The following is a 139083-nucleotide window of genomic DNA, read 5'->3' as shown; positions in this document are numbered from 1 at the left end:
AATTACCATTATGATGTGGTGAGTTGATCATATTCAGCTCTTCATAATTTCCTCTTCGGTTTGAGAAGTTAGACATGATTTCTATCCCAGTGGTCGCAGTGAGTTTTATAGTTCAAAGAGTCACTTTGTAAAAGTAGAACAGTATGTTCAGGTAATCACAAACAAACTGTTTTGTTTTGTCTTTAATTTTCTACTTTATTGTCATTGATATGCAACATGATGGGCTGTTTAAATAAAAAACACTGGTTAAACAATGTACAGTCGAACCTTAACACATGGTTAACACGTACAGAGACTTTAGGTCAGAGAGCCCTGGAGAGGAAGTTTAGATTCAGACATGTGACTCAGAGAAGACACATTCTGTGTATTTATTCCAGCTGTTGCTATGAAGAACAAGCTGTTGGGTGTGTTATTTTGAGAAGCAGCATCGTGTCTGTCGTTTCTATGGCTCGACTCAAACCACAGACAGAAATAGTCGGTTGTTGCAGCAGCACATCGACAGCCCAGCTGCAGTCAGGACGGCCATCGCGACCTGTACCGGGGTCCAGGAGGAGCCAGGCCATGGGGAACTCCAGCAGAGTTTAGTTCTCCGACAGTTTCAGTGGAGATGAGTTTAGATATAAGCAGCTTTCTCTAAAGAACCTCACTGGTGCTTCAGCATGTTTATACAATTCATTTACAGGACAGAACGAATGAGTGCAGGAACCAGGACTCAGGGGCTCTGAAAGATCATTTCTACATTACATAATAAAGGATGTTCTTGTGGTCCCAGCTGTGGTTCTAAGATCTGTTACAGAGGTTCCTGTAGGTGGTTGTTCTGGTTCATTTTAGGGGTTCTAGCTGGGCCTACGGCAAAGTGGTTAGGAGTTCTTTAGGTGGTTCTATTGATTATTGAATAGGTTCTAGGACTCCTTTAAGTGCATCTACTGGGAATTAAAGACAGATTGTGTTGCCCCTACCAGTAAATGAAGAGATTTCAGGGGTCCTGCAACTGGTTCTACAGTTCCTTTAGGTGTGTTTTTATGGTTCTTGTGGTAACTACGAAAGTTCTAGGTGTCTTCTAGCAGGTTCAGTGTTCTCTTAGTGACTTAGGAGATTCTATGTTGTGATCCTTTGATGTCCTACTGGTCATTGGGGTTTTGGTAGTCCCTCAGGAGATACTACTGATCCAAGAAGTGTCCTTTAGAAGGTTCTGCTGACCCATTAGATGGTTGTAGCGGTTTAAGGTGTCCTTAATATGTTTCTAGGGATCCATCAGGTGCTTATTGTGGTTTTCTAACAGGTCATTTCAGAGGTTCAAGGTCTTTTGTGTGGTACAGTCCTTTGTGGTCACTGAGGAATTCTAGTGGGCATACGGTTCTACGGGTTCTCTAGGTGTAAAAATCCAAATCATGCTGTAAATTTCCTTCCAGACAGCAAACAGAAACCAATCTGAAATAATCCACTGGCTGTTCAGCTACAGATGAAGTGAATCTTTAGCCAGTGTGTGGCCTGGATGGCACCAGTCCGGTGTTCTGGTAAAACACACAGAAACACTGCGAGGATCCTTCAACAGCCATTTCTGGTCTGAACCAGGTGACTGCATGCATGAGGACGTATGTCAGTACACAACATCTGAGACAGTGTGGGAAAGTACCTGATAAAATCATGAGATCACTCAAAGCAACAGATGATCTCAAATGCTACATGTCAATAAGCAGGTGAACAAACTGCTGCCAGTGACGTTTTGGACTGAAAAATAAAAACCTCCACTTTTACTTGGTAAGAAAAAAAAAAACATTGCCCAAACTGCCCGTGTGCCTTTTGAATTACCTTCATTCAGGTTGACTGCAGATTACAAAGTGTGTGCTTTTGCTACATAACGGGATTTTTTCAGTTGAGGTCAGTGGTTCCCAGCCAGGTCAGCTCTACTGAAGTTTTTCCTTCTCAGACTGATTTGAGTTGAAGGAGTTCTAGGAGCATAAAAAAGTCAAGCTTTTCAGAATTTGAGCAGAACCAGACTGAGGCTGTGGCCATGCTAGCAGACTGTACTGAAACACAGCGGTGTTGGAGCCAAATGCTCAACACAAAGTACAGACTTCATCAGTTTTGCAGGTGTGAAGAATCAGTCCAACGGCGGAAAACTCAAAGTCTGTGAAATCCATCAGCAGCTGCTGAGACAACACCTGGTGGCCTCTGAGGCAGCAGAGTCAGGATTAGTGGACTAAGAGTCCAGCCGCTAGCATGGCTGAGCCTCACACGTGGAGACAAAAAGAGAAACCCTTATCCATCCTTTCCTGATGGAACGACCCTCAGACTGGTCCTCATGGGAGGCCCTGACCCACAGGTTGGGAATCACTGTGTTAGAACATCCTGAAGTGTAATTCTTAGAAGTTTGATAAACTGGTTCTGGTGCTGTGTGTCCAATACCGGTCTTCATCCTGATCTACTTGATCTGATAGAACCTGGACATGGTGACGTACGCCTCCTCCTGCTGACTCACCCCCAATGTCTCGGCTTCATGTCCGTCCCCGGGCTGGGGGACGTTGATGGGGGATGGACCGGTGATCGGGGAGCCATCCTCTCCGTCGGAGGAGCTCTGGCTCAGCAGGGCGGAGAGCTCCAGCTCCTCTGTGCTGACACTGTTGGTGCTCCTGCAGTCAGAGCTCTGGGTGGAGCAGGGGTCACTGGACTGAGACCTGTCAGCAGCAGCGGAACCGATCGAAGGCTGGGAATCTTCAATGGGCTGCTCCTCTGCTTTCTCCTGCGGGAAGACCGTAAGGGCACTGAACACCTCAGGGCTGAAGTGCAACAGCAGGCCCTGCAAAGGTAGAGACACATTCAGAATCAGGACCCAGAGTTAAAGCTGCTTGTCCAACCTGGACCAGGAGCATGTGGACCAGCACAGAGATTCTGATCAACAGAATCTCCCTCTGTCAAAATGTAGAAAATTATAAAAATAAAAGCTTTTGTCTTTTCATCCCTGTAGTGAAAGGTTTGGGTGGAGGGCTGACCAGCATTTAAAACATTTTGTGGCTAAACTGGTTAAAATCAGATTTGCTGAAACATGTAAAAAAGAACAAGGTGGACCAGTGGTTCCCAAACTGGGAGTACTGGTCAAATATAAATCCTGTATGTTCCTACAGTGGCAGCATGGAGACGCCTGTGAAAGGCCCAAACCCAGAACCAGAACAGATGAGGAGGCAGATCTGATCACACACTGTTTCACTCTGCAGATAGATAAATAATAATAACAATAATAATAATAATAATGAGCAGGATCCTGGCACTAGTCACAGCCCGTCTCACCGTGGTCTGAGATAAAGCAGGTAAACAGGCTCCGGCTGAGTCAGACTCTATGGCTCCTGAACAAACAAATGCTGACATGTTAAAGTCATAAAACGTGAAGGGCAGATGTGCAATGACTCACTGTGTTTGGTTTGTAGATCTGCACCAGCGTGTGTTTAGGATGTGGGATCCTCGGCCACATGTAGGTGAAGATTCTGCGAAGGAAGAAAAGATTCGTTTTAATATGTGAAACCTGTAGTTTCACTGGTTTTCTGACATGAAAGCAGAAACGTCCTACTTGTTTTTGCAGAGGACAACTACGCTGGAAACCAGGGTCACCACAAAGATGAGGCCCATGATCAGCAGGTACAGGAACCTCTGGCCTTTGCTCAACTCTGCAAGAGAAGCAGAGAGAAGTTCTGCAGGTCTTCTGTCTGTACCAAAGGCAAATGTGTCCCGCGCTGAGTCCTTCTCACCTGGAGGTGAGAAGAAACTGTAGGGCTCGCTCCACTTGCTCCAGCTGCCCTGCAGATATATCAGCGGTATCGCCCGCACTCGGACTTGGTACTCTGTGTTTTTCTGGAGGCGCTCCATGTCGATCATCATGGTGTCGGACGAGGAGATGTTCTGAGTCTGAGGTCAAAGAGAAAACAGTGAGAAAGCAGCCAGTGCTGCAACATGAGGAGGAATCAGAGCCACATACCATTTCGCTGCCTTCGGTGCAGATGTGCAGCTGGAAGAGCTGGTTCTCCACCTTCAGGTAATCTTTGTGGTACGGAGTGCGGATGAGAATGACCACCTGTTTGGAGTCCTGGTTGAAAGTGACGTTCCACACTTGGGGGGCATTGGGTTTCACTGCAGGGACACAGCCAAAGACAGTTGGACTGATCAGGTTTCAGGTGAACCTCAGGCCATGGGAGGTCTGTAAACCAGAAGCCTTCAGAGCTTCACAGCTGCTGAAGCTGCAGGTTTCACAGTGAAAGTCATTTTGAGAAAATCCTTCAATGTTGAGACGTTTCAGGGACGTGGACTGAAGTTGGGTCATTAGACAGAAAAGAGAAACCTTAATAAGCCTCTCTCTCCCCCTCCCTCTCTCTCTCTCTCTCCCTGTACCTTCTGCAGGTGTCCCTGGTCCTGGAGCTGTTTATCGCTGATGTGCAGTTACTGGCCCCACCAACCTGCAGTGTCTATTTGTTGTTTATTGTTGCTGTTCTTTTCTCTCTGCTCTATCCACTCACCCCAACCGGTCGAGGCAGATGGCCGCCCAAACTGAGCCCGGTTCTGCTGGAGGTTTTTTTGTTCCGTTAAAGGGAGTTTTTTCCTCTCCACTGTCGCCAAGTGCTTGCTCATAAGGGATTTGTTGGGTTTTTAGTTTTAGTTTTTGTAAAGTGCCTTGAGATGATTTGTATTGTGATTTGGCGCTATACAAATAAAATTGAATTGAATTGAATTGAATTAATATAAATGTCCTAGTGGATCAGGGGGCAGGCTGTTCGGTTCACATTCAGGCCCGTTTACCGGAGCTCCTCTAACTGTGTGACTCCAGCTGACTTACCGATCTTCTTCAGGTCCATATTGGTTGACACGGAGCCTCCTCTCTTCAGGTGGACGGTCAGGTTGAATTCGATCACAGGTGTCTCCTTGAAGAGCAGAGTGTCGCTATTGTTCTTAAAACACGTCTCCACCGGCTCGTCCAGGTCGTTGTAACTGTGAACAGGTGGACAGTGACACCTGTCAGCAACCTGCCCCGACAAGCCCACAGAACCAAGACTTTACAGATGTTTTACCACAGGCTCATCCTCTCGATGCCGTCGACCTGTTCGTCCTCATCGTCTTCATCGTCCTCGTCATCGGGTCTGGTTCCGAGCAGCCGACAGCTCAGGCTGTTTTCTTTTTTCGTGATGTGGGAGGTGCAGCTGATTCTGGGCTCTGGGGGGAAACAGCACAGCCGCTTTTCTTAATCCCGAGTTGCTGTTAGACCACAACCAGAACCGCTGTGCACATCGGGTTTTACCGAAACCCTGAAGTAAAACCAGGTCAGAGGTTTTTCAGTCAAAGTCAAAGACGCGACCGTCACTGGGTTTTTACTGAGCAAAGACAAAAAGCGGCAGCAGCTGGATCCGCACTAAAGGCTGCAGGTTGTTTATTATGAAGCCTCTCAGTCCGCTGTGTGGAACAACCACAACAACAATGATAATAATAATAACGATAATGATGATGATGATGATAATGATGATGATGATGATGATATATTGATCACAGTAATTATATTACAGTGTTTACAATTACTGTCATCAACTACCAACATTTCCGGCTCTGACTCTGGATCTGCCGCTTCTTGGAGCTCGGGCTGACTCTGGTTCTGACTCATTTAACGCAGATGTGAAATTATTCATCACCACCTGGTCCTGACGTGAACCTCCAACAGGTAAACTCGGACAGCGGAAATGATCTCCTCACCTGTGTCGGCGTCTCCGTCTCCGCTCTGAGCCCGGGTCCCGATCGGGAGCAGCAGCAGCAGCGCGAACCTCCAGCCGAACATCTCAGCCGCTCGGACGAACCCAGCCGGTCCTCGGCTCTCTCCGATCCCTGCAGCAGCTCAGAGCTTTTCTATCGAGCGGCAGGAAGGAGGAGGGGCCGTGGCGGGTTAGTCACAGGATGTTGTGCAAATCAAAAATCGGTTTGTGCAGTTTTACCGGAGAAAAGACGAGCTGACGGTATCCAGCCCATTACACCCCCGTTAGGCAGATGTTCAGTTTCATCCTAAGCACCTCCGCTACATCAGAAAACACAGTACTTCCCCTGCACCACCTTTACCTGACACCTGCTCAGGTGTGTCTGGGCTCAATAACCTGCAGCTGAGCAAACTGGAATAATCATCACATCCGTCAGCAACACGCTGACAGAACAGCTGCTGTCAGTACTTTTCAACATCTGGATCACTGACCTGATCTCAGGGGGACCTGATTCCAGCTGCTCTTACAGATTTCAGAGACTGCAGCAGTCTGAGCAAAACAGGAAAAGTGCAAGTAAAAAAAGCTGCAGTAAAATCCACGTCAAGGGATTTTTGGGGAGGTTTTTCTGCCTCAGACCAAAAGCCCTGACACAGATATGTGATACTGGTCTAACTTGAAACAGCAGAAACTAAAACCAGTGGTTACCACCAAGATGTGAGTGTGGAAACTGTTCATAAACGACATAACTGTGCTCACACTGTGCTTTTGTAACTGTCTGTGCAGAACAACACGTTTGTGAGTGAGAACAACATGAGTCTTCCTCTGTGTCAAACAGCAACTATGAAGCATAAACCCTAACCAGTAACCTACAAACCACTTCCTGTCTGCTCCCTGATCTGGTTTGTTTTCAAATGAGGCCACTCGGTACGAGTCTAATTTACTATGAGCTCCAGAGTCGGCCCAGGTAACTCTGACACAACAACATGTGACCACACGTCTGACACCTGTACACAACAACAGCCTCCTGGCAGCACGATGGTTCTGGTCCTGTTGTTCACACTTCAGTTTCCTTTTTCTGTCCAGTCCCACAGAATCGCTGAGACACTCTGGGTCCTTGTCCTCAGCGTCCCAGGAGCCGTGCAGGCTGCAGGCCTTGTCGTGGGTGGCACCGTTTCCTACTCTGTTTCAGGGACTTTCACAGAAACGCACAATGCATGTCGTGAAGCAAGGCATGCTGGGAAATGATGGTGCAACACCTGCTGCCTTGACCTGAGCTGATGTGTTTTTGTGCACCAGTCAAACCAGCAGCAGCAGAAACAGAACCAGCACCAAACTGCCCTGATGCAGCAGCTGCCACACCTGCGCCCGTGAGACGGGGCTGATGGGAGACACAAACACTGACATATTCAAGCCCCGCCCACTTTCTCACCTGTGATGTGATGCAACCTGAACGCCACCCTGCTGAACCTGCTGTTTCATCTGCGAGTTAGAATAAATGCTCACGTCTACAGGTCAAAGGTCATTTAGCTTTAGCGTTGGCTACGTCAGTCTGTTGTTCTTCCTGTTTATTTGGTACCAGAGTCAAGTCTCTTCTCTGCGTCTGACCAACTTCGAAGATCTCGCTCTGAGTGTGAAGGGCAGAGCTTCCTGCACTGGGTGCTGGGGCTGAGCCGTGGGTGGAGATGAGGCCCAGTGGGTGCAGGGACTGAGGCGCTGAGCATTTAGGGTAAATTCATGGAAGGAAACGAGGACAGCTTCAGCTTCTCTGCTTCAATGACCCTGGTCTGTGAAGGAGACCTGGTCTGGAAGCAGCTACAGATCCTGTTGTGCTCAGACAAAAACAGGCTCTGAGCTGCGAGTGCTCAGCCGCCCCCGCCAAACCACACGCCTCATATCTCCGCTCAGCATCGCCGCTGCAGCTGCGGCTTCACGGCTGTGGGGTCGCTCCCCTGAGCTGCTGATGGGGAAGGAGCCACCTGCAAGCCTGATCCTGGGGGGCCCAAAGTCCTGGAGGCACCGGGGGAGGGGACCTGGACTGTCACCTGTATGCACACATACATACTGCACACAGTACACAGAGTACATACAGCACACAGTACATACTACACAGTAGATACTACACGCAGTACACACTGCACACAGTACATACTGTACACAGTACATACTACACAGTAGATACTACACACAGTACACACTGCACACAGTACATACTACACACAGTACATACCGCACACAGTACACAGAGTAAATACTACACACAGTACATACTGTACACAGTACATACTACACAGTAGATACTACACACAGTACACACTGCACACAGTATATACTGCACACAGTACACAGAGTATATATTACACACAGTACAGAGTACATACTACACACAGAATACTGTTAAGAAGTGAACTCATCTGACGATGTACCATTACAGTGTAAATCCTACATTGCAATAAAGGTCTTAATTGTAAAATTCTACTTAAGTGAAAATACAGAAGTATTAACAGTAAAATGTACTTCAAATATCAGAACTTCTTAGATCTCACACAGAAGTTAGTAAAAGTACACACATATAATCAGTCACAAGTATTAGAAGTACACTACCCCCCAAAAGTTTGAGTACTTGAAAACTTCAGGTTTTACAAAGTTTTTATTCAAGTTTTTATCAGATTTAAAGTTTCAGACTTGTGGTTCCTGAAAATATGCACCTTTGCAAACTGTGGGTTTTTCCAGGTGTCTTGCTGGGATCTGTCAGAGCTGCTGTGTATTTGTTGGCTTTGACCCTAAAGCCCAGTTTGTCCCAGCAGGTTCTGTGGGACTGAGTTCGTCTGACGAGGAGGTCACGTGATGACCGATGGCTCTGCATCCTTCTTTTTCTTTTCCAAGTGATTTGTGCACGACCTGGATTTGAATCTGGGGTCTTTGTCCTTTGCCCTGATCTCACCTCCAACAGGCCTGGGTTAGTCCCAGCTTTTAGGTCAAGTGAGGGCCATGCTGACCTCAGCTTTCAAAACTCTGTCTTGTTTGTGAGGACATCTCCTCCCTATTGTTCACTATTTGGGGAAAACATCCTATAATGTTTGAACAGAAGAAAAACCTCCAGCAGATCAGTGCAGCAGTATAGCAAGTAGACAATGTGTTAGCGGTTTGAAAGGTCAGAGGTTAAGACCCTTTGTGGGTAAGAACAGAAAAAGGTCTGAATCAGGGCTGACCACTTCCGGGTCTTTGGTCTGTAATCACATGTTCTGTTAGTTAAGACCTGAGGCTTCAGCATGAGAATCAGTCAGCATGAATGAAGGCATAATTACGTTTCAATGTGTGTATATGAAGAGATATTTAGGATCAGAAATCAGAGCAGCTGCAGCCAGCATCTGATGCAGTGAAGTGTAATATTGGAGCGGCAACGCTGTGGTTTGCTGAGCTGTTGGGTGAAGAGTGAGAGCAAACGTCTCCTGTTGGTGCTGAGTAGCTGCTCCCTGCTCAGGATGTCCTTCCCATACATGCACATACGTGTAGAGACGCTACGTCTATTTATGTCTTTACACCTACACCCATACCATGAAACCACAGCGTAAAATCTCATGGTGCTGAATTTGAGTGAAGCCACACCAAAATGAGCGAGTCTTTGAAGCCCAGCTACAACAGCCACATGAATGTCTCCTCTGTTCACCCCCTGCACAAACTCTGCTTCCTGCTGCTCCTCATGTCTTCTTTCTGCTCTTTTCAGCCCAACGTTGTTCTTCTCAACAGTCTGACAGCAGCTCCTGCAGACGGCCTGCCGCTGAATTTCTGTAGAAAGGTGTTGGTGTAGCACGTCGTGCAAACAGAGGTTAGGCTTGTTCAGAAATTACTTGAGACCACATCCTCTTCCTTCACTCATAATTTGTGTTCATCCTTCAAAACACAACGAGCATCTCGAGGCTGAGCTGAACCAGAACATGAGCAGTGAAACGATCAGTCAGCAAGCAGATGTTCTGCCAAACACTGTGCTCTTCACTCGGCAGATCTCGTCTTCACCGAGCAGAACCGTTCTCCTGCAGAACAGACTTTTCTACTTGTGTGTACAGACTGTACACACTAAACACCTGAAACCTGAACAGGAGCAGTGAAACTATCAGTCAGTAACCAGATGTGCTCACAGACCAGATGTTACATGTAACTGCAGGTTTCAGCTTCAGGCCATAAACATATAAAACCAATAAAGCTCTTAAACTGTTTTAATTACTTAAACTAATTTATTACAAACAATAGAAGCAGCTGCATCAAACAGTAAAAAGTATTTCAGCCTTGAATTTCTGGAGCAGACGGTAAAAAAAGCAGCAGGCAGACCGCGCTGTGAGGCACATTCTGATTTCATACTGAATCATATCTTTCCTGTTGTTTAAAGACTGTTTGACAGAAAAACGTTTCATGCTCAGGACTGAAGGATCATTCTGGTGCTTTGTGTTTATTTTCTGATTGTGAACAAACTTCCCTGCAGCTCAGTGATTCCCTGAAGCAGCTGTTCACTGTAGTTTTATCAAACAAACCGCAGGAAACTGGACTATTTTCAGTGGCGGATGAATCTGGTCTGTAGTCAGTATCAGTGTGTGTTGCCCTGAGTCAGAATAAACTCGGGTATGTGTTGATGACGACGAAGCAGCAGCTTCTTACCAAAGTAAAATAAGGTTGATCACGTGTCTGGAGGAAGAAGCTCAGAAATCCGAGCGTCCTCAGAGGCAGCATGCCACCTGAGCGACAGGTAAACCACAGCAGCCCTGCAATGCACAGCTGGTACAACTGACAGCACGCTGCTGTGGGAACCAGACCCCCCCCACGTTCACACAGGTTGGGGGTTAGACCCGCCTCAGGATCAAGTCACTGGTTCTGGACTGGTGCATATAAACAGAATATGTCCTGCCACATTTTTTCACTTTGTACAGATTTTTTCATTTTAATATATTTTTTATTGTAAATACTCTGTTCTTTAATTTTCTCTTCTCTTTCCTCTTCTATTGGTTTTTATCTTGTGCCTTACTTTCTGCTGTGACGATGTAAAGTAAAGGTTCTTCTAAAGGGTAATACCACTATTAGTACTACTGTACTACTGCTACTAGTACTACTAGAGCACAGTAAAGTTATACCAGTTCATCCAAACCAGCCATAAATAATACAATAATAAAACATCTGTTTCTGTACGTTTCTTACATTTTTACTGTACTTTCTTCTTCCCCCAGTCTGGTTTTATCAAATGATCGGTCTGTGCTCAGGTCCCTGAGCTGTGATGTTCTGCTGGGACAGTCCAGACTGGGTCAGTACCAAGGACGGACAGTGAGAACAGGAGCCAAGCTGACACGTCCAACGGAGTCGTTTTAAAAAGACTCTGACCTGCTGGTTCTAGTGAACCACGTTCATCTTCTTCAGATGAACGTGCTGTTTGGTGCAGCTGGGTCCACAGAACAGAACCTAAAGCTCTGACCAGAACACGGTGACCCAGAGCAAGTTACCAGCAGTTTCATGTTTCTGAGCCACAGTATATGAAATGGATATGTGGTCACAGAAAACCTCCACAGGCCTCTCATGTGACTAATCCCAAACAGCTCCAGAACTACAGACACTCCCATCAGCCTCAGCGGCGCTTTGTTTCCTGTTATTGTATTAAATATATTGTGTCACAAACAGGAAGCTGCTGGTTTGAAACTACATTTAATATGGAGCCAGACTGAGTCGTAGGAAAATAGATGAAAGTTCTAAAAAAAAAATCTCTGGACTATCAAACTTTTCTTACAAAACATTTTGTAGTTTTCCACAGCCTGCAAATGTAAAGATGTGTCTTCATCACAGGTGCAGATGATGCTCAGCTGCAGAGCTAATGGCACAGTGTGTATTGACAGATGTTCATTTACTGCAGCACATCTGTCCTCAGACAGCAGGAGGCAGCAGAGAACATCTGTCTTGTTACTATTGGAGGAAATTATTAGTCGCCTCTAAATCTCACAAAGAAAAATCAGAAAATGGGACAGAAAAAGGATTTTCCACACAAATGTAAAAACAGATGAACAAAATGTGATCAGCTGCATCAGGTTCTGACCGGAACAGAAGAAACGCAGAAACATCTTCGACCTGGTCTTCACTAATGATCTACCTTCACCTGTCGGCAGCCGCTCCTGATCCCTGCACCTCTCACACCTTCGCCGTCACACGCTGATAAAACTGACTCACAAACAAACATCAACCAACTTGACTAAATGTCACAGTTGCACCACCAGTTTCTGCAGGGCAGAGGTTTTTCCAGCAGCACCTGAACGCAGCATGTATGTGCGGATCAGTCACTGTGAAAGTTCAGTAAACAGATGTTTGGAAATACAGATGTGGTTCATCAGGGAACCTCCTGACATTTATTCAAGTTGGCAGATGGAGACGTCTGGTGCGTCAATCTTCTCTCCCTGACCTTCTTCATCCTCCCCAGTTCCTTCGCTTCTGTCTTCGTCTTCCCGATGTCTCTGCAGCGCCGCCGGCTGCATCTGAGAGAGGAGGGGCCGCAGCGGCTGGGGTCCAACATGGAGCTCGTTGCGTTTGACCAAAGGTGTGACAGGTGGTCGCTGTCCACTCAGGAAGACACGAGCCGCTGATGAAAGCTACCTGTAAGTGAAAACAGACCGGCGTGTGCACGTACAGCAGCTGCCGTGCACGTTAGACTCTGGTGAGGAAGTTGAGGCCGAGCGAGGCCGGGATGGCGAGCGTCTCCAGGCTCAGGGCGGAGGGCGTGTACGGGAAGAGGACGGGGAAGGTGTGTTTGGTGTCCACCAGCAGCTGAGGAGGATCGTTCCTTTCCTGGAGCTGATTCTGGACACAGACACAATTTGGGTTAAACGGACTCAGCGGGTCACATCTGCTCAGCAGCTGCTTCATTATTACGGTTGTTATTGATTAGGTACACGGACTGAACTCTGATTGGCACAGGGTTAACGAGCTGCTGCTCTGGCCAATCACAGACCTGCTCTCTGCTCTTTTAAAGCCCTGCCCTGTTCTCATTACCTGAGTCACGTGACTCTCACCTGGATGTTTCTAATGAAGGACACCGTGACTCTCTCTTCAAACTCGTTCAGAAGAGTGTAGAGGTTCAGGATTTTCACGATCTGCGGGAGACACAGGGGTCAGTGTGAGCTGTGATTGGCCGATGTGTGCTGCGTCAGCTGACGCGTGTGGTGTGAGCTGACCTGCTGCGTGGTCAGGGCGCTGCACAGCGAGCAGATGGCCTCGGCATCCTGGGACGTCTTCTTCTTCACCTGCAGCAGCTGAGCGACCTGAATGATCGGCTCCAGAGTGGCCGCAGCTTTGCTCTGGTACAGGTTGTTGGCCCGGAGCCACTCCTCCATCTGACTGGTGTTGTACCTGCACACACACACACACACACACACACACACGTAAATGTGTGTGAGGACGCTGCTGTCATGTGACCAGACACCTGTGTGACCGTGTCCGTGTGAGATCCGTGTGTGTCTGTGGGCGGGTCAGATACAGCTTCTCCTTTATTATTGGATGTTGGGTATGTGGTTCAAATGATGTTTGTGTGCACCAGGAGCCTGCAGACCACCAGCAGAGTCCTACAGAACTGGGCTCAGGAACAGAGACAGATACTGAGACAGCCTGGGGACAACTCACCTGTAAAGCACCTGGACTAACTGTGCAGGTGGACTGAGGACAAAGGGGGTAACCAGATACCGATCTGACTCAGGCTTTTTCTCTTCACTGCACTTTGGATGAAGCTCAGTGAAAAACTGTGAAAAACTCTGCTGTGTTTACTGTTGACTGTCCAGAGACACAGAAGGACCCAGGACCAGGACCAGGATGTGCCCTTCACGTGTTTGGTCTGTGGCGCACACACACGAAGCGGTGCTGTAAGAATGTGTGCTTACCTGAGCTGCATGCCCGTGCTCCAGGAGCACACGTCTTTGCGCAGCAGCAGGTTGTTGAGGGTGATGGCGTTGATGCAGTGAAACAGCTGTCGCACAACCTGACCCACAATCTCCGGGTCCAGACCGTGGTCCCTCATGATGCTGTGGAACTGGCCCAGCTGCCGGATCAGGGCCTCCAGAGTGTAGCTGGCGGGGCCGTTGGCGTCCGTGTCCATGCTGGACGAGCGGTTCCTGTAGCCCATCGGCTTCACGGTCGCCAGACTGGGGATGCTCTCGCTCTCCAACATGGCCGACACTGGACAAAGAAGACAGACACGGGTCAGGGTCTGACTCAGTCTGATCCTGCAGGGGGGACAAGCTAGAGACTGACCAAACTAATCACTTTCAGTCCATCAGTCCAGTTTCTCATGGACTGCGACAGGATGGACTTTTAGGAGTTCTGTGTTTTTGACATCAGAAACCCTCTGACTGTCGCTGGGTTTCGGCCGCGATCAGTGATCGGAGTTACTGATTTCTAAAACCTGTAATGACCTGCAGACTGTGCTAAAGGCAGCACATCGATCAAACCATGGAACAGACTTTTAGACATCAGTCAGGAGTCTGATGTGTTTTATAAAATCACGCTCTCACCGATCATGGGCTGGATGATGCCTTCTGCCACTTTAATGAGCTGCTGGTAGATCTGGATGGACAAGTCACTCAGCACCTGTCTGTACTCAGCCAGGTCGAAGTTCTTCAGACAGTGTTCGTTCTGTTTGGCCGTGTTCTGCGTCATGAACGCCTGAAAGAGAAGCAACACGACACGTTGGCTCAACAACTTGACCCGCGCGTCCCCACCTGGACGCCGTCCGTCCTCACATCTGCACACTGACCTCGTCACCGCTGTACTGCTTCAGGCAGTGCAGGAGTCGGCTGGTGTTGGCCAGCCAGAACGATATCATCTCGAAGTCATCGTTGTTTTTCTGCAGGAAACAAAAAAACACATCTGTGACTCAAAAAAGTCGCTGCACACCTGAAAGCCCACAGGTGTGTGTGTGTGTGCGGGCAGGACACCGACCTTCAGGACCTTCTTGATGGCGTTGATGGTGGAGGTGAGCAGAGACTCCACCTTCTGGTCGTCGTTGATGTAGTCGGCGTGGCGGATGCACATGAAGAGAATATACGCAGGCAGACAGGGGACGGTGCCCGACACGGCGATGGGCTTCATGTCTGAAAACACACAGAAGAGAACAACAAATATTTCTGCAGACTTGTGTCCAGGTTCTAACCAGTCCATCTGCACCGCTTGTCTGTGAGAGTCCTGCATGAGAGGGAGGAACCAAACGTTTGGAAACATGCAGATTTATCACCGCAGACTGAACTGCAGCAGGACACGATCTGAAACGTGGCGTCAGGGGATCCAGGAGGAAAACCTGCAGCCCAGGGACACTCCACCTCCTGTGGGATTAGAGTCAATGAAATTTCTTTTTACCTCAAGGTTTTGCCCAAACCCTCCCTCTGAACTCATTCTACTATTTTTTCTGACCAGTTTCCTGCAGGACAGAAACATGTTTCCACTTCTTCTCTTTACAGGCAGGTGGCACTGTTTTGTTTGCCCACACACTCACATTGAGCAGGACTTTGTTGAACCAGAAACCTCGGAGTGAAAACCTGGCGGAACTGAAAATCAACAGTTATGTCACTGAGTGCAGTGGAACAGGTTTGACGGAACACAGCTCTGCTCTTCTTCTGCTCAACAAACCAGCTCCTCGTTAATAAACAGAAGGAACAGAGTGTGGGTGGGGGCTGACCTGTGATCAGACTCTTCATTAGCAGGCCTTCGTCCTCCTTGTAGTACTCCAGCATCCCCTCGAAGTCTTTCTCCTTCCTCTGGACGGTCACCTGGCGGCTCAGTTCAGGTCTGGCCCTGCTGGTCTGAGCCGCAGCCTGAGAAGCTGAGACCAACGAAGATGCGTCAGGTTTTATGTCAAACTGCAGCAGCACATTATCGTGTTCCAGCCTCCTGTTACCTTCCAGCTCCTGGACCTTCTTCATGTAGATCCTCAGCTGCTTCTTCAGCTTCCTCTCGTTCTTCTCCAGTTTCTCCACCATCTCCTTCAGGTCCTGCAGAAACACAGAGCAGCATTATAAAAGCTGTGATGTTCGAGCGTGTCAGGTGTGTGTGGGCCAGAGCAGCTCGTTTCCTCACCAGGTTGTCGTTGGTGAGCCGCGTGATCTCCCGCTGGACGCTGTACTCCACCTGGGCCTCAGGAGACAGCGACATGGTGTAGTTCAGTATCTCCTGCTTCTTCTCGATGTCGTCCTTCAGCAGCTCGATCTGAGTGTGCAGAGCCTCCAGCTCGTCTTTGTGCTGCCGGGCCTGAGTCTGCAGCTGGGCTTCCAGCAGCCTGAGGGACCAGGACCAGCACGTTACTCACCGACAGCGTTCATGTTTGTGGTTTGTGGGGGAAAGCTGTGCACTCTCAGGTAATGACTGTTTCAGGGTTAGGAACCAGGACAAAGATGAGAGAAAGCAGGAGCAGCAGCAGAAGAAGTGAGCAAACAGAGACCTGGCCACTTGTTTGAGCCCCTGGTAAGCCAAACCCAGCTCTCCATCTTCATTCAGACGGCACCAGTCCTGGTGGTTACTGGTGTCCAGTCCAGAGCACAGCGAGGCAGGCAGAGGGAAAAGACAGCAGAGGCAGAAACAGCTGAAATGTTAGTGGCAGCAGAGAGAACAGATGCAATTTGCACTTCGTCAGTTTCACACAGAGCAGCAGCAAAACGTCTACAACACAGCACCAAAGCTTCCTGACCAGAACCTGTTGTCATGGTAACATCCATCAGGGCCAAAACAAACTGAACGAATTTAAACTGGCGGCGGGTCGGCACCAGGCACACCAACACCAACACAAACACAAAAACTTACTTCTTGGCCTCACACAGGCCGTGATAAGATCGGACGGCCTCCTCCGTGTCCACCGTCTCCTGGCTGCTGTTCATGTCGGGGACGGGGAGACTCTCCTGCAGAAACACAACACAATAAACAACAAGAGTGAAGAGGCAGCTGTGATGACGCCTGGAAACGAGCTTCAGCGTGTATTCAGGTGTGAACTCACGACGAGCGCGCTCTTCTCGTTCTTCTCGTGCAGCTGGGCTGTGCTGACTATCTGAGTCCTCAGAATAATGACTTCCTCCTTTCGGGCGTCCAGCTCCTCATTGGCTGCCTTCAGCTGACCGAGCAGCAGGTTGTAGCTGTCCTGCAGCTCATTGGACGAGCTGTTCTGAGCCGCCCGGTCCGCGATGGTCTTCCTCAGCTCGTTCAGGTCATTCTTCAGTTTCTTGTTCTCTGACTCCAGTTCCTGTCTCTGCAGGGGGACGTTCAGGGTTTAGGATCCAGATCGTGCCCCAAACATTAAAACCAGAGCAGCCTGAGTGAGTGTTTGACACTTTAGGCTTCAGGCCACACTCACTTTAACAATTTCAGATCTCACCTTCAGCTGCTGTCGCCGCCTGGTTCACCAACTGTTTGATCCTCCCTCGGCCTGAACCCTGAGCAGCAGCTCGTGCGTGTTGTGTGTCGGTGTTGATGTGCGTTAATAAAGTATAAGGGAGGAACTTTTTCGTACCTTGAGGTTGTTGTAGGCCAGATCTGCCATCTCCTGGTCGGATGTGGAACTGCGCGGCTCAGAGTTCTTCAGGAGAAAAAGATCAATCAAACCGATTAACAAAGTGAACAAATTTAAATGAGACCATCTTCAAAATGAGCCTGAAATAAAATCCATCACTGTTCGCCCTGATCACAAACGCACCCTGCGCTTGGTGAGCTCCTCCATCTTGTCCAAGTTGATCTGCAGCCGCTTCCTCTCCTGCTCCAGCTCTCGCACTCGTTTCTGCAGCTTCATGAACAGACTGATGTCCATCGCGGCCTTCTCCACGCCCATCTCCTGCAAGTCCAGCAGCAGCACATCAGACTCAGATTCGTCCACTAATATCAACTCAGCCCTGACGCACGGTGCTGCTGATGTCCACGCACAGGAAACTTTATTTTACTCTGATCAAACGACTTCATATATGTGAAGGCTGAGATTTACCGATCTGTCAGTGTTAAGTCCATATTTCCAGCAGACCTCGTATTTTTCCTGTGTAAAGAGTTTTGTCTGCTCTCACACACTCACCTCCACCAGCTGGATGGAGTCCTCCGTGTCCCCAACCTCGGACGTGGAGATGGACGGATAGTTAGAGTCCGACTCCAGGCTGCTCTGATTGGACGGGTTCCTCCTGTGGCCTGGCTGGAACTGGAGGATGATGGGAGCAGACCGTGAGCCTGACATTAAGGGGGGAGGAAAAGCTATAAGCAGGAAGAACAGCGAGGAGGCACTCACCTTGTTCAGGGACATCTCCTCCTTCAGGTTGTCGTATCTCTGCTCCAGCCTGGAAAACTCTTTGAGCAGGTTCTGGTAACGCTGCCTCTCTCCATCCAGCTCCTTCTGCAGAGACCCTTCCTTCTTGGACACAGGGCCGTCAACCTCTGAAACACATTGGACGAAGAACAGGTTCAGTGACGGGCTGCAATCACTGCTGACCACAGCAGCTCTGGCAGTTCCCTCTGGATGTGATTCACTGTCGCTGCTGAGAGAGCAGGACTGTGGACTTGTTAGTGTCCAGACCCCTTTTCTGCTGGTCTGCAGGTCTAATGAATGCTCGTCCTTGTGCGTCTGTGGTAAAACCTAAGAGCCCAAACTGTGGAGCACTGGCAGTCCTGACAGAAGGAGCAGAGTAGTGTCCAGGACTCACCTTCAGTGCCCTTTGACTGCTGCACAATCCTTTGGTTCAGTTCCTCCTTTTCACTCTTCAGCAGAGAGTTTTCTGTCTCCAGCTCCTGGACCCTCTGCAGGCAGAGACACAACAGGGACAAAGAGCTGAGGCGCCGTAGGACTTTGCTATGACCGTTTACACAGATTTCACAGTTAATCAGCTTTTTCTCATGTTTGTCTTTACGAACTCTGCTGTGGTTCCTGACAGAACGGTTCTGCGTCTCATTCTTTTCTGCAGCTGCTGTTTAAAAGCAGAAGCTGCTCGCGTTAGTGTATTTTGAACAAGAGGAAAACCTTTTTCTGCGTGATGTGATGGTTACACTGCCGTCCCACCTCCTTCTGAACGTTTCACTAGTAATTTAAAGCTCCAAGCGACGGAGCAGCTCCTCAGGTCCTCACTGTCAGTCTTTAACTTGTTTATCTAAGTTTTACATGTTTGCTTCACTGTGCGTATAAACAGTTCTGTAAATGTTCTGTTTATTCTTATTGTTGATAACTGAACCAAATGCCTTCAGCTCACAAACTTTGCAGCTCAGCCAGTTCGTCAGTCTGACGACAGGACACTGGTTTATTTCGCAGCAGAACACAAACGGCAGTAAGAGGATCAGGCTCCGCAGAGACGTTTGTGCAGCTCACCTGTGTCAGGCTCAGCTTCTCGGTGCCGTGCTCCTCCTCCAGCCTCTTCCTCTCTGCATGCGCCTCCTGCAGCTCCTCTCTCAGCCTCTCCAGCTCGTCCTGCAGCGACGTCAGCTGACCTCCGTCGCGCCGCTGACTCCGGACCTGATCCAGCTCCTTCTGCAGCTTGTTCAGCTCCGAGCCCAGACTGGTGTTCACCGTCACCAGCTGCTCGTTCTGAGATTTGTACTCTTTGGACTGAAACAGGTGAAACAGCTTTCAGGTGAGAACAAGCAAAACACGTCCAACTCTGAGAGTAGTACCGTGAGTACGAGTCCAGTTTAGGTAGGAGGAGCAGTAACAGTAGTGGACTGTGTCTGTCAGAAAACTGAAACCAGTGCTCAGGATCATTTTTACTAACATATATTTTCCAGCATTTTAATCATTAGAAATGAATGAATTGTCTCCATGAGGAGTTTTCTGTCCTGACCAGTAGTACTTAAAGTATTAGTACTTGTACCTGTGTATTTGCAGTATATATATGGACTTCAGTGTATACCTGCTCATCCATCTTCCTCTGCAGCTGGACGATCTTGTTCTCCATGCCCGTGTTGAGTTTCTTCAGGTGTTGTGCGGATCGAGCCTCGATCTTCAGCTGCTTGAGCTGTCGTTTAGCGTGCAGGCACCTGTACGCGCACTGGAGGATGATGGCGGCGGCGCGCGCCCGTCTGAACTTCTTCCTCTGCAGCCAGCCGCGCACGCTCTTCTGGATGATCATGGCCTTGTGATGCAGCAGGAACTGCAGAGGAAAGTCACAGTGAGCGGTGCTCATCACATTCAACCTTAAACTGGAAACGCTCTGTTCCCAGTTCACTCGTCCCGACACAAATCAACCTGTTCTGTGGACGATCCTACGCTCAGAGCTGAGGTGTGTTCCTACCTCCCAGTAAATCCTGCGTGTGAACATTCCCCGGGCGTAGGCCTGGATGGTGACGACAGCCTGCCTCACCCTCAGATACGCCCGCCGGTCTCTCACCATGCGGTACTGTTTCTGACAGATGAGGGCGGCCCGCGTCATACGCAGGTACTCGGCGTACCTGGAGGAAAGGGAAGCAGCGACTGGTCAGCTGATGCACCTGAGACCATCAGGATCTGTCCCCACCTCCACACCCAGGACTCCACCTGAACACGCGTTTTTAAATTAAGGCCTAAACCTTCTGTTTGTCTTGGCCTTTCATCAAACCTGTGTGTTAATTTATTTACTGTGTCCAGCCCACATCGACCTATAAGAGTCACAGTTACAGTCGGGAAACAGTTTCCAGATTCTGAGCCAGAATCTATAAATAAAATCACAAAACATTCAAACACAATTGGTTTTCAGAACCACCCAACTTTAGCCCATTTTTTCTACTTTGGATTCTTGGGTCCTGTTTGTAACACGTCCAACCCACGAGTGTGAATACGACCTCACCTGCGGGCCAGGTAACCCCGGCCGTATCTCTGCAGAGTGATGGCAGACTTGCGGATCTTGCGATATCGAACTCTCTGCAGCCAACCTCGAACCGTCTTCTGGATCTTGATGCAGGCGGCGCGGAACTTATCGGTGCGCAGCTTCTCCAGGTACGCCACCTGACCCGCCCGGAAGAAGATCTTCGTCTTACCGAACTGGAACATGTCCGGCTCCTGGGACACAGGAAAAACAAACGATTACTATGGCTGCTGGTTATGATTTGTTAAAAATGAGGATAAAACAGATCAGTGACCTGGAAATACAAATGTGAAGACACAGGACTTAAGAACTCCACACGTCACCTGTAGGAAGTTATTGTACTGAAAACAGACCAAGGTTTTCACGTTGAGTTCGTCATGTCAACAGTTTGACGCTGTACAAGTTAAAGCATGAGAGACACTGAGCTGAACTACAGACACTGCAGCCCTGTCACCTGACAAGGGAAGGTGGTCATGTGACCAGGTTGGGTTGGGTAACATGCCTGTTTGATTGGCAGGAACAGACTTTAAAAGGTAAACGTTTGGTCACGTGTCGATCAAAGTCTGAGACCCAAACCCAGACCCACCTGTGCTGCCGTAAAGACTCACCTTAATCAGAGTCTCCAGCAGGTTCTTACACACCAGCTTCTTATCTGCTGACGTCATATCCGACTTCTTCATCAACACTCGGTACCTGCTGAAGAAATCTGGGTACGTCCACCTGCAAACAGAAGCTTTTTCCTATAAACTGCATTTCCTTGCAGGACTGACAAAGATGTGTCTGCACACAAAACAGATGCCTGGTGTGTCATTAACTGTGTAGCTGCTGCATCAGAACCACAACTGAAGCTTTTTTGGTGTTTACACGTCACGCTCAGACCCAGATTATTAGATTTCTCTAATGGAGGTCGGAGCTGCTGCTGCTGAAACACTGTCTGAACAACCAAATGAGCCCAGTCATGTCTGTGCTGTGACATGGATTTGAGTCCTGTCTCTCCACATCAGAGCCGAGAGCTGGACTCACCGGGACGGGTATCCAGCTGCGCTGATCCGGATGGTCTCCAGAACTCCACACGCTCTGAGCTGCTGCACCGCTCGCCGTGAGTCAAACCTGGAACAACACGCAGGAAACTGTGGTGAGACCATCGCTGTCTGGTTTACAGCTGAGCCTCATCTGTGTCCTGGTCCAGACCCGGCAGGACCTGCACTGTGAAGGCTTCTGTTCCCTCAGTCTGACTAACACATGTGACCGGGACTCCTCATTTCATTTAGAAACCACGTCAGCAGGTCACAGCACGAAGCCCTGCTGCCGTCTGGAGGAAACAAAGGAGCGTCTGTGAAGAGCTCACACTGGCCTTCACAAAAACTCTCCCTGACTCAAACACACAACCAGCAGCTGCAACAACCAACTTCGACCCCAGAAACGCCCTGCAGAGGACAGCTGACTCACGAGAAGGCCTCCTTGTAGTCGTTGGGCTTGATGCAGCGGACGTAATGAGGCGTGGTGGCGTTCAGAGTCTCCATGAGCAGATGAAGAGAACTGCGAAACTGAACAAACAGAAAGACGTGAGCAGCAGCACAAACACGCCGTTATCTCTGAGACGTGACAGGCTGCAGCGCTGACCTGCAGTCCCACCGTCTTCCTGTGCTCTTTGTTCGGAGCTTTGGGAACCGTCTTCGCCGGACGGACGTTCACTCTGGCCGTCTTCAGGGGCGGGGCCTCGTCTTTCTCATGGAACAGATCCGCTATGAGCTGAAACTGACAGGACAGGCGGCCATGTTCAATCATAACAAATACAAATCTATAACAAGACGCTGTGAAGTCAAAGAATTAACTCCAATCTGGTTTAGTGAAACCTGAGCAGCGTCAGAGGACTCTGACCATTTCCCCTCAGAAATGTCATTTTGTTATCACTGTTGTTTTAACCACAGCTGCTGATCATCTAATCAGTGACCTCTGCTCTCCAGCTCTTTGGTTTTTACAGTTTTTAGATCTCCAGTAGTTTGGGTCAAAGGTCAGTAAACACCATCTCTTCCTGTTCAGCAGCCTGTGCTGCCTGCAGAAGAAGAAGTTCACGGCACATCTGGACGCTGTGTTAACATGGGACAGCTGCCGAGCTGCAGGAGCTTTTACCTGGGCCAACCCTTCATCGCATCGATAAATGAGCTCCTGTCTGACCTCTGACCTTCACACTCTGCTGTGGGAGGTCACACTCAGGCCCTAACCGCCCCCCAAGTGCTGGTTCTTACCTCGCTGGCCTTCAGGATGTTGATCTGCTCCTCGTACACCGTGTCTCTGTTCTTCTCCAGGAAGCCTTCACACTGATACTCCACCTGTCCGACCACAGCCGTCACAAACACATTGTTCAGGATTTTAGGTTTTTCCCCTTGACAACAGAAGAAACACTGTCTATTCCTTGTAGGGACTCAGTCCTGAGGAAGAACCAGTGTCTGGAGCTGACAGAACAGAACAGCGGAACCAAGAAAACCTGCACTCACCTTGTCTGCGAAGTGAATGACGATGAAGGAGATGTTGGACATGCGAGGTTTCTGGAAGTGAGCGCTGCTGCTGTGCTTCTGGTAGAGCTTCTGGGCCCAGTTCTGATCTGTCCCCTTCGGCACCTGAAACCCAACAGATTAAAAACATCTGCAGGTGGAAATAACACACGATAATAAGAGATTTATCTCCGCAGAGAGACCACAACAGTCACTGCTGCTGAAAAGACGAGCAAACGGAGACGCTTGTGTGTGAGGATCAGACCGACCTTACACTCCTCGTCCAGCAGGTCCAGGATGCCGAGCCGAGCCTCGATCAGGTCGATACAGGGCTGGTTGTCGTAGAAGTCGATGAGAGTCCAGGGGATCTGCTCCTTCATGTACTCCTCCTGCTCCAACTTAAACACATGCTGCAGACACACAGTCACAGTCAGCCCATGTTAAACCAGAAACTACTGTATTATTAGATTAAGCACAAACGCAGGCTCACAGAGTTGAACTGCTGCTGAAGCTTCTCGTTGGCGTAGTTGATGCAGAACTGCTCAAAGCTGTTCACCTCAAACGTCTCAAACCTGCAGACACAAGAAGAGACCGTCACAGCTGTGCACCCCCATCATCTGTCCACCGCAGAACCCCCACGGGACACGACCCTCACACTGAATGCAAGGAAAACCCGCCGTCACCTGTGGTCGACCTGCTGCAGAAAGAAAGACCTGAGGTGTGGCAGGTTCTTCCCACACGTCATTATGTTTGGATACATGCTTCACCGAGGACCACGGTCAGCCCAGGACCTTCGGTCTAAAGTGCAGCAATTACAGCAATAAAACCTGATCTGAGCTTCAAAGTACATCAAGAAGGGACACGACTCAGACACGTTTGATAAACAGGAATAAACTGCTGCTCCACCCAAACCACGACTTTACCTCGATAAACATTTCGTATTAACGTTTGTATGTTTGACATGTTTGGATTCTGTTCACGCCTCATCAGACACACTGTTGGCAGGGCGAGCCCAGACCCTGCACAGACAAACTCCGCTGGCAGCTGTAGAAATATGATCAGGTTATCTGGAAGGAACATTATTTATAGAAACAGAGACTGGTGCGTACCCGTAGATGTCCAAGACCCCGATGAAGGAGTGCTGCTTGGACGAAGTGTGCAGGGCCACGTTGATGTGCTCCACGATCCAGTCGAACATGCGGGCGTAGATGTGCTTGGCGAGCGCGTCACGGGCGTTGATGGCTTGTTTGCTGGACATCTTCTTCACGTACGTTTCCGAGGCGGTGGTCAGCTTCCTGTGGCAGAGCCAGTGCTCCATCTGCTGCGGCTCCACGCCCAGCAGCCTGCAGAAGTGTTTCAGGTGGAGGTCGTCCTTCTGCAACACACACAGCAACTCTGTTACACGACCCGCTCGCACGTTGACGTCACGACTGTGTAACCACGGCGACATACCGCGATACGACAGGACTCGCCGTCCCTCTCGCCGCAGATCTCGATGTTCCCCAAGTGAAGGATGGAGGCGATTACTTTGAAAATGTTGCTCTGGCTGCTCTCCTTGATCCCTGCAAGTCACAGACAAACTGAGCACGTTTCTCCTGTGGGCCTGAGCTCAGGGTGGAGGGAACCTCACTAGAATCTGGTGAGAACCTGGTCAGAACCTGGTCAGAACCTTTACCACTTAGGCTACAGGTCTATATGGGGCCAACAGGAGCCTCAGTCACATCAGTCTGGTTTCTGGTCTGACTGTGGTTCATGTGCAGTACTGTGCTGTACTGTGGTACTGTGCTGTACTGTGTAGTACTGTTATACTGTGTTGTACTGTGTAATACTGTGGTACTGTGTGGTACTGTATAGTACTGTGTAGTATTGTGCTGTACTGTGATACTATGTGGTAATGTGTAGTACTGTGTTATACCACACTGTACTGTGTTGTACCATATAGTACTTTGTGGTACTGTGTAGTACAGTGCAATACTGTGTAGTACAATGAAGTACTGTGTAGTATAAGTGCAATACTGTGTAGTACAACGAAGTACTGTGTAGTACAGTGCAATACTGTGTAGTACAATAAAGTACTCTGTAGTACAGCGTATTACTGTGTAGTACTGTGCAGTACAATAAAGTACTGTAGTACAATGAAGTACTGTGTAGTACTGCATAGTACAGTGTATTACTGTGTAGTACAGTGCAATACTGTGTAGTACTGTTGTACTGTGCAGTACAATTAAGTACTGTGTAGTACTTAGTACAGTGTATTACAGCACAATACTGAGTAGTACTGTGTATCACAATGTAGTACTGTGTAGTACTGCACAATACTGTGTAGTACTATGTGGTACAATGAAGTACTGTGTATTACTGTGTTGTACTCGTAGTACTGTGTCTTCCTGTGTTGCACTGTGTAGTAATGTGTGGTAATGTGCAGTACTGCGCAGTACTGTGCAGTACTGTGTATTACTGTGTTGCACTGTGCAGTACTGTGACTTACTGCACTGTACTGTGTAGTACTGTGTAATACTATGTAGTACTGCATAAACACTGCCTGTAAATACTGAGTGTCTGTTTTCAGTGATCAAACTCCAGAGACTCGAATGAACCTGTGACAAAGTGACTTAAATTCAAACTCGTGTCCACAGCTGAGACGAAGGGAGTCCGTCCTCACCCAGCAGCGTGAAGGCCTCCCTGGTCTTTCTGAAGTCTTCGGCGTCATTCACACCCTCGATGAAGATGTTCTCCCCTAAAGACGTGTAGGTGAAATCTTCTGCACTAGCTGGAAAATAAAAACAAACGTTCAGGAGAATTTACAGGTTTTTAAGCAAATACAACACAAACACGGCAGGAGGGGCCTGAATACCAGCTCCGACTACACTGGACTCACACAGGCTGAGGTCTGTGAACATTGGCAAACTGGCCGAGGCGCAGAGCTGGTAGAAGATGTGGTAATTCCTCTCGTCCTCGGCCTGTGACACAAACAGCGACGTTAGAATCACGCCTGTGAAATATTCGTCACAACACAGAGACACACCCACATCGCCCCCACCTGAAAAACGACCCGCGACTTCTCCAGCAGATACGTTCGCATGTTGGCCCCGATGATGTGGTAGTTCCTGCTGAACCCGATCTGGATGTATTTCCCAAAGCGACTGCTGTTGTCATTGCGAGTGGTCTTTGCGTTTCCGAAGGCCTGGTGGTCAGAACGCAGCCGAACGTTAACGCTAGAACAGAATCGGCCTGAAATGCTCATGTTTAAAAAACTGCTCCCCAGGTTTTCAGTTTCTTTTTTACAGTTTAGGGTTAGAGGTGAGAGGAATATGAGCTGAGTTCAGATCTGATCCCATCTGACCAAACTACAAGCTGCTGGAGGCCTGGTCCCTGAGTCCCAGGCTGCACCAAAGCAGTTTCAGAGGTTACTGCTCCCAGTGTTTATGCTAAGCTAACAGATTCTCTAAATCAGTGAACTCCACTGACCTCCATGATGGGACTGGACGCCATCACTTTCTCCTCCACGTTACTGTCGTTGCTCGACCCGCCCACAGTGGCAAAGAACCGCATGGCGTATTTTGCAGAAACCGTCTTTCCCGCTCCCGATTCTCCGCTGACGATGATGGACTGATTCCTCTCGTCTCTGCAGGACAGAGGGCAGCGTTTGTGAGACGACGGCGTGTTTCAGTAGTAACCACAGTAACTAAATACAGAATTTTATAAACCACCTTTCAGAGACAACAGCAAGCTATACAGAGCTTCTCACCATTAATATTATTATTTTCATTACAAATTAAAATCTGGATGTGCAGATATTTCTCCGGCAGACAGGCTGTGACACACTCTGCCCAGCTGCATCATGGGAAATGTAGGATCTCGACCCATACCAAAACCATTTATACAATTAGTGAAGTGCCAGCCTGAATCTCCTGGGCCCAGTGTAAACTGGTCTGCACTGTGTGTCCGTGACGGCCTGATGGCAAACCATCACTGACAGAGTCCGGACCGACCTGGCCATCTGCTTGTACGCTTCCTCAGCCACAGCGAATATATGAGGGTCCATGTCCCCCATGTTCTGACCGCTGTAGGTGTTGATGACTTCCTCTCCATAAATCTGCAGTTGCTCGTACGGGTTGATGGCCACCAGCACGATGCCTGAACACAGAGCGCACATACGTCAGCGTTAGAGAAGCTATGTGGTGTTTACAGCACACGGCACAAGGAAACAGGAAATATAACCTCATCTAGAAAAAAATGTGATGAATAAGATATACTACTAAATCAATAAATTAAGAAAAAGGAAAGTTTCAGCTCAGCTCAACAAAAGAAGGGACGACTCAGCCTGGGAACCAGAAAATACTGACCGCAGTATGTGTAGATGTAGTTGGACTCCAGAAAGCGGACCCGCAGGTTGTGCAGGACCGCCGGTTCGTGCAGGTAACTGAGGGCCGTGAGGTCGTTCTCCCCCACCAGGATGTCGGGGTTACGCAGGAAAGGGAGGGGGTTGCTCTTCGGACCGATGACATACTCCAGAGGCTGGAAAGGCACCAGAGTCAATACCACCCAAACACAACCAACGCACCACACACACAACCACAGAGCTCCACCTGAAGGGTGGGTCATGTGACTTCCTGTTTCCTGGTTTTAGTCAGTGTCGACATGAACCAGAACTAAACCCAACGATGATGATGATCTCCAGGTGTGGGTCAGATGTTTATGACTCCTGATTAAAACCGACTGAAGAGAAACAACAATGAAACACGTCACACCTGCAGCATCATGACAGCAGGTCAAGCTAACGTCACTGTAGCTCAGGTGAACACGCAGGAAACACAGGAAAGAAAAAGGTGTTAAATACCGTCTCATCTTCCAGTTTCAGGTGAAGAACGGGCTCTCCTTCCCTGTAGTCTCTGGTGATCTCTGCGGCCTTCCACACATCCTCAGGGTCCGGGATCCAGACCCGGGTGAACTGAAACAAACACAGCAGCAGCAGAAAGGATCAGAGGCACCTTCCTGTTCCCTGACTTTCAAACACTTTCACTGGAGTTACAGTTTACTCTCATTCTTGTATATGGAGACAGCTTAGCTTGACCAATAAGGCTGGTTCTGGTTCTGATTAAGAAGGAGGGAGAAACCCCTGGGTCACAGGGGAAGAACAGCTTCAGCTGGACCTGAGTGAAGCTCAGAGTCTGCAAAGCTCCTGCACTGACTCGCATCTGATGCTGCATCATGTCAACTAACATCAGCGGCTTCACGTGACGGAGCTGAGGAAAATAACGTTCACACAAAAAACCGACACATCGTCTTCATCACACCTGAGCACAGGTGGAGCACCGACGTGACGTCAGCGGCTTTAATGCAAATCTGCTTCACTGAAGCCAGAACTGTGTTTACATAGAAACACACAGTCTCCCTGGGAATCACCACAGGTCCCCAGGCACACACACCTCTACCTGTTCTAGCTCACCTGAAACACACGTCAATCAACTGACCAATAACACAAATAACACAATCCTGCTGTGACTCAGAGCCTCGGTGTCTTATGTTTCAACAATCAATGTGTAGTGTGTGTGAATCCAGAACCTGGTTCACGATTTGGACCAAACTGTTCCTGAATCTATGCATCAGACTTTTATATTCATCAGTGGCAAACAGGAGAAGAACAGGGGACAGAGTCTGTGTGACTGGACCAGCACACACAGGGTTAATCACAGGTAACCACTGACAGACAGGAAGTCCCCTCTGCTCAGGAACCAGAGCTGCAGTGTGAACACGCAGACACATCTGTCCAGCTGCTGAAACTGAAAACAGGTTTCACATCAGAGAAACCTCAACCCAGAACTAACGACACGTCCTGCTGTCCTCGCTCTTTGTCCCAAAAACCTCCACGTCAGCTGACTCCCTAAACACAGGCCAGACGAACCTGTTCAAAGGCCCCGAGGCAACAAAACCAGTATTCCCAGCACTGACCAGTATTTCCACACTGAATTCCTGCCAGGCCCTGCTGTGTCTGGTGATTTGGTTAAACCCAAATCTGCAACTGTGCTGCTGCCGTCATCACCAGGTCGCATTGTGCCAACGCCGATTTGTTCTACTGGTTAAAGGAAGTTCAATTAAAGTCAATAAGAAGATGCACCGCAGGTGCAGGTCCTGAGTCTACAGGACCGGATCCAGACTGGGTCTGGACCAGGCCCAACACTGATCGGATGCGCTGTGTTTGGTGCTGCTCTGCTGCTGTATGTGCAACACGCAGTGCAATAGTTGGACCAGAACACAAACAGATTCACTTCACGTTTAAGGGACAGGACAAATCAAGAACTCATGGGGTGATAATTTAACAGGGTCTCATTCACACCTCAATGCAAGAACTTTAATTAGAACATTAACTAGAACATTAACTATGTGTCTGTACCGTCACGTCTGTTGTGTTTTATCTGGGACACTGCCTGAAACTGTCCAATGGCTGAGCAGGTTGTCTGTGTACGTACACACACACACACACAAAGCCCACCATACATGCTCACTGAGCCAATTGTTCGGGGGCTGTGGTGGAGACTCGGGGGGTGGAGCTGGTAGTTTCCCAGGTTTTACTGGGATTAATGTGGAGAAGTGAACGACCACAGTCCGGCTTCTAAAGGGAGTTCATCAGAAAACGCAGCATCACAACAGTGTGGTGGATGTTTGGGTGAGGAAAAGGCTGCGGTCACCCAGAGGTCACCCAGAGGTCACCCAGAGGTCACCCAGAGGTCCACCCTGCTGCCTGTTTCCACAGAGACAGTTCCTGAATCAGGATTTATTCAGCAGCAGCTGGACTCAGTCCAGTCTTATGGAAGTTCCCTGATTTGTGCTGTTGTGAGAAAGAATAAAGCTGAGCTGCAGTAGTTGTGTACTGTGTGTACTGTGTACACTGCAGTAGTTGTGTACTGTGTGTACTGTGTACACTGCAGTAGTTGTGTACTGTGTGTACTGTGTACACTGCAGTAGTTGTGTATTGTGCTGTATTGTTCAAGTGTGTATCCAGGCTCAGTGTGAATTCTCCTCAGAGACGACTCCCAGGACTCTGGACTGGAAATCCCAGAGATCACTGCTGCTTGTTTGCTTCTTCTCCAAAGTTACAGTGTAAAACAGAAACACCTGGTCCTGCACAGGAGGGTCTTCACTGCAGCATTAGAGAACCTGCCTGCGGCGTTAGAGAACCTGCCTGCGGCGTTAGAGAACCTGCCTGCGGCGTTAGAGAACCTGCCTGCGGCGTTAGAGAACATTAGAGAATATGTTCATGGTGTAAAACCTGCAGCAGCATTTATTATTTTAAGTCATGACGTCGTATCAAACAGGCTGAACTCATCACAGTCACTGAGCACAGAGCAGATGGTGCCGTCCCCCCAAAAAAACAGCTCTGGATTAATTAGTCTCCCAGCAGGTGATGAGGATTTAACTGGCCCTACTTAATGATGTGGACTACTGAGTCCAGGATGAGGATTATAGAGCTGCTGTCACATTCATAACGTTTGAAACACAACCATGAAGATGATCTCATTCCTAAAGTTTCTGTTCACTGGGACCAAAACACACAACACGGACCAAGACCAGCTCCCACAGCGGTCCATCTTTTCCTTGTTACCTGGACTGACAGGACACCTCTGCTATAGTAACTGCAGGACTGAGAAAGAACATCGAGGCCAGAATACCCTCCCCGTTCTGTTTTCTGGGTTCTGGTTCTTTTGGTCGGGCAAAACAGGAAATGTAAAAAATTATAATGTGCATTTTTCTATGAAATATAATAATAATTGAAATAAGTGGTAGTTGAAGTGTTTAGGTGAGAGACAGGTGTGCACACCTGTGGACGGGGGTTTGCAGCTGTTAATGGGAACAATTTAGTGAACCTGCTTCTAATTACCAAGAGAGGAAGTTACTTCCTGCCTCATTTGTGAACGTGCCACCGTGTTGTGAGTCCTGGAGACAGAAGTCGTTTGTGCAGTTTTTTTTCCTGATCCATGTTCTGGGTCTTCCTGCTCTGGGTTTGCCAGTTTAAATGAATTCAATATTTAAAAAATGTTCCCTTAACAGCCCGCTGCCTGAAGTGTCAGGTGAGGCAAAGGTAAAGCTACGGTCCAGTGAACTGAGCAGACCGACTCGTCTGAGCACAAAGGAGGAAAATGCTGTGAAGTTATTCAAAGACTGAGGTGTGTCTGGATTCCTCGTTTACAGCGGGGCGACTCTAATCCTGCACACAAAAGGAACAAACAGCCGCACATAATTCTGTCTGAGTCTCCAACAGTTTATCACCTGGAGGTTTGACATGACAAAGGACAGAAGGCAAAACAGACATGATGTTGTAATTAAATAATCTCCCAGATCTGTGCCTCGTTTCCTCGGGATTTATTGAAATGTCATAAAACAGTGAAACGTCACTCATGATTTTAAATGTCTTGTCATGTCACGTTTCAGGAGCATCAACCAGTCAAAGTCCAGACTAACTCCTGATGCTGACTATGAATCAGTGCTGTCCCGTAAATATAAAACCTGAAGCCCGGCCAGAACCACTGGTCTCGGCCTAGTTTCTGTCTGGTCTCCTCCTGGTCTCCTCCTCTCCGACATGTTGGACTGTGAGACTCCAGACTCAGCGATCGGGACGTTTCATGACTGGGCGAGACGAGTAAATGGGTCGGGCTCATGTTCCGTCCCGACAAACACAGAGACGTGAGTCCACAAGTCGTCTGTGTCTCGATGAACCAAACCATCAGATTTTCACCAGCTGAATACACCCACAGGAAGCAACAGGTCAGTGAACACAACACACTGCTCACCTGATGTCACAGTGATGTCATCAGGTGACCACACACCTGAGTTCATTTACTACAAACACACATAGATTAAAAACCAAGTCTGGAAAGATGTGACAGCAGCATGAACAGAGAACCTGCCCAGAACATGAACACAGCACCTGCATTTACCTGGGACTGTTTAGGACACCTGGGCGACTTAATCGGCTTAAGAGAAGCACAGGTGGAGACCTGACTTTCTGCCCACACACTGGGACCTACATTTCCCACAGTGCACCTGGGCCGACCCTGCAGTCACCTGGTTACCTTGATGACGTCACTGTATTCAAATCAGGCTGAGCTCACAGTTTCAAATGTACTGATGTAATGAGAGTATGTGTCAAAGTTTTTACATTTTGGAAACTAGTCCTGAAGTTTGAGGCATGTTGGAGTCTAATTATTAGTCTAATGATTGATTATTAATAATCAGTGATTCATTAATTAGTGCGGGTGAATCACAGGTGAAGTGCGGCCTGTCTGATGCACACGGTTAAATTCAGATCCGTGTCTTTGCTTCCAAATTAGTTCAAATTATGCAAATCAGGTCGAAACTGTCTTTGATCCGTCTCACACCGTGTCACTAATAAATAACAACAACAAACAACAAAACATTCTGCGGGTCCCGCCCCGGCCTCACCTGTCCTCTCAGGCTGGACCTGAACTCCGTTCAAAAATCTGCACATTCACAACGACCCGTCTCTTCTGAGCTACGTCCTTAAAAAACAATGAACAAAAGACATGTCCCGGCCCTGGTGTCACATCCGGCTCAGACTCGATCCACCAGAACCCTAAAATATCGGTATCATTTCAACCTCAGCGGACTCCGGCTCTACTGCGGCCGCCGCCTGGAGTCGTTACCTGCGAGGAACAGGTGCCTCGGCGCTGACAGTTTCAGTAAAACAACACAAAGTCTGGGTCCGGTGGACCTGAATCGGTATTGGGTCTGTTGGGCCGAAACCGGGCAGCGTCTTTGGCCGAACAGGTAAATGAGCGTGAACAGGAACTCACCTTTGTGTACAGCTCGTTCACGGACATTTCCAGCTCGGTTCCCGCTGTGTGCGCGCAAACTACCGCCTAGTGTCCATCCAGAACCTCCCGCGGTCCTGTCATCCGCAGCTTTGTTGCTCGGAACCAGCTCAACAGGTAGTCCGCATGTGCCCGGCGGAAGTAGCAGGTGTCCGGTGGAGTTTCGGTCACTTTGCTCGGTATCGCTTCAGCTTCCTGTTCTCGACAGGTGTTCTTCCGATCCTGCGCCCACCTGGTTCCAGGCCTGACGCACAGCTGAAGTTAAAACGCGTCAAAATGGCGCAGAAACGAAGAAAAACCGCAGACTGCAGCACTTCCTGACAGCGGGAGAATCCACAGGCTGACTGGCCGCTTCCTGGACCACAGCCAGGTTTGTACTGTACTCAGACACTGCACGGGTTCTCAACATGAGGCCCGGCACCCCACGCAGGGCCGCCGGTCAAACCAGACAGGGGCCCGGAGATAAAAATAAAATCTAATCACGAATGTGTCATCAGGCCACAAACACAAGAACAGGACTCAGAAAAACTAGTTTCTCTGAGCTGTATATCCAGTCCTCTCAGCCAAATGTAATTGAAGTAGTACTACATAAAGAGTACTAACAGCAGTGTTACTGCATTTTAACTGAGTAGTGTGATTCTGCAGAAACACTCCGGCTGTCACTGCTGTAGTAAAGTCAACATTATTTTAACTACAGGTCTCCAGTAAAATGTTCATTATAAGGAAATAAAGCAGATATCCCCAGGTACAATGAGTATTTTTAGCAAAGTATTTGGTACTATATAGTACTATATAGTATTTGGAGTATATGTCACAGACCAAGTTATTGTTAGAGATGAACAGGATCCAGATCAAATCTGCTGTTTTTACATTAATGCACTGGAATAAACTGAATAAAAACTGTTGATAATGATATTTGACATTTTGCTCCAGTAGCATGTCAAATACAGGACCTGCCTGAAGTCCAGGACCTGCCTGAAGTCCAGGCCTCCTCGTCCTCATGCTGACGGTTTTGTGAACAAGAGTCCACAGAGATCGGCTGGTCCCACAGCCTGACCACTACAGGTGATAGAAAAGAGCTTTACCTTGGAGTAGGGGTTGTAGTTGCTGCTCATCCTCACAGGCAGGCAGCTTTCCTGTTCATACTGCAGTCGATCGCCTGGAACTGACTGTGGGAAGCAGCTTCTCTCAGACCTGTCTGAGCAGAACTATTATTTTGACATCAGTAATGAGTCCACTCCCAGACCGCTCCTTTAGCTGGAATGAGCTGTTTACCTGGCCGGTCCGCCCAGCACAGGCATCACCGCCCTGCTGCAGTGCACGCTGGGTCTGCAGGACGGCGTTGGCACACCGAGAAACTCAAAACCTCCTGGGTGGGTGGTGGTCAGATGTTCAAGAAAAGAAGAGTCATCAGATTTGTGTAGAGAAAACATTAGTCCCACACTCACACTATTAAAGAGCATAAACACCTGCTCTGCTTTACACCTGTTTGATTAACTGCACCTTAACCACAGGACTGCTGGGAATTATGAACCAGGTCAAAGAAGCAGAGACTCAAATCTGGGCTGAGAGAAGAGGATTCATTGAAATCAACACGAAGTTTCTTTGTGTAGGTGAGTGTCAAACATCAGCCCAGATGTTTCAGCCTTTTAAAGAGGAAACAGTAATCTAATAGGAACTACACAGAAGTCTGCAGGTTTGAGTCTGAACTTTGTTTGTTATTAGATTCAGGTTGTCCAGAACAAAATGAATACACAGTCAGCCCACAGGCCCGCCCAGGTGGATTTCCCTCCTGCACGTTGTGTTTGTTGTGACGTGTCCAGGTGTTTCCAGCTCCAGTTGGCTCTTTGTGCTGTTGTGCAACAGTTTCCATGAAAAGCTGCGAGCTGCTGCTGGAAGTCAGGGGAGCAGTGAAAACTCTGGTTCCTCCTGTGCTGAACGTGTGATTGATTCAGTCGGACGTGTTGAACCTGAAGCTTCATCAGCTCAACTGAAAAACAAACCAACAAGCAGCTGAAGTGACGAGAGTCCTGCTCCTTGGTGTCCTCGCTCCATAAATACTCAGCGAAGTATCAAGAGTAAAAATACTCCATTATTACAGTTAGAGCTGAAACTGTGCCCTGATCATTTGTTTTTCTGTTTCACAACAAACTGAATCATGAGTTGACTCCTGTTTAACTGTTGCTTAACTGCCCTGAACAGACAGAGGAACGTAAACAAGGACACAGGCCACAGTGTGGAAACACTTTATTTCTCTGCAGCTTCATTACAGTCCCTGCATCTTAGTCCTTGTGCAGCTGGACTATGTCAAGCTGAGGCGGACTTCGGCGCAGACCTGGATCCCTCTGCTCTCCTGAAAGGATGGGTGGAGGCGGTGTGAGATGTGGGTCTGGACAGGATCTGGTCTTTCTTCTGGTCGTAGAGCTGCTGCATGATCAGGCCCTGCTCATACTCCTTCTGTGCCAGAGCTTTCTCCTCGCTCTGTAGCCGCCGCCGCTGCTGCATCTGAGCCCTGAGGTCAGCCTGGTAGGCCTCGCGGGCCCGTCTCTGACTGTGGGACCAGCACAGACACAGGGTCAGTGTGTGGCGTCTCACCGACACCATCAACATGAACAGAACCCGCGTCCTGTAACGTACCGTCTTTTTTCGTCCTCGTCCTTAAGCCTGATCTCCTCCATGTCTCGGCCCAGCTCCTCTCTCTCTCGGGCCAGTTCGGCTTGTTTCTGCAGGTTCAGCTCCACTGCACAGACAAACCGTCATCATTTAACCAGACCGTCAAACTAAAAGACGAGTGGACACCTGTCACTGGATCACTGTGATACTGAAGGAAGACTGTTTCTGCCCGTTTGTTTTTCTTACGTTTGTGCTGGATCTGCAGACGGCGAGCCTCCATCACTTCGTCCATCAGGCGGTTTCTGGCCTCTCGCTGCAGGCGGCTCTGCTCCTCTCTCTTAACCCAGGTCTCCTTCAGTTTCTCCTCGATCAGCTGCTCCGTCTCCTCCTCCTCTCTCCTCTGCTTCTGCAGCTCCTCACACAGATACTGCCGGTACCTGTGCTGCTCCTCCCGCAGCTCCATCTGCAACAGACCGAACATGCGGCGGGTCAGGGTCCTGTTCCTTTAAGGCAACAGCATCTAAACACCTCAGTGTCTGTGCTGGCAGACTCATCCCCACTGACTGGTCTGACCTGAGGGTTTGAAAAGGATCCAGCAGCTACAGCCAGTTCCCTGTGATGCCTCAGTCCTGTTATCAACCTCCTACCTCACATCTCTAATTGAGTAGTGTTTCTATTATTCTGTCCACCCCATGGGCACCTGGGTGTACCTAATAAACTAACACTGTGGAGTATGACGCCACCTGCTGGCCGACAGGAGCATGTACATGTATTGGTCTAACCTGGAACTTTAAATCTGTGTCCTTTCACTGCAGCACTTTAAAAATGTTCCTACATTAAAACATTTTAGTGACTGAGGTGAAAATAAAGATGATTTTTTATTCCCTAATGGGTTTTGAGATGGATGAGGTCATTTCTGCTGGAAAACAGACCAGCAGGTAAACAGGAGTCTGTATTCTGCTTAAACCAAACCGATCACCAATAATCAGGTTAAGACCATTTGTTTGATTAAGTCTCTGAGGTGCGGTACCTTCCTCTGGGCTGCTGCCTGGCTCTGGTCGGTCTCCTGCTGGACCAGCTGCTGCAGGATGTTCATGTCCAGCTGCAGCTCGTCCTGCTGCTCTCGGGCCAGACGCTTCATCTTCAGCCGCAACCCCTGGTCCAGCTGCCGGCGCCGGGCCTCCTGAGCCTGACGCTTCAGCTGCTGCTGCCGCTGATCCTGCAGGCGCTGCATGTCCCGCTGCTGCAGCTGCACCACAACCCAGAGACCGATCAGAACCACATACTGGGCCGCACCACAAGCTCCATTTTTACAGCAGTTAAATATTAAAGTCTGACACTTTTCTTCTCTCAATATTTAGTTTCAGTAATTTGAAGATGTTTGACTGAAAATTTACCTGTTTGGACCATGTGACTGACAGAAGAAACGTGATTGGACAGAACTCCGAGATTCAGTTTGAGCAACTTGAGTTTATGACTTTAACTTTAACAATTTGATTGATTGATTGATTGATTGATTGATTGATTGATTGTCTAAGTCTCTGAACTCTTGGGGAAAAGGGTTTGTCACTGTGAAATGTCCCTAACGGACTGACCGACTGAATGTTGGACTTTCTGCCTGGACTTCTGAAGTCAACACACACACACACACACACACACACAGACCAACACCCGGGCCGGTACAGACCAGGAGTCGAGCCTCCTCCTCTCTCAGCTCCTTCTCCCTGCGCCTCCTCAGCTCGGTCTCCTCCACCTGAGCCTTCAGGACGTGCAGCTGCTCCATGTTCTTCTGCTGCTGCGTCTGCAGGCGCTGGGTCTCCCGCTGCTCCTTGGCCCTGCGGTCGGCCTCCCACAGTCCATCCCACAGCTCCTCCTCCTGACGCCGTAGCTCCTGCAGCTGCTGGCGGCTCCTCACCTGGGCGGCTCTCTCCTCGCTCACCTGCTGCTCCCGCCGCCTGCTCAGCACGGTGCGCAGCTCCTCACACCGGTCTCTGCCAACAGCACAGAGACACAACAGACACACACCAGCTGTGTGAGCTGCTGCTCGACAAGAACAAGAATGAGGTTCCTGCCTGAGTCCAAACAGTAGAACCTCTGCATTGATGTGACTGTGCTGCTGCTGGTTATTGTTATTATTACTATTATTATTATTATTATTATTGTTGTTGTTGTTGTATTTACACTGTTTTCAGGTACTTGTACTTCTGCTCCTCCACACTTCAGAGTGAAATGCTGTAGTTTTTGCTCCTGTCCAGCTGCTGTTTCTATGCAGACTTTAAGAAAGTAGTGACATTTGTCCAAGTCCTGTACTTTCGCTGAAGTGTCTGAATGCAGTACTTGTGCATGTGGTGCAGTACTTTTACTGTGATACGCAGTATCTGTGCCGTCTTCACCTGAACAGCTGCTCCAGTTTGTGTGAGACCAGCTGCTGCTGCTCGTCCTCTATCTTCTCCCTCAGAGCTTTGGCCTTTTCCCTCATCTTGGCCTGTCGCTCCACAGTCGTCTCCTTCTTCTCCTCCAGCTCCTGCAGGAGCTGCTGTTCCTCGGCCTCCAGCAGCGCGCGGAGCCTGGGGGGACAGGAGGAACCAGGACTCCAAACATTCATAAACCACCGCTCTAATGTTTGATTTTTCATATGGTTCAGATCCGTTAGCTGATAAACAAATGCAGTAATACGGTATAAAATGCAGTACAATGGAGGTATAATGAAGTATAAGCAGCAGGGTTAGTGTAGTCGTGGACAGAGGCGGACTGACCTGTCCCTCCTCTGCTCGGTGCTGGACTCCTGCTGCTCCACCGCAGCTCGGACGTGTCTCTGGATGGTTCCCCTGAGGAAGCGGCGGTCTGAGCTCTGCAGCCACGAGTTGGTGACGTCACATGTTTGCTGGTACCTGGAGAACTGCAGCACCTCGTCCCGGACGGCGTCCTGCTTCTGTCTCCGCTGGATCAGGTGGTCTGGGGGTCTCGATGGCGGCGGCCTGGCCCTCTGACAGCAATGACACCGTCAGACCTGATCAATACTGACGTTAGGGACGTGCATCTCTGCTGATACGATGCGTATCTCGATACCAACGATCCGACACATTAAAGAAACTAATGCAGGAACTGACGATACGGTTTGGGTCAACACAACAACAGGATCCAAACCAATGAAGCAACGACCCAGTGCAACCAGTGGGTTTGATTATTCATGACCCGCATGGTGTTAAACCATTAACAAACAGGTTTATTCAACTGTTGAAGTGTTGGAACAGTCACAGCACATTAGTAGAATAATGAGAATCAAACAGAACAACCATAAACAATAAAATGACCTTTCACAGAGGTCAAGTATAAATGCTGCTTAAAATAGTAACAGCCAATGGCGTTGGGCGCTAACTCGACGTGACCTGACGTGACCTGACGTGACGTTGGAGCCTATAACTAAAAACGTGAGATTTACATGATAATTCCACTGTTTTTACCGATGAATCCAGATTTGACTTCACAGCAGATCCTAGATCGGTTCTTGTTCTTCCTTTCACATGTTACTGCAGCACATTGACATAAAGCAGCTGATCCTCCTGCTGCGTCTCATAAAACAACAAATCCCGTGTTAAGGTTCACAGCTCAGACTGTTTTATTGGTTTCACCTCCACATGTTCCGCTTCGTGTCTGTACAAACCGAACAGGATCAATAATCATAATAATCAACCCACTCAGTAAAAGCAGCAGGTTTGACTGACAGTAACTGATAATAATACAATAATACAATAATAACTCACAATAGGTCTGACAGTAACAACAACAACCCTCTCACCACAGCCACCGAGTGCGGCGTCGGTCCCGGAAACTCCCGGACGGTTCTTCTTCTGTGGCTGAGCAGCATCTCGGTGGTTTTATGACGAACTGTGTGTTTTAGGTCTGAACCTGCTCGAAAACAAAACGAACACAACAAACGGGACGGAGTCGCGTTGCCGTGGCAACCACAAACAGGAAGCGGTGCGACCGGCGCCGCCCGCGGGTGGAGGAGCTTCCTGCAGGGAGGAGGCTGGACCAGGCCGACAGGGGGTCCAGAGACCAGGACAGTGCAAAGTCTGTTTAAGTCCGAGCCCACAGGAGGACCCACATGAGCCCAACAACAGGGGAGGGCAGGTCGTGGCCCTTCCTGTCAGTTTGTTTCTCCTGCGTTGTGTCAGTCAGTTCAGTCAGAAACAGCAGCTGAGGATCCAGTGAAGACACTGGGACCAAACTGATTCATGAAGCAGAGATTTTATTCAGGATTCACAGGAAACTGCAGCAGCCAGGATCTGGTTTCATGGGCAACAACAGGATCCATGAAAAATGTCAAAGTGAACCAGGAAAACAACCAACCATTTTACTTGATGTCAAAAATATGAGCACACATGTCATTAATATGCTGGTCCACAATTTAAATGCATTGATAACACACCATCTGTGAGCTGAACAACCAATCAATCAATCACCAATTCATCAATCAGCTACAAGTAAAAATGAACCTTAGCAAGAACCAATGAATATTCCAAGACAGATCAATAATAAACTGATATACAACATATGATAAAGTCTCCATCAATAATCAATCATAAACAAACTGAATATATATCAATCATCCAATCATGAGGCAGATCAAAGATATTGATCAGTCAATTTAAAAATAAGAAAAGGCATAAAATGGAATAAGAAACGCTTCAGGTGTAATGTGAGAACAATAAAAATGGTAAATGGTGACTTTTTATATCAGTGAGGAATAAACCCCCAAACTAATCAATACATCAAATGTTTCTGATCAGATCTATTTCTTCCAGTGATGGACAAGATGCCCCAAACAACAGACAGGGGGCGCCCTCAGTCCATGTAGACCAGCTGGGCTCTGGTCATATGAAAATCAGAGGTGTAAGAGAGTCTGGGAGACAAGGAGCTAAGTGTTCACTTGGAGAAACCAGGTGAGTCAGGTCTTGACCTGGCTCCTGTGAACCTGTTTATACATCAATGCAACAGTGATATTAAAGTCGCAGGGGTCTCTTCTCTTGTTTACGTTCACTTAAAGATTCAATAAGCAACACTGAGAAGGATCTATCAGCAGAAATTAAAAATAATATTCAGAAAGTTATTGTTGTATGAAACCTGGTGAACCCAGTCAGGAGACAGACGTCTGGCATGTAATGTTTAACTGTATCAAGGTTCTTGTCCAACAGGCCCCACTGTCTCATGGTGCCTCTGAAACCTTAATAGGTTATCGTTGCCTGGGGCTGGAGGATGGTGCTGCTGGTTCTTTATCCAGCCCTCTGGGCTCACATGATCACCATTTAATGTTGTTTACTGTTGTTGTTCTTTTTGCTCAAACTGAGCTCCTCTGCCGTTGTTTTCTTATTTACTGAGGCTTTTTGTTTGGCCTCCACAGAACAAACAGCAGATTGTTATTTGTCACCTGAACCTCCACCACTGTATATTTCTTCTGCACGGTAACTATTAAACTAAAATTACACTATGTGATATATAAATAATTTTGCTGATATTGAAACAGGTAATAAAACATAGAAACATGTTGGTCACTTTCTTCACTGCTTCTTTTCAGTTTTCCAAACTGCTTTTAGTTCATCAATCGTGTGTCTTGGTCTGGTTCCTTCATCCGCTCCCCTTTCCATCTCCTCCAGCTTCCTGACCTTCTCTGTGTCTCCTTTCTCCTTCATCCTCTGGATCAGGAAGTCCAAGTGGACATGAGTGGACACTGAATCCACATTCAGAGCGATCTGCTCCAGCCTGACAACATGTTGGTAGGCCTCTTCAAGCAGCTGGTTCTTCTCTGTTTTCAGTGTTTCCATTTTCTCTTCAAGAGTTTCCAACAGGCTCAGGTTCTTCTCACTTTCAGCCATTAGCTTCTTTTCATACTTTTCTTTCAGCTCCTCTAAGGTTTTCTCAACTTTCCTGGTCTTGGTCACATAGATCCACTTTTCTTTAACATGAGCTGACACAGGACACTTCCCACTACATGAAGTACAGTGACCTCCTTTCATGACCTCACAGTGTTTGGGATACCAGGCCACTGTGCATCCAGGATAGTGACAGTTCTCCTCACAGACAGAACAGGTAACAGCTGCATTATAAAACGCCAACCCCCACATCCCACCATCAATAGGTTCTTTATCTTTGTAGACCTCATCCACTTCTATTGTGAACATCTTGTTCTTCTTCATCTCTTCTTCATGTTTCTTCAGAGCTTCCTGAGTCTGTTTGATTTCTGTCTGTTTGAGTTCGATCAACTTGATTCTGTCCTGCAGGTTTTGGATACAGGCTGTCAGGCTGATGCGTAAATTTAACACTTCCACTGTCTTCGTCAGCCTCTGAGGTGTAGATTGTTCCAGAAAGGCTGCAAATCCATTGATTCCTTTCATTGTTACCTTCCATGCCATCTCTAACCTAGGACCAGTTTCTTTTGTTCGCTCTTCTTTCTGACAGTTATTGAACACAAAGTGAACAGGCTGATTCTTCTCATTTCTGACACATATAATTTTTGCAGCTTCAAGAGCTTGAAGAATAATGGTAGGCGTTGTTCCATCAGAGTGTGTGATCAGAGCTACGATCTTGTTCTCCAGGTCTTTTCCAAACAGAGACGTCACTGAGTTGAAGACGTACATCAGTCGGTCACTCAGTTTATTATCAGTGGCCTTCATCACCAGACCCACTGCATTTAGTTCATGAACTCCGTCCTCTGAGCGGAACAAGTCAAATAACCTTTGTTTGACTTTCTCATCATGTTCGATCCCTCTGGTGTCTCCAAATCCAGGAGTATCGATGATGGTCAGAGAGTACGGCAGCTTTGTTTCTTCAAAACCAAAGATCTCGTACACGATCACATCTGATGTCTGACTTTCTGACTGACTTCTGTTTTCTGTCTCCACGATCTCAAACCAGATGTTGTGGTCAAACTTCACTCCAATGGTGTAATTGAACAAAGTGTTGATCAGAGTAGATTTTCCTGCTCCTGTTTCACCAACAAGTAAGATGGTTTTGTTTACCTTGTTCTGATTTTTTACACCAACAGTTTTTCTGGTCAGAGTTCCCAACTTCTGTTCCTGTGGTCTCAGCTGGTAGACAGCAGGAGATCCTGGACGCAGCAGAGAACTTTGGGAGATGAGGTTCTTGTATTTGGATGAAACTTTAGTGAACCTGCAGAAAAAAATAGCGAAAATGCAAGTGACAAAGATTTTAATCTTGATTCTTTTTTATTTGCACAAGAGTCACATCAAATCAAACCGAAGAAAAATTCAAACTGTTGACTTGAACTAAAACCTTTGGTCCAAGATGGTTCAGTTCTACCCTTTAGTTTTATTGTACTGTTATATGTGAAATGAAACGATGAAAGCAAACAAGGCTTCTTTTCAAATTAAGGTTTTCAGCAATTCAAACTGCGCCAATATGGGTGATTTTCACTCTAAGAGCATGCAGAGCATTGCCACCTGCCAAACAGAACTACTTCACAGATATTTAGACATCACACATTAATGATTAGAGGAAAGGACATCTCATGTCTCTAAAACATGTCTTCCTGACTCCTGTGTCCTTGTCAATGGATCATGCCCATCACCCATTTTCTTGTTTTTTTTTTTCCTTTTTCTTCTTTCTTGACATTCATGTTTCTGAGTTTCTGTTTTGTAATAAATCATTAAGCATATTCACCTCTGGATTATCTCTGGTTCCTGCATATGGGCCAATCACCTGCTACAACGTCACCCAGAAGTGTGTTACAATATTATTATCCCACAGGGCATTTTGAAAATACATGTGTTTTCAAAATATTATTCTGGTATAACCCCTGTTCACACGATAAACTGAAAGATTGGGTTTCAACATGATGTTACTTAAACAGAGTAGTCTTCAAATGACTTCATAAATATTAGTGTACATGATAAAATATCACATACTAATTATATTTTCCATCACTAGTGCTGTATTCAAAGTAAATACTCAGGTTTGAAGACCCAACTGCATAATGTTTTAATGGTTATTACTCACATGGTGATGCCTGGTACAGGGAGCTGAGTAGATGAACAGCTCTGCTGGAGTTTGGTGTTTTGGCTCTGGTCACAGGTCCAACTACCTATCATGAAAGTAAAACTAAAACTATAAACTATAAACTCTAAAAGTATAAAAATAACATACTTAAACATTCAGGTATAAACACATTAAAGGATGATTTTTATTTTTCCTCATGTAAAAAACATCACACTTTCCCAGCTTCTTACTGGGACATGCTGAGAGCAGAGAATTACAGTAATGAAGTCTAGAGGGAACCAATGCATGGACTAGTTTTTCAGCAGCATTTTTTCCAGGGGCACCACTCCTGGAAAAAATTTGGCCACCCCAACTCCAACTGGCATGCCAAGAATTTGCCTCTATTTTCAAATGCTATAATAAGGAAATATTAAATTACATATTTACACTTATTAACCATTTGTCTCTTTACCATGGCCCACCCAGTTCAGAATTTCCTCCTGGAGCCTTAAGACAGGATGTTCCTAATTTTGGCAATGTTGCACAAGTGAAAGAAAGCAGTCCTGGGGATTTGTTTTATTTTTTGTATTTATTTTTATCTGATGTGATGATGTTCCTGGGCCATCATCACTGTTGTGACCATTTGTGTAGAAACTGTCCTAATTAGATACTTGCTTTGAGAAGTATTATTAGGAATGTAAACATACCAGGTTGTGAAGGGGTGTGTGTGAGATACGCTTCTCAGAGTTGTGTGGGTGTGATAAAAGAGATAAGCACAGGGAGGCACACCCAGGATGAAGGATTAAATCTCAAATGAGAGTTTAGATTTTGGAATATAAACCATATTAGGGAATAGTCCTTGTGATGGAATAGGGAAGATTATTTGCATTTATGTAGCAGCCTCAGCCCTGTAGGAGTAGTGCTGTTGGCCAACGCTATGCCATCTAAAGTAGCTACAGCATATTGTTAGACAAGCTATTTCTGAGGATTTTAGGCCCAAGTACAATAACTTCTGTTTTCTCTGAAAATAGGATTGGAACCATTTTAACGCTGTTCTTTTGATTCCAGTCACATGCTCCAGTCTCTGTAATAAGATGCTGTGGTCAATAGTGTCAAATGCAGCACTAATGAATCCATTATCTGAGGCTAAGAGAAGATCGTTGGTGACTTTTATGGGCGGCAAAGCCTTTAGCTATCAAGCTCCTCTCCTGTGGAACCAGCTCCCAGCCTGGGTTCAGGAGGCAGACACTCTCTGTACTTTTAAGGCTGGACTTAAAACCTTCCTCTTTGACCAAGCATATAGTTAGGGCTGGCTTCAGGTAACCCTGAACCATACCCTTAGTTATGCTGCTATAGGTCTAGACTGCCCGCGGACTTTCCATCATGCATTGAGCTCCTCTCTCCTCTCCCCTGTCACTAAGTGCCGTAATATATGCCATCACAGGGCTACATAGAGACAAACAACCTCACACACTCACACTCACTCCTATGGGCAATTTAGAGTCACCAATCAACCTGACATACATGTTTTTGGACTGTGGGAGGAAACCAGAGTACCTGGAGAAAACCCACACAAGCACAGGGAGAACATGCAGACTCCACACAGAAAGGCCCCTGATGGGTTTCAAACCAGGAACCTTCTTGATGTGAGGCAGCAGTGCTAACCACTAACCCACCGTGTTGCCCAGGCACTATACAAACAAACTGAATTGACACGAAACTGAATTGCATAAAACAAGGTTATAAGATCAGCAGCAAGAGGAAAAAGTCTAGAAATGAACTGGTGGTCATCACAATTTGATGTATAAATATTAGCAACAGTGATTTGGAGACCAGATACAATCACAGTCACAGACAGACCTACATCAGCCTGCTAACATCTGCACAGATGTTGGTGTCCACCTGCTCTGCTCAGTGACTTTACTCCCACCAGGAGTGTATCACAGTCCTTTCTGTAATAATTACAGCTGCAACCTGCTCCAGCCTTTCTGTCAACTGGCTGCTCCTCCTGTCATTTACATCCATTTCTCCTTCTACAGCCTCAGTACAACAGTCCCCTCACTACTTCACCTCCTCTTATTGAAATCTAACTGCTCTGTGGTGTTGGTCAAAGCCAATGGACAGAACTCTGGTGGATTTTGGAGGATCCTCATCCCTGTTCCCTTTGAAACAGCAGGAAACCTGAAGTGGTTCTGGTTTGTAAAACACAGTAGAAAGGAAGAAGCTCAGACCAGGCTGGATGGCATCAGGCACCAAAACCACCACAAAAGGACAGAAATCCCATAATTAACAGGTAAAACCAGCTACACCTGACATCCACCTCCTATCCAGCAGTTTGTCTCTGTCCTGTTAGTGTCTGATCCTTCCTGCTTCACAGAGATCTTACCTGGTGCTGTTGGTTTGGTGAAGCTCAGTGATGCTGAGGAGCAGAAGGAGCAGAGAGGAGTCAGAGTCACAGGCTTTATATCAGCAGCAGGGACGGTCACATGACTCTGTGGTCACGTGATTTCCCCGAAACCGTCCTGACCTCTCCTCCCTCCACCACTGCCTCATTCCTTCACTTTCCTTTTCTACCTGTGCCAAACACAACAGGCAGCAGCAGATAAACCAAATGTCCATGGAGCTGAAACTCTGCAGGTTTCCTACAGTGTCTGTGGAAACCATCAGGGACAAACTGTGAAGCTGCTGCTCACAGACAGAAGCTCCAACAGAGCACAGTTCACCTGCACAGACTCTTCACACACAAACTGCTGATGGACTGATGGTTGGAAACCCTCCCATTCAAACTGCTGCAGCTTCATAACCACAGGGGGGACTCAGCTACAGCTGCACCATCAGCTTCTTCCTCCACTTCATCTCACAAAGGACCTGGACTCTGGGTCCCACAGAAAATGATCATCAGTCACTGATCACTCAGGTTCTCTCCCTGCATGTCATCTGACTGGAACAGAACCATTGGACCTGACACAGCTTCACTGGTTCTCATGTCTCTGTGAACACACCACAGTGATGTTGTTATGTGACACTAATCTGGTCATCAGTCCCTGAAGAACCAGAACAGCAACATGTTTACCTGCAGACAGATCAGTATCATTTCCAGTCCATGCTTGTCCACACCTGTTTGTTCTGATGTTCTGCTCTAACGGAAGCTTCAGATCCAACTGTCAAATGTTTTTCTTTGTTGGAGGAATTTAACCTGTGAAAACCCCTAAAGACATGAGCTGAACCACGTCCATGAGTTTCTGTTTCACCTGGTCTCTGACTCTGATACGACTGAACATGGAAACATTCATTCTACATTGGTTGGCTGTTATCAGACCATAGTTATAGATCAGCAGGTCCTGCTGCACCAGGATATAGGTCAGGATTATTATCACGCTATATCAAAAATTCATATTATAAAGAATTTGTTTTGGTGAGATGGTGCAAACATAGAGCACAGACATGACGAGTTACATATGACATATAATAAGCGTCCTAAATAAGCAGCATAGATAAAATAAAATAAGTAAGGTGCAGTGAAATTAAAAAAACCGTATGTATACGTTTCTTATTTACAAGGTGAATTTACAGAAAGAGCAACACAATGTGACTGAGTAGTGCAGTGGGATATACAGTGCAAAAGTCGTCAGGTGGATGACGGGAAAGAGGTATAGTGACTGTGCTAAAGTGACAGAGCAGAGCACTGTTGTTTGGAGTTAATGAGTCTGATGGCAGATGGGAAGAAGCTGTTTTTATGGCGTGAGGTTCTAGTCTGAGTGGATCGTAACCTCCTGCCTGAGGGAAGTGGCACAAAGAGTCCATGTCCAGGGTGAGAGAGTTCGCAGAGTTCTGGAGAGGTACAGGTTATCAATGGATGGGAGGTTGCAACCGATCACCTTCTCAGCAGAGCGCACAACGTGCTGCAGTCTGTGCTTGTCCCTGGCCGTGGTCCCAGCGTACCACACGGTGATGGAGGAGGTGAGAATGGATTCGATGATGGCCGTGTAGAACTGAACTATCATCTTGGCTGGCAGCTTGAGTGTTCTCAGCTGCCGTAGGAAGAACATCCTCTGCTGGGCCTTCTTGATGAGGGAGCTGATGGTCGGCTCCCACTTGAGATCCTGGGTGATAGTGGTGCCCAGGAAGCAGATGGAGTCCACAGTGGATTCTGGGGCGTCTGTCAGGATGAGGGGTGTCAGTGGAACTGAAACTTTCCTAAAGTCAATAATCATCTCCACTGTTTTCTGGGCGTTCAGCTCCGGGTTGTTGTTGCTGCACCAGGATTCCAGACAATCCACCTCCTTCCAGTAGGCAGACTCATCCCCATCTGAGATGAATCCAATGAGGGTGGTGTCATCTGCAAACTTAACCAGCTTGACAGACTGGTAGTCAGAGGTGCAACAGTTAGTGTACAGGGAGAAGAGCAGAGGGGAAAGTACACAGCCTTGGGGGATTCCGGTGCTGATGGTCCGGGTGTCTGAGACATTCTTCCCTAGCCTCACGTGCTGCCTCCTATCTGTTAGGAAGTCAGTGATCCACAGACAGATGGAGTCAGGCACATTCAGCAGGGACAGCTTGTCCTGGAGGAGAGCAGGGAGGATTGTATTGACGGCAGAGCTGAAGTCTGCAAACAGGATCCTGGCGTAGGTTCCTGGGGAGTCCAGATGCTGCAGGATGTAGTGCAGGGCCAAGTTGATTGCGTCGTCTACAGATCTGTTAGCTCTGTAGGCAAACTGCAGGGGGTCCAGGAGGGGGGCCGTGATGGTCTTGAGTTGGGGAAGAACCAGTCGTTCAAATGATTTCATGACTATGAGGTCATTTCATGACGTCAACGCCACAGGTCTGTAATCATTGAGACCAGTGATCTTCTGCTTTTTTGGAAATGGGACTATGGTGGAGGATTTGAAGGCACGTGACATGACTCCAGTGAGGTGTTGAAAATGTCTGTGAACACAGGTTCAGCTCATCAGCACAGTGTCTTAGAGTGGAGGGGGACACACCGTCTGGGCTGGGAGCCTTGCGGGGGTTCAGTTTTCTGAATATCCTGTTTACGTCCTCCTCCAGGATTGAGAGGGCTGGAGATGTGGGGGAGGTGGTGGGGGTTGAGGGCAGCTTTGATGATGGGTCTTCTGGGTAGTGTGGGGAGGGGGTGTGAGTGACTGTGTTGATGGCTTGAGTGGAGGTGTCAGGGCAGCCTGATGAGTCCTCAACGCGACAATAGAACTCATTTAGGCTGTTGGCTAGTCGAAGATTGTCAGTGGAGTGGGGGGATTTAGGCTTGTAGTTGGTGATTTGCCTAAGCCTCTTCCAGACAGAAGCCGAGTCGTTGGCAGAGAACTGTTGCTGGAGTCTCTCAGAGTACAGTGAGGTATGGAGAGCTTCAGCCTCTGTACGCAGGAATCAGATGGATCATGACGTGGTCAGATAGTCCAAGTGCAGCGTGGGGCACTGCGTGATAGGCTCCAGTAACTGAGGAACAGCCCTACACCCTGTTCTACTGGTGCACGCACACGTACACACACACACGCACAGACACACACGTACGCACGCACACACACACACACACACACGTTTTTCTATAACTATCTATGAGGACTCTCATTAACATGTGTCCAACCTAACCCTGGTTCTATCCTGGACCCTAAAACCAGCTCCAGATCTCAAACAGGCCTTTGGATGTGTAGACGTGTCCTCACAACAATGGGACTGAACCACAGAAACACACGTAAACAAACACACACTTCATATTTCATTCTATATGTGTAGTTTAAACAGAGTTCACAGTCTAATCTATCATCTAATGAAACACAACAACCTGCTACAGCTTCATTTGCCTTCATGTAGAAAAGAAAAGCCAACACATCTGACTCTGGGTTACAGTTCCCTCCTGTCATGATCCTGGTTCTGGACTTCCTGTGTTGGGACTTTTACTTGGGTTTTATTTCCTACGTTGCCTGTGTTTATCCCAGGTAGCTTTGTGTTCATTTATGTTGATTAGTTACACCTGTGTCCACTGGTGTATCTTCCTTGTGTGTGTAATTGGCTTCCCTGACAACCAGGTGATTGGCCTCACTTGATCCTAGTTAGTCATCAGAGCAGGAGACCATATAGACCCGCTCTCTACCTCACCTAGTGGCTGGATTGTAACTGTTGTTATTCCACTGTTGTGCTGATTGCAACCTGACCTGATTCCCAGTGTCTCCTTGGCTTCATGTACGTATTTGAGTCCAGTGCTTCCTGGTGGTTCCCTGTGTGAAAGAGCATACTCCTCTGAATCTCCATGGTATATCTCCCTGTGCATACTTCAATTTGGTATTTAAACTCACCTGTGTTAATAAAGTGCCTTTGTCTGCATCTTGGGTTCAATCTACTCAATACACACCCCTTAGGTGACACCTACACCTGGTTAAATTTCACATTAAATAAAAACTTTATTGATAACAGGACATGAGAACAAAGTGATAAGACATTTTTAAACAAGTATTAAACATGAATATCATCAAAATTTAAAATAAAAAAACAAACAGATTCAGTCAGACCTAAACCTTGAACACAGTCTTGTCTTACTTGTCTTCACTCTGAGACTGAGAATTTCTCATGTTAAACAAATGATCAATGCAGTAATAAGCTGTACCATCAGAATTATTGTCATGGGAAGTTAGAAACAAAATCAGAAGGTGGTGAGTTTCTGTCTCTGCATCATCCTTCACTTCTTTATGTCTCACAATACGCCATTTAAAAATAAATCCCTAAACCACCTGCAGAGACCTGATCCTTGTTTGACTGATTCAAATTTCAACAAGTTTCAACACATCAACATTACCGAGATGAGTGTGAGGTCTTACTGGACCAAAACTGGAAAGATGCAGATAAAAGCAGGAAAGAGAAAGAAAAACAAAACAAAACAAAACAAACAATCAAAAAAAAAAAAAACAGAAATGGGAGAAGATGCTCATCAACAGAGCCGAGAGAAAGAGACGAGTTCTGCAGAAAAACAGCAGAACCTTCATCGTTTAAACCTGTGAAGCCAGACACAGGGAAACCGTCCGAACAAAGAAGAGTTCAGACTGCGCACTAACAGTTGTCACTGGCTGATGAGACACGACCAAACCACAACAACCAGTGTCAAAGTGAAACTGGACTAAACTTCACCAGTGAGTTGAAAACACTTCTCTACCACAGAAACAGGGTCAGATGTGGCCTGGTCCTACTGGGCCACAGTGTCTGTGCAGCCAGTGAGGTTCAGTCCAGCAGGGGTCACTGCAGGACTTTCCACCGACACACCAACCCCGGCACAGTCGGCTCTTCCTCTGACTCTTTCACCTTTCATGTCTCCACACCCTGCAGTCACAGCCGGGACTCGTCTGTAGTGACGGTGTCCCTGTCTGAGGGTAACGTGGTCTAGAGGTGAAGCGTGGCCGATAGACCAGACCTGGATCTGTGTGTCTGTGACTTCCTGCAGCTCAGTCTCTGCTCTGCCCCACGGAGCGTGAAGCCGTCAGGAAACAGGGAGGGGTTTCCACAGAGCAGGTTTTTCCTCTGCTTCACCGGCACCGACGGCTCCTCTACAGCTTCACCAACAGCAGAGCCGGGCAGCAGGGTAAGACTGGGTTTGTTTTCTGTTTCAAGTTCAGGTCTCAGCGGGTACTTGATCAGACCAACTACCAGACTTTCACTTCTCTGTCCATGACTCACTAACATCCTCCTGCACCTCCTCTCTATTCATTTTAACATGCAAACCCACACTCTCCACAACACCTGGACTGTGTCTGCACTGGATATACTGACTACATGTCCTGCCACTTGTGCCCTGTGGTACCTGTGCCTGCCGGCTCAGGGGACACAGATTCACAGGTCTGAGTTGGACCCAGGTCTAAACTCCACTGTGAGAACTCAAGCAGCTGCTGTTTCTGTGTCCAGATGTTTGCAGCCAACACCAAAGCGCTGGTGAAGAGTCTGGGCGCTGAGGACGACCTGATCTACAACGGGAACGTCAACGGGAAAATCCAGCTGCTGACTCTGGTCAAGGTGACGGAGAGGTCGCTGTGGTCTACGATCAGCTACAGCGTCATGGACCAGACCCTGCTGGACCTGCTGGAGGAGGGGGAGGACTTCAGCCCAGGTGGGTCTGTAGTTCTGTCTGTGGTACTGTCTGTGGTACAACTACACACTTATTACTTAGAGTACTGAGTGTAAGCTGAGGGTCTCCCTGCAGATTACACAGAGGAAGTTCTGATTGAGGACTTCAGGGTCCTGAGAGCCAGATGTGGAGAAGGCTCTGCAGTCGTGAGCATCGACGAAGCCGCCACTGGACTCAAAGTGTCTGCGGCCGTGGACTCTGTGGACGCAGCGTCATCCTACACGCTGAAGAAAAAGACTGTGGACGTCAAGAAACTGAGGAAGAGCTTCAGCAACAGGTACGGAAACGCTTCAGCGTTGGTGTTCCCAGCTGGTGGAGGCTCAAAGTATCAGTGTCAGACTGTTTTCATGAAATGAGACTGAATCAATCAGGAGCCGTGTGTTGTCAGGAAGATAAACCGCTCGGCCGTGAACATGCTGAGGTTGAAGACCACGGAGAAGCTGATGTTCGTTTACCAGACGATCTACAACACTGACCCCGTGACGCTCCACAGCCAAGCTGCACAGAGCAGCTCGTTCTCAGCTGTGTGCAAAATGTTCTTCAGCCTCAGCTTGTTGGTGAGTGTTTCTGCTGCAGGGACAGGATCAGCAACAACAAACCCAGTTCCACACTCAAACTGCAGTGACAACATGAAGACAAACAGAAACATGGGGGGACGAGGAACTGGGTCTCTGCTCAGTCTGATCCGGTTTGTCTCATCAGGGAGTCAAGAAGGAGGAGACGAGCTTCAAGGTGCCAAAAGAGTCCACGTTCGCCTACGGACTCATGGAGATCGCGACTGAGGACGGGACTGTGGGTGAGACGCTGCATCTGTTCCATCTCTACCTGGTATTCATATCTGATCTGGATCAGAACGAGACCAGACCGATAAGACCGCATCCACATTAGTTTGGTTTATTCTTAAAATCACCAAAGTCCACCTGGTCACTCCTCCTGTGCAGGTGCTGTGACCTGAGACCAAGACACTGACCAGACCACATGGTCCTGACTTTATCAATAAAAAGGAATGAAATGTTTCTTAAGGTCATTTGTCACAGTCGAGCTGATGTATCTTTCAGATTCAGCTTAAAATACATTTTCTGGTCTGTTGCATGTGGGAAAACATCTTCACTTGGTTATAGAAATCAGGTTGGTGTAAATGCTCGTGCCAGGTGGAGTCAGAGTCCATAAGTTCTTCTTCTCTTGTTTTCAGGAATTCCTTCGAGAAGCTGGGAATTCAAACGATACAGTTTTGGTACGTTTTGTTATTTTGCTGTCTGTTTACTGTGGAAATGGCTCCTCTCACTGTCTTTACTGTTACTGATGTTGTTGCCTGTCATGTGACCCTGTGACACCTGGGGACCACCTACACCTGGAAGGATGGTGGAGCATCAGCTCAGACGATGGAGAGGACTCATGCCAGACTCTGCGACAAATCAACAGAGGTCTGTTTCCTTCAGGTCTCTACACAGGGACACTCGAATGTCTGATGTTCGTTTGGCTGCTGAGACTCGACTCACCTGATGCTGGGTGGGCGTGGCTTCTGTGTGTTTCCTGCAGAGCTAAAGAAGAAAGCAGGTCTTCTGCGGCCGCTGGCAAGTCTCCCTGACTCGACCCGACGGGATCTGCTGAGATCTCTCCAGGAGCTTCTGCAGGACCGAGACGACCTGACTCTGCTGGAGCAAACAGTAAGATCCTAAAAAGTGAATCCTGCAGGTCCATGTTACCTCTGACTCCATCACAGAGTCGACACAAAGGCCTTAAAATGCTGCTCCTGATACGTTTGGATTAGACCAGTGACTCATTATCTCCATTCATGCTGAGCAGCTTCCCAGTCATTCAGAGCCACAGCAGACCAACCAGTCTGTTCACACCGACAGGTTGGTCTGCTCAGCAGCAGGGAGGGAGGTCATGGCCTGAATGAGCAGGAAGACAAACGAGTTTCAACGTGCAGAGACTGGGTCCAAGGACCAGACACAACATGGAGACTTTAGATTTTATCTGTCCCTGCAGCGATTAAAGATACAGTACTTCAGCTGCAATGTCTGCACATCTGCACACTGACATCACACAACATCAGGGACAAGACAACACAGAGTAAACACAGAGTAAACACAAAGTAAACACAGAGTAAACAGAGTAAATAAAGTAAAAAAAGTAAGAGTAAATAAAATAAACAAAGTAAACAGAGTAAACAGAGTAAATAAAGTAAACAAAGTAAACAGAGTAAACACAAATTAAACAGTAAACACAGAGTAAACAGAGTAAATAAAGTAAACAAAGTAAACAGAGTAAACACAAATTAAACAGTAAACACAGAGTAAACAGAGTAAATAAAGTAAACAAAGTAAACAGAGTAAACACAAATTAAACAGTAAACACAGAGTAAACAGAGTAAATAAAGTAAACAGAGTAAACACAAATTAAAGAGTAAATAAAATAAACAAAGTAAACAGAGTAAAAACAAAAGTAAACTGTGAAAAATGTCCATCAGCTGTGACTCGTGGGAAAGAACGATAAAGATGAGTTTACTGGACATTAGACCTATTGATGCTGGGATTTGGACCTGGTTCTGTTTCCTCCCTGCAGTTGGATCAGGGCAGCACACAAGTGTCTCCGCCTGTCTCTGCAGTCATGGACCTTCTCAAAGCCTCCGACGCTTCCAGCTCCCAGAAGGCCGCGCTTCAACTGCTGGTCAGCGCCATGGACAGTGAGTCCCACAGACTCTACCCGCTGCCCTTTAACTACATTTCCCAGCAGCACCAGGGCTATTTTTAGTAGTGACGGTGTTTTGGTAACAATCTAGAATAGCGATAATCAGAGCGAACCACACTGAACACAAACGTGTGAGCAGGACTTACAGAACTTGTCTCTGTGTCCTGCAGCTCTGCCCGACCGTGCACCTGCTCTGCTGAGCACCTGCAGCCCTGATGTCCTGAGGGTCCTGAGCCAGCTGGTCAGTCCTGTCCCTGTGCAACATGTGCCCCCTCCACCACCCACAGTCATTGTTGCTGTCGCATCACCTGTTGCTGAGGAACATGTTTGTGTCTGCAGGTGGACAGTCTGCAGGAGGACGCCCAGGCCAGACTCCCTGAGTCGCCGCCCCCCCCACTGCAGGTGGACGGGGAGCTGCGCTGGGCGGCCGAGCTCCTCTGTGTGACGGACGACGGGCTGCGAGAGCTGAGTGATCAGTGGGACCGACCGGAGCTCCCCCCCGGGGTCCTGCTGGAGCTGCTGTGCCTCGTGGTACGGGGGCTCAGCCTGATGCAGCCCACAACACACCTGTGATGTTTTTCACAGGAAGCTGCTCCACTTTCACACCAACATGACATCAGAGCAGGAAATACCGTCGTCATCATCTGTACAGAGGCACATGAAGAAAAAACCTGTTCAGTCGTTTATGTGCTAATGTTATTATTTAGTGCTTCACTTACACTTACTGTGTTTTGTTTTTTACACGGAGGATTTCAGCCCTAATAAAAACATATTTGTTTACCGATTGTCAGTTTCTTAAAATAGAAGTTGGTTTCAGCAACAGGTCAGAGTGTGTGTGTGTGTTTATATGTGGGTGTGTGTGTTTATCAACAGTGTCGGTCCAGCTGCAGATTTCTGTTGAACAGCCCTGAGGTTCTTCATTCAGTGTGAATGTTGTTATGACTCCCTGATAATTCAGTTGTGTGTGTTCATGTGTAGCTGAGTTATGAGAAGTGGCATTAACCCTGATCACAGATTCATATTGTGTGTGACAACAGGCCACAGCAGCTGAAATACAAAATAAATCCATTTTCCTCTGGAGCTGCTGAACAAATTAAACACTAATCTCCAAATGTACAGGAGCAGCCAACCTGCACAGTCCGACCTGTTTCTGTTGGACCTGTTCAGACACGATCAGCAGTAATCTGGTTTTTCAACGTCTCGTACAGCAAACAATGCACAATAGTTCAGACTGTGAGCCTCGTGAAGACACGTCACCTCTGTCTCTGCTGGTTTGAACACACACACACACACACACACACACACACACGCAACTGGAGCCCCCAGACCAAACCACTGAATGGGATTTTCATAAACCAGTTCAGTTCAGCAGTTTTCATCAGAACCTTCAAGCTAAAAGTGTTTTTCTGCTTCACTTCCTGTTGATTTCCTGCAGCTCTGAATTCATCGAAACCAGGAACTAGCACCAGGAACCTGCTCTGACACAGAGTCGGGGTCAGGAAATGATGCATAAACTGATGCAGGCTGCAGCTCCGTGTTGTGACCACACATTTCTGTCCCAACAACCAGCTGCTGTTTCACATGTGGCCTCAACACGAGGGGGGGCCAGGCTGTGACCAGAAGACAGACTCCACCTGTCTGCTGCCTCTTTATTACAAACTCTGTTCTGTCTGTTCAGAGACTTCAGCTCCAGGAAAAACACTCAGATTAAAACCTGCATTCAAAACCACATGCAACTAAAAACTCAGGAGTTCAAGGTTTTTCTTTATTATTGTGGCTCATGCACTGACTCATGTGTCAGCAGAACTTTACATTTGGTTAAAGAGAATTTAGACCCTGTCCATGAAACTGAACAGTTCAGGGAATCAATCATTGTGTCACATAAGCTGCAACATCTGGATGTTGGATTTGTTTTTAAAGCCAGTGGTGAATCTCACAGTCCAGAAAACGCACATCCAGCTGTTGATTTGTCAGAGTTTAACACGTCGCTTCACCAAACACAATCAAGCGGCGCTGTGGAGAATCCAGCCAGAACTTTTCACTCTGCAGAGTGAAGCGGACTCTTTCCTGTGAACTTGTCCAGTAGTGTCTTCATGTTGCTGATCTGTGCGACAGTGGCCTGGCTCAGATCAGTGACCTCCCTAATGCTGCCTGCAGCTCTGAATTTGGCCGTGGTGCCGAGCAGCTTCAGGATGTGGTGTTTCAGGCCGATGATATTCTTGGACTCGGCCTCTGCTGATTGTCTCTGCAGGTCTTCACACAGCTGCAGGATTTCCTCTAATTCGCTCTGCAGCACAGCCACGACCTTCAGGAACTCCTTCACCGTCCTCATGCTCGTGCTCTCTGTCCTCAGCTGCTTCACCTTGAACCCGAGCACAGCCGCTCCTCCGGCCACACTTATCGCTGCTGCCGCCACAGCCACAGTCAGGCTTCCAGTGAACGGAGCTGCTATTACCACTCCGACCGTAACTCCTGCAGCCACCACACCTGCAGCCCCACCCCTCTTTGAGTTCTTCTGCAGCTTCTTCACCTGAATCGTGACGTCCTGCAGCTCCGCCACCATCTGTCTCATCCTGGCTTCGCTTTTATCCCACAGGCCGATAAACGAAGCTGCGCGACGGCAGAGATCCTCTGAGACATCTGAGATCTCAGGTGGAGGCTCACGGCTGCAGCTTGGGTCCATGTTCAGAAGGGATCCTCCAGGCCTGGTGTGTGCACAGGTTCTCCAGGTGGTCTAGGTGAACAGATGCTCCAGGTGAACAGGTTCCCCAGGCTGCTGCTGTGAGGGACAGTTTATCAGATCTGCTCTCAGTTTCTCCTGCTGCTTCAGTGTGATGAAACCATGTTTACCTGTATGTGTGTGAGGGGAACAGGTAGAGCAGCACTGACCAATCAGCAGAGAGGACAGCTCACCTGTCACAGATCCACAGACTGAAGGTGGTAGAACCGAATAAATAAAAACTGTTTGTAGTGGAAACATGTAGAGAATTTAATGTATGTTTGTGAGGACATCAGGCAGCTTATTTCTCGCCACAGCAGGTTGGACAGGTAGGAGGTTTTACCTGGAATCCAGGAGCAGCTCTAACAAACCCTGAATGCAGATTCTTGCTGGATATTTTAGACGACTTGTCAACAAAATGATTTTCCAGTTGCAGCTAGAGGGACTGGGATCACTGGTGTTGGGGTAACTGGGAGTAGACCTGCACCTGTGCACCAGTGAAGTACTGTACATACTGTTTGTGTTCACACAGAATGGACTGAACACTCACTGCGACTGCAGGAAGCTCAGACGTGACTTGGGGGCAGCTGTGACTCAGGAGGTAGAGCCATGAACCAGAGGGTTGGTAGTTCAATCCTTGTCTTCACTCGTCCTGTCGAAGTGTCCTTGGGCAAGACACTGAACTCAAGTTGCCCCGGACGGCGATTTGGTTTGTTTTAGCTTCGACAACCAGACTCTGGCTTCTTCTGCAGCAGTTTGCTTCAGACACCACAGGTCGGTAAAGTTCTCCGTGCACGACTGAGGCCAATTTTCTGATCATGTGACTACAGAGCCAGAGAGCGTGGCTCAGACTGGAACCAGGTGTGACAGAGACAGAGTAAAACTTTGATTTCATAAATGTATCTGTTAATTATATTTCAGATTTTACAGTGAAATTTCTATGTTAAAGTTAACATAAGAGCTGCAGAACAATCTGAATGTCTCCCGTGGGGAATGAATAAAGTATCGATCTATTTAAAGACAGAGCAGGACTAAAAACACAACTTCATGTAATTGATCCGTACTACTGTATTTATCACTAGTTTGTTTTAACATGGGGACAGCGTGTGTAGCTGTATTTCCCTCTTTTTAAACCACATGTGGTTAAAGGAGCTGCAGCACTTTGCTCAGGGAAACTTCAGCAGCACAGAAAACACTTTGCCCCTTTGCATCAAGTCAAGACAACATGAGGAGCAAAACTAAAACCTGATGTCCTGGACCCAAACAGAGAAAGTCTCTCAGTGGGAAAGTGCAGCTTCCTCCTGCGTGAAAAAGAAGCAGCAGTTCTGACAGTAAACAGGAGCACAGGGCTTGGATCATTTTATTGATTGACAACACTGGCAGCAGGTGAACCGTACACATCTGTTCTCTGAGTAATAATAACTGACTGCTGTAAATCACAGAATCAACACCTACTGATACTCAAATAAACTGAGATCATGACGACAATAAATATATTGAGAACATAAAAATCAAACACTTCATCACCAGAATCACCAGGAAGATCAGACACAAAAAGTGTTTAGTGCTTTTTTGTTTTTTTTGTTTTGTTTTGTTTTTACAGGAGGTCACGAAGCTGAAATATCATAAATTCATCTTTCTCAGGTTCATTAATTAGCCGATAATATATAAACCATATCATACATATGTACAGAGTAACTGCTGACACGTGGGCGAGGGGGAGAGAAGGTGGACAGTCACTGGACTCAGGTCAGTCTCCGGAGCTGAAGCTGAACCTGCCGACAGGACATTTCCAACACAAAGGCTAACGATGTTTAAAGGACCACGTCGCTGTTTTTACTGTCCAACCCGTTTACTACAAACGAGTCAGGTGACTGACGAGCCTCCACGGGACAGTGGGAGGTTTTCAGGAACTTCTGTATGTTGTTCTACGTTCTCTGTGCTGATGTAATGCTGGGTGAAGCTTTTCATCACATGCATGTCTGTTACTGCAGGTGCCCAAAAAACTTTTTTTTCTACCTTTATGGTAAAGGTTTGACTAAGTTTATGTAACTTCATTAATTTCTGATGAGAATTTTTTGTGTTAAAGGTTTGATTCAGTTTCTCTAGTAAAATTAATAAAATAAATAAAAATCAAAGGCCTGAAAGGTAAGAAAAACAGATTTTTGAAAAAATAACCAGCAAACAAATGAAGTTGTAATAAATGGGCAGAAATACACAGAAACACAGATATGGTCTTTTAAAGGTCACTTCTACATATTTTTATAAGCTGTATTTACAACTAAATTCAAACTATGGGTGAGTAAATGAAATGTGACAACAGCTATGGCAGTTTCAAAATGGCACATCTGGAACCATTTCATCTTTAAACGATCGATCAGTTCAAACCTTCATGCTCACATGATCTGTGATCCATGACTGTGTCGTGTTTGAAGACAAACTTCACTGTGTTTCATAGACTTTATGACAATCTGAGCTTCCTGCATGATTGAAGGTAAAGTTGTTCAGACACACTAAAGATATGCACATCATCACGTATTAATCAGGTTAATCAATGACCTGCTGATTACAGTTTTTACCGTGACATGAAGTTAAATAATTCCACGACATGAATATTAAAGAATAAAAAATATAAATAAAATATATTTCCAACGCTCTTCATTGAACCTCTGAGGAAAGTGACGTGTCGTCGTGCTGCAGATTGACATTCGTGTGTTGCAAAGCGACTCCTGCCTCATGACATGCAGCTCAAACAGTAACTTCAGCAGGAGATCGTACAGACTAATGTGTGTCGGAGTGCATTCACATGGGAGGGCTTACTCAGCAGCATGTGTATAAAATTGACCTGCAGCAGAGCTGAACATAAAATGGTGCAAAGACTTTAGGAAAATGTTTCCAGGTGACCATGTGACCTGTTGGTTTAGTTACCATGCATGCTGGGAGACCGAGGTCATGTGGTACATTCAGGCGGATGTGCAGACGGTGGCGTTCCAGTTTATGGCTCCCCTTGAGATTCCTTCCCCCGTCAGACGTCGTCAAATATCCGGCTGCGAGACGACGACATGGACAGATACCGTCCTCCTGCATGTCTGCAGCTCGACATGGAAGACACAGACGTCAAAGTGATAACACCAACACATGGACACACTACACCGACTCATTACACAGCATCACGTTTACAACGACCCCCAACGCTCCGTACAGACAGAGGCAGCGGCCGGGATCTTTCAGGCTTCAGAAACAGGGAAACCTCAGCTTGATTTACTGACATGGGGAATTACAGATGCGGTTGTTCCCCAGTATCATCATTATTATTATTTTGAAAAGGCAGAGCAGGAAGTCTGGTTTACCTGCCAGGTTCTGCGTCCAGAGGGTCGTCTGTCAGAGTGTCAGCGTTAAAGTCCAAGGGTTCGGCGTCCTGCAGCAGCTCGATGCAGTCCCTCTCTGCTTGACTCCCAGAACGAGAATATTTCGCCTCTGTTCAACAAACAGCGAGTTTAGTTTCCCTGCAGGGCACCAGACTCTCAGCTTTACACTGACGCCGCCTGTAACAATCAGTGACGTCAGTTGTCGACTCACGTCTGTTGTTGCTGGAGTTCACAGTGTCGGAGTAACTGGTCTCCTTCATCTCATGACTGCTCCTGTTCCTCGCAGTGTAGTCTTCCCTCGAGTTCCCGTAACGCTCCTTCCACTCCTGCAACACACACACACACACACACACACACACACACACACACACACACACACACACACACAGAGTTTAACACACTTCAAATGCTGACATATTATTTCAAAGATGTTTTCAAACAGCTGCCTGTTCCAGCTGTTCCAGAGCACCAGGCTGATCCATGTGGAGCAGAGTCTGAGTCCAGTAGCTCTGGCATTGGTGTGAAACCGTCCTCAACAGAAGTTAATAGTAAAATATAATCAGGACTCGTATTTATTTTTGCTATTACATGTTTCTTTCATGTTCTTATGTTTCAAATACATGGGCCAGACGTGTCCATCGAACAGGCTGGGGGGGTCTGGCACCGTGTAGTTCCTGGAGCACCTCCTCTTTTTGCAGGAATTGTTGGAATAAGACACAAAGCTACTCACTCTGCGTCTGTTCTCTCCATCTTCAATCCTTTGTCGCTTCCTTTTCTCTGTAAAAAAGAAAGACACTGACGGTTGGATCGACTGTTTCAGCAGCTCAACAGGCCCGTGCTCTGGTTCTGTATCGCTGTTGTAAGAGTTACCTCGTCGGATCAGCTCCTTTCCCTCGTCGATCAGGTCAGAGGTCATCTCACTGTCACCCACGAACTGCTGGAAGCCCAGAAGGTTCAGGCAGCGGGTCCCCAAACTGAGGAGAGACTTTGTTAGGACCTATAGACCGATCACACCTGTTCACCCAAATAACGCACACACCGACGAAGTCAACAGCACAGGACCTCTCAGAGCCGACACTGTCTCACCTGAAGTAGGTGGCGATGCAGAGGATCACTATCAGCATGGGGTAGTAGATGTAGAAGCCGTTAGCAATAAAGGACAGAACACGCATCGATCCCATGATCTGCACAGAAACAGGTTAGAAACAGGTCAGAGAAAATTCACAGCACAGTTTGTTCAGAACTTTGTGGAGGTGCTGGTTTTTACAGAGGTGTAGGCTGTCTGCTCCTTCTGCTGGTGCGAGATGGCAGAGTCCATGTGGATCAGACCCAGGAAGTTGAGACACAGAGGGGGGGTTAAACGGCAGAACAACCTGCAGAGTAAAAGCATCAATGTGTTTCTGCTCGTCACCTGTCAGGTGCCTCTATGCATGTGCACTTATGGCGATGCCCTTTGTTTCTTATGAAGTTCTTCAGAGTTTAGTGGAAACAGAGAAAAACAGCTGCTGTCACTCACATGCCGCTGAACTGGAGGCTGTAAGCGTCGGTCTGGTGATGGGAGGCCAGGTAGTAGTAGTTGAAGACGCGGATGCGGAACACAGTGGAGTAAACACAGGTACACAGGAAGAAGATTGTGATGAAGCACGCCATCTGGTGGAGAGAAGTGACATCGACAGCCAGTTAGATCAAGTCTCACCTGTCCCACCAGGAGGTTTCCAGCTGCTCCTGACGGACCTCTGAGTTCTGAATTAGGCTTTAAACCATGACACAAACCAGATTCCAGCAGAGGCCACATCACTGAGAAACAGATGAACTAATATTACTGCTAACTGCTGCTGAGCCTCAGGAAGTCCACATGTTGGTTGAAATTAAAAGCAGGTTCCTGGGAACCAGTGGACCCTCTATGAAGTTACTGGTCCCAGAGAAACAGTTGAGGACGTGATTGGTCACAATCAAGTGATTGGTCACAACCACATCTGCCTGTGCAGCCACCAACCACCAACATGAAACCAAGTCATGTTTCTTTACCTGTCCTGCGTTCTGGCTCACCTCGATGTACAGGTAGTTGTAGTCTCTTTCAGCCAGCTGGATGAACACAGCAAACAGAGAGAGGACGGGCCGGGTGCTGAAGAACGTGCACTCAGACCAGACCACGGCCACGCTGAACAGAGTCAGGACCACAGACAGCAACCGGTAAAACCAGCGCTTAAGGAGACACTCCCAGTACCACTCTGCACAACACAGACAGGACGTGAGTTCAAGGCACAAAGGCATCGAGGCAGAGCTGACTAACGGACTGTGTAAAACAACAACAGAGCCCATGACAGGAACCGAGGCCCGGGACTCACCCACAGTCGGCGTGTAGACGTATCTGCTGAACCAGCCGGCCGGCTCCGAGGACGGGAAGCTGTGGACGAACCGATGGGTTGAACTGGTCTCGTTTTTGGCTACATCCTCCAGGTGAATGGCCTGCTGCAGCAGGATCTGCCACTGGACACGGGTCCTGTTATGCCTCTGAACCGCGTAGATCACCTGCACACACAAACACCATGTGCTGAGCTGGAATGGTCCTCAGCGGTGAACATCATGTGTCTGTGCAGCTGTTCTGTTTTTACTGAAGCCTGAAAATCCCAGTGTGCACATGCACATGAATGCATCACAGAGCTGCAGATATTTTAACAGCACAAGCTGGTGTCACTAAAACCTTCATAACAATCTGCAGTTCTACTGAATCCTACAGTAATTCTGACCAAACACATCATAGTCTCAGTAAATAACACAAGAATGATCACTGTTTGTTGCTCCAGGCTCAGTTTGACAAGCTGCAGAGACACAGGCCTTTTTTGAACATCAGACTGGGTAAAGACAGAAACATGAGGTAGTACAGTAACTCCCACAGTTCAATGAGCTGCAAACATGTAAAAAACAGAAAAGACACGACAGAGTCGGACCCATCGCACACGACGTCATCCTCTCACCTGTTTGTGGAGCTTCACCAGACTCTTCTCACTGGGGTAGGTGTTTTGTTTGTCATCGAAGTCCTCATAGTCGTCCATGTTCCTGCCCATCTTCTCCTGGTAATCCACCGGGCACTTGGGGGACACATCGATCACAGCCATCACTGACCAGTTCACTTTGTGTGAAACTACTTTGAAATAAACTTTGATTTGATTGATCACGTCTGATCCATGAAACCACAGTTTGGGCGCCGCTGGTGAAGATGTATTCCACTCACTTTTCTGAGAATTGTGTCGATGCACTTCCTCAGTGGGTGGTTGTACTTGATGGACTCACTGGCTTTCCTCACCTCCTGCAGCAAAACAGACTCCACAGTGAAAACACTGAAATCAGCTCGTACATTTCACATTTCAGCAGGTTCCCCTGCTGCTGCCCACCTCCATCACGTCCTCCAGGTTCTCCTCTGCGTCGGCCTTCTCCGTCATCAGTTTGGACGCCTTGAAGTACGTCTTGACGAGCAGGTGTCCGTGTCGGGACGCGTTCCAGTAGGATCGAGGGATTTCCACCAGACCGTACCCGAGCAGCAGCACCAGCAGGAACAGACCCCAGGTGTTAGCGGCCGTGATCCCGATGGTCTGCAGCTCGTACCTGAGACGAAACCATATTGAGGGTGACACTCGGAGGGGATTTGTGTTTTACTAATATAGATTCAACTAAACCAGAAGGAGCTGGTGATTTCCCAGTCCACCTTAGAGTACATCCACACTGCTATTTTCCACTGTTTCGGTCCCATATCCTACACTACTGCTATTTTTTACCTTTTACAAACAGCATTAGTCCAGTGACGGTAACAGCCAAGTTAACTGAGAGGTTAATATAAGTACAGCGGTTTTCTGTTGCAGCCACTGGTACTGGTTCTTTCGCTCACCAGGAGAGGTGCCACTCCGGATGAACAGCCACATAAATGAGCAGAGAGCCAAAGATGAGCAGGTAGGTCCCATAATAAATTGCATTCTCTATCAGAGCTGTTTTAATTTTCCCAGTGATGGAGAAGCCTCCGGAGCGAGCGTAGGACTGCATGAAGGGCAGCAGCAGCCTGAAAACACACAACATTCAGAGCTTTACTGACTTCCAGCCAACACCGTAATAATGTCCATGTGTGTGTGGCAGAATCCGACTGACCATGTGAGACACTGGGATGTCCAGTACACCACCCTCCAGAACACCGGCATGATGCCATCAGGGATGTAGCTCCACGGCTTGTAGCACGGCTTAGGTTCACTATGAGGGAGAAGAAACAGGTAGAAAGTTTGTGAGACAAAGTCCTCGTGTCTTTCTGCTGCACGTTGTCCACAGAAAATCCTACAACCAGTAAAACACTGGTTTTCAGTTAAAGCCTTGATTGAAGTCAACCAGTATGAGGGACGTTTAACCCCTCGTCTCTCAGTGAATTTACTGGTGACGTCTGTTCTCAGCTTCATCACTCATCAGATAATCATATAATAATCGCTGCACAATGACATGACATTCAGTTGTGACTCTGTAAGAAGGAGGATCGTAGCTTAATGTGTGGTTGCACCTGAGCTGGTCTAATGACTGGATTTTACACTAATGAATATAAATGTTAATAATATAATGTTATCCAGTAATAACACGATAAGATCTAAACACATTTACAGATGCATAGGGATCTGTGTGAGTCAGCTCAGCCAATTAAACTAGAGTTAGAAGGTAGTTTGATCAGTTCCAGCTGTTTGGCACCACATCCTGGGGAGACCCTGCTGCTCTGAGCGTCTGTAACGTGACCAGTTGATCCAGAATAACAACAACAGAAAGAGGCAGGAACCTTTAATATGTGGACACATACTAACCTTTTAGTAGGAGTGACAGACGCGTTGGCTGTTGTGTGATTGAATGGTAGTGGGTTGACAGTGGGACCAGACGTGTGCTCCCCATGATCTATCTTACACTGCTTGTAGATGGTCTGTAAGAACAAAGACACAGTTGAGGGTTTTGTGTCGCCGCCTGAATGTGAGAGACTGTCTGCCTTCAGTACTGACCGTGCTGACGTCCAGAGGTAAGATGAAGACGATGAGGAAGCACAGGTACCAGGCCAGCAGCGTGCCGAACAGCACCATGCGCTGCTGCTTCTTGAAGTCTCCATATTGGTGCAGCAGGAACAGCGCCAGGAAAAACACCACCACAATCTCGATACCCAGAGCCGCCCCGCTCATCCTGTTTCACAGCTGCCAGCAGCCCGACACAAACCTGCAAGAGAAGCTGCTCAGTTTTTCTTTTTCCTGGACTAAAGTGCACACGACACAGATTTTCTGTCTGCAGTCATTCCTCTTCCTTCCTCGTTAACATACGTCCACAGACAGAGGGAGACAGTCCTCTCTGTGTAAACCGACTTTATCTGAAGCTAATAAGAGGCTCCAGCAGTCAGACAAACACCCCAAGTCACTGAATTTTTAATGTAATTTCCCTTTTAGCTTCCTGGAGCGAGCTGAACATGTAGTTTGTCCAGGGCGACCCACACAGCAGAAAGAGAGAGAGTGGTGGGTATTCACTGCACATACACTGGCACTCTGGGATTCTTCTGCCCTATCAAAGGCTCGGCCCGGTTCTTATGTACAGAAACAGAAATGGAAATGAAACCCCATGTGAGCCCTGGCCCACCACATGACGTGATCTTTGAACCACTGCCTGAAGGCCCTGCAGGGCTGCGAATCTAGGAACAGCTACACGTCATAAAAATAATCAAACATCCAGCACCTGAGAAACAGTGACCGGCTGCAGTGACGACCTTCACCCAGAAACCACCACCGCCCATACCATAATAACACGTCACAGAATCACTGTGGACACCAGAGACACGCTGACCCATAAACCCTGAAAGGGTCTTTTGTGTTGTTCCAGCGGGGGATGGGAACGTTGTGATATACTGTCGGAAACCTGTGACGGGTCATTTCTGCTCTGACACGATGGGGGTTTTGGCTAAAGCTTCATGATGGACTGAGGTTTGACTGGAGATGTTCCCATCAAAGAGTCTTTAAAACTCAATATCCTCAATCAGCTAATTAGTCATTTAGTCTATGAAACAACCAAAACTGGTGAGAAGTGAAAATCACAATGTCTTAAAACTTTTATTGTCCAAGCACCAGTCAAAACCGATAATCAATGCACCACAAGGTCAGACTGAAAACTACATCACTTTAAGGGGGTTTTGCTTCCAATCCTGAAATAATTGATAAGTTATTTTTTTAAAAAGTTATTGATTAACTTAATGAATCTGTGTGGTTACTGATATTACTGCTAAACAGGTTCTATGAGGTTCTAAATAAGATAAAAACAATAATCTTTGTCTAAGATCTGAAATATTTAATCTGAATGAAGGCCGACACGCAGTCACCACACCCTATTGATCCTTAATCAATAATCAATCAGCTGACTCAGAAAACAACTATACTGATAATTAAATTACCATCGAGTCATTTTTCAAACAAAACGTCTCAGAACTCTCTATGTTTCTAAGATGATAAACAGGGTTTGTTTGGGTTTTGGACATTTCAATCGACTAATCGACCGATCGAATAATCGAGAAAATAAGCAACAGGTTAATGGGCAGTAACAGAATATGTATTAATATTTAGTTACGTAATATTTGTTGATATATATATGTATTAATATTAAGTGCTGTAATGTCTATTGATAAATATGTATTTATTATAAATTACTTATTCCAGCTGTGCCGAGTGCGGACAGTCAACAGCTGGTTCTGTTGTTAGCCATAAGGCAGACAGTCAGGTGTGAAGAGCAGGTGTCAGGCTGACAGCATTAGTAACTGAAACATTACAGCATTAAGTTAATCACAGGTCATCCGCTCAGGTGTTGTCACCTGTGTGCGGTTCCGAGGATAAAGCAGCTAACAACACTAGCTAACGAAGCTAACGGTGGCTAACAGCGGGGACGGCGCTGACGTGTTGACTCTTACCGTAGTTTACTCGTTTGTTTTCGCTCCTTTACCGGAGAATGGGCCGCTCGGTGTTCCGTCCAGGTCGGCTTGCGGTTTTATTCCGCTGTGTTTAACATTAAAGCCGCGGGTCGCCGGCTGGTTAGCCGAACATCATCACTCACATCCTGGTTCCCGATCACGAAGAACCAGAGGAGTGGACAATGACGTATTCAGAATCTGTCCCTTAGCGCTTGCGCAGTAGATTGTGTGGACTGTTCCTTGATTTCTTGTCCGCGTGTTGATTCAGGGAAATGAGCGAGGCTCTCCGGGAGGTGGCGCCTCGCACCTTCACGATGGTTTGCAGCCCAACATTAAACAAAAGAATAAGATGACAGGTCTGCAGCAGCTGATCCACCTTGAGACGCTGCTTCACACTGACTAAAGAAAAGTACCAAACTTCTGTATCTCAGTCTCCTGTAAAAAAAAACAGCTGTAGTTAATGCACTACAACACCCAGAATTCCTGCACAGCAGAGTCTATTTTTCTGTCTGAGGATGAAGAGAGAAATAACGTCTCCCTCTTTTTCCTATTGCCTCTGTCTTTGTCTTCCAGAATCTACTCTGGGTCAATGGTATACTGGTTATACTGGAGTACAGTGAAGCCAAAGGCAGCTCATTCATGCACTAATCAATAGGTAGTGGTCAGAGAGTCTGCAAACACAGCTGTGATCAATGGCTGGGCCAGTTACACATTCAGAAACAGGATCTGTTTACAATGACAAAAGGATTAGAACCAGGGTGTAGGAGCTAACGAGGCTTATCACCAGGAACTAATTGTTATTCTGGAATTCAAAACATTTAATCTGATGCACAGAGGAGGCCTGCAGCAAATAATACCAGGTTCTCAGCAGTGCAGCATACTTCTCACATTTATCACGTCTGTTAGGGAGCCTAAGGTCTCAGTCGATCCACTTTGAGTTAATATCATCACAGCACAGCTCAACATTTAGTTTGAGAACGTACAGACGACAGAGTGTGCAGCTGTGATCCAGCTGTGATTAATGTTTCACTCCTGCTGCTGTGTCGCTTTTAGAAAGAGTCTATTTTCAGGTCACAGGCCCACACAGGCTGATGTATTCAGGGCCACAGTCCTTATCAGAGAGCTCGCCGTTAGCATATCATAAACTCGATCTTTCTCCTCTTGAACTCAATCATTCAATCGGTTTATCCCTCAGCAAATATTTACACGCTCAGCCTGCCAAGCCCCAGCAGTGTATTTCCTAATGTTCATATTAGTTACAAGGTCAGAGAGGCAGAAATAAGCTCTTTTTGTACTGGAGCATGCTGGACGCTGCCATGACAAACAGACACTGTGTTTTATTTCTTTCTGTTGGTGTGATAGAATAACTTGCCACAGCACAGACATCCTTTAACAGTGTTTACAACTGTGAAGCTGTGTGATGATGTTTGCAAAGGTTCATTCAAGGCAGGAAAACTCTAACACCAATATCCAATTATGTGTTTTCCATGTGTTTGACACAGGTGCATTTATTTAGACAGCAGGTATACTGACGAAGGAATCAGATACTTCAAGTAAGAGTACTAATACCATGCTGATAAAGTACTTACTTACATAATTTATGAGAAATATATTTAGATTATTACTAGTCAATAGTAGTACTCAGATTTACATGTTACTCACAGCAGGTATCACTGTCACCTCGAGTCTCTTTCTCTAAAATCTAAAAATCAGGTTAGAAATCTGGGGGTGATCATTGACTCAGACTTGAATTTTAACAGCCACATTAAATCAAAAACATCATCAGAATTTTATCGTCTCAGAAACATTGACAGAATCAAAGGGATCAGGTCTAAACCAGACTCATCCATGTATTTATCTCTAGCAGGTTAGATTACTGTAACTGCTCACAGGGCTCTCAGAACGAGCTGTAAGGCAGCTGCAGTACATTCAGAACGCTGCTGCTCGGGTCCTGACTAGAACCAGGAAATGGAACCACATTACTCCTGTGCTCAGATCTCTGCACTGGCTTCCTGTCTCTCAGAGAACAGACTTTAAAACAGCCCTGCTTGTGTATAAGTCTCTTCATGGCTCAGCACCACAGAACATCTCTGACATGTTGGTGCCATATGAACCATCATGGACTCTGAGACCATCAGGGACAGGCCTTCTGCTCGTGCCCAGAGTCAGGACTAAACAGAGGGAAGCAGCTTCAGTTCTATACAGCTAAAATCTGGAATAGTCTCCTGATGATGTTAGACAGGCTTCATCTCTGACAATGTTTAAGTCCAAGACAGAAACTTTTCTTTTTAGCTCTGTATGTGACAACTGAAAGTGATTTATTCTCCTTTAATTTCATTTCAATTTAATTTTCTATACTATTTGCTGTCTCTTCATTTAATGTTGCCCCTTTTATCTTTAATGTTTCATCAGCAAATGACTTATCGTTTCATGAGATGGATTATTTTCATAATGGATCAATTATCTATTTAATTTCTTGATGAGCTGATTGTTTGGTTTGTAAATCCCATCACAGAGCCCAAAGTGACACTTTCACTTCCATCGTTGCGTTGAATCAGCAGCCTGGATCTTAATTCCCATCAAAATAATCTAATCGTTTAGCATAATCAGTAAAAGAAGCTTGTTGGGAACATGGTCTCTTGGGGAGAGCAACAGTTAGGCTAATTAGGGGCAGTGTTTTCATTATCGACATTTTAAATGATTTTTAAAAATCAGAAAGAATTGCATTGACACGTTCAAGTGCTTTGTTTCTTCCACCCCACAGACAATCCTCACGTTAGTGCAGCCACTGTGATATCTGATATTTTGGATTCTCTAACTATTTGCATATTAAATTTCTGGCAGCTCAATTTGTCTGTGCATGCACCGTGAACCTGTTGTACTCTTGTACATGTTGCGTTCAAGTGTCACAGCTTGTACAGTAAACTCGGCTGATATTTACAAGCTGTCAGCTGTTGTCAGCTTCGTGATGAGGACAGGCTGTCTCTCTGGGGGGAGCTGACCTACTGTTCGCCTGCACAGTTGTAGTTCAGACTCATGGCCGGCCGCAGTTATTGATTAATCCCATACCTGCTTTGCTCCATGGCAGTCAACCACAACATTTCCCCCTTTAACACAGGCTAAAAACAACATGTACAAATAGCAAAACCACAAATATGAGTAAAGGCTCTGAAAGTATGATTCCACTTATTGCTGATGATCTTATTACAGACGACACTTTACTGGCAGCAAAACTCACAAACTCAGTTTTCCTGCAGTGTTTACAAAACTGACCAGCGTCTCTCCTGTCACATTTTATGGAAGTATCCTGATACTGATGGAGGTCAGTGTTGATGGGCATGTTTATTATTAGCCCCCAGCTATCTGCCCCCTCACACACATTTGAAAATAGACATCTAAAAATGAGCCTGTAGGCATGAAAATATTTCAGCGTTCACGCCTGTTTGAGTTGTGCGTCCAGATATTCTGGGTGCTGCTGTTTCTGGAAGTAAAATGATTTGATCAGCATAAAAATCTCCTGGTCCAATAATAAGAACAGAAAATAAAGAAATGTGCTAGGAAATATCTGGTCAAAAGTTAAATGTGTAAAACTGAAACATAAAACTACAACTCCCATGGTGCAGCGGGACAGATTATTGTCAGGTTAAAGTTAAAGGAAAACTCTTCTGCAGTTTAAATGACTTTACTTTTGTTCAGTACCTGCAGCAACATAGCTTCATAGCAACAGGAGCTGAGCCTCATGGGTATTGTAGTATTCAGTTAAACTGACTATTTCTAACTCATGGTCAGAGCATAAATAGATCAGTGTGTCTTACAGAACATTCTGTGATCAGTAACTAATGAGATCAATTAAAAAATGATTGATGAAGTGTCTCAGTGCTTTTTGTAACAAACTCGTGTTTGCAGCAGATGGAAATGGCCCAAACTGGTGGCAGTCGGTGCCGACACTCATCATCTCCGGTTTGGCTCTGTGATTTATTCCCTGTCTGAATGGAATCTGTAATGTGAGTGGAGAGGTCACACTGGTCGATACCAGCAGCTGTAATTATTCACTTTACTTCACGATTCCTAGTTTGTGTGATTGTGGGCTGGATGTTTTCTGATTTGTTTATTCAGAGGTAAATGTTGTTGCTGTCATTGAGGTGGGAAATAGAAATAATAAATAACATGATGCAAATAAATAAGTTCAAATTATTGTTATACAAATTTATGAGGTGGAAAATCAAAGTGTGAGATGAGGTAGTCACACTTATCAGTTCATTATGAAGCCAAAATCACTTTGCATCTGAAGTTAGTGACATGATGAGTTTTTAAGTTATGAGACAGTAAATTTTAACTTTGGGTTAAAATGATCAGATAATTGTTTTCATTTTAACTTTGAGTCCAAAATTATTGTTTTATTAATTGAAATAAAACTTTAGATGTTAATTAATCGGCACGTTCATTTCAATGTAACTAAATGTTGAGACAAAGTAAAATTGAAAAGGTGAAACTGACACGTGACTGATCAGATAATAGCTGATCGATAAACACGTGCTCTGCTGTGGAGAGCCCCTCCCCCCGCTCGTGGACCCCGGGTGGTCACTCCGTCACGGCGCGCTCTGATTGGCTGGTCGCCGCTGTTCACGTGAACACTAAGTGGGGTTTGAACGCGCGAGACAAAAAGGTGCCGACAGTTGAAAGCGCGAGGAGACACGAGCTCGTGAGCAGGACGTCGCTGCGGGAGTTCGGGATTCTCCGTCACGGGATCGTTACCGAACCGACCGGACCCGCCGATGATTTGAGACTGAGCTGACCCGCGAAGTGTGTGAGGAGCCGCTCCAGGTAAGTCCTGCCCGGTACCGGATCACACAGGCCGGTTCACCTCTACGGAACCGGGGAGCTGACTTCCGTTTTCATTGTCTGTTTTCCGTGACCGTTTAAAACCGGCGCAGTCAATCAAAATGGACAGTAACGAACTCCGGGGGGACGTGGGGAGCTGACGGGTTTTAAGGTACCATCTGACATGATGGGGGCCACATCATGTCAGATGGTACCTTAAAGCTCGGTCCGGAGCTGGTTCTGTGAGACGCAGCTGCCCCTGAGGGCCCGTCATTAGCAGCTGGCCCCCGGACCCAGGCCGAGGCCCCTGCCCCCATGGGAGAGCCAGGGCCACATGTCACTGTGGTTCTGCTTCCGTTGAGGTCGTTGTTCCCAGTCCCGTCATTTACAGAACCTTCCGGCCGTGTTCGGTTTGCCCACCTGTAGGAAATAATCAGCATTTGAAGTTTTTTTGACACATTTGGTATGTGTGTCTTCAGCAATACTTATAGTTTGTAGTCCTCATGGTTCTGGGCTCAGGACCTGAAACCTGTGGACTCCTCATCTTCAGGAGATTATTGATCGATTGACACATCAGAGGTTTGGTTTTCAGTATTTCAGCTCAGGGCTTCCTGCTGAGGATGGAAATCCTGAAACACAAACATCGCTGTGTCTCTTCAAAACTAAAAACACCTTTATCCTGAAGCAGCTGGGGACTATTTTCAGCGGCGGATGAATCTGGTCTGTAGTGAGTGTTAGTGGCCAGTGTGTGTCTGATGAAGCAGCAGAATCTCCCTGATGGTTTAGGTTCTGGAGCTGGTGCAGGACAGATCAGGCTGACGCACTCGGGGTCATTGGGGGACGTTCTGTGCTGGTTTGAGTCAGGTGTAATTTGTGGGTGATCTTAGGGGGCTGTAACCTGGAGGCTGAGACCAGACGGTCTCTAGGTCTCTAGATCTTCTGATTTCACTGTGCAGACTCTAACACCCATGTCCTCTGTCTCTTGCAGTCTTCTGTCTCCTCTCGAGCCCACCATGCCGATCAACATGGCCTTACCTCTGTACCTGTCTAAAGAGGACTTTGTCTACAGGACGGCTCCCACAATCTGCAAACCGGCTCTGAGCTCGTGCCTGAGGTTTCACCCCCCGCGCTGTGTGGACCAGACTGGGCTGGAGGGAATCAGGTCCTCCAGCAAACACCCAGGAAAGGCCAAGAAACAGGTGACGTTCGCTGATCACAAAGGGCTGTCTTTGACCATGGTGAAGATCTTCTCCGAGTTCAGTGATCCCATCGGCATCCCTCAGACCATCCGGGAGATGCTGAGGCCTGCTTCGTCTCCGACAGCCGAGGACAAACTGGTCCTGGACTTCACTCAGCCCTCCTCGGACTACCTGCGCTTCCGTCAGAGCCTGGAGAGGAACTACGTCTGCCTGGAGCACTGCGTATTGAAAGACAAGGCTGTGGCGGGAACCATCAAGGTCAAAAACGTGTCCTTTGAGAAGTCGGTGAAGCTGCGTGTGACCTTTGACACCTGGAAGAGCCACATAGATGTCGACTGCGTGTACCTGAAGGACACGTACCCCAGCTCGTACAGCGACACCTTCTCCTTCGACGTGTCTCTGCCTGCCAGGCTGCAGGTTCACGACTGCATCGAGTTCGCCGTCTGTTACGAGGTGGGCGGGTGCGAGTACTGGGACAGCAACCAGGGGAGCAACTACAGGATCGTCCGGTCCACCATGAAGACGAGTCCTCGGGACGCCTGCAGCCGCCGCTCGGACTCCTTTGACTTGGGGATTCATTTTGACCGGTACGGCAGCCCCACCTGCTCACACGGGCTTTTGCCCGATTGGCCGAGTTACGCCGGCTACGAGAACATCGGCCCGTACTACTGAACTCTTTCCCCGGGGTCACGGGAAGGTCCATGAGCCTGTGAAATGCTGTTGTGTTGCACACTCGTCAGTTTTTAACGAACTCACATGTTTTTTTTTATGCAAATGCAATAAAGGTTGGTTTTAGAGGGCGGGGGGTTCACGGGTTCACCTTGAAATACAGGTGCTCTGCCTGACCAACCCCGAGCTGCTCTAACGGCTGTTCTCATGTTCAGCTTCACGTCCTTTTCAACGCAGTGACATCACCACTGTCTTCGCCCGATGTCCCACAATGCACTGTGCACCCTCTGTTGTGTTTTTGTGTCCAGGCTGTTCCTGTCCTCTCTCCCAGAAATGATCCTGCACATCTTCTGTTCCAGCAGCCGTTTGTATTTTTCTGTTTGCATGTCGGTGGACGAGGTGGGGGGTCGGCAGGGCGAGGGGGGTGGTGTTCAGAGTTGGGGGGTAAAACTGCTTCAAGTCACTTCACCTTTATTTTCTTTTCCAGTATTAATGAGACGCCATCTCTCCTGAACTTGGACCAAAAGCCAAACAAGCAGAACCACATGACTCGCAGCGAGGCTTTCGTTTCTAATTCCCAGAGTAGAAACGTTATTTCCAGGCAACGTGTCGTCAGGAAACACGTGACCACAGGTGTTGTAGTCCAGTGCAGGGATCTGAACGCTGCAGGTGTCGCGGGAGCTGGACTTGTTAGTTGTAGTGGTGGCAGCGCAGAAGAGTTTGCTGAGTTCACTGTGAAATCGGAAAAGCCGGAACCAGAAATATTTTCCCTTCAGAAATTAGCAGCAGTTTCTCAGTGATCAGAGTATTAGCAGGTCAGTCTCCTGTCAGGTGATGAATAGTCCAGAGCTGAGACGCTGCCACGCGGCCTCATCCAGCGCCGCCGGTTTAATGTTTCACAGGAGCTGCAGGTTCAGGTGATCTGCTGACATGACGGAGCTGAAGTTTATCTCTGCTTCTCTTTCCCAATCGGAGGTTTGCAGAAATGTTTCAACACCGGCTGCTGACAGGTCCTCGTGTGTTTGGCCAGTGAGGGAATGTGCCGCTCACGTAGGTTCGTTTTTAAAGGGTGTAGAAATGTGCAGCGCTGAGGCTGCGGTGGAACCAGGTGGAACCAGGTGGAACCTCGTCCTCTCAGGTTTTTATGAATCGCTCGGTGACGTTTCAGTGCAGGGTCTCTGCGTTTAATCTCTCATCTGTGTTTTTTAACAATCTGTCATGTTGAATGTGTCAAAACCACTAAAGAGAAGCTACAGTTGTTTGTAATCGAGGATTGTTTTTGAAAAGTGTTTTGTATGTGCCTGCCTTAAAGTATTTTATGTTTGCATTGTTGAGAAGTTGAATGTAAAAGATGGCAAGTAATTTAAGAAATGCTGGTCAATAAAGTTGTATATTTTAATTTGTTGTAATGTTCAGTTTGACTTTTAAAGGTGAAAGTGTGAGGGACAGGTTGTGCACCGTGGCTGGAGACTGAGACACACACACACACACTGCACAGCTCGACCTCTGGGAAATAAAGTGATGCCACTGCAGGAAGTAGCTGTTGGTCAGATCAGTCAACCTTCTCTGTGTGTCTACAAATCAGTGGGAATATTTAAGTTTCCACAGGTAAAATACTTTTACTCCTCCTCAGGTGCGTTTGCACCTCGTGTCCATTAGAGGGAGACAGAGTCCACTTTGTTTTCCACTTTGTCATTTCAGCCTTTTCTTTGTTTAGGAACAAACTGAACCTTTAGTCTGTTTCATTTCCTGCTGGGATGGATTCATGTAAAATGCCACAGTAAAGGTTCTTCACTCTCAGTGTTAGCACAACTTTATAAACCTCATTAAACGCTGACGGATGAAATCTGGCTGCTTTTGTCATGAAATGTCACATTCAGATAGAAATACAAGTATGACGTGACTTCCTGAATCCAAATTACTGAACTGATCCGCTCATGACTTGAGACTTTACGTTTGCAGAAATTAAAAACGTTTGTGCTGCGTTTTTCCATTATTTTTTATTTTTGTTATTATTGATTGGATTATTCAGGATATGAAAACTTTATGTGCATTTCAGAAATAGACGTGTTATATTCCAGCAAGAATTTGTGATAGAATTCCAACACTTAGGGCCTTTATTTTGAAATCCGGATGTTTTTGTGCTGAAACAACAGGAAAGTTTATTAATTATAATAATAAATAATAATAATGATAATGGTGAATAAATGGAGAGAAATGAAGCTGCTGCCTGGTGCAGGACGGTGGAGGAGAAAGGAGAAGGAGAAAGGAGGAGGAGGAGACAGGGAGGAGAAAGGAGAAGGGGGAGACAGGGTGGAGCGGTGCGCACAGATCTGACGCAGTGCGCGCTGCTGCCGCTTCACTTCCAGTCCCCGCTGCCAGGAAGAGACGGAGCGGCTCGGAAAGCTCCCACAAACCCGCGGATTTATCCAGAGACCCAGATCCAGGCGGCGGCGATGGGGACTCCGGGGAAGGGCAGGACTCACCCGGACCTCGGATTTGCGGTAAATCCGGAGCAGTAACCGCGGCGGTTTGTTTTCATTGTGCGCGGAGTGGCGCAGGAGAAAAGGATGCTTCCGCCGCCACAGACACTCCTCCTGCTCCCGACGAAAAGCTCGATCGTTTCCCGACACAAACTGGTCTTTCTCCTCTGGCTGACGGAGGGTGTGTTGTTGAGCAGCGCGCTGGTTTTTGCAGGACCCCGTCCACCATGCTGCCCGCTCAGGATCCATGAAAACTCTCAATGAAAACAAGGACGAGGAGGAGGAGGAGGGGGCCGGCTGTAACGCCATGGAGGACAAGGAGAATAATCTGAAAACGGCCAGGTTGTGGAGGGATGCCGCCCTGCGGTCCAGGAAGCTGCGGAGCAACCTGCGCCAGCTCACCCTCTGCTCCAAAAACAACCAGATCATCCTGCCGGAGAACATAGCTGAGGTAGAGGTGCTCAATCTGGGCAACAACTCCCTGCAGGAGCTGCCCGACGGGCTGGGATCCACCCTCAACAACCTGCGCATCCTCGTCCTCCGCAGGAACAAGTTCACCGCGGTCCCCAGGGCGGTGTTTGAACTGGGGCAGCTGGTGGAGCTCGACATGAGCCACAACTGCCTGAGAAGCCTCTCCGAAGGTGTGAGCCAGCTGAAGGGGCTGAAGAAGCTATGCATCAGTCACAACAAAATCCAGTATCTGCCTGCTCAGATTGGAGCGCTTCAGTTTGTGGAGGAGCTGGACATCAGCTTCAACGACCTGCATGATCTGCCCAGGTCTTTCTCCAGCCTCGCCAGGCTGCGCACTCTGGATGCAGATCACAACAAGCTGAACCAGTTCCCCCCTGAGATCCTGGCCCTCAGCGAGCTGGAGGAACTCGACTGTTCCGGAAACAAGTTTGAGGCGTTACCAGCAGACTTCCTGAAGCTGCAGTCCATCAAAATCCTGTGGCTCAGCAGTCTCCACGTGTCCACTTTACCTGACACTTTCTGTCACCTGCACAACCTGGAGAGCCTGATGCTGGATGGAAACAACCTCACATCTCTGCCGCCTTCTTTTGGAAACCTCCAAAGACTCAAAATGATCAATTTGTCCTCCAATGAGTTTGAAACATTTCCCCAGGTGATTTTGACCATCACAGGGTTGGAGGAACTTTACCTGAGCAGGAATAAACTGACTCATATTCCAGAGGAAATAGGTCAGCTGGTGAAGCTGGCGAACCTTTGGCTGGACAACAACAGCATCATGTATCTGCCTGATTCTATTGTGGACCTGGAGAAGTTGGAGGAACTTGTTTTACAGGGTAACCAAATAGCCATACTTCCAGATAATTTTGGAAAACTGTCCAAAGTGAACATCTGGAAGGTGAAGGATAACCCCCTCATCCAGCCTCCGTACGAGGTGTGTATGAAGGGCATCCCTTACGTCGCAGCCTATCAGAAGGAGCTTGCACATTCCCAGCTTGCAGTGAAACCACGACTGAAACTGGTCCTGATGGGAATGAAAAACGCTGGAAAAACCTGGCTCAGGCAGAGCGTGGTGAGCAGACCGCAGGATGTTAGAGGAATCCAGGGAAACGGAGGAATTGAAGTCACTAACTGGGTAGCAGACGCCGACCGCTGTCTCACATTTCTAGTGTACGACTTGTCAGGGAAGCAAAACTACGACCTCATTAAACCCTTTTTTCTCTCCCCTGGTGCTCTCTACGTTCTCGTTGTCAATCTCAAAACATATTCACCCAAAAACTTTTATTCCCACGTCGGATATTTCCTGCACCTCCTCAGTGCCAAAGTACCCCACGCTGTTGTGTGTTTGGTGGGCACACATGCTGACCTGTGTGCAGAGGTGGAGCTGGAGGAGAAAAGTCTGGACATCCACAGGCAGATCGGTCTGCAGGAGAAGAGAGACATCCAGACCCTGAGGAGCCTTGCTCTGCAGGTGGACCAGGCACTGGAGCAGGGCTACAGCGTCCGCACCTCCAGCCCTCACGTCCTCTTTTACGGGGTCTCGGACAGGAACCTGAGGCGCAGGAAGGCCCAGCTGCAGTACATGCTGAACCACCGACTGCAGATCCTGTCTCCTGTCCTGAGTGTCAGCTGCACAGAGGCCCAGAGAAACATCCAGAGACTGAGAGAGAAGCTCATGTCCATCGCAGACCACAGGGAAATCTTTCCCAACCTCCACCGTGTGCTGCCAAAGTCCTGGCAGATGCTGGAGGAGTTGCACTTTAAGCCCAAAGACCTGTGGCTCTCGTGGTGGGACTCGGCCCGTCTGGGCCTCCAGGTGGGGCTCACTGAGGACAGACTACAAAGCGCCTTATCCTACCTGCACGAGAGCGGGAAGCTGCTCTACTTCGAGGACAACCTCACCCTGAAGGAGTATGTTTTTCACAATCTTCCACGGTTCATTGCAATTCTTAATGTCTTCTTCCAGAGGGATGAGTCCACGCTGTTGGACCGGCTCCTGTCTGAGGGGGAGAGGGGGGACAAGGGGAGGGTGAGTCTGGTTATAGAGGATGAGAAGGGAGAAAACCTCAGGGTGACCCATCTGCAGCACCACGTGGAGGGCTTTCTCCAGCACGGCCTTTTGCCCTCCAACATAATCCGCCTCCTCCTCAGACCGCTCATCCAGACCCAGCAGGACCTGCACCTCATCATGGAGCTCCTGGAGAAGATGGGGATCTGCTACTGCATCAACAAACCCCGCATCAAGCCTCTGAACGGTGCCACGGTGTGGTACAAGTTCCCCAGCTACGTCAGCAGCGAGGAGCCCCGGGCGGAGGCCGAAGCCGGCGGGAGCTCTCTGTCTCAGTGTCACTTCTTCTCTGTGGAGCAGCTGCACATCCAGTACAGCTTCCCCTTCCTGTTTCCTCCCGGGCTGTTCTCACGCTTCAGCGCGCAGATCAACAGCCACGTCGTCCAGAGGTCGGACGGCAGGCACCAGATCCTCGCCTATCGAGGTAAAGTCCCCGTGGTGATCAGCCACCAGCCTTCCAAAGGGAAGCTGCAGGCAGAGACTCTGTCCATCGCCAGCCACGCCTCGCTGCCCAACATCTGGACTGCATGGCAGGCCGTCACGCCGCTGGTGGAGGAGCTGAACGTGCTGCTGCAGGAGTGGCCCGGCCTGCACTACTCCGTACATATCCTCTGCTCCAAGTGCCTCAAGAGAGGGTCGTCCAACCCACACGCCTTTCCAGGTAAGTCCTCTTTAATTCACTCTATAGAGTCCACCGCTCTGCTGATTCACCAGCTGTTTTCAGCTGTGCAGTGAGTCCAAGGCTGGTTCTGGTTTCTGTAGGAACAGAGACCCATAGTACAGTATCTGATTTACAGCCAGAGCATAGAAAACCGTGCCGCTGCCTTTAAGCAACACACTGAAGTGAAACAATGATCAGACTGAGAGAAAATTATTCTACAGCAAATAATCAATGAATTTATTTTCATTTTTCAAGTAAACACATTTTGTATCGTGTGAGTTTTTCTGGTTTCACCTCGTGTTTGTAAACAGTAACAATAAAACAGCTCCAAGTCAAATCATGGTCCTAAATAGTGAGATTATTAAGGATGTGTATTCTTAAGAGACGATGATGCTGAGGATGTTTTGCTTTTCTGGTCTCTATGGTGACGTACCGGTCACATGACCAGAGCCCAGAAGCAGCCTGGGCGGTGAGGGGGCTCACCTGCAGCCGGAAGGACCTTTGGGTCTGATTCAGCTACAGCCTGATTTGAGACGAGGCTCATTAAAGATGCAGAGATGGCTCATAGTGTCGGGAATCGTGGTCAGGGGGGGGGGTCTGTCCTGGCAGCTTGAGCTGCTGTTGCTGTAACTCTGATTTTCCTGGCAGCAGATGAGACGTCCTGCGCTGTAATGTGATCTCCTGTGAGGGCGTCCGTCAGAAGCTAAGAGCTCACTTCAGAGGCCCTTTATTGGATTTTGGACATATTAGTGTGTCAGCAGCTTCAGACCCGACTCAGTCTGATTTCACACAGCTGCAGTTTCATGCCGCCATTTAACAAACCCACAGCCAGCAGCCTTGTTGTGGCGTGTCAGTCTGCTCCTTCCTCTTTGTCTCAGGACTGTTGGTTTGTTCAGGCTCCAGGTTTTTCAGACAGTTTATCCATGAACCTCCTCTTTTTTATATATTTTCCACTCCTTTAATTTCTGACCCTGCTCCTGCTCAGCTTGTGAAGGTCTCCGCTCTGCAGCACTGCTGCTTCTCGGGTTTGCAGAGCTTTTATTGTGGCGGGCCACTAACGCCTGGGTCACAGAGGTCGCCGACATAAGACGGCCACTGGTTTCCAGTTCTTTATGTTGATTGATTGAATGTATAAACAAAATAAATGATTGCAGCAGAGTTTGAACAGTCTGAGTCAGGAGCAGAAGACCAGTGAAAACAATGGAGGCGGAGGTGTTGGGCTGTGCTGACGTGGACTCGTGGTGTGAGTGTTTCTAACAGGCTGCAGCTTTCAAACTCTCAGGGAAATTATATTTCTGAAAACGGGCTGTGCTCGGTACGAACCACAGAGAGGCTGGAAAAGTTGTTTTGTGTCTGTGTGTGAGGCCGGATGTGATGAAATGGTGTGTGTGTGATTACAGGCCTGATGTTTAATGAATCATTTCATAGCTGGACTCGTTTCAGAGAGGCTGATAAGAGACAGGCCGTGCTTTCTGCTCAGCCAGTCAACCAGACGAGGAAAAGCTGTGAGTTTGTTTTGTGGCCTGAAAAAAAGAAAAGTGTCAGTGGAGCAGAGAAACAGCCCTGTTCTTCATCACGCGCTGCTGCCGGGGGTTTTCTCACGCCTCGTGGTGTCAGGCAGTAAATTCAGAAAGTCCCTAAGTTCTGCTGAGGCTGAGCGGCCCTCAGAGGACCCAGGTGTGTTGGACTAACCCAGGTAGAGATGCAGGTGTGTGGCCATTAGAGGAACACACCCTCTCCAGTCTGCAGGTCTGGGGCCAGTTTGGGAACAGGATTTGATTTGTAATAAAACCTGAAAGGACAAACACATTTTCATCTGTTGGTTTTTGAATTTCCTTTTTGTTTTTCTTCCTCCTGCTCTGCCGCGACTTGGTTAGTTAAGAACCGACTCTCAGACAAACAGGAGCAGTGTTTCTGACAGCTGTGTGTTGTACAGTCACTTACAGTCGGGTCTGTGGTACTGGGTAAGCTGGACTGGACCATCTGTGCACGTTTTCCACTGTCCACTGCTGTAAGATCAAATCAGGTGCAGCCTGTGTGTTTTCTGACGCTGCACTTTTCCAAATAATCTGAAGCTTTTTACATCAAACACTCGTCCCTGAGTCAGTCTGGATGAATAAAGTGCATCAGCGGACCACTGACCGACCGACCGCCTGCAGGTTAAAGGACAGAGCAGAATGACTGTTTGTGTTTGTCCCTGTCGACTGCACAGACCCGTAACCTTGGAAAGAGGCCTCCAGTTCCTGTTGGAGCGCCCTGGGTTTCACTTGGCCTTTTATGGACATGAGATTTTTGGCTGCAGTGTGTTGATGCAGAGTTTGGGCTCCACTGAGCCGAGCAGACTAAACACAGTTTGTGTTCTGTAGAAGTTTGATCTGATTCTCATCCTGTTCTTCTTCACCGAAGAGTTGTCTCAGGTTGCTGCTGGATGTTTCTGTCAGACCTGAGTTAAATATGTTCTCGGCCGGTGTCAGGTTGAGCCCAGATTAGGCAGACGCAGAAATAGATTCAGCTGTTTCAGTAAGAAGATCATCTCAGCAGGGACCGAAAGGCTGGAGTTTAACTGGTCGATGGACCTTATAGTCCCTATAGTCCCAGCAGCTCCTGATGGTCTCAGCAGGTTTTCAGAAGCACCATGTGTCAGAGCTGCTGCTGGTCCTGCTGCCCACTGCAGTTTAACATGTGGGCCCAGAGGTTTGTGTAGCTGAAAGCTGGAAGGCAGAGGAGTCATGTGTCGACCAGCTGCAGATCTGTGCTCACAGAAAACTTTCACTGCAGCTCAGCCAGCTCCTCTTAATCCAGTTAGAGGATCAGGATTAGAGCGAGCTGCCGACCCAGCAGATGAACAGCGAGGCAGTGAAATGCAGCAGTTGGCTGAGCTCACGCTGGAACCAGACCTCCCTGTCCCTCAGGTGTGTGTTCCCCGCAGACGTGCTCCGCCCACAGGTTGTTTTCTTGTCGTCATGTTGTTTTAGCTCCAGGCTCCGCTCGCCTGCCGACGTGTGAACCGGGGCCAGGTCTTGGTCTGAACACGTCTCCTCCACAGGTTTTCTCTGATCTGAGCCTCCAGCTTCTCTCCAACACTGAGTCGCTCACACAGCACGATGTAATTAGACATGGATCAGATGTTAGACCCTGTTTGCTGTGGGAACACGTTCCACCTCAACATGGTGGATTTACCTTCACTGGAGGAGCTGCTCTGTGCCATAGTTCAAACAATGTGTTGGTCCGAGGTTTGTTTCTCCTGCAGGCAGGAGGAGATGCAGACATGGTGCAGTTTCTGAATCATTTGCACATTTAAGTTGCAGAGTAGACACTTTGCTTCATCTTAACAGCTCCTCCAGTCAGTCCAAGTTTAGCGTGTGTTTATTTGTGATGTGGTGAAACATCTTCCTTATATTTCTAACCTCACAGCTCAGTGTTAGTTTGGTGAACAGCTGCTCTGATTGTTTCTCTGCTAATGCTGCAAACCTCCACGTCGGCTTTTGCCTTTAGGGCCCGGGGTGACCCAGCTACAGGTGAGCTCAGGTCTGAGATTTTTTATTTGCTTCTGTTGGTAAAACAAACAGAAGGGTTTGGGCTGCTGCTTCACATGTTAAACAAACGCACTGTTTGCACAGGGACATGGACCAGGTGTGAACCACCTGAGCTCCTATACTGCCCCCATGCACAGACTGAACTGAAATGTGAAGAACCAGAACATCATTTGTGCATTTCCCATATGTTCCTTCCAGTTTGGCTCCATCAGGAGCTTCACCCTAAATGTCCATCAGTGTGAAGCTCTGAGGACGGTGTTGTTCAGTTGTTCCCATGTTAGAGGTGGAAATGAGGCTGTGGGACATGTCTGAACAGAATGGAGACAAGTGAACGGTGGTTTGACTTGAAGATTAAACCATGATGTCGTTTCCTCCTGTCTCTGACTTCTGGTCCCTGTTGTGTCTAAGAGCTGAGGGGAGTTGTGTGTCAGGGCAGCAGCTTGTTGCAGCATGTTTGTGTGATGAGGCTGAGACGCTCTGTGATTCATGTTGCGCTGGGAGATAACAGATAACAGCAGCGCGTGCTTTGGTTCTAACGGGGCTGAAATGTGCTGGGACTAATCTGGTGGCGGTGATGACAATCCTGTTACATCAGCCTGCAGTAATCCTGCTCCGTCAGCTCAGACGGGTCGTACGCAGAGGATTTTCTGTGAGCGCTGACCTGAGGAAAGATCGATGAGGCGATAAAAATGATGTGAGCTTCTAGACGCTGCACCCTGGCCCTGCTTGTTCTCCTGCTTCAGTTCGTCACTCTGTGTTTGTCCACAGTGTCAGACCTCGGACGTTCTGCCGCCCAGCTGGTCCAGATGTGAGGAGGAGAAGTTCAGGCGTTTCTGATGGAGACGCTTGTTGTCATTCGACGTCACATAATAACCACATCGCGCACACACATCGCACACACACACACACACACACATCACACACGCACACACACACACACACACACACACACACACATCACACATCGCACACACACACACACACACACACATCACACACACAGCTGCATCTCAGTCAGCAGCACCTTCAGTGCTCCTGTCGGTTCTGCCGTTAATAACTAGTCCTTGTTGTAATCTGCTGACGCCCAGCTGTTTGTGGACGATGGTGCACGCGGCTCATGCACTGGTCTGAATCTCCTGCACACTCTGGGTCTGCGCTCAGACCTGCAGACTGACAGGACCTGGTTATTTTTGGTCGGTTTCCTGTGCTGTGGAAGTAGGCCACACATTCCTGAGCATCAGTGCAGCTGCTGATCACAGCAGATTAGCCTCATGTGCTGAGATTTAGGAGGCTGGTCACGATATCTGGGCGTGACTGTTGGTGACTGACGACCGCCGAGTCTCCAGAACTGATCCTGCTCCATGTTCCACATCCTGCTTCTTCTCTGGCACATGTCACAGGCCTCCGCTGAGCCCAGACAGGCCTGGATCCATCCACTGTCAGTGTTCATTAGCCCGAGCTGCGTCGCTTAAATCCTGAGAGGAAGCTAAAACAGACGTTTCTGGAGTTATTTTCCCTGACGAGCTCGGTTTAACCTGTCGCTGCACACTTTAAACATCTTCAACACATTTATCATACACATCATAGCTGCTGGTAGACGTACTCAGATCCTTTACCCCAGTAACAGGACTGCACAGGAAGGCACTCTGCAGGCAAATATTACACACACGTCACTGAGTCAGTCTCTGGATGGAAAATCAGCAGCTGCTTCCTTTAACACTGACATTACTTCCTTCTACCTGTTATTTGTTTTCTTGTTTTAAGTCTGACGTGATTTTTTTATTTTCCACCGTAGTTTGACACAGTAACATGGAGCTGACCAGCAGGTTGTGTGTGTGTGTGAGTGCGTGTGAGTGCGTGTGAGTGTGTGTGAGTGAGTGTGTGAGTGTGAGTGAGTGTGAGTGAGTGTGTGTGAGTGTGTGTGTGAGTGTGTGTGAGTGTGTGTGTGAGTGTGTGTGAGTGAGTGTGTGTGTGTGTGTGTGTGTGTGTGTGTGAGTGAGTGTGAGTGAGTGTGAGTGAGTGTGTGTGTGTGTGAGTGTGTGTGAGGGTGTGTGAGTGAGTGTGTGTGTGTGTGTGTGTGAGTGTGAGTGAGTGTGTGTGTGTGTGTGTGAGTGTGTGAGTGTGTGTGAGTGTGTGTGAGGGTGTGTGTGTGTGTGTGTGAGTGTGAGTGAGTGTGTGTGTGTGTGTGTGTGTGTGTGTGTGTGTGTGTGTGTGTGTGTGTGTGAGGCGACTGCTTCTTTATCCAACATATTTTCTGCATGAAAACAGAAGTGAAGGCTTGCTGAGGTCAGACCGTGTTTAACTCTGCTCTAACTAACGTCACCAGCAGCAGCTGAGCAGATGGTTCATGGAGATCCTGACTCTTGTCGTGGTTCCTCCTGTTTCCATGACTGAGGACACAGTTTCCATCACGGCCGTTTCCCCCGGCCCTCTGGAGACACAAAGTCAAAGCTTTGAGTCAGAGTTTAAAAAGCTGTGGCTGCTGTTTTCTCCACGTCAGCGTGAACGTTTGCTCGGCAGACGTTACACCGAGCATCGTCTCACCTTGTTGCAGTTTCACAGACGTCTCTGCCTGTGACGCAGGGAAAAGGTGCAACATCATCTGTTAGTGCAGCCGCGGGTTTTATCCCTGAACAGTGCATGCTGGGAAGTTCATATGCTAATGTTGGTGTACGTGTTAGCCTGCCGCCCAAAAATCCTCAAAGTTCCTCCTCAGACTTTTCACTCGAGGCTCAACAATAGCAGAGGAAGTGAAGCGGATGTCTGAGCAGTTTGGAAACAGTTTGTCAATGGAGCTCAGTGAGTTTCCTTCACTCATTTTCCAAACATCCAACATCCCAGCGGGAGTTTCCTGGAGACGGAAAAACTGCCCGAGCTTCCTTTTAAGGCTGCAGAGAAGAAGAGGTGGAAACGCTTCATCTACCTGCTGCTGAGGGAGGAGGGGCAGCAGGAGGAGGAGGAGGAGGAGGAGGAGGAGGAGGAGGAACTGTGAGCACATTCCAGTTCCTCTTTGTCAGGTCTGTGGGTGACTGGACCTCCTCTCCCTCGCAGGAGGAGGAGGAGGAGGAGGAGGAGGAGCTGTGATCAGTAAGCACATTCCAGTTCCTCTTTGTCAGGTCTGTGGGTGACTGGACCTCCTCTCCCTTGCAGGAGGAGGAGGAGGAGGAGGAGGAGGAGTTCTCAGGCTTGGGTCTGATTCAGGGCTCAGCAGTCGCTGCCTCACATCTGAGGATGAAAAGCTGCATTGATTGTGTTAAACTGTTAAAGGAACAAATGAGACTAAATCAGTAAAAATATCTGAGATCAATCAACAGGATTAACTAACTAACCAACTAACTAACCAACTAACTAACTAACGGGCCGTTGTGGCAGCAGCGTTTGGTGCGATGAGAAAAGACTGAAGGGCAGTGACTGTTGATGCTGCATGACTCGTCAGCTGATCTGCAGCGTCTGACTCAGTCTTTTCATCTGCTGCGAAAACATGTGACTATTGGTGATTATTAATTATTGATGTGCTCACAGACCTGCTGCACCTGATTCTGACTGTGTTGTTGACTGTTTGTCTGACTGTTTCTGATTTTGTTGTAGTTCTCTGTGCATTGGTAAACAGGAAGCTCACATCACTGAGCTTGTCTGTTAATCTGGGAACAACCTGGGAAATAAACCCTGGTAATAAGATGATTTTTAAAATCCTGGAGAATCTGCTGAAAATCTGGCAGGTCATCACGCACAGATCCTGGGCTCAACGGTTCAGTCAGAGGCATCAGGCTCACATGACGCTGCAGGTCTTTATGGGACAATAAGGCGGTGAAAGTGTTGAAAGTGTGTTTGTGGCTTTAGAAACAACCTGCAGGAGGCTCCTGATGACTGGTCTCATCTCGATGCCGGTTTAGGTGCAGAAGCAGGTCAAACCCGGATTATACTCTGACCTGAGTGCGACTGAGCTGCAGATGCCCTGAAAAAAAGGAATTAATGTGTGAAAGTGATCCGATGATCCAGGAGCAGTAATGCAACTGAGAGTCTCAGTGAGCACAGTGGTTTCTGAGCAGGACCACGACATAGTTTAAGTCCTGGAGTGGCAGCAGACTGAGGTGCAGCTGCTCTGATTGTGTGTTACTGAGTCCAAATCCCAGACTGACACACAATGAATGGGGTATACTCAGCGTAATGTGTGTGAATCCAGAACCTGGTAGACCTGTCCCGGACCACCCGAGGGGTCTGGACTGAACGAGGCAGCAGATCAGAGATGACCCAAGAGTAAAGATCTGTTGTGGATGTGGTCTCTCCTGGTCTGAGCGAGGACTCCGAGCTGCAGCTGACAGTACAGTAGTGCACTGATAAGCTGATAACGCTCGAGTGTAAACAGTTTAACGAAACTCCAAGTTGATCTTTCAGTCCAGGATCCAGGCTCAGGTCATTTTTAACAGCAGAGCAGGATTGGATCCGGAATGTGTGGATGTCAAGTGTTTACACCAGTGCTCTCTCATAATTTAAACCTTATTTATACGGAGTGAAAACGTGAACCTACCAAGGCCGAGGTAAAAATAGCAGCAGTAACAATGACTGTGCACTCAGTAAACTATGCCCTGAGTTCAGACTCCCAGGCAGCACCCGGGCGCCATCCTAAACCTAAATCCTTGATCACTTTTGTGAAAGAAGACGAGAGTGCTCAGGCCTCTCAGACCTGTCTGGTAGCTGCAGGAGGAACAGGTTCAGATAATTAGTTTTAATGACGCTGTAAAGTGAAGACACGTTGTGTGTGATAAATATGAACATCACAGCAGATTTCATTATTCTAATTTAATCCTCAATCCTCAACTCAATACACACCGTTTGGTAGTTTAACACTCGGCGCCCTCTGCTGGGACTCCTCTGTCCTGCAGGCTGATTGGGCGTCAGAGCAGAACCTCCTGGTTCAGTGGGCGGGGTCAGAGGTCAGAGGCCATGTCAGTTTGTGTCTGAGAATCTGGTTGTTCTGTGTCCTGTGTTCCAGGTGAGCTGCTGAGCCAGCCTCGGCCCGAGGGTCTCACTGAGATCATCTGTCCAAAGAACGGCTCGGAGCGGGTCAACGTGGAGCTGGTTTACCCCCCCACTCCCACGGTGCTCAGCCCCTCTCTGAAGTGACCCGACCCCCGGCCCGGCTCCTCCCACCAGAACCTCCACTTCCACCTGCACCCGTCCCACTGCTGCACCCCCATCAGCCTGATCCCCCCCCCCAACGGTCTCAGTACAGTGACCTGACCCTCCAGCTGCAGGCGGCACCGGATCTCTGCTTCACACGTACGTACCGGACTGCAGTTACTCTTTGTACTCAGGTCCGTTACTGAAGTAACAGTAGAAATAGACTGAGTTCTGATAGTCACAATGAGAAATGTGTTCAGTGAAGTCGTGAAATAAAATAAACATAAATGTTCTGCCTTCTCTGTTGCAGGTTGTCCAGCCCGGTTTCCTGACGTCTCAGCCCTGAACAGTATTTAGGGAGCTCTGAGCACCAACTTCAGCCACAATGGTTCTCCGGTTCCTCCGTTTAAATAAGTGAATCTCCTGTGAAGACATTTGGTTCCTTTCTACAGAAACTGAGAGATTTTCAGCTGATGAGAAACTTGTGAAGCTCTGGTTCAGGTCTCTACTGGACTGAAGGACTCTGCAAAACCTCTAAACGTTTGAGCCGGTGGTTTGTGGGAAGGATGATCCTGATGAGACCAGGACAGAAGAGGTGAAGACACGTCCCATGTCCATCTTTGTCTGTGGAGCTGAAACCTGTTGGGGCTGTTTCTGTGTCCTTAGCTCATTTTGAGGGTGTGAACTAAATGATGTCTGGAGCCGCATGCAGGGTTTTCAAGCTGCACCTGTGGTTGAACGCAGCCCCGTCCTGTAGAAACCAGCTCGGACTGAAACCTGCTGACGACTGAGGCCTAAAGGAAAAACCATTGGGTTTATTTATTTTCAGTTTCAGACGGATCCACTGTCATGTCTGTACATTAAACACACACCTGTTAGCTTAGCTTAGCATAAAGACTGGAAACAGGGGGAAACTGCTAGCCTGCCTCTACCTGCCAGAACCTCCCTGATTTACACCTTGTTTCTACATTTTTGTCCAGATTCACCAAAGTCTGTTCTGTTCCTGTTGGATGAACATTATCAGCTCATTACAGCCGACGTGAAACCAGTCCTGCATTCAGAGTGTTGCTGCGGTAAAAGTCCAAAAGCATCAGCATCAAAATACACTTGAAGTAGCAAAATTACTCTATATACTTCTAATTTGAAGTACTTTATATACTGCTGGGTAGCTGACATTAACTACCTTATATACTTCTAATTTGAAGTACTATATATACTGCTGGGTAGCTGACGTTAACTACCTTATATACTTGTAATTTGAAGTATTTTATATACTGCTGGGTAGCTGACATTAACTACCTTATATACTTCTAATTTGAAGTACTTTATATACTGCTGGGTAGCTGACGTTAACTACCTTATATACTTCTAATTTGAAGTACTTTATATACTGCTGGGTAGCTGACGTTAACTACCTTATATACTTCTAATTTGAAGTACTTTATATACCGCTGGGTAGCTGATGTTAACTACCTTATATACTTCTAATATGAAGTACTTTATATACCGCTGGGTAGCTGACGTTAACTACCTTATATACTTCTAATTTGAAGTACTTTATATACCGCTGGGTAGCTGACGTTAACCACCTTATATACTTCTAATTTGAAGTACTTTATATACCGCTGGGTAGCTGACATTAACTACCTTATATACTTCTAATTTGAAGTACTTTATATACTGCTTGGGTAGCTGATATTAACTACCTTATATACTTCTAATTTGAAGTACTTTATATACTGCTTGGGTAGCTGACATTAACTACCTTATATACTTCTAATTTGAAGTACTTTATATACTGCTTGGGTAGCTGACATTAACTACCTTATATACTTCTAATTTGAAGTACTTTATATACTGCTTGGGTAGCTGATATTAACTACCTTATATACTTCTAATTTGAAGTACTTTATATACTGCTTGGGTAGCTGATATTAACTACCTTATATACTTCTAATTTGAAGTACTTTATATACTGCTGGGTAGCTGACGTTAACTACCTTATATACTTCTAATTTGAAGTACTTTATATACCGCTGGGTAGCTGACGTTAACTACCTTATATACTTCTAATTTGAAGTACTATATATACTGCTGGGTAGCTGACGTTAACTACCTTATATACTTCTAATTTGAAGTACTTTCCATACTGCTGGGTAGCTGACGTTAACTACCTTATATACTTCTAATTTGAAGTACTTTATATACTGCTGGGTAGCTGACGTTAACTACCTTATATACTTCTAATTTGAAGTACTTTATATACCGCTGGGTAGCTGACGTTAACTACCTTATATACTTCTAATTTGAAGTACTTTATATACTGCTGGGTAGCTGACGTTAACTACCTTATATACTTCTAATTTGAAGTACTTTATATACCGCTGGGTAGCTGACGTTAACTACCTTATATACTTCTAATTTGAAGTACTTTATATACCGCTGGGTAGCTGACGTTAACTACCTTATATACTTCTAATTTGAAGTACTTTATATACCACTGGGTAGCTGACGTTAACTACCTTATATACTTCTAATTTGAAGTACTTTATATACCACTGGGTATCTTGGTATTTTCCCACCAGGGATCAATAAAGTTTGATGATCAGTCTGTATTTTGTTGGATCCATCTGATCCTGAAAAGGAACTAAAGTTATCAGATAAATGTAGAGCAGGAAAAAGTCCAAGGTTCGACTCTGACATGTAGTGAAGGCCAAGGATGAAGTAGCACTACATGGAAATACTCAACTAAAGTACTAATACCTCAGAGTTCTGCACTGTAGAGCCCTGGTGGTGGATTTGTAGACACAGAAACAGCCTCAGCAGGTGACTGACGCAGCAGAAAATCCTCTGCCTGCTCAGGGCGTTGGTGCAGCCTGGTCCTGGACTAAAGACGATGGGGGGACAGATGTTTTCACGCCAAGGATGGGAGAGCTGTGTGTCTGCCCTCAGACCAAACCATGTGAGAGATTTCATCCTGAACTGTCCGGAAACACTGACTGTACATAAACAGATAAGAGGGGATGGTGTGTATGAAGATCAGTCAGGTCTTTTCCAGTCTTTATTACATGTGGTCTCTCTGAATTCATTTCTGGATGAAAACACTGACCTGTGTTGGGGATTTTTTCCTTCGTCAGATGTAAATAATATCTTTATTTTTGTAAGTTGACACGAGGTGTCCCCACTCGAGCTTTGACATTATTTACAGTGCAATGTTGTGCATGACTCACTGAGAGAGTGCACACTGGGTTTTCTATGTAGCTGGGTCCAACATCTCACACGAAATACCAAATAAACCAATAACTGGCTTTAGTACCACTGAACCGTGTCCTGTGTGTTTAATATCATTTCATGCTGCCGTTTGTCACATTAGTCTCATTATCATGACTCTGGACTCGAAAGTGAAACTCACCAAATGTGTATTAATCCACAGCTGAAAATAGTCCCCATCAACAGCACTTTATATTTGTTAAGAACCTTCACAGTGTCCAGATGTTCTGTCCCAGTGTGAGGAACATTATAGACCTGCTCTTCACAGTTTTTGGATCAAAGTGAGAATTTTTAGTTAAAGTTTGGACTGAAGCTCGTCCATCGTGTACATGGGTCAGTGACGTCTGACTAGAAAAGAATAAAGCTGCCCATGTTCTGTATGTTTGTTATTGTCGACAAATCCACTGAAAATACCCAAAGCCACGTGTCCTTCATTCCTTCCATGTTTAATAGGCAAAATTATTCATTTTTAAAAAGGTAAAGTGAATCTGGCAACACGCTGCAGGTATGAAAGACCCCCACACTCAGAGACACACGTGGTTTTCTTTACTGTCCGCGATTGTGTCTCCTTGGTGTCATTGTGGACTTCCTGTGTCTCTGAGGATATTTTTCATGTCTTTATAGCAGTGTTCCCTGCATTATTAGTCATTATGGACATGTGAGAGTCATTTTGGCTGTTTATTGTCTTCTGGGATATTTTGAAGGTGAGCTCCAGAGACCTCTGACCCCTGTTGGCCCCTGGCTCGTCTTAGCCCCAGATCTGTGGCTCTGACAGCAGATCATTAAAAACCTGCTTAGAAGAACCAGAAACACCAGACCCATCTGTAATTATCATAATAATCTGGAAAACACCTGGGTGAGATCCAGGAATGGACGCAGGGGGCGCCGTGCTCCTCCGGGCCGCCAGGGGGCGCAGCCCCTCAGCGGCAGCAGAAGAAGCTGCGCACTGTCCCCGCCCCTTCCTCTTCCCTCCGCGGCCTCACAGGTAGGAGCTGCGTCCCGTGTCTGAAGCGCAGAATCTGCCTTCAATCTTCACTAAATCTTCGCCATCCTGCTCTTTAGTCCGCGGACTTTTGTCCTCGACACGTAGACGGTTCGGACGGTGTTTGGTGTTTGAGTCCGGACCCGTAAATAATGTTTTTATTTTAATGTTTGAGCCGATACCGGGTTGGTGGCTGTCCGCCATGTTGGCTGCGCCTGGAGATGAAAACTGAGCAAATAAAGAAAAAAGCTGAAGTTTTAACTTAAAGTTTTGGTTTAAAGTTGCTTTTATTTCTGAGACGAGTCTGTTGCTGCTGCAGTTTATGCTGTTTATGGCGCTAATTAATGTTTCTGGTCCGGTCGGCTAACCCGAGCTAATGCTAACACGGCGCTACATTAATCTGAAAATTAAAGTTTAAAAATTTAATATTCTTTTTCTCAACTTGCAGATTTTCTGAAAATGGTCCGCTACTCTCTCGACCCGGAGAACCCGACTAAATGTGAGTACAGAGCAGGTGTTGGGCCGGTTCGGGTTAGCATGAGTGCTGTGATGACTTCTTAGGACACCTTTGGATCTTACATGAAAAGAACCGAACTAAAATCTGAGGCACCGAACTGAGACGCTTGAAATGACTTGATCGGTTCTGGTCTGTGCGTTTTCAAATCCAATGTTTTGTGTTTCAGCATGCAAGTCCAGGGGCTCCAACCTCCGGGTTCACTTCAAGGTGGGTTCTGGTTCTGTTCAGTTTAATCAGGTCGAGATTCTTCCTGTGGTATTGACCAGAGGCGGCCGATCAGTTATTGATTATTGATCAATGTGTCTGTGTGAACAGAACACCCGTGAGACGGCCCAGGCCATCAAGGGCATGCACATCCGCAAGGCCAACAAGTACCTGAGGGACGTCATCGTTAAGCACCAGTGCGTCCCTTTCCGTCGCTACAACGGAGGCGTGGGAAGGTGTGCTCAGGTGAGCTCCTGCTGTACACGCCATGTGACCGGGGCTGCGGTGATGACCTTCTTAGGACACCTTTGGATTAAAGATGAAACAAACCCTTAAATCTGAGCAGCTTTTGTGACCCGGCTGGTCGTTGTTTACGTGGGGGGGGGGGCGGGTAGAACAGCTGTAAACAGCTGTAAACACCTGTTAACCTGTTGTTGTTTTCAGGCCAAACAGTTTGGATGGACTCAGGGACGCTGGCCCAAGAAGAGCGCCGAGTTCCTCCTGCACATGCTGAAGAACGCAGAGAGCAACGCCGAGCTCAAGGTACGTGACGCCAGAGCTCGGACCGCCTCGGTCCTTAACAAACCGCCCGGCTGCTTTGACACGACGGTTCGAGTTCAGTTTGTCCAAAACCAACGTGTTAGGAACTGTCAGGTGTGTGACAGAACCACAGTGATGAGAACAGATGCTGAGCTGACTCCAAGCTCTTCGTTGTAGAGCTCGTTGGCTTGTCGAAGGCTGAGAACATTAAATCTGATCAGTGTCTTGGGTTTTTTTTGCGTTTTCTCGTTTGATGCTTCAGTGGGAAACAGAATAATGTGGAACAGTTACGTGAAGATCAGGTTTAGTCGCGTCACTTTGTCTGGGCTGTTTCTCTGACTCACAGGAAAAGATTGCGGTGATGACCATTTAGGACACCTTTGTATGACCCATGAAAAGAAAGTATGAAATCTGAGCAATCTGAGTCACTGTAAACCTGCTGACGACGTCTCAAACTGTAAATATACGTTCACAGCCCCAGTGAGATCAGGCAGCACAGTCCGCCCTGAAGCCTGTTCCATTAAAAGAGACCAGAGTTTTATTTGTTTAGATTTTGAATGTGCTCAACGTAGAAGAAAAGTCCCTGATTTGATGTGAAGCTTTATCCAAATTAAATCCTGAGCAAATAGTTTTTAGTTTTAAAGCAACTTTTTCTGGTCTGTTTCTTACGTCTCGTGCTGCTTTAACGTGACTTTGTTTCTCTGGAGCAGAAATTTATTTTCTGGTTGTGCTCTGGTTTTTTCTAATGGCTGAAATATTTTCTTCATGGAAACTGAGACTGGTTTTGTGTGTTTGTCTTAAGTTTAATGGCCCAAAGATCAGTTGGTCAGTTTTTATCAGCAGCTAGAGGTGAAGTTGGACCTTTTCTCTGGCTGAGACCGCATCAGTCTTACACCCAAAACCTCTAGAGACCCAGATGTTGACCTGGCTGTGTCCTTGTGTGCGTTCAGGGTCTGGACGTGGACTCTCTGGTCATCGAGCACATCCAGGTCAACAAGGCCCCCAAGATGAGGAGACGCACCTACCGCGCCCACGGCCGCATCAACCCCTACATGAGCTCCCCCTGCCACATCGAGATGATCCTGACCGAGAAGGAGCAGATCGTCCCCAAACCTGAGGAGGAAGTGGCGCAGAAGAAGAAGGTATGATGCCAGAAACAGTCAACCAGTTTAACCCTTAACTCAGGCAGAAACCAGAGACCCATAGCTGGCTGTTAAATATATACAGTGATGTCTTTAATCTGCTAATGTGACCCCGACAGAAAGAAATCAGTGAGCAGTAAGAACGGAGTGTTTGAAACCTTTAGAGTCCTACCCAAAGTGTTTGACAGCACAGAGCAGAACCCAGAGGGTCTGACGGGTCTTTCACACACTCGCTGATGGTTCAGTGTTAGAACAGTAATAACAGAGAAACCTCATCACACGTGTGTCAGACACCGAATAATTTTAGACGATGCTACGACCAGACGTTAAACAGTAAATGAGACTCGGGTCTGGCTGCTGACGGACTCGGGTTCTGAGGTTTCTTCATGTTGGTGAAATGTCTGAAGGTCCATGTGTGACCGGGGGAGAAACTGAGCCTGTTTTTAACCTTTATTAATCTGAGCGATAGTTAAAGAGCCAGAGCTTCTGTTCTTTTCTGACCTGTGGGTTCGGTGTGTGGCTGCAGTGATGACTTCTTAGGACACCTTTGGATTCTACATGAAAACAAACTTGTGAAGTCTGAGCAGCTGAGCTGAGTCCGTTTCTGCTCCTCTGCCGCTGGTCTCCCTATTGACTCTGACTTTTCATCTGCAGGTTTCACAGAAGAAGCTGAAGAAGCAGAAACTCATGGCTCGGGAGTAAATATTAATAAAATGGAAACTTGGTGTTATCACTCAGGTCTCTGCTTCTTTTCTTTGGTTCGATCCACAGTCGGTTTCACTGACGCCTGCTGGTCTCCAGCTTCAGCCTCGTTCTTCTCGTCCAAGCTGCAGTTTTCTGTGGTTTCACACGGGACAGGTGGTCTGCTCGGTCTGATTTTATCTTTATAGTCTCTGCCATGTTTCATGTGTCTGTCCTTAACATGTTCCACGCACGGCAGGTGCCAAACTCATTATCACAGGTGGAACTACATTTACCAAAGTACTTATTTACAGTACTTTACCGAGTATTGACATGTACAGAGCTTTACTCCACTACAGTCCAGAGACAGATACTGTAGTTTTTACTGCACCATGTGTCTGACAGCTGGAGTTTCTTTTCATCTTCCTGTGCAGTGAAAACTTCAAACACAAAGATCCTCTAGAATATGATGCACTGCTGCAGATGTTCTCCACGGTTTATGAAGTACTTCAAAATGGTCCAGTCCTAAACAACTACTGCAGTAAAGTTCAACATGTACATTAACACAGCAGGAATATTCATCAGATGTAACAGTAAAACACAGGGAACAGTTTTCTGTAAAATGTGTACTCTGATACTTTTAAAGTATATTTAGCTGATAGTTTACTTCATTGGGGTTTGAGTGCAGGACTGGAGTATTTCCAGTGTGGTACTGAGTCCTCTGGTGAACCAGCCTGACTCCAGGTTCCTGCAGGACACTGGTCTTGTTCCTCCTGTGTTACTTTAGTAGAAACCATCAGTTTGTCCAGACTCCTCTCACATCTGGATGAGCCTGCAGATGTTTGTAAACTTTACATGGGTCAGTCAGGGGCTTGGTGTAAGAACAGATGTTCAACATCTGGCTGTTGCATTAGTTTAAATGACTCCACAGAGGAAACACAGTACAAGAGAAGTAAATGTGTGGTTGGTTATTTCAAGAAATACTTTGTTCTGTGGTTTATCAACACTGAGCTGGATTCATCAAACTCACCGTCTCTGATGAAGCTGAACAGCCTCAGCTGCTCTTGCTGCCTGGTACACTCCATAACTGACCAGGAAGCTGCTGGAGGAGTACACACGGTCCTGCCTGTTAAAGTATGATTCATACCGAGTCTGTACCACAGTCTGGAGGAGAATGTACTTTAAAGTACTGATTTATCTATAGTCATATTTCAGCACCAGGATGATGATGATGATGATGATGATGAGCTGCAGCCTTTAAAGGTTTAATGCAACAGTTTTTTCACGTTGCACCAGAGGTCGCTGGCCACCAGGGGGCGTCATTGTATTACTGATTATTGGTTTTTGTTTCTGAGCAGGTTCACAGGATTTTACTGAGAATAATGAAGGATTCTGCAAACACAGGCAGTGCTGGAAGAAGTACTGAGGTGCTTTACTACAGTAACAGCAGGAATACCTCAGAGTACAAATCCTGTTTTAAGTAAGTCCTGCATTCAACATGTTACTGCAGTAACAGTCCAAAAGTACCATCATCCAAATGTACTTGAAGTATCCAAAGTAAAAGTACTCATTGTGCACAATGGCCCATTTCACATGAATGGATCTGATATTATTGGATTCTAATTATTGATGATTATTGTGTTGATCACTTTAATGTTGGAGCTGACGTTAACTACCTTATATACTTCTAATTTGAAGTACTTTATATACCGCTGGGTAGCTGACGTTAACTACCTTATATACTTCTAATTTGAAGTACTATATATACTGCTGGGTAGCTGACGTTAACTACCTTATATACTTCTAATTTGAAGTACTTTATATACCGCTGGGTAGCTGACGTTAACTTCCTTATATACTTCTAATTTGAAGTACTATATATACCGCTGGGTAGCTGACGTTAACTACCTTATATACTTCTAATTTGAAGTACTTTATATACTGCTTGGGTAGCTGACGTTAACTACCTTATATACTTCTAATTTGAAGTACTTTATATACTGCTGGGTAGCTGACGTTAACTACCTTATATACTTCTAATTTGAAGTACTTTATGTACCGCTGGGTAGCTGACGTTAACTACCCTATATACTTCTAATTTGAAGTACTTTATATACCGCTGGGTAGCTGACGTTAACTACCTTATATACTTCTAATTTGAAGTACTTTATATACTGCTTGGGTAGCTGACATTAACTACCTTATATACTTCTAATTTGAAGTACTTTATGTACCGCTGGGTAGCTGACGTTAACTACCTTATATACTTCTAATTTGAAGTACTTTATGTACCGCTGGGTAGCTGACGTTAACTACCTTATATACTTCTAATTTGAAGTACTTTATATACCGCTGGGTAGCTGACGTTAACTACCTTATATACTTCTAATTTGAAGTACTTTATATACCGCTGGGTAGCTGACGTTAACTACCTTATATACTTCTAATTTGAAGTACTATATATACTGCTGGGTAGCTGACGTTAACTACCTTATATACTTCTAATTTGAAGTACTTTATGTACCGCTGGGTAGCTGACGTTAACTACCTTATATACTTCTAATTTGAAGTACTTTATATACTGCTTGGGTAGCTGACATTAACTACCTTATATACTTCTAATTTGAAGTACTTTATATACCACTGGGTAGCTGACGTTAACTACCTCATATACTTCTAATTTGAAGTACTTTATATACTGCTTGGGTAGCTGACATTAACTACCTTATATACTTCTAATTTGAAGTACTTTATATACCACTGGGTAGCTGACGTTAACTACCTCATATACTTCTAATTTGAAGTACTTTATATACCGCTGGGTAGCTGATGTTAACTACTTTATATACTATATGCTATAAAAGTACAAGGTTTGGCTTTAGTGAAGTCCAAGGATGAAGTAGTACTACATGGAAATAATAATACCTCAGAGCACAGTGTGTACTTGTACTGCAACAAGACAAATTTATTCCTTAATTTACTGCTGCAGTTAAAATAAAATATAAAATCTGAAACTATAAATGTTCTGAAGTTTATTAAAGTCATTTGAAATTTATTAAATGAACCAGGTTTAAAATATTTTGTTTAATAATTTGTTGGAGTCAATGTTTCTATTTCTATTATTAGCATCAATTACTATTTTTCTAATGATCATGGGTTTAGTCTAAAACTCAGATTAAAATTGATAAAATAGGGTCAAATCCTTAGGACATATTTTTTCCTGATCAATGATCAATATCTGATCAATTATTTGTTTCAGATCAATCTGACAGAAGAAAACCTGCATCCTGGGCTTTATATTCCGTGTTTTTGTGAATAATGGGTCTGACATATTTAACAAACTGTGATTAGAAAACAAACACACACCTGAATCAGTTTTCAGCTCAGTATGTTTGATAGAAACATTAAAATCCGAAGAACCAGAGTCCTCTGTTCTTTTATTATTTTTAATAATAAAGAATAATCTTTATTAATTATCGACACGTTATCGGGTCAGTCTGGGTTTTGCTGAGAGACACGTGTCTGCAGCTTTCAGGCCCCTGAGGGTCCCGGGTCCTCCGATTGAACAACAGTTTATTTTTTACTTTATTTAATGACACAACCTGCGTTTTTCTGTGGCCTGATGAAAGAACCTCACGGTCCCGGTCCTCTTTAAAAACTACAAAAGTCCATTAAGTCCCGACGGAGTGATTCCTGCTGCGACCGAACAGCCAATCAGAGCCGAGCTGTTCGGCCAATCAGGAGCCTCTCCTAAATCCAGAAGGCCTACGTCACAGCGGGGTCAGCCAATCGCCGCTTTCCGAGTCCTCCTCTCAAACTTTGGACCTGGACGTGATAGTCCTGGACCAGATGATTCGGGTTATTGTCTCACAACTTCGTGAACTCGGCAAATACGCGGACTTCGGACCGTCTGGTCTTGAGGCGGACCTGCATCCGGGATCCGGGACTACCTGTGGGAAACCGAGCTGTGCTTTCGGAGGCTTTTCTTGGGATTTTGCGGCGGACTAAGCCTGACATGGGCTTTGGATGTGAGTCCAGAGAAGCGCGGGTCCTGGTTTAGTTCTAGTGTGGACTCTGTCCGGTCCGCAGGGCCCTGACCTCCCGCACACACCTGGTCCAGGCTCCCGGCTCCCACAGAGAGGTGGTGATGTTAGCGGTGGGTCAGATGGACGGGTCCCGACAGAGCGCCTTCCTCCTCAGCACCCCCCCGTTAGCAGCTCTGCACAGCATGACCGAGATGAAGACCCCTCTGTACCCGGCGTACCCGCTCTCCTCCACCGGACCCAACTCCTCCACGTCCCCGGCCACCACCTCCCCTAACCCGGGCGGCATGGCCGGCACCTCCCCGGGGATCAAGTCCTCGGGGCTGGGCTCCCCGCAGCAGTGCTCCTCCGCCACCCCGCACGGGATTAACGACATCCTCAACCGGCCCTCCGTCTCCTCCGCCGGAGCCACGGTCGCCGTGGCCGCAGCCGCCTCCTCCTCGGCGGGGATTCTGTCGGGGCTACCCCGGTTCAGCAGCCTGAGCCCCCCGCCGCCCCCCGGACTATACTTCAGCCCCGGCGCCGCGGCGGTGGCGGTGGCCCGGTACCCGAAGCCTCTGGCGGACCTGCCGGGCAGGACGCCGATCTTCTGGCCCGGAGTCATGCAGAGTCCGCACTGGAGGGACGCAAGATTTGCGTGTTCGCCCCGTAAGTTTGTGGAGCAAAACGAGAAAATGCGTGTTTCATTTTATCAGAGCAAAATTAATTTGATTAGATTTTTTAAAATAAAGGAAACGCGCTGCAGTCCCGTAGGCTGTGTAATAAATAATAATAAATAATAATAATAATAATAATAGTAATAAATAATAATAATAATAATAATAATAATAAATATTGTAATAATAAAGACAAAATAAAGTCAATAATAAATAATAATGTGTCCCTGTTGCAGACCAGAACTCCGTGTTACTGGACAAGGACGGGAAGAGGAAACACACACGACCCACGTTTTCCGGGCAGCAGATCTTCGCCCTGGAAAAGACTTTTGAACAGACCAAATACCTGGCGGGCCCGGAGAGAGCGCGCCTGGCCTACTCCCTGGGAATGACCGAGAGCCAAGTCAAGGTAGGTCCAAAGTGCTGCTCAAATGATTTTATATGTTGGATGAAAGTCTGTAAATTAATTAATAATCTATAATAATAAGAAGAAGAATTAAACGCGCATTTAAGGTGAAACGAGCTCAAGTTTCTTCTTTAATTAAAATACATTTGGATTTTATTGATGTTATTTTCATGCGTCTTGTTTCTTTCATTTTCTTTCCATCTTTCTGTTGTTGGGTCGTTCATTCAGAATCCGGTTCTGTTGTGGTTCTAATTGTGTAATTCTGCAGAGAAACCAAACCGCTAAACTCTGGGTTCTGTGTGTCGCAGGTGTGGTTCCAGAACCGCAGGACTAAGTGGAGGAAAAAACACGCCGCGGAAATGGCCTCGGCCAAGAAGAAGCAGGACTCGGAGACGGAGCGGCTGAAGGGGACTTCTGACAACGAGGACGAAGACGACGACTACAACAAACCTCTGGACCCGAACTCGGACGACGAGAAGATCACGCAGCTGCTGAAGAAACACAAGCCCGGCTCCGCGCTGCTCGTGCACACGTCGGAGAACGACAGCTCCTAACCCGTTTCTGGGGACGCGGTGAGACCCGGTCTCGGATCTGCCGGTTTTCCTTTCGGACTTTTTTGCACGACGGAGGAGGACTCCCGCCCGGGACAGAGGACTCTTCGAGGCCTGGACACACAGGACGGTATTAGCTTGTAAATAGAAGCCTCAGTTGTGAATAGAAATTATCCCGCTGTGAATAATTTATGTGTAAAAACCGTTTTGTACAGACGCGCTGCTCCCGGACCGGACCGGCCGAACACTCGGCGGGATCCGTTTCTGTTTCACTGTAACGAGGCGGAAAGTAACGGCCCGCTGCGGGTCCGTGAAGGCCTCCTGACGCATCACGTTAGGGGGAGAGCGTGAACGCACCACATACACACCTGTACGGACACACACTTTTTATTTATATGTTTCAGTTGTGAGTGACGCCTGCGCACTTGTGTATCACGGCAGGTTCATGTAATGCACTTTTATTTAATAAAAAGTCAAATGTCTGTTGTTGTTTCCACCCGGACATGGTAACTGGTGCGCCCTTGATTGACGCGTTTATAAGGGCTGATCAATGGTTTAATATCGAACCCCTTTTATTATTATTATCGTTATCATAATAATAATAATAATAATAATTATTATTATTATTATTATTTATTATTATATTAGGCCTATTATTAGTCTATTTTATTATTAGACCACAGATGTTTTCGTTTGGCTTTTATTTGGCTTTTAAAATCAGGACTTTATGTTTTTGGGATCAACTGAATCTTTGCATTAATTTCGGTTTTTGGCTTCAGTGAGATTTTAGTTTCATTAAATCAGAGAAATGCGGCGGTTTAATGAAACAGCAACGTTCCGCTCTGTGCGGGAGAAGCTTTGCGGGTTTCTCTCAAATTGAAAAATCAGTGAAGCATCTGCCGCCAGTTGTGCCGCTGATATTTAATTTATCACATGTGGATCCAGATGTGACAGTGTCAGATCACACACACACACACACACACACACACACACACACACAGCTCCAATCACATTACAGTTTATGGATTTTAACCCTTTTGTTTTTGTTCTTGCGGGTTTTCAGAGCTGCGACAATTATTTAGCAAAATTTTCTTCCCAGAAAATATAAAAATAACTGAGAACCCGAGAAAACCGCTGGAACATATTCTGATGATACAAACTGAGCTTGAACATTTGATGAAATTGGACAAATTATTACACAAATAGGGGCAGATGTAGTTTAGAATATGTCATTAAAACAAATATCAATTAATTCTGTTGATTAACACTGATCCTAAGGCAGTTTGAGATCAAAAATAAAATCAAATGTTTCAGCTGTGGATCTGCTGTGATCTAAAACAGTCAGATTTTATCATGTCAGTATTTTTGATTTTTTTAAACATAATTAAAATTGAATTGATTCATATTTTTTCATCAGATTTTTTCTGTCACTGTGACAGAGATTTAAAGCAGCATTTAGATTTTTTTACAGGCTGAAGGATTTTAACATCCTGACTCATATTTTTATATTTTATATGTTTTTGAGTATCATTTAATTTTCCTTTGCCTTTTTAACAGACCTCATGTAGTCATATGTTCATTAATGTTCAGTTTTTCCTCTGGCTGCTGCAGGGTCAGTATATGCATTAGTTAAACTAAATCTTTAAGTAGAAACATTAATATCAGGTCTGTTTACAGGTCAATACACACAGGGAACTGGCCTCACCACAACATACTAACTGCAAACAACATGCACACGTCACTAAATTCACCGTCTGAGTCATGAAACAGCTGCGTTTCTCTGACATTCATACTGGTCGGTTTGCAGATTCAGGTTCAACTATAAAATCCTACACGTCATCAAATAATTTAAAATTGAACTGCTGCCTCTGAACCAGTTTGGGCTCAGAAAAATAAAAAAAATCCTATTTCAGATCAGTTGCTTCCATCAAACAGATGTTTCAGGTGGTTTCATCCAAAAACTGTTGAAAAGATCCAACATTGAATTTCTCTGTTCTCTCCATGAATCAGCGGTGGCCCTTTAGCTTTATCCAGTGACCCTGTGGAGGGGCCTGACCCTCAGGTTGGAAACCCCTGTATGTGATGTAGTAAAGGCAGCAGCTGCGACAGGAACACTGATTGTTCAGGATCAATAAGCTGATCATGTCACAGCAGGCCCAGCCCACTGAGGGCACAGTGTGAATCAAACAGCTGGAATTCTGTTTTCACATCTGGTTTTCTGATCAGGATCAAAATCCATCTGATCAGCTGCTCCTGTAGGTCACTCACTATTGGACCACATCTGTCTGGACAACCAATCATCTTTCAGCGTAAAAGAGAGGGCGGGTCTGTGCATGTAGACCAGAATCAATGGGTCTGAATCCTCCGGGTTCAAGTATTTGTTTCAAGCCAGAGTCTGTTCGTCTTTTCGTGGACAAACAAAAGATTTTATTTTAGCTTTTATTTTGAAAAGCACATTAAGAGTTTTAAATTAAATCAGCTGTAAAAAACCTTAAAAAACCTTAAAGAGCTGGAACAACCGTCAGTTTGCTGACAGATAGAAAATCAGTTTTATTATTGATCCATCTTATCAATCATTTATATAAAAATGAGAAAAATGCTCAGATTAGAGTTTTTTTTTCTTTATTGCTTGGACAAAACAATTTGCTGAGAAACAGATGAGAATTTATCACGTCTGATGATTGTTAATGATCATCAGTACATCCGGTCACATGACTGTTGGCTTCAGTCTCTGCAGTAACGTCTGACCTGGTCCTAAATACACCAAATACTTTAAATACATCAAATACTTTAAATACAACAAGTACACCAAACACTTTAAATACATCAAATACACCAAATACTTTAAATACATCAAATACTTTAAATACAACAAGTACACCAAACACTTTAAATACATCAAATACACCAAATACTTTAAATACATCAAATATACCAAATACTTTAAATACGACAAGTACACCAAATAGAACATGAATCACCAAATCAACAAAGAAGAGACATATACACATAAACAATAAATAAAGTGAAATGATGAGGTAAATTTTTCTGATTGTTACCTGAGAACAAATTTACTTACAGTTTTAAGGGAATCTACTTTTTTCTTTTAGTGTATTTTCATTTTCTGCTGGTCCAGACATATTTATACTGCAGTACATTTTTTAACAGGTGTAGTTATTTTACAGATTCCTGTTCAGTAACTCACTAAAAAATGATGCATTGATAGAAATAAATCAGCGAACAGTTTCTAAAATAGTTAAATTCTCAGCAGCACTGATCAATTAGGAACTAGAGGGCGAAGTGTTCTGATAACTGATCATTTTTAAAGAAAAACCTAAAGACACGTTTTCACACTAATGTGGAACAAATGACAACGAGCTGAATCATTTCAGCTCTGGGGCATTTGTAGACCCCGACCTGGCTCTGAGGGACCTGAAGGACTGTTCTCACTTTCTCATATTCAGTCAAAAAATAATTGACTGAGAAAATATTTGGCAGATTAATGAACCTAAAACTTTGCTTACCTGTAGTGGAGGATTTTTACTTACACATATAAATGTTTGACACTGGTGGCCCAGGTGTTAAGGGTGTGAACATGCAGACCCAGGTGTTTCGAGGCTCATGTGAACATGCAGGCCCAGGTGTGTCGAGGCTCATGTGACCACTGCAGGCCCAGGTGTGTGGAGGCTCATGTGACCTGCAGGCCCAGGTGTGTGGAGGCTCATGCGACCTGCAGGCCCAGGTGTGTCGAGGCTCATGTGACCATGCAGGCCCAGGTGTGTCGAGGCTCATGTGAACATGCAGACCCAGGTGTGTCGAGGCTCATGTGACCGAGGCTCCAGGTGTGTGGAGGCTCATGTGAACATGCAGGCCCAGGTGTGTCGAGGCTCATGTGACCATGCAGGCCCAGGTGTGTCGAGGCTCATGTGACCATGCAGACCCAGGTGTGTCGAGGCTCATGTGACCATGCAGGCCCAGGTGTGTCGAGGCTCATGTGACCATGCAGGCCCAGGTGTGTCGAGGCTCATGTGACCGAGGCTCCAGGTGTGTGGAGGCTCATGTGAACATGCAGGCCCAGGTGTGTCGAGGCTCATGTGACCATGCAGGCCCAGGTGTGTCGAGGCTCATGTGACCGAGGCTCCAGGTGTGTGGAGGCTCATGTGAACATGCAGGCCCAGGTGTGTTGAGTAGCGCTGTGATAAACTGGAGCCACCTGTTAGTAGCGTTCCAGCTGACAGCCCTACCTGTTGACTCGCACTAAATCTTTTCCTGTTTGCTGGCGTGACTAATGTGTTAGCGTTAGCCGCTCTTATAAAGAGCCCATTGACAGGCTCTCAGTTGACCATGTACTACAAGAGATTACACACAAGGACATGTGTTGGGGGGGCTGCGGCTCCCACAGACATGAATGTCGGGCTTATCTCGCTCTGACCCGCCTGCAGTCCTGTGATAAGGAGCGCCTTGGGATGCTCCATTATGAGGAGCTAACGGGCCTCCCGGCAGCAGCGGCAGCTCTGCCTTCGAACGTTCATGGCTGAGTGGGAACATTGTGCAGGCGGCAGCTCTGAGCGCTCCTCGCTCTCACAGAATGTAATTCATTCCTGCGGCATTACGCTGCTCACTGAGTGCAATAATCACCGGCCCATAGGGTATGGAAATAAAGTCAGTGTTAATTGCTCTGTCTGCTTCAGCAGGTTAATGACAACTTATGTGAATCATTAACTGAATCCTGGGCTGCGAGGGGCTTTGCAGCAGGTGCTCACCTGCTGGCGTGGAGTCTGAGTACAGACTCCTGAACCTGGATCATCTGATGGAGCAGATATCACCTGTGTTATCAGCAGCACCTCAGCTCCGGGTGCTCACCTCACTCAAGTATTTATTAGGAGATAATCTCCTTTAATGATGTTTCACCTCTCTCCCTCTGCCATAGGACTGTGTCCTGTAAACTGTGTGTGTGTGTGTGTGTGTGTGTGTGTGTGTGTTTAACCAAAGTCGAAGTACAAAAACCTGTTTGCACCCTGAGATAATGAGATATGAAGATTTACAGTTTACGTTGCAGAAAAACTTAAGTAACTTGATAAAAACCAACTTTACATGAACTGGAGGAGTTAAAGTCTTAAATCCTGACAGAGTCTTTCTACAGGACGGAGGACGGGGGCCCGTTACAGCTGATATTGTGCTTCATGGGGAAAATACTGATTAATCCATATGTGTGAACCAGCTGATGTGGAGGAAACTGGGACTCTCAGGACCACAGGCAGCTCAGTTTACTTTTCCCAAGAGCAGTTTGTAGTAAAAATGACTGTTCAGACTTAGGGAGTGGACGAGGCCTTTAAGTGTCCCGGAGTGAAGACAAACTATTGTGATTAATTATGAAGCCGCGGTCGGTCGTGGCCTTGTGAACGACGCTCGGCCGTGAAATGCTGCCTGTTATTTCACCCAATGGGGAATGAGTGGAGGAGGAGGCGAGGCTGAGCTAAGAAATGATAAAATGAGCACCTTCAGTAGACTCTGGCAATGAAAAACCCTGCCCTCATCACCCGAGTCTTTTGTTCTGAATTTTATTAGCACTAGCCACGCTAAAATAACCTGTTAACACGTATCATAGTGCAGCAATAATAACCTCCTCAATCATATTTTAAAAGTCACGTCAAGGCGGCCCAGCGTAATTCATCTCTATGCAAATACCTCGGTGTCAGCCCATTAGTGTGTTGCTACAGGGGTTTTATTAAAATGCATTCTTCCCCACTCTCTTCCTACTCAGGACTAATAAAACACGAGCCCTGCTGCACAAGAATTATAGCAACTATTAGGGTAACATATGGACAGCATGCACTCTGAAAATAAAAACCAACAGATAAAGTGGCAGGGTCAGGGTGGGGAGCAAACACTTAGGAAATAGCAGAGAAGTAATAGATTGTGCCTGGGCTGTCTGACGCAGACCTGGAAATCAAAGCCTGATTATTCATTCATTTGGGGGGGGGCTGCCTGGTCCAAACCCCTTCACCTCCACCTCCTCCATAGCTGGCATTAATGCCATCACAGTGTTTCTGTGTCATAAACTGAGAAGACACTGAAAAGGTAATAAACTGCATTAGGCCTTTAATGAAATTAAAACAATGGAGAAGGACTCACTGAGTGATGAGGACACATGGACTGCAGCCGGACGTGGACTCATTAGTACTTACACCGGCTGAGCTGTACGGAGACATAGCAAGGATCCATCATCATGACCGGCCAGCTTTTTATGAAATGAAGAAATGAAAATGAAAGGTACAAATTAAAACAAGAGACCAACTGTTGAACTGGAGTAAATGTCCATGTGAAGACGCCCCTGGATCTTGTGTTACTGCCTGAGTCACGTTGGGTGTGTTGTAATGGCACAGCAGACAGAGAGGGGCTGCTGTGCCATTACAACACACGATAGATATGATGTTTATATAGACAATTAAGTTGTTTTTGAAGAAAATGGAATAATCCTGACTGCACTGAGTGTTTTATCAACATAATGAGGCAATAATCAGGCAGATTTAATAACAGTGATATTGACTGGGAAATGTTCGCTGCCATATTTCATGTGTTTTGCTGTAAAATATCTGATCTCACAATACGATGTCTGCCTGTAGCAGCTATAACATCATTAAATCTTTGTGTTTAGACACTGGTCTGACTGAACACACAAAATGACTTCAGACACAACCTGTTAACTTACATTTAACCAAAACAACAAACTTAACCAGAGGACTTTTGTTTTCTGAACCACAGTCTGGAGATTTTCTGTTTTTAATATTATCGACATATGTTAGTGCAGCCTCAGTAGCTTCCTAAAGCTCACTGTAGTTTTTATCAAACAAACTACTAGCATAACATAATAACATAATAATAACAGTTATTATTAGGTAATAATATTTATTATTAGGTGATAATATTTATTACTAGGTAATGATATTTATTATTAGGTGACAATATTTATTACTAGGTAATGATATTTATTATTAGGTGTAGGTATTTATTGTTGGTTTGAAGAAAAACTGATTCTCTCCAGACTTGTCCTTTAACCATTTTTCTTCAGCTCCCATAATGCAGTGCAGCTTGCAGCCCTCCTTGTATCGACCACATAGAGACGTCAGGACTCACCTTCTACCAGGAGCTGATGAGTCCACACCCTCCTGATTATCTGTCATTTACCGGTTTATCAAAGTCAGGGGATCCTGTCATGCTCGTGTGGCTGCTGGATTTTTCTATTTTATGGAGTCATTAATTTCACGTGGATCATTAGCCTCCTTACAGATCCTCGTTTTGACAAATGCAGCTGGTGAATTCCGCACACAATGTGCGTCCTCGCCCTCCGGCCCACCGCTGAATGCGTCCCATGATAAACAGGGAGCACCCCATCGCATTAGCCAGATGTGTTCCCGGGGGTGTCCGTCACTCCATTACAGCTGTTTGACACGTGGCCATCAATGAGCTTTTCGCGGTGACTGTCAGTGCGTCCAAGGGAGACAACATTAAATATGATGATGCACATGAGAAGAAAAATGAACTTCACACCCTCACATGAATGTTATCGTGGCTCAGCGGGCACCGCGCCGCTCGTGGGAATAAGGACGGACTGACTTTAAGAGGCTGTTGTTGGAAAAGGGGCCATAATATTTGGATTTTTCATTTCAACTGTAACTTCATGAATCTGCCTGAAGCTCCCGCCTGTTTCTGCAGCTTTATAGTTGGAATTCACGGTCAAACTGTTTTCTATGAAGTGAAGAAGAAGAAGAAGTGTAGTAACAGGCGGCCAAATAAAATCAACATCCAAACATTAATAAAGTGCCCGAACATGGAGCACACACCTGTGTGTGTGTGTGTGTGTGTCTGAGACACCTGTGTGTGTGTGTCTATCTGAGACACCTGTGTGTGTGTGTGTGTGTGTCTGACATACCTGTGTGTGTGTGTGGTGTGTGTGTCTGAGACACCTGTGTGTGTGTGTGGTGTGTGTGTCTGAGACACCTGTGTGTGTGTGTGTGTGTGTGTGTCTGACACACCTGTGTGTGTGTGGTGTGTGTCTGAGACACCTGTGTGTGTCTATCTGAGACACCTGTGTGTGTGTGTGTGTGTGTGTGTGTGTCTGACACACTTGTGTGTGTGTGTGGTGTGTGTCTGAGACACCTGTGTGTGTCTATCTGAGACACCTGTGTGTGTGTGTGTGTGTCTGACACACCTGTGTGTGTGTGTGTGTGTCTGTCTGAGACACTTGTGTGTGTGTGTGTGTGTGTGTGTGTGTGTGTGTCTGTGTGTCTGACACACCTGTGTGTGTGTGTGCGTGTGTCTGTCTGAGACACTTGTGTGTGTGTGTGTGTGTGTGTCTGACACACCTGTGTGTGTGTGTGCGTGTGTCTGTCTGAGACATTTGTGTGTGTGTGTGTGTCTGAGACACCTGTGTGATTGGCACCAGGTGAGGAGGAGATAAAGAGGGCGGGGCAGGTCAGTCTCTCCCGGATTTTCTTTTCGGTTCTTCGGTATCCGGTTCGTGCCGGTGTGTTGCGGTACCTAGGCCGCTATCAGCTAAGCTAACGGAGATGCTAACCCTAGCTCGGCCTCGGCTAGCAGCTAAGCTAACGTTAGTTTAGCCCGAGTGACCGAACTCTGTGGCAGGACCAGGACCAGGATCAGGACCAGGACCAGGACCAGGACAGATTCACAGTGACCGTGGAACAAGGTACGAGCCTCTGTAGCCGAGTCCTGCAGCTCCCATGTTTGTATTTATTCCTTAAAACGGGACGTTTGTGATTTGTGTTTTTATTATTATATGTTTTTAGCTCTGTGGCTAAAACTGGTTCAGTCTGTTGTTGTGGTTTATTTATCTGCTGTTGTTGTTGTTTGTCTGTTATTGTTTGTCTGTTGTTGTTGTTTCCACATTGGACCAAGGAAAACTAATGTTTATGTTTAGGTTTCTACTTGTTTACCTTCAGGAAAATCATGTCTGACTGCAGTTGTTGTGACTGGTTGTTAATATGAAAATATTGATTAACTATCTTTGAAGGTCAGTGTGCTGCTGCAGATGAGACTGGACAGGGTGATGGTCAGAGCCCACTGACAGAGCCCACTGACAGAGCCCACTGACAGAATGAAAGAACTTTAACTCAGGTTTCGTTCAGAGGTGTGTTTGGGTTAATGTGGAAAGTGGGTGGACTGTGCCTTTAACAGAAGTACAGGCTTTGACTTGCAGTTAGAGCGACAGAGGTCATGGCTGTAACTTTACCAAATACCAGGGAGTGAGGAGAAAGCCTATTGATATTTAAATTGGATTGTTCTTTGTGTCTTTTGACGCTTTCGTTTGGATTTCTCCTGTGACCTTGTTGCCTCGGCCGGACGCTCGCTCAGCCTGATCCGACCTGCCCGGCCTGTTGTTTGGTTTATTGACTGACCGCAGACACACTGCTGCACCTCCATTGGCTTAAATGGGTTTTCATTTTTTATTGGCAGGCTGGTGACGGGGCTGTTTTGTTCAGGCTCTTTACGCTTTAACAGCTCGGGGTATCAAAGTGTGTTTTACTGGCTCTTGTAAAATCAAACAAAATGAAATAAAACGGGAAGGAGACGGGGAGCAGGCTGCGCTCAGCAAAAACAAGCCGAGGATTTGGAGGAGACTGTGTCCGTGTAGTGCTTATTCATGCTGGGCTCATTTCAGGCCTTCATACGGTCACGTCACTATAAAACATCTTTTTAACACCAGGCCCCTCATCCTGACAGTAGACCTGTAACCCAAGCAGCAGACCTGATTTGTCAAGTGTTTTTAAATACAAATGGGAAAAATTCACTGGTTCTAGATTCCCATTAGGATATTTGGTGTCCCACATCACCGTATCCTGAATGTGTTTGGGTTTTGGACTGTTGGTCAGACCCATTATAATATTATGGGCGTGTGATTTACTCTTTGACATTTTAGAGCTGAAATAATCTGCACGTGAATCAGTGCTGACTTTACTAATGTGAGTGACAGGTGTGTTACTGAGCTGATGTTTCAGGTATTTTTAATTATGAGACATCGGCTGTAAAGTCTGGTGTTTGTGAGCCACATGTTACAGGTGCAGCAGCCCACAGCTGTGGCTGTTTTGTACCTGTTTCATCAGTGTTTTACAGGTGAACCACACCTGACAGCTGCTCTGAGTGTTTTCTGACAACCTCTATGAAAAGTATAAAGGCACCTTCTAAATATTAAAGGTATTTAGTGTTTCTCTTAATTGCTTTACACATTTTACTGCAGGTTTTATGGGCAAGGTGTGCACTATAAGCTGCACAATGTAGGAACTAAACTAGTAATGATTTTCATAATCATTTCATCTGTAGATCATTTTCTGCACTAAATGTTTCATCTGCTTAGACGAAAGTGTCTCCTTGAATAATCACTGATTTTATAATTTCTGCACAGGCCCTGACACTGTTGGAGTCACATGAAGAACCAGGTCTCCACGTTTCCTACAAATAAGAATTATTAAAAAAAGGAAAGCAGGGCACTATGAGACAAAACTAAAACATTTTGCAAACAATGTACAGCTGCGAATAATGTTTGCTTTCATTATTAATCTGGCAATTATTTAGTCCACATAGTGAAAAATGTCTAATATGCTGTTTTCAAATGTCTTAACAGTTCAAATAGTTATTGACTTTACTGACATACGAAACAGAGAAAAGTAGGAAATCTCCATATTTGAAAGGCTCAAAACGGCTTTTTGTTATTCTGCCTGTTCTTCTTCTATCACGTTAATGATTAGTTGACTGGTGGTTGCAGCTCTCGTTGACATGACGCAGACTGGAAGTGGAACTGCACTGAAACATATTCAGTCTTCAGTAGCATCTTCGTTTTGGGGCAGGTCATACTCACGGTTGTGCCGGTGTCTCCCTGAAATGTCAGGTCTGTCCACAGTGAGGGAGCAATGAAAGAGCTTCACATGTGGGTCAGGTCAGGTCAGACCAGAACCACCGGAGCGGTCCCGCAGGCTGAGTGCTTCAGCCAGAAAAACCACATGGCTGCCAACCTGCACTATTTCTACCATCTGACAGACACCCTGACAATAAATAACTCTATGAAAAATGAGGAGGGAGGCCGAGCACAATAACCTGCTGAACTTGAGAACCTCTTTTCATTGATTATGGAAATCTCTCCGCCGCTCACCCAGGGTATTATGAGTCTTAAGTATTGATTAAATACTCAGAGGAAAATACTTTGGCAGTTAAATCAGACACTGATTCGATTAGTTTCCCTGCCGCTGTGCAGAATCTACCGCTATTTAAAAGGATTTCATTTTTGTGTATAAGCATCGTTGTGTCGTGATTAAATTAAGTCTGGAGCAATGTTAATGTGAGGTGACCTTGGGTGGGGTAATGCCCTCTGACCTTTGACACAGGGGGAACGTCTCGTCATAAGGGAAGTAAAGGGAGGTTCAGGGCCCCATGCACTTAAGTCTCTTCCTCCTGGTCCTTCCGAGGTTCGGCACAGACACATCAAATCATTTGGCGCTCGGATCAATATCTTCTCTGAGCTGACTTCATAAGGAGGTCATAAGAAGCATTTCGGATATTAGCGCTGGGTGAAATGAGGCTGGATGGAGTTCACGCTGCTGCCTGGGCCTTAGAGAGCCAGTCTGCACTGAAACGTAGCTCACATGTTATCTGGACACTTCGTCGATACATGCAGCCATTGATGACTCCTGCTAAGCTGTGATGTTAATGGTGGAGCAGCAGCTGCGTCTCCCACAGGGTGGAAGTAATTATTCACCAGTCCGCTGGTACAAATCACACATTTAAACTCTGCTGATAGTGACATCAGTTTTCACCTGCATCTCATCGTGGGACGCGTCTGACTGAAATGCACCATGGGAGTTGTAGTTGACGTGTTTGGGTCCACTGACTTACTGTGCAAGTGTATCCAAAGTCTGCCAAGTTGAACCAATGAATTGATCACCAATCAGTTGGGCTGGCTCCACTTTTGTGTCATTAATGATGTGGACTGTGGATTAGATCAAAAACACATATTCAGTTTTATTTTTCCAGTTTTATTTAGAAAACGTTAACTTGGAATTTTCACTATTTTATACCTGATTCTTAGACAAATACAATCTGAAGATTAATGAAGAGCGAAAATAGCTGCAGCTCTACCTAAATCATTCACCAGTATCAGTTTTTGTGTGTTGGTGAGAAACCTTGTCTATGAATAAACATGGTTCCTGTCTTAGGCCACAGGCTCCTGTCAGGATGGATCCAGCTCCACGCTGATGTTTGCAGCTCTGACAGATTACAGATTAACCACCATCGTCCTTTTAAGTGTTTTTCCCATGAAACCATTTAACATCCTCAGCTCGGACGTTTCACCGTTTGTGATAAATGCTAATAATTATCATAACTCTCGCCTCGGTCTCTCCTTCTGACTATCTGGAGGATGTTCTGTGTGATCAATTGCAGCCAGTGGATGCCATCACCCTCCCTCAGCATTCAGGCTGTGTTGGCCCTGTGGTGCGGAGGAGAGACGTCGTCTGCTGGTGGAGAGCAGGCAGAACCAGTGTCGACTTGCTGTGTGTACTGGGAGAGGTGCTGCTCTGATTTATGGGCTCTGACGCAGGAAAAGGCCCTTTTCATGGAGCCGCCCCTGCCTGGGAAAGTTGGGAGACATGATAGAAAGTTGTCAGCTCTGTGTGGACGGAGGTAGAGACGGGCTGCTCAGCACAAGGCTCAAATTGTGCCTTGTTTTCCCAGTCAATTCACTGCAGGACTATAATGCTGCTTTCCCATGCTCGCCAAGGCCCCACAGTTTGTTTAGTGATGTCGCAAGCGGGCGTTAATACCTCTTTAGTTATGTCACCCCGAGCAGCTGAGGAGGCGCCTGTCTGTTCGCCCGGGAGCTGTAGGATCCCGTTAACCCCGTCACCTCCAGTCTGCAGGGGTGCACAGGAGGAAAAGGCAGCTCAGCCATAAACAGCGACAGGATGAGCGGCGGTAAATCTGCCAACCCTGGCAGGCTTTAAACGCAGCACTAATGCAGCTCTACTCAGTGTGATGGTGTGAGAGCTGGTCTCCAGCATCCTCATTCCCCTCACATACGATGAGGTAAACAGTCCAAACCCCATTAGTGCAAATTCCTCCGATAGTGATTAGGAGCTGAGCCAAGTCCGGTCTTTGGTTTTTCCGTCTGTATGAACAACACTTCCTGTTGTTCTGCATTAATGAAGAGCACCGTGGCTGCAGTTGATTTAAGACAATGTACAGGCTGAACAAACCTCCTTAGTCTCCCTGGCAAACACACACAGATTTGTCCACTTGGTGAAGAAAAATTAGGAGATGGTTTTGGGATCTCTCCAGTCGCAGGTTTGGAGATGTTGGTCCACATTAAACCAGTCCATCTGTTTCTGTCTGTTTCAGCTCTCAGTTCAGAGTAAACTGGTTTTGTTGGTTTGTTGTTGTTTTTGCAGTGGGCCCAGTTACGGTCAGGAGAGTGTGACGGGACACTCATCACAATTTAAACATTTACAACCCGAACATTTAAAGAACACAACTTCCTGGTGCCTCGTACTGTTTAATCTGATGGAGTTATAAATGTGCCCTGACCACCCGTATGGGCTGCACAGACTGTGAAACAAACGCACCTCCATTCTGTCCAGGTCATTGCAGTTCGCTGTGTGCAGCACTTTGGATTTGACCTGGAAACTAAAGAATTTACAATCCACCTTAATCCGTTTCTTCAGTTCCTAATGGACTAAAACAACATGCTGTTATTGAAATAGACTGCTGTGTTATTATTAATACTGATCATTGATTATTATTGTGGCCAACTATTGATTAAGAAAATTGCTTCAAATTTGCATCCCTTGTTTTTTTTTTTTTTTTAGGCAGAAATAATGTAATTGTGAGTTGAGTACAGCTCTTCTTCAGAGGCGTGTGCGTGTGCGTGTGCGTGTGTGTGTGTGTGTGTGTGTGTGTTTAACCCTGTTTGTTTGCTCTGGAAGGAAAATGGATCGATCTTTAAGTATTTAATTCTATGATGGTTTCCTTTAAGAATGTCCATCTCACTGCTCTCTGTGCCATTATCATTAGAATTTGTTTATCATTGAATTATAAATTCTTCATCTGTCCTTAAGATGATGCTGTAATCTGATTTCTAATCCTACAAATGCAGTCCTGGCCTGTGTACTTGATCTGTCCATCTTTATTCTTTCTGACTTCTAACCTGTTTTTCTCAGAGCGGTTCTGAATTCACTGCAGCGGCTGCAAAACAAACGCACTAAAACAAACAGTTTGTTCACGACAAAACTGGGATTCAGATTTATTTGTTTATGTCTGCACATGGGTCACTGGTGTCCAAACTGGGGTTCGGGGTCCCCACAGGCAGAAAGAAGAAACCCGTTTCTGCTTCGGAACATGTTTGTTCAGACCCGAGACCGTTCGGTTCAACAGGGTTGCTCTACTATGAAGCAGGAGCCACCGACTGAGACTTTCTGCTGTTTGGTCCGAATATTCTCAGACAACGAAAAGATTTGAAACAACACGTTTGTTTTAGGGGCCACACAAAAAATCAGTGACAAACACTGATGCAGAGCAGTGGTGCATGATGGGTAACAGCCTGGGTGGCAGTTAAAGAGACATTGACCACCGCTGTGAGACAAACTGGTCCAAACTGGTGTTTTTCCACTTCACAGGATTACAAAGGGGCCCCTGGGGTGGGGGGGGGCACAGACCTCAGATCTGTTAGTACTGAAAGAAAAGTCGTAATCCAGCTTGTACTGAAGCTGTTAGACAATCAGCAGCTACCAATCATGATAATTGATTATTTGTCCTTTTATTGAACCAAAATCCCCAAGAGAAAGTTTTTAGTTTTTGTTTTTGACCTGAATATTTGGAGTTTATTCTGAAATAAATCGACATAGTCAAAGATTCACCTTCAGGCACATGTTTTTTTTAATGAAAAGAAATATCATTTTTATGTTTAGTGCTTTTGAAAACATTAAAAATATAGCAGCAATAACATAACACGCACTGTAATGAAGTAAAATTCATAAAAACAAGTTGTTAGTAAAGTCTCAAGAGGAAAACTCTCATTTATCCATTTCCAGCACAAATTCCTGCTGAAGTAAAAGAAGAAATAAAATAAATCTGAAAATATCATTACACAGAAAAAGGCCCTTTACACGTTTGATTATTTTTACTGATCTATGTCACATTTTCTTGTTGGAGCTAAAATCTACTGTGAGTTTTACTCGTTAACGCTTTTTAAATCGTTAATGTGAATTAGAAATTTAGTGCGGAAACACCAGCATCATGAGGAATAATACAGAGAGATCGATCAGTCCATGTATTGATCATCTCGATCGGCCCACACGAGCTGATTTTGGTGGGAGGTGACGTGAATAATTCAGTTTCCAGTGCTGAAGCCGAGCTGCGCGGCTGTGCACTGGGTCGCTCCCTGCAGGCGGATTCTAATGGCTCTATAAAGTCTGGTGACCTCACAGTCTGTCTCATTTACAGCCAATGACTTTAAGTGTGTCCAATCCAATCCGCAGGTATTTATTGAGAGGGAAGTGCACACCCACTCTCTAAGTAAATTGAAATCGCTGCTCTCCCGTGGGACTTCATTTCAGCCAGGGTCCAACGTCACGAGGGGGGGCCTCCTGAGTGGGATCCATCACATTTACCGAGGAATATGAGCAGATTTATACATCGCGGATGATGTTATTACAATTTATTCCATCGATAAACACTGGTACTGTTGCAGCCATGTCTTCTTAAAATTACTTTTATATACTGCTGTTATACTCTGACTGTGCTCATTTGTTTGGCTGACTGGAGAAATAAAATCTGCATGAACTCAGCTGTTCCTCACAGTCTGGTCCCTGCAGGTACCCAGATCCAGGCCCTGGTGTCTCTCAGCTATACTACCCCCCCCCCCCAGGACTCTCTGCTACCTACAGCCCTTCTGCTGTTATTCCAGATTCTCTACCCTGTGTTGACAAAGTCCGCTCCGTCAATGAGCCCCCCCTGCCACCTGGCCAAGGTCAGAAGAAGCCAGTAGTGGTTTCCAACAGCAGCCATGGAGGAGTCTCTGCAGCTCAAAGTGGGAACCAGTGGCTGCCAGAGCCAAGAGGCGGCGTTCTTTAGCCCAGAGAGAGTGGGACAAAGAAAGACCAACAACCAGGGTTAACATGGCTTTGGCTTTTTCACATGGGGAGACTTCAAAGCAGCCAAAGGACTCACATTGGATCCACATGGGGCCTTCTTCCTTCTGGATGTGTTAGCATCTAAAGCTAACCTATTGGTTTGGTAGCATTATCCACCTAGCATGCTAACACAGCGTTATCACAGTAACATTCTGGAAATAACAAACAATGAAATTAAAATAATATAATAATTAAAAACAATTTGTGGGCCATAATAACATTCTGAGCATGTCCAGGTCCTATGAAATTTCAGTTTGAGAGCAGCTTTAAAGGTTAGAACGGTTTTCTTTTTGGTTCTGTGTAAAGCAGAAGTCTGGATCACGCAGCCTTATATTTCTCTCAGGATGTGTCTAACCTGGGGAGGCACCACAGCGCTGGGCTCCAGCTGTGTGAAGTGTAAAGCAAATAAATATGTGGTGTAAACCCCCCCCCCCCCCCCACATCTCCAGATTAAAGACATAGTTCATCAGCACTGAGACACTTTAACCCCACGGACACGTCGAAGGGCCCCCGCTCAATCACGACGCATAAATCAAATAATGATGAATATACTTGATTGGTCTTTGTTAGAAATGTGCACCGCATTGTGTTCTAATGCAGAAAGATGAATTCTTATGTAAAAATCAATAGAGGATATTCTGCAGAAAGGTGTCAGCGTTTAGTGTTATGGATCTTTCTGACAGAGCAGCAGCTGCTGTTTTAAGCTGAAAACGTTATAGTTTTGTCAATCGATAAACGGGGCACTTCTTTCACCAGCAGCATCCATCTTCTCAAGTACCCTTAGATGGCTAATGTCCAGTTCTCAGATATTCTAATGATGACATTTATCCATTTATTGCTGATCAAGGGAATCTAAGCAGTTTCATAGTCTTAAAAGGACCCGTTAACTTTCAATCAGTTAATCAGCTTCTCGCAATAATCACAAATAGTCAAAAAATTAAATCATTGCTCAGATGTTGTTTTGTCCGACTCAAATATTCAGTTCATTGTGATGGAAAACAAACTCACACTTGACCAGCAAATGATTAAAAATAGCTTTGATTTTTTTTCATACTTTTCATTTCTGACAGAAATAGTTTTTCCTTTTTTTTTCTGCTAAAGTGACTAATTAGTTTCATCTTCTCTTATTTTAGAAGTTTTATGTAATCATTAATCAATAAGGAAATGTTAAGCAGTGACACACTCGTCTGTGCTCTTTTAATAAGCATAATTAGGAAAGGTTTGTGTCTAAGTTTCAACATAACTCATCTGTTTGAGCTCACGGGGCCTGACGTCAGCAGGGACTCACACCAGAATCATTGCAGCCTGTGACAAAGGCAGCAGGATGGTTCATATGTGTTGTGCTATATAAATGTTTAGTCTGGGAGACATAGGCTGAAAAACACTGCAATGGTCCTTTACTGCCTACGTTCTGGTTCAGTCCCTTTAAAGCAGCAGCTATTTGCTGGTTTCTCCTGAGTGGATGTTTTTGTTTGTCAGGACACGTGTGAAGATGTCACCTCTCCAGATGTTATCATAGAAAGACATGATTAATCAGGTAATGGAGGGAAATTTAGCAGGTTAATCAAATTGAGGGTAATGGCTGCAGCTCTGGTTTCTACAAAGAGGTTGTGCTGGCGCACATCTGCTCCTCCTCTATTGATCCCTGATCCTTTTAAAACCAGTTTCCTGTTGAAATACTTTGATCAGGTCCATGCGGCACCAGTCGTGGGTAACAACCCCTGAGCGGGGCCCGGTTTGGCAGCACTGAGTCTCCTCCCCGCCGTATTGTTTGAAGGCTGCAGACGTTTGGATGAAGACATTAAGGGTCCACAAACCTCCTCCCTCCTGCTCCTTATTGTTTTATAAAGCGAGCGAACAGACAGACAGTCCAATCTCAGATTGATTATGCTGCTTCTCTCCATTGATCGTGCTCCCTTCAAGTGTGCACACAAGAGAAATGCATTCAGAGGAAAACATGACAGAAACACTTTGATTCCTATTTGTATTTATTCTTTCTCCATGAAGAGCTGAAGAATAGTTTTTTATTAATTTCATGGATTATTTGCTCATTATGCATTAATCATGGTGCCCCATCTGGAAGGTGCAGGCGTGGCTGTGTGAGAAACAGCTATTCTGATCTCAATTAGATTATGCCTCTGCTCTGCGTCTACCCATAAATCACTTCTCCAAAGTGAAATTAACAGTTACTGGAGCGCATTAATATCCCAAGTCAGGCATGAGGGAGTGCAGTGACTGGAACCAGCCATCTCTCCCAATGCTGAAAACATCATTTTGTTTGTGAAATATCAACATCACCAACATGCCAAGAGTTCCCTGCCCTGCTGACAGGTAGAAATGATGCTGTGTGTGTGTGTGTGCGTGTGTGCGCGCGCGCACGCGCACGCAGACTGACATTATGAGAAGCTTTAGCTTCAGGTCGGGCCTCCACCCTGTCCGGGTCTGTATCAGAGACTACCATCACACATCAGTCTATGGTCCTAATGTAACGGGCTCCTCAGTCCATCTCTCTCGGGCTTTCACAGTCACTCTGTGGTCTTAGTCAGAGGTCAAAGGTCGTCCACCGTCCCCTTGTCAAATGTCCCTCGAGTAATTTCCATTTTAATGTCACACTTCCAATCTATCACAGCTGTGACGGACACCTCGCGACAGGTCTAAGTCCTCCCCTGGGCTCTGTCCCTGCAGCCAGGTGACTGTTGGAAATGAAACCTGCGTGTCTGACGGCTGCTGTGTGGTCCCAGGCGACAACAACCGGGTCTGGCTTTTAAAGGACGAAACCACGACGCTGCGGATTTGTCGCAGACCTGGAATATGTGTGTTTATAGTCAGTTTGTAGTCAGGGTTCCTGTGGACTCTTTTAAAAATGCAAGTTAGATTTTCAAACTGTGATTGAAAAGTCTAAAAAGCCTTTTTTAATGACTATTGGCCTTAAGGCTTGAGGTGATGTGTAGGACAGAGGATGTTATTTAAAGCTAAAAGCAGCGTCCTGTTTTTCATTTTATTGTTTTTATTGTCCAGCCTGCCCCTGAGACCCGTGGGTGCTAAGCCAGAGACAGTGAGCTGCTAATGACTGTAAACCAGATTCTGTGGGACCAAGTTCAGACAGACTGATCTGAATTTCTACCAAATAATCCTGGATATTTCTGAAACTAAATGAATTTGACTCTCTTCAGGGCAGCCCTCTGTCTTGAACCGGGCCTTACAGTACATCAGTGCAGTTAAACACTGAATCCAATGACTGTGAGAAAAAACAAATCCTGTTTTTCAGCTTCAGCTCTGACAGAAACACATTGCGGAGCCAGTTTCAGAGATGATGATGAGAATCGAAAGCGGCTGTGTAACGCCGACCTGAAGTGGCACAGATAGGCTGGAAACCTGAGCAGAAAATCCCTGTCGCCTGAGGATCGTGAGGGAAAATCCTAATCTGAGTCCTGAGTGGAAAATGTCATTATTCTGGATTTGAGCAGATCGTGCGGCACTACAGCTGAGCTGTGGCCTGAGCTGTCACAGATGATTAGTTCCATATCTTAAAGCTCTGGCGGCCTTATTCCCATCTATTATCATTCTTTAAAAAACTGAAGGCAGTGCAGGACTAATCTGCCCTGATGGTTGAATATGTTGTGGACGTGTTTGTACCTTTTTAATCAAAGCTGTTCAGACACAGGTTGAGTGAAAACCAACAACCTGCAGCTGAGGACTTAAAGTTCATTAAGTGAGAGGGAGGCGGCGATGGAGAGGGGACAGAGCGAGAATATAAAGGGGAGATAAAGAGCGTAAAGATGGAGCTGGAGATAGATTGTGGGACCGTGCAATTCCCCAAACTCTGATGATTCCTGCTCTTACATCTGTCAGGATGTGGATGGAGGAGGAGGCGCTGGCCCCTGGTCTCTCCATACATAATTAATGACATCATTTCAACTCCACTATTGACTAAACAAATGCATAAATCACACCGAGTCAATAGACAAGGAAACATTTAATCATGTTCTAAATAACGACTACTGTTCCCATAAAGCCATAATTATTTTCAGCTGCTGATGTGGATTAATGTGCTGTCACAGTGGGATCACGGCGAGATGTGAAGCGGCAGCGATCAGGGAGGCCGGGCGGTGATTGACAGCGACGGGGGAGAAAAGGGGGCGGGCGGCGGCGTCTTTATGTGGAGTGGCAGCTGAAAAGTGGCTGTCAAAAAATGCAGTGGATATTTGCTGTTTTGTTTATCAGCTGGCTGGCGCTGAATAAAAGTGGAGGAACAAGTAGAGCCTGTCCGTCTGCCTTTTCATCTGCTCCCTAAATGGGTCTGGGGATTGGAGAGTGCAGTTTATCCCCTCCATTCTCCCTGACAGAGAAACCATTTAAAGCTCAGCGCCGACGAGACAGCAGTGTGTCACCAGAGACAGCGCTCAAATCAACTCTTCACATGCTGCTGCTCCAACTTTCTGCTTCCCGCCTGCAGATGATGGCGGTTACGCCACGCCTGCCCTCTGCCGCCAAAGGGGCAGTCAGATCCAGAAACCCCGAGGTCATGAGCCTCCTGACACACCTTCACCAGCACCGCCTGCAGGTAACGCTCAGGTAAGGGTTCAGCTGCATCATCGTCCAAAGGCTCGCTCCTGTTTTAAAGCCACACTCTCAGGAAAGGAATTTATTTAGGGTTTTGTTGGCCCAAACCTTTTTCATATTTAAACAGCACCTGCAGGTCCACGGACAATAATCTGTTTATTTTGTTTAGTCTATTTTGGTGCCTCCATTTTTCTGTCCCTCCCAGAAACTCGGCCCGTCCCCTAATGTTCCCCCCTCGTGGGGAAAGACGATGGGATCATGGCCAATATTTTCCTACTGAGCGGATTATTAAGGGTTTACACCCCCTCTCATTCCCACTGGACATTCCTTCTTATTCTCTGTTCCCACTGACCCACGTTTAGTTTCTAGTGTCGTTCGATACTTCACATCTATAAATGTTAGAAAATAAAAACACTCTCCTGAGAAGACTGAGCGACACCTCCAGTGGACCAGAAACATCAGAAATGTGGACATTGAAGCAGTGGACCAGCTTGACTCTGATGGTCCATCTCCAAACAGTGACACCCCCCGCCCCCAGCCAACCGGGTCACAGGTGACTTGGTGTTTACCGTCCAGCGGGCTCTTTGATAACAGGGCGGCTCCTCCTCCCTCCATGTTTCCACCACTGGGGCTGGTGAAGGCGCCGGTGTAGCAACGGGAAGCGAGGAATGTGACGCCACACACAGGGCTTTGTGGGAGAGCGGGCAGGCCGGGCCGAGAGTGAGAACCACTAATATTTATTCATGATAGAGAGAAAGTACTGGTTTGTTGGCACAGGCTACTTCATTTACATTCTGTTATAGACTGTTTGCCCCAGCGTGGGAGCTCTGTCTGTCTCCAAACAGATGAACCTGTCCTGCTCACTCCTCTCCCCTGTCATCCAGTCATGCTGCCTCGCAAGGAAACTCATCCGAGCTTCTCGCAGAACCGTCCCGGTGTGTCGGAGCGCCGCTTCCTCCCCTCTGGAACCATGGCAGCACCGTCTGACACACGTCTCCTAAACCAGTAAAGAACCTCTGGAAATCCAGACCTGCATGGACTGAGCTCAGACAAGTTGTCCCTACAGCATCTTTGATCACATCTTTATGATTAGATTTATTTCACACGACTAAGAGACAGATTGATGTGCAAAAGGAAAAACAGGAAAACTACTAAACTCCTAAACTACAGATTTAAAAAGCAATAAGATAAAATGGATAAAACCTAAAATATAAGGAGCAGACAGAGCAACCAAAGCCCATTGAAGTGTGTGTGTGTGTGTGTGTGTGTGTGCGTGTGTGTGTGTGTGTTAGACTGACTGACTTTTCTACTTTCTGATTTCTGCACATTTTCACTTTTGTCGGCTGCTTGTAAACGTGTTTCAGCCTGAGCTCCAACCTCAGTTTGACTGAGGCTAAATGTGATGGCGGCCTGTCGCTAACCAGCTGCTGAAATTTAGTTTCGGGTCATGTCTGGATCTGGACCAGAGCCTGTGGGCTCCAGAGGAATCGACCCAGTCCAGGTGGGGCTGATGGGACCAATCGGGCCTGATCTCACCCACCAAGTGCAAATGACTGTGGGGACACGGTGCCACATGTACGTCAAACCTAAGATGGACCCAGGAAACAACTGTCTGTCGGGGAAATGAAACCGGAGCTGTCTGAAGAGCAGGGCGCTGGTTTTGTGACGGTTTGCTCCTTTAAGTGGTGCAGCAGTTGTTCATGGGAACTGAGCGCGGCGGATGATAAGAGTGTAATGATTTGCCTGAGAGTTTGAAGAGTCTCACACTTAATCACTGGGGGCTGAGAAGTGGCAGCAGATACTGGAAACCAGTATGACTCTATCAGTGTCTTTATCATCACCAGCTGCAGTTTTCTCACCAGCTTTATCTGAAGGAACCACGTTTTAGCCCGACTGCTTCCTGAAAACTAATGTTTGAGTGTTTGACTGTCTGTCTTGGTGCTTTTCTGCTAATGTTTCTAACAAGGAGGCAGTAAAATCTTAATAAACCATAGTCCATCATAGCAGAACTTCAGTTTCCTTCAGGATCACATTGATCCAGGGACAGTTGTCATCTGTGGGTTCACCACAAACAGCAGCTGATCCCAGTCAGTTCTTCTGCTGTACTGGACTAAATATTAAATAAATGTGGGATAAAGAGGAGAAACTGAGGTTCTTCTAACTTTCCCAGTTGGAAGTCCGACTTCACGGGGGCTTAGAGTTAAAATGGAGCGCACCTTAACTGGTGTTCTGAAACTATCACAGTAAACCCAGTTCCTCATTCTGTTAAAGTATTGACACAGTGGGCAGGGCCAGTTTCTCTATAGCTGATTGATTAGAAAGAGGAATGTTGTTCTCTGAATGTGACATTTGCACTGTGATTATGATTATGGCCTCAGGACTGGAGGTCCTGTCCCCGACAGACTGATCTATGCTGGATTTTACAAATATATTAACATATTGTCAATAAACCAAATGACTGGTCGCAGCTGCAAAGACGGACGGTCAGAAAATCTGTGATCTGAGCCTGGAGAATGTAATAATGATAATAACAACTATGGCTTTTAATGGCGGCTGATTAATGCACATAATGAAAGATAATCAATAGCAATAACGTGCAGTGATCTGAGCGGCAGACGCAGGCGAACACGTCCTCCCTCCTGCAGCTCGTCACCACAAAGTGAACCTGTGACACTTTTTTATTTACACCTCAAACACATCATTTGCCTCCTCAGCCTGACGCTGTTAACCCCCCCCAGCCAAAATGTATTGCCATTTAAACATGACAAAGAGGCCATTGAGGTGGCCATTACAATAATCCATCATGTCTACCAGTGGTTGGATCCAGCCTTGCGGTAAATCCAATCTAAGCAGGGTCAACAGTGTTTTTCCTCCAATATGGCTGACTGCCGTGTCTGCTGGGCTGTCATCAGTTAGCTTTTGTCAACACCAGGCCACCAGAGACACATTAATGCTGCAGGGCTGACAACAGGCAGACACAGGGGTTTCTGCTGGATGGCTTAAATACATGGCTGTTACATCATTTTCACCATTGTCGCACATCTGTGTTTTCATCTTTTGTACCAGTGTTAATTCAGTCTTTGTCAATTTTAGTCAAATCCTGGTTACTTTATGTTTAACCTCAGGGACCAAAGCTGAATCTGAGTCCACATCACTGAGGTTCCTGCTGTTTCCATCAGACCTGCTGTTTGACCCATGTCCATCAGGGACATGTACCAGGTGCGAACCCCTGAGCTCCTAAACTGCCACCAGACACAGACTGAACTGAAATGTGAAGAACAACATCGTCATTTGTTCAGTTTCCTCCAAAGCTGCTGGGTTCCCATATGTTCCTTTCAGTTTGGCTCCATCAGGAGCTTCTCCATAAATGTCCACCCAACGTGAAGCGTTGCTTTAAGTCACTGATCATGCGAACGTTCCCAACCTCCACAGTTTGGAGAAACATTTGTCTTTTCAGTCTGTCCTGTCTGTCTGTCAGTGTAATATAAAAACACGTGGTAAATGTGTAGGTGTGGATGTTTTGTGCCTCAGCCTCCGTGTCATCCTCCAGGCTGCCTAAGGAACCCCCCTTGAGTTAATCATTACATCCCAACCCCTACCCTCATTGATTACCGTCGTAGTGCGGCTGGTGAACAGTCAATCCTGCCTTCGATGCAGATTGCAGTGGCAGAACAGTCGCCTCAGCCTTTAAAAGGGCTTTCATTTTCTGTGTTTGTGCTAAAGAAATATCGACCGGCTCCACGGCCCTGCTCAACAAGTTTGTGCCCAGTCGATGTTCGGCATAACCGCGCTCGGTCAAGATACTGTTCAGACTGACACACACACCTCATTTGTTTCTGAGCTTTCATCAGACTTGAATTGACTTTTTGTTTTCTCGTCTCTTGTCAGATTTGGGCTGTGAGATGAGAAGATGGAGGAGCAGGACTAAGCTCATTGGTCAGCTCCATTACATAATGTACAGTGGAGACCTATAATTACCTGAGCTGTGTTTTTACCTGATGAATGGGGCCCAGGACGGTCCTGCTGCAGGCCCCTTGAGTGGAGAGTTTGGCTTGTAGTCCTGGATTTCACCCATTCAGTCTGGACTGGGTCAAATCCGGTAGTTTACATCTCATTTCCAGCACAGGTGGAAGTATCCTGACCTTTAGTCCAAAACACTTGATCCTACATTTCCCACAATGCAACTGTTAATTTAGCTGTTGCACGAATGCTCATTTGTATGTTGTTTCTGTGTCAGCTCCAGGTCAGAGCTGCTCTTCTGAGCCCTGTGTTTGTTTACATCTGGTCAACGTGAAGTTCTGCAGCCCCTTGTTCCTTCCTCTGATTTGTGGGTGTTTACCTGTGTTTACCTGTGTTTACCTGTGTCTTTGTTCGTCCTGGTGAATGCTCATGTCACTAGCGCCCACTGCCTGTTGTTCCAGGGGTTAAAGTCCTGTCTTCAACAGGTTAAACTAGTGTTTAGTTTTGTTTTGGTGCAGAAATGATGAGTACAACAGTTGAGCTGTGGGCCGACAGAAGAATAATTAGAAACTACTATAAAAAATCTCTGCAGGTTCCAGCTTCTCCAGTGTTAGGATTTTGGACTTTTGGTCAACCAAAACCAGACATTGGAAGTCATCACCGTGGACTCTGGGAACTTGTACTGACCATTTAAACCTTTTCTGACATTTTCCACTAAATGACCGTTTTAACACAGCTCTCGTCCTTTATCCAATCCGGCTGTAAAGCCCATTTTCTGGCCGTAAACGTCTGTGTGCCATAAAAAAGACATGATTCTCTCCCTGCTGCAGCCCTGAGAATGTGCAGGAATTGTTAAAGAGCACAAATGACGGCGGGTATTCCTGTGTGCAGAGTGTGTGTTGACTCCCAGCTGTTTAAACAGGAGCACGTCACCTCTCTGTTACAATGACTCTTTGCTCAGCTGAAGAAAGGCTCCCTGGCTCTGAATTAATGTGCTGTCCACGGCGTCACACTAACAGCTCAATGTGCTGTACAGTGACCACACAGAGCAATGAAAAGCTGTATTTGACTGGTGAAAACAATATTTCTGAGGAGCCCAGTCTGTGACTGCAACACTTCACTGTGGAAACTTGAATCCCGGCATGTTTAATCTCTTCAAATCCTCTGAGTGTTGTGCATCTTTTTTACTGCTCATTATTTCTGCTGGAGGATTTGAGAAAAGCTCTCAGACACTGGGCCTTCCGACTCCAGCGGAGATGTAAAAGCTTTGTTATAGATGTGTAATTTAAAATATGCTCTCCTCCCATCTCCACAGAGACATTAAGCAAATGTGCCGAGCGCTTAATCTGCCCTGATTAATATTTTCTCCCGGGGAATAAGTTACAAGGCTTTAAAGTCTCATAAGAAACAAGTTCTGAGACTTATTTCAATCTTTGCAATTTATAGTTTCGGAAATCTGGCTTCCCGTCGTGTTCGCTGCTCTGAAAGGAAACTGATATTTTCTCTTATCTATATTTTATGAGACAATTGGCTGCTATGAACGAATTAATCAAATTACATCTATATAGCCGGTGTCATGAATCCCTTTAGTGGTTTTGGGGATAATCTCTGCAGGTTTTGATATTATTCTCAGCCTGCTGTTTGTCTAATGTGGGGCTTCCAACCTGAGGGTCACGGCCCCTTCATGGGCCGCAGGACAAACATCTGAAGCAGTTTTTCACCACCGAATGTTTAGTGGGTTAATGAACATGATATTTATGGATAATGAAAAGAAAAGTTGGCTGCAGCCCTGCACCACTGGTCTGATTTAGGAGTTTCAGTCCAACTGTGTTGTTCCTCAGTCTGACATAAAGCCTCTTTCATTTCCTTTATTGTCTTTGGTATGTGCTGCACACACCACTGGAGCAGGTGGGCCGTTCACCTCGTCCCCCAGTGTGTCCGCTGTTTACTGCACAAATGTAAAAGTGCCTGAGTAAACTCCATTTAATGTGGCCTGCAGTGGCTGAAATACATAAATATGTCAAGTGAAGGAGCCTTAATAGACCTGCTTAGGCTGGTAATTGCAGCAGTATTGTTTCCTTCTGATTAGGACAAAAGCGTTCCCTGAGGACCGCCCATCCTTCAGCTGCTTCATCTGCATTAGCCGCCTCTTCCCCTGCTTTAATCTGCTCTCTCCTCAGGTATTTAGAATAAATCAATAGGAATACATGATTGTTTAATGATTTTTGGGGGAGCTCTCTTCGACCACAGCTGCATGATTTAGAATGACTAATTCCGCTTTTTACCATTGATCCACGGCTGCAGAGGCCGCACGTCCTCACCGAAGGATGGCTGCATTCACAGGCCGCTCGCTGGCCTTTCAGCAGCGACGACAATGCTCAAGGTTACAGGGCAACGCCAAAATCGAGGAAGGACAAATGTGGAAAAGATCAAATCAACAAAACCTGTGAGAATCAAAGTGTTGTGATCCAGCGTGTTGCTCTGCAGAAACAGCTGCAGCTGTAAACATGGCATAAAAAAACAAAAGTACATTTTTAAAGCATGCAGGAGAAAAAACAGTTTCAGCGTTGGACTAACATGCTCGGTGAGGAGCTGCTGATGTCAACAGTTAATCCGTTTCGAATCCAGACTATGCCTGATTTCATACGTGTGTGGAGGTTTGAGGATGGAGGCCCAAGAAAAAAGGAATTTTTAGATATTTGAACCCATCTGAGGTGAAACTCTGTTGATCCATCAGGTGAATTGTGCATTCAGCCTGTGACGTGGGGTTTATCTGCTCCTAAGCCAGGTAAAGGTGAACTCATTACTCCGGCACGTTGGCTTCCTGAGGCCTCCGTGGCTCTGGGGTTTGAATGCCAGGGCCTGGTTTCTTGATGGACACTTTAATTACAGTGAAGCTGATTAATTATGGGGCTGCCAGTTGCCACTTTGCCATGACCTGCTCCCTGCTGCCCCCCCACTGGCTCAAAAACCAGAGCATCAAGTGGAAATCCCCACAGCAGCACAACTGTCTAAATGGACTGATCGGTCCTTTTGTTAGGGGGTCAGTGCTCCAGCCAAAGGGGACACACTCAGCAAAACAGCATATGATGGTGTGAGAATTAATATTCAAATATTCACTTAGACAAAAATCATTGAATTAATCTTTTCTTTATTCTGGAGACCGACCTCCTGTGAGAAGTGACTCCACATCCTCTAACACAACATCACCCTAACCCTTCCACAACATCACCCGAACCCTTCCACAACATCACCCGAACCCTTCCACAACATCACCCGAACCCTTCCACAACATCACCCGAACCCTTCCACAACATCACCCGAACCCTTCCACAACATCACCCGAACCCTTCCACAACATCACCCTAACCCTTCCACAACATCACCCTAACCCTTCCACAACATCACCCGAACCCTTCCACAACATCACCCGAACCCTTCCACAACATCACCCTAACCCTTCACAACATCACCCTAACCCTTCCACATCACACTAACCCTTCCACATCACACTAACCCTTCACAACATCACCCTAACCCTTCCACATCACCCTAACCCTTCCACATCACACTAACCCTTCCACATCACACTAACCCTTCCACATCACCCTAACCCTTCCACAATATCATCCTAACCCTTCACAACATCACCCTAACCCTTCCACATCACCCTAACCCTTCCACATCACCCTAACCCTTCCACATCACACTAACCCTTCCACATCACCCTAACCCTTCCACAATATCATCCTAACCCTTCACAACATCACCCTAACCCTTCAACATCACCCTAACCCTTCCACATCACCCTAACCCTTCCACAACATCACCCGAACCCTTCCACAACATCACCCTAACCCTTCACAACATCACCCTAACCCTTCCACATCACACTAACCCTTCCACATCACACTAACCCTTCACAACATCACCCTAACCCTTCCACATCACCCTAACCCTTCCACATCACACTAACCCTTCCACATCACACTAACCCTTCCACATCACCCTAACCCTTCCACAATATCATCCTAACCCTTCACAACATCACCCTAACCCTTCCACATCACCCTAACCCTTCCACATCACCCTAACCCTTCCACAATATCATCCTAACCCTTCACAACATCACCCTAACCCTTCAACATCACCCTAACCCTTCAACATCACCCTAACCCTTCCACATCACCCTAACCCTTCCACAACATCACCCGAACCCTTCCACAACATCACCCTAACCCTTCCACAACATCACCCTAACCCTTCCACAACATCACCCTAACCCTTCCACGATATCATCCTAACCCTTCACAACATCATCGTAACCCTTCACAACATCACCCTAACCCTTCAACATCACCCTAACCCTTCCACATCACCCTAACCCTTCCACAACATCACCCTAACCCTTCAACATCACCCTAACCCTTCCACAACATCACCCTAACCCTTCCACAACATCACCCTAACCCTTCCTCAACATCACCCTAACCCTTCCTCAACATCACCCTAACCCTTCCACAACATCACCCTAACCCTTCCACAACATCACCCTAACCCTTCCACAACATCACCCTAACCCTTCCACAACATCACCCTAACCCTTCAACATCACCCTAACCCTTCCACATCACCCTAACCCTTCCACAACATCACCCTAACCCTTCCACAACATCACCCTAACCCTTCCACAACATCACCCGAACCCTTCCACAACATCACCCGAACCCTTCCACAACATCACCCTTTAATAAGAAATGAGCAGCCCCGGTATCCTGACAACAGACTTGTTCCTCTGTTGGTCTGCAGCTGCAACCAATACTTGATTAATTGACTCATTGACAGAAAATTACCTGGAGGCTGTTTTTATTTTTATTTCTTTACTGTTCCAGTTTCTTAAATGGGAGAAGTTTCCTCGACTTTATTCTACCTACTGTAGTAAATTAGATTATTATTAAATTTATATTAAATTAATTCAGTTTTCAATTGTTCATCAGACAAAACGTGTTTAAATGTCATTTTAGACTGAAATAGTGACGGGCTTGTTTCACCGTTTAATCCATTAAATCAAGAAAACAATAACCAGATTAAGCCATAATGAAATTATTGATGAGCTGCTGCCCGGTATTTATTTTGTTTTGCTTTAGTTAGTGTAACTTTTGGGATCAATAAAATATTCTGTCTCTTATTAAAATAATATTCCAGAGATTAGAAGAGCCGCCTTTGTCTGTTTGTGCCTTTCGCCTTTAATCTTAAGCTTTTGCAGAGAATTAAAAAGTCACTTCCTCAACCTTTTCTTTCACTTCCCCCCTCTGCTTCCTCTGCGTGCCCCCCCCACATCCATCTGTTTACCCACGAAGCCTTTGGGTCAATGATGTCAGGCCGCTGCAGGCTGAATAAAGGACACGCTCTGTTTAAGCTGCTTCATCATCACACAGTGTTATTTTAAGTATGTGACGGTGACATTTACATATTTGAGCTTCTGAACTTGTCAGAGATGATAATTTAGCCCAAACCCGACAGGCACGAAGAGCGCAGGTCTTATCGGGAATGAGAATGTTCTTATCCTCGTTAGAGTTATTGGGCTTTAATCTAAATTACCTTGTAATTGGTGTCTTTGATTAGATTAGCTGGAATAAAATCAAGCCATCCCCTCCCCTTTAAAAGGATTACGCTGGGTTAAAAAACAGTGTTCATTCTGAGCTGCAGCGACGCAGCGAATGCAAATGCAATCTGGTAGAGGAGGGAGAAAGCATCTGATGGAGGGAAAAAAATGGACTTGTTGGGAATGCAAATTGGCCCAACCCTGTTTTATGCTAATAAAAGAGCAGCAAAACATTTCAATGTATTCTTGTCTTGTTACAGTTGGGCTAAAAGCTTCTAAATCCCTACCATTTACCAAATTAAACTAATTTCAAGTGCTTCCAAAAGGCACATCTGCAGGCTGACGTTTGTCCCCTGGCCTTTGAGAAGTGGGCTCCGCCACAGCATTCAACATCCCATTGATCCTTGAATAGTCATGCCTGTCAGGGAGCCATATCAACCATTATCATTCTAATTTTACTGCCTTTCTTGGTCCCTAATCTAATTTGCAATGATGCTGGAGCATTTCACGAGGCCACTGCACTTTCTTCAGAATTTCAACAAGGGCATTAAAGCCCCCAATTTACATTAATGAAGTGCACATTTAATTAAGGCGGGTCGCAGCAGAACTAAGGAGGAAACATGTCGGACATCAGGTGGAGGTGAGAGAGGAAACCTGACAGAAAACATTAATTTAAACAAACTCATTAAATGTTGGACCAGCAAACAGTGATTTGTTAGAAACGAATACAACAGATTACTGTTTTTATTCCGCACTAACAAACGGCGAACGTCAGGTTATTGCAGGAATGACGACGTATGTTCTCTCTCATCAGGACGATCCAGAAAATCCAGTTGGAATTTAAAGTGAATTGGGTTTTTTAGGGTCCATGTGTGTGCAGATGCTGTTTCTCTCAACAGTTGACGATTAATTAAAAAAAACACATCAATTGATGAAGAAAGTCAGTGTCATTTGTAAAATATGGTTTTGATTTAAGATTTGAGATGAAAAACAGGGCGTGTGTGTTGGAGCTGCTCTTCACACACACAGATGTGGTTTCATCATGTTCAGGATGTTTCTTCGTTCTCCATGTTTGAGTCCAGCTGTGGTTGCCTCCTGCGTCATGCAGCCCCCACCTCTGGGTGTCAGAGCTGCGTCATGTTTGTCTGAAAATCAAACCCAATGATCTTTTCTTAAAGTTTTGAGCCTTGTCCTTGGGAGGACAAGCAGCCAAGAATTAGAAAACATGGCACTTTTCCCAGGGTGGCCTGCCAGTCTGGGAGGTGGGGGGGTCACAGTCTTTCCGCTGCTTTCCCTCTTTGTATCCTACAGATTTTGGAGGTGTGGGGGGCGGTGGTGTTGGCGAGGCAGGCCGGGCTCGGTTTGGGTGTCCCCGGAATAAGTGCTGGTCTCTGGGGTGGAACAGCAGAGGGCGGGGGCCAGACGCAGGACAATGATCCCGCCCCCTCACCATGAAAAGGCAGCGTTATAAATTCATGCGTTTGCTCCGGGCTGACCTCAGCTCTAAGCCGCCTCTCCCACAATGCATCAGTCTGTCACAATACTGAGCAGAAAGTCAAAGAGGAAGAATGACTACCAGATGCTTTATTGTCTTTGTAATTTCCACATAATTAGCCGGGAAGAAAAGTCCCTGCTCCGGTTTAATCACGCTGAATGAACTTGAAGATCCAGCTCTCCTCACCCCCCGACTGTGCTGCTGCAGAGTTTAACCGTGCGTGACTGCGGACTGTGAAATCAGTTAACACACACAGCGGCTGCTGACCTACCCCATGCTGACTGTTGATGTAGCTGAACAGATTAAGAGAATCAATCTGTTAACACCTCCTAACATTAAGTTGGGCAGGCTGATTTAATGGGGCCACTCAGCCCGAGAGCAGCGGCGTCATTAGTTAAGACTCGGCACGCAGCACCATCAAACCCACATTAGGCTGTTGATGATGTTTAATTTGCTTTTGATAAGCCACCTGAAAGTTGTCCTCAGCTGATGAGCCTAATAGTCACTAATTACAAAGATATTACTAATGAATTAAAAAGACATTTACTAAAACTCCTAATTAAGGAAGTGAGGAGACAGATTGACTGAATTTAAAAGTTACTGCAATTACTGCATCTGTAGTAATAAACTGTGACCTCATGACTTACAGCAGAGAGTAGATGTCAGGTGTTTCATTCGTTTATCTAACACGCACATTAAAAAGCATCAGCAGCTGAGAGAAATCCTGAAACTGCAGACGAGATGAGAAAAACATGCATAGTAAGAGTAAAATATATGTGTGGTGTTGTACATGTACACACCGTTAACTGGGAATTAAATAATTATATCCACATATTGTACGTGTAAAAGTCTCAGTAAAGTACCATAAATAAAAGTTCTCAAAGTGAGTACGACAGGATGTGTTGTTTATTATTTTATTGTTTTTCAGATAAATAAACAATGTTGCAGTAAAACGTACAATAGTTCCTGTGCAATGTAGTGTAGTTTAAAGTGGCATAGATATTCTTCCTGACACAGCACGGTGTGTTCATGCACATGCACAGAAACTCATAACACCAGTCCAGCTGACTGGGTAACTACAGGCCAAACTGTGGTTCAGTCTGTTCTGACTTTTTTGGGAAGTCGGGGCTGAGTCTGACTTCGTGACGGCTCAGGGTGAGTTTGTTTGCAGCAGCTGAAGTGTCTTCAAGTGCTCGGACTCTCCACTCGAGCAGCAGCAGCAGCAGCAGCAGCAGAAGAAGAAGTGGCCTCTCATCCTCCTCATAATCTCATAGCATAACTGGAGCTGCCACAAAGGGCTTGTCAGAAGACGGGGGCAGGAACCCTCACATGGCCGAATCTGAAGCTGAGCTAAAGCTAATGCAGCTGGATGGGCCCCCCCGCAGGATGAATAGCCACTTTATTGCATTCTGCACAGCCTTTATCTCCTGGCTTCAGGGGGGCTTGTAAAACTGTTCTGCCCCGCAGGATGAGGGAGGGGGGCGCATAACAAAAATCAGCCTCGAATTAAAGCCCTGCAAAGGACTGTGGGTGGGCTGGTTGTCCCCTGCTGCCCCCGCCCACTCTGACTGTGATTCCCACCACCCGGGCTGACGGCTTCGTCATAAGGGAGGCCATATTTCCCCGGGCGGCGTTAAGTGGCGGTATCTGTCTGACAAGACGGGCTGTCAGCCTCCCGCCGTCAGGACACAGAGTCGAACACGCCGTGAAATCAGCCACAAAGAGGCCGATCAGATCACACACTGAGACAACAGGCCTGAGCTGCTCCCCCCTGCAGGCCAACAGGATCAGGCCTCAGAGCCCGGTCAGGACCACAGGCTGCAGATTCAAATATTTCACGGCTATAACACTATCCAAGTCATCGTCCATCTTCTTATTCCACATGTCCTTCTCTCCTGCAAACCTGGATCCTACATTACCCACAATCCACCTTGCCTTTGGGCTGTGTTATGTTAAGCTGCTAATGCAGCTGATTATTGTGGTGAAACATTTTATGATAATTATTAAACTTACAAAAAAAAGTCATCACTTCAGGTGAAACAGTCTAAAGTTTAGTTTCAATCAGTAACATTTTATTTTCAGTTTTGTCCTGAGCTTGAACTAAATTCATGTTTTTGTTGTGCACGGTCTCCATGGTTACGGCTGTTTATTTGTTGACAAACACGTATTTGTCTGGTTCTTATTGTGGAATAACAAACATTTTCCTTCCTGGTTTTTGGTATAAAGTTTCTCTCATTTCTACTTTTGCCTGTTTTGTTGTTTGTTTTTGTTTTTTTGTCCACAGCAAACATTTGCAGACTGATCTGTGATTTATGTTTCATTGTTTTCAGATATTTTTTAGATTGACTGAGAAAAAATAATCACAGAAACAAGCTGAAGTAGCTCCATGTGTATAGACACAACATGCCGTCTCTGATTTATTTAAGGTTTATCATAATTATTATTATTTATTGTTGTTGTTTGTTCAGACTGGCTGTTCTGGAGACAAGTGTTGCTGTGGCCTGAGCTTGGAGTGACAGCTGGATGCTGGGAGGTCCGACTGGGCGGAAAGAAAGGGGAGGATGAGACGTGTCGAGCAGCAAAAGGGTGAGTGTGCAGTGTCGGGTGGTGGGTCCGGGGGGGGCAATGAATAAATCAGTGGTTTTTAACAGTATTTGAATAAAAGCAGCAGCAGGAGGAGGAGGATGGTGAATAAGTGTTTTTTCTCGGGGTAATGAAAGAGGTGCTGGTGCTCTGCAGCTGCATTACTTACCAGACAATGGCCACTCAACAGATGGGAGAGTTTAGTTAAAGAAAGTCAGCGCTTTAGTTAAGGAACACGCCGCCCACAGATCCCGTCAGGACAGGTGGTCTGATCTCTGCGGCGGCGCCCGGCCTTGTGCCGTCCTTACACCGACTGATTCACAGGGGTGTGTCCGAGCGCGTCACGTTTGGCCGCCGAGGCCTTCAGGTCCACCGGGTTTTTCAACATAATCCTGTCGTGATCTAAAGGCAGGACGAGGAGGGAAAAGTCCCATCTGTTGCTTCATGAAACCCTGATTTAGGGTCGGCTTTATTGTGTTTATCTGCTGAAATGAGCAGTTCACCACTCAGGAGAGCTGGAAACAGGCGACGCAGATAGAAAACGTTCATCAGCCCCAGTGTAATAACAGTCACACTTTATAAAGGGTTCATGAAGCCTGAACTAATGACTTTATTAATGGTTAATAAATAATTTACTGATGCTTTAAAGATCATTGATTAGACAGAAGTTATGGATCGTAAACACAGACAGGTTCTTCATTAACATGAATTTATGTCATCTAATAAATAATAAATTAGAAAGAAACTCACAACAATAAAAGCTGCAGCAACATCAAATATTATTATGCTGTTTCTTCATTAATACACATTAATACACATTAATACACTGGTAGATAATGTTAGTACATGGACAAACCTCATACAGTTGAATTGCTGGGTTGAAATGCACTAACCCAGTGAGCAAACAGCAGACAGACAGTCAGAGACCAGCTGCTGAACATAGTGGAGCATTTAGCAGCTAAAGAGCCAGAGGTTTCCCTCAGGAGGTGGTGGAGACCAAACCCAGAGCTCAAACTGAGGGAACACTGGACTGAGGTTCAGCTCCACCTGGACCAGCAGGTGGGTCTGCAGCTGGAAAACGGTCACAGCTTGGGCTTGTAAGATATTAATAAAATATTAGGAATGAACATTATAAAAGAAATGTGGAACAAATAGAATGAATCGATATAGTTAAATCAGTTTTTGTTGGCCTTTGTACTGAATAAAGACACAGACTAAGTGTATGGAGCATGACAGAAAGGCTGAAAAATGTCCATAATAACAGAATGTGAAATCTTATTTTCAGCAGAAGAAAAAGTGGGTTTCTCAGCAGCAGGCTCTGTTTTTGTTTGTATCACTCACTTTACGTGAGTCACTTTACGTAATTTAAACCGAATTATTAAAAAACCAAACGTACGCCGGCTTGACGGATCTGTCTCTGCACTCGATCGTACAAACCAAATCCAATTTGCGATTTCACCGTCATAACAGACGACTTGAGAAAGACGTGAGCCACAGTCCGCTCATCTTTCTTGTGCACGCTCACCTGCAGGAGATAAATCGAGTAGATGTGGCAGTAAAACGCTGAGAGGTAATTGAAGCCATGTAGATGTATGTCTGAACACCTCAGCTGATGTACTTTGGCTGACAGAGTGCCAGTTTAAGACCCGCCGCCTCTGACTGATGTGGTTTTATATTCTCATTTCTCTGTTTACCTCAGAAACGTCCGGCAGAACGTCTGAGTGACCCTCCTGCTGTAGAAGAGACAGATAGAAATTGAATTCTCTCGCTCTCTGTCTGTATAAAGTAGTAATTGAATATCATATTTATTTTCCTATTCATAAAGGAGTGAGCGCTGCCAGCATTAGACCTGCATTATCTGATTTTATTAGCCTCACCCAGGATGACTGATACTCCACGGCCTCTGCTGCTGTCTGCCAAATCTGCATTTGTGAGTCTGGGGACACTGAGGACATTAGAGTTAATCACTCTCTCTACATTTGGCTGCTGAGCCCCCTCCGTCTCTAATATCCCTCACATGGATAATGGCATTTCTTCGTCGGGCCTCCTCTTGCCTGTGAAGGTTGAAATTGAAGCTGTTCGGAGGACGGACCCTCTCCTTGCTCCTCGGTTAGCGATTGTCTTTGGGAATGAATTATTTTTAAGTGAATTAGCCAGGATGCATGGTGGGACGGCCTGATTTTAGCCTTGTGGAATCTCATTAAAAGCAGCTTTGTTATGGCACAGCCCCCATTAATGACATGCAAAACGGCGCGGCTCAGCCATAGGTCTGCTCATAATGGGCCTGATTCATGGATCTTTGATTGCCATGTAGAATTGGATTAAAGGATCATCTGGGCTCTTAAAGACTGCAGAGAAATAAACGGCTTACTCGTGTGTCGGCTCTGTGGACAGTTGCACAGTCGCCTCCTGCTTTGCATACATCAGCACGGTGGACAAGGAGAGGTGAAAGTCAATTAAACATCAATGCTGCTTCTGCACTAAAGCGCTAATGTACCAGCTCTGGCCCCTGAGCACCGGGCCCCAGTTGGTTCTGCTGCTGATCTGGAGGTTTTACTGGTTTTTATTGGACGATGCTCGTTTTTGTTGGTTCGGTCTCTGACTTCCAGTTTGTGCTGCCGGCTGACGAGAGCTGACTCTGCCGCTGTTACTCCAGGAAGTAAACACAGCTGGACTTTTTCTAAGACGAATCAGCTCCTTCGGCTCCTGCTGCTATTTTCATCCATCAGTCCTTCATGTGCAGGTGAGCAGGGGCCTGCTACACCTGTGAGTAGGCTGAGAGGCTGTTATCAGCCATTCAGCCACCCAGTAGTTTTAGCTTTAATAAAGGTTTTAATAAGTTTTTGTTCTTCTGGTCATTAAACTTTAGCCTCAGACTGATATCGTGTTTCAAATTCATGAATATTTCTTCATATTTCATCAAAATGAGTCCAATTGAAAAACAAATGTGAAGCTAAAGCAGCTGCACCCTGGTAACTATAATCAATAAGCTACAGATTGATCGTTAATAAAAATAATGCTCCTGTGCAGCTCAGCACCGACACAACAGTGAAACCTCCGTCGGGCCATGTAAGTCTTTCAGAGGACCCCTCCCCGGGGTCTCAGCGAGCCACAGATGGGTCATCAGATCTCACCCCCGCCCCCGGCACACCTTCCAATTTGGGAGCGATATATTCATTACCCATCATCCCTGCGCACTTGATTAAAGATCAGGCGTCCATGAAGCGTTCACCGCTGTGACATCTCCCTCCCCAGCGCCGACACCGAGCCCCGGACCCCCCCAGGATGCAGCGGTGATCATGTGACGGAGGTTATTAATGGCCGCAGTCTCTCCACCACTTGACATGTTGCTCCAGC

General features: G+C 46.5%; 10 protein-coding genes and 4 non-coding genes across 18 annotated transcripts in view; 10 read left to right on the top strand and 4 right to left on the bottom strand.

Moving 5' to 3' along the window:
• The window catches only part of capslb (calcyphosine-like b), a 5043-nt gene extending 4793 nt beyond the window's left edge, over positions 1 to 250 (top strand). The window contains exon 5 of the mRNA XM_026297956.2: positions 1 to 250. This exon is cut by the window's left edge and continues 182 nt beyond it. The gene's annotated coding sequence lies outside the window, so the exon portion shown is untranslated.
• A 1614-nt stretch (positions 251 to 1864) lies between these two features.
• On the bottom strand, positions 1865 to 6261 carry il7r (interleukin 7 receptor). 2 transcript variants are annotated; one of them, XM_026297953.2, is made up of 8 exons: positions 5728 to 6261; positions 5055 to 5196; positions 4823 to 4974; positions 3971 to 4122; positions 3744 to 3900; positions 3566 to 3662; positions 3410 to 3482; positions 1865 to 2800 (listed from the first exon to the last, which is right to left on the bottom strand). In XM_026297953.2, exons 1-8 carry the CDS (start codon positions 5807 to 5809, stop codon positions 2426 to 2428), a joined length of 1230 nt encoding a protein of 409 aa, XP_026153738.1. In that variant the 5' UTR covers positions 5810 to 6261; the 3' UTR covers positions 1865 to 2425. The 2 variants fall into 2 exon arrangements, with proteins under 2 accessions (XP_026153738.1, XP_026153737.1); XM_026297952.2 differs by having other exon boundaries at positions 3566 to 3900; positions 5728 to 6260.
• A 3658-nt stretch (positions 6262 to 9919) lies between these two features.
• Positions 9920 to 34058, bottom strand: myo5b (myosin VB). Of its 2 annotated transcripts, none has more exons than XM_026297897.1 (39): positions 33929 to 34058; positions 27854 to 27964; positions 27360 to 27531; positions 27006 to 27150; positions 26482 to 26638; positions 26054 to 26197; positions 25892 to 25973; positions 25676 to 25783; positions 24466 to 24575; positions 24123 to 24388; positions 23504 to 23585; positions 23283 to 23423; positions 23017 to 23139; positions 22768 to 22851; positions 22142 to 22276; positions 21968 to 22065; positions 21542 to 21628; positions 21127 to 21238; positions 20501 to 20712; positions 19970 to 20126; positions 19589 to 19828; positions 19051 to 19287; positions 18395 to 18488; positions 17983 to 18128; positions 17776 to 17895; positions 17410 to 17544; positions 17227 to 17292; positions 16717 to 16965; positions 16527 to 16621; positions 15807 to 16005; positions 15628 to 15721; positions 15409 to 15552; positions 14676 to 14827; positions 14491 to 14580; positions 14249 to 14399; positions 13619 to 13913; positions 12920 to 13094; positions 12758 to 12838; positions 9920 to 12545 (listed from the first exon to the last, which is right to left on the bottom strand). In XM_026297897.1, exons 1-39 carry the CDS (start codon positions 33956 to 33958, stop codon positions 12393 to 12395), a joined length of 5472 nt encoding a protein of 1823 aa, XP_026153682.1. In that variant the 5' UTR covers positions 33959 to 34058; the 3' UTR covers positions 9920 to 12392. The 2 variants fall into 2 exon arrangements, with proteins under 2 accessions (XP_026153682.1, XP_026153683.1); XM_026297898.1 differs by lacking the exon at positions 33929 to 34058 and adding an exon at positions 32826 to 33171.
• Positions 34059 to 35123: 1065 nt separating this feature from the next.
• Positions 35124 to 39423, bottom strand: cfap53 (cilia and flagella associated protein 53). The gene is made up of 8 exons (XM_026297683.1): positions 39256 to 39423; positions 38213 to 38442; positions 37850 to 38023; positions 37144 to 37447; positions 36487 to 36705; positions 35703 to 35919; positions 35481 to 35583; positions 35124 to 35394 (listed from the first exon to the last, which is right to left on the bottom strand). Exons 1-8 carry the CDS (start codon positions 39322 to 39324, stop codon positions 35151 to 35153), a joined length of 1560 nt encoding a protein of 519 aa, XP_026153468.1. The 5' UTR covers positions 39325 to 39423; the 3' UTR covers positions 35124 to 35150.
• An 11313-nt stretch (positions 39424 to 50736) lies between these two features.
• LOC113124118 (uncharacterized) lies at positions 50737 to 55046 on the top strand. Of its 2 annotated transcripts, XM_026296571.2 has the most exons (11): positions 50737 to 51033; positions 51354 to 51555; positions 51649 to 51850; positions 51962 to 52130; positions 52276 to 52369; positions 52766 to 52807; positions 52932 to 52997; positions 53113 to 53240; positions 54142 to 54262; positions 54438 to 54508; positions 54607 to 55046. In XM_026296571.2, exons 2-11 carry the CDS (start codon positions 51354 to 51356, stop codon positions 54838 to 54840), a joined length of 1329 nt encoding a protein of 442 aa, XP_026152356.1. In that variant the 5' UTR covers positions 50737 to 51033; the 3' UTR covers positions 54841 to 55046. The 2 variants fall into 2 exon arrangements, with proteins under 2 accessions (XP_026152356.1, XP_026152357.1); XM_026296572.2 differs by lacking the exon at positions 50737 to 51033 and having other exon boundaries at positions 51415 to 51555; positions 51945 to 52130.
• Positions 55047 to 58322: 3276 nt separating this feature from the next.
• lmbrd2b (LMBR1 domain containing 2b) lies at positions 58323 to 67471 on the bottom strand. Of its 2 annotated transcripts, none has more exons than XM_026298116.1 (18): positions 67307 to 67471; positions 65373 to 65580; positions 65184 to 65296; positions 64495 to 64593; positions 64241 to 64408; positions 63750 to 63960; positions 63590 to 63664; positions 63333 to 63446; positions 62703 to 62886; positions 62404 to 62585; positions 61871 to 62004; positions 61622 to 61727; positions 61441 to 61538; positions 61225 to 61328; positions 61085 to 61131; positions 60566 to 60680; positions 60337 to 60463; positions 58323 to 60081 (listed from the first exon to the last, which is right to left on the bottom strand). In XM_026298116.1, the coding sequence occupies exons 2-18, from the start codon at positions 65544 to 65546 to the stop codon at positions 60012 to 60014; spliced, it is 2121 nt and encodes a 706-aa protein (XP_026153901.1). In that variant the 5' UTR covers positions 65547 to 65580; positions 67307 to 67471; the 3' UTR covers positions 58323 to 60011. The 2 variants fall into 2 exon arrangements, with proteins under 2 accessions (XP_026153901.1, XP_026153903.1); XM_026298118.1 differs by having other exon boundaries at positions 58323 to 60075.
• A 4525-nt stretch (positions 67472 to 71996) lies between these two features.
• ppp1r3b (protein phosphatase 1, regulatory subunit 3B) lies at positions 71997 to 74328 on the top strand. Its single transcript, XM_026297936.1, has 2 exons — positions 71997 to 72130; positions 73116 to 74328. The coding sequence occupies exon 2, from the start codon at positions 73141 to 73143 to the stop codon at positions 73996 to 73998; it is 858 nt and encodes a 285-aa protein (XP_026153721.1). The 5' UTR covers positions 71997 to 72130; positions 73116 to 73140; the 3' UTR covers positions 73999 to 74328.
• A 2007-nt stretch (positions 74329 to 76335) lies between these two features.
• Positions 76336 to 88465, top strand: mfhas1 (multifunctional ROCO family signaling regulator 1). Its single transcript, XM_026297899.2, has 2 exons — positions 76336 to 79675; positions 88205 to 88465. The coding sequence occupies exons 1-2, from the start codon at positions 76726 to 76728 to the stop codon at positions 88333 to 88335; spliced, it is 3081 nt and encodes a 1026-aa protein (XP_026153684.1). The 5' UTR covers positions 76336 to 76725; the 3' UTR covers positions 88336 to 88465.
• A 4059-nt stretch (positions 88466 to 92524) lies between these two features.
• Positions 92525 to 95720, top strand: rpl17 (ribosomal protein L17). The gene is made up of 7 exons (XM_026298406.1): positions 92525 to 92587; positions 93033 to 93083; positions 93268 to 93308; positions 93417 to 93551; positions 93750 to 93848; positions 94796 to 94987; positions 95642 to 95720. The coding sequence occupies exons 2-7, from the start codon at positions 93044 to 93046 to the stop codon at positions 95687 to 95689; spliced, it is 555 nt and encodes a 184-aa protein (XP_026154191.1). The 5' UTR covers positions 92525 to 92587; positions 93033 to 93043; the 3' UTR covers positions 95690 to 95720.
• LOC113125133 (small nucleolar RNA SNORD58) lies at positions 93126 to 93195 on the top strand. The gene has a single exon (XR_003295108.1). It is a non-coding gene; the product is annotated as a small nucleolar RNA SNORD58 (small nucleolar RNA).
• On the top strand, positions 93586 to 93652 carry LOC113125130 (small nucleolar RNA SNORD58). Its single transcript, XR_003295105.1, has one exon. It is a non-coding gene; the product is annotated as a small nucleolar RNA SNORD58 (small nucleolar RNA).
• On the top strand, positions 94199 to 94265 carry LOC113125132 (small nucleolar RNA SNORD58). The gene has a single exon (XR_003295107.1). It is a non-coding gene; the product is annotated as a small nucleolar RNA SNORD58 (small nucleolar RNA).
• LOC113125131 (small nucleolar RNA SNORD58) lies at positions 95508 to 95575 on the top strand. Its single transcript, XR_003295106.1, has one exon. It is a non-coding gene; the product is annotated as a small nucleolar RNA SNORD58 (small nucleolar RNA).
• Positions 95721 to 99660: 3940 nt separating the features above from the next.
• Positions 99661 to 101574, top strand: nkx6.1 (NK6 homeobox 1). The gene is made up of 3 exons (XM_026297968.1): positions 99661 to 100359; positions 100604 to 100776; positions 101082 to 101574. Exons 1-3 carry the CDS (start codon positions 99816 to 99818, stop codon positions 101325 to 101327), a joined length of 963 nt encoding a protein of 320 aa, XP_026153753.1. The 5' UTR covers positions 99661 to 99815; the 3' UTR covers positions 101328 to 101574.
• Positions 101575 to 139083: the final 37509 nt, after the last annotated feature.

This window comes from Mastacembelus armatus, chromosome 12 (genome assembly GCF_900324485.2).
Source record: "Mastacembelus armatus chromosome 12, fMasArm1.2, whole genome shotgun sequence".
Taxonomy (NCBI): Eukaryota; Metazoa; Chordata; class Actinopteri; order Synbranchiformes; family Mastacembelidae; genus Mastacembelus; species Mastacembelus armatus.
The sequence above is the reverse complement of the archived record's forward strand: the minus strand, read 5'-3'. Positions and strand labels throughout refer to the sequence as shown.

Bases quoted from the DNA above. Each gene is read 5' to 3' on its own strand.
- il7r (XM_026297952.2), bottom strand. From the start codon at position 5,809: ATGTTCGGCTGGAGGTTCGCGCTGCTGCTGCTGCTCCCGATCGGGACC. The intron at 5,197-5,727 runs GTGAGGAGATCA...GTTTCCCCCCAG, and splicing joins AGACGGAGACGCCGACACAG to AGCCCAGAATCAGCTGCACC. The intron at 2,801-3,409 runs GTGAGTCATTGC...CTACCTTTGCAG, and splicing joins AGATCTACAAACCAAACACA to GGCCTGCTGTTGCACTTCAG.
- myo5b (XM_026297897.1), bottom strand. From the start codon at position 33,958: ATGAGCAGCAACTACAACCCCTACTCCAAG. The intron at 20,713-21,126 runs GTGAGTCTTTAC...CCTGTGTCCCAG, and splicing joins TGCTGGAGACTCTGATTAAG to GAGCCGGACATGTTCCAGTT. The intron at 12,839-12,919 runs GTCAGCTCACAC...TGTCTCCCGCAG, and splicing joins GCGCCCTGACCACGCAGCAG to ATCGTGAAAATCCTGAACCT.
- cfap53 (XM_026297683.1), bottom strand. From the start codon at position 39,324: ATGCTGCTCAGCCACAGAAGAAGAACCGTCCGGGAGTTTCCGGGACCG. The intron at 37,448-37,849 runs GTGAAGACGGCA...TGCTGTTGGCAG, and splicing joins AAACTGGAGCAGCTGTTCAG to AGACCGGTGTGAGGAGCTGC. The intron at 35,584-35,702 runs GTAAGAAAAACA...TTGTCTGTGCAG, and splicing joins TCTGCAGATCCAGCACAAAC to TGGAGCTGAACCTGCAGAAA.
- LOC113124118 (XM_026296571.2), top strand. From the start codon at position 51,354: ATGTTTGCAGCCAACACCAAAGCGCTGGTGAAGAGTCTGGGCGCTGAG. The intron at 52,370-52,765 runs GTGAGACGCTGC...TCTTGTTTTCAG, and splicing joins GACTGAGGACGGGACTGTGG to GAATTCCTTCGAGAAGCTGG. The intron at 54,509-54,606 runs GTCAGTCCTGTC...TTGTGTCTGCAG, and splicing joins TGAGGGTCCTGAGCCAGCTG to GTGGACAGTCTGCAGGAGGA.
- lmbrd2b (XM_026298116.1), bottom strand. From the start codon at position 65,546: ATGAGCGGGGCGGCTCTGGGTATCGAGATTGTGGTGGTGTTTTTCCTG. The intron at 61,329-61,440 runs GTGAGACAGTGT...GTCTCTCCTCAG, and splicing joins TGCATCGCCACCTACTTCAG to TTTGGGGACCCGCTGCCTGA. The intron at 61,132-61,224 runs GTAACTCTTACA...TCTTTTTTACAG, and splicing joins AAAGGAGCTGATCCGACGAG to AGAAAAGGAAGCGACAAAGG.
- ppp1r3b (XM_026297936.1), top strand. From the start codon at position 73,141: ATGCCGATCAACATGGCCTTACCTCTGTACCTGTCTAAAGAGGACTTT.
- mfhas1 (XM_026297899.2), top strand. From the start codon at position 76,726: ATGAAAACTCTCAATGAAAACAAGGACGAGGAGGAGGAGGAGGGGGCC. The intron at 79,676-88,204 runs GTAAGTCCTCTT...CCTGTGTTCCAG, and splicing joins CAACCCACACGCCTTTCCAG to GTGAGCTGCTGAGCCAGCCT.
- rpl17 (XM_026298406.1), top strand. From the start codon at position 93,044: ATGGTCCGCTACTCTCTCGACCCGGAGAACCCGACTAAAT. The intron at 93,849-94,795 runs GTACGTGACGCC...GTGTGCGTTCAG, and splicing joins AGAGCAACGCCGAGCTCAAG to GGTCTGGACGTGGACTCTCT. The intron at 94,988-95,641 runs GTATGATGCCAG...TTTCATCTGCAG, and splicing joins AAGTGGCGCAGAAGAAGAAG to GTTTCACAGAAGAAGCTGAA.
- nkx6.1 (XM_026297968.1), top strand. From the start codon at position 99,816: ATGTTAGCGGTGGGTCAGATGGACGGGTCCCGACAGAGCGCCTTCCTC. The intron at 100,360-100,603 runs GTAAGTTTGTGG...TCCCTGTTGCAG, and splicing joins AAGATTTGCGTGTTCGCCCC to ACCAGAACTCCGTGTTACTG. The intron at 100,777-101,081 runs GTAGGTCCAAAG...TGTGTGTCGCAG, and splicing joins TGACCGAGAGCCAAGTCAAG to GTGTGGTTCCAGAACCGCAG.